Source organism: Saccostrea echinata, unplaced genomic scaffold (genome assembly GCF_033153115.1).
Source record: "Saccostrea echinata isolate AGI-Se365-2 ecotype Australia unplaced genomic scaffold, CSIRO_AGI_Sech_v1 ptg000037l, whole genome shotgun sequence".
NCBI lineage: Eukaryota > Metazoa > Mollusca > Bivalvia > Ostreida > Ostreidae > Saccostrea > Saccostrea echinata.
The window spans coordinates 786180-920000 of NW_026889786.1; the positions used below are offsets into that span (position 1 = coordinate 786180).

Genomic DNA, 133821 nt, shown 5'->3' on the forward strand with positions numbered 1-133821 from the left:
ATACTATGTAAATATCAAAAATAAAATGTCACTTATCATATACATATTAATATAAATAAAATAGACTTTGGGACTTGCTGAAAAAAATAGCACAAACAATTTTACACATATCTGTCAAAAATAATATTCAAAAAGAAAAATCATTACTAATTGAATGTATAAAGATCTTTCAAAAACATATTGAGTGGAAAATCAGATCTTGAAGAAAATGGAAGGGTGGTGTTTGTAAAGCTAGCTATGAGGTGAATTGCCATGGCAACAATAAACACAGTTGTATCACAACACAAGAGGAGTATCACAGACATCAGATGGAATGGAAACATCTCAGATCCAGATTTTAGTCCTAGGAGATCAAACTTCATCATGTCCATATATGTTGTCAACCTCCTCTTCTACTATCTCTCCATCTTCTTCATCCATCACTCCATTCATCTTGCCTCTACTTAAATCCCCCATTGGAATGTCCAAAGCACGATACACTGCTTCTACAGTCCTCATATTGACATAATAACCTATGTTTACATTGGGAATTCTACTCTTCATTTCTTCTATTGCAGCATGTGCCTGTTAATTAATGAAAATACACACTCATCTTTCTCATATCAACTGTATAATAAAGGGTTTTAGTTCAACAACTTTGGTAAAATGTGAATAAAATTCATATCTAGGAGACCCCTTTAAAACACATGATAATTTATTATGAATTTTCTAAATGAAAATTATATGACTTCTGCTGTAACCCACAGTATATGATATAATCTCAAACTTAAACTGTGTTGCACTGTTTCTTGAAAAGGAATCTCTACAATACTTACAGCCTTCCACCTGTCTCTACGAGCGTAGTACTCAATCATAATCCCATAAACATCCCCGATCCTCACACCCGACTCTAAATCTGGTTCCTCTAACAGAATCTGACATTGTTTTATTCCTTCTTCAGGATTCTCTTCAAATGCCCTAGAGAAAAAAATTAAAAAGCCATGTCAGATTTGCTACAACAATTGTATTTTTTCTTCAATCTTCTTTCCATATGGGATGGGGGAGTGGGGTCTAAAGATAGATGATGATTGACCTCAACATAAGTACATCATACATAATTTCTAAACTTTCTGTAAAACTAAATCAAGGTCAATATTTCCTGCAATTTTATATGTACAAAACAATAAAAAATGAGAAATGCACAATGCAATGAGATTAATTTTAATAATGGATAAATAATAGAGGGTAAAAAAAATAATATTTTCCATAAAATAACTAAATAGGCATGAGCAAAATTGAAGGCAGTTTTTGCACTAGAATTATTTGGATAGAGGCAGGACCTTATGAACCTCTTCTGTCTTTCATTCTCCTACCTTCTGGCAGTGACAAACTTCTTTATCAGAGCAATCTTATTTTTCAGTTGAGCTAGTCTTTCCTCTAGTAGCATTTCATCATTCATTTTAGCTTTAGTGAGACATTTATAAGCCTCTCCCAGGGCTCTTAATGCCTTGTCATAGTCCTGGTACTCATCTATCTCCACCTTACATAAACAAGTTAAATATTTATACCAATACATGCAACCCAACATGAATTCCTACTACATGTAATAACATTTTGAGAAATATGCACCTACACTTCATAAATTATGCTTAAGAGATGTCAAATACGAGTTCATATTTAAATATTTGTCTCTACTCAAAGTAGATGTATTCAAAATTCCCAATTCCAGACATGATACAGAAAATTTAAAATCAATTTTACCTGTGCACAAGCATCATAGAAGCCAGCTAAAGAGTCCAGTGCTCTCCCTTTGGTATAGAATCCTATGATGTTTTTCATTATTTCTGGGTCTTTACGCCAGTCTAACGACTGTAGATAGTTAGCCGCCATTATATAAATCTCCTTTTGTCTGGACACATTGGCAAAAAAACAGATCTTCTCTGTGTCACCAGACTTCAGCAGTGCTTTCATTGCCTGCAAACAAATAAAACTTGATAAAACTTGATATCAAGCAAAATCAAATGCAATTGTAGCAGATTTTTTTGAATTCATTTTTGAATATATTTCATATCTAGAAGTTGAAATAAAAGATATTTATAATAGTTTTTAGAACTTCAGGTCTCTTTCTTTGAGTTCAGATTTGGTACCTACATACATCACTAACCTTGATTTTATTTCCAGCCTGTGTGAATTTTACCTACATAAATCACTAACATTTGTCCAGCCTGTGTGAATTTTACCTACATACATCACTAACCTTGATTTTATTTCCAGCCTGTGTGAATTTCTTTGTGGCCAGATGGTACTCTCCTTGATGCATGCACACCTCTGCGATGGCCTCCAGGATTTTCACCCTCTCCATCGTGTCGATTCCAGGATCGTCCTTACTGGGTGTCAGTTTTTCAGCCAAGTCTTCATTAATCTCCACAGTCTGGTCCATACAGATCTTCAATGCCTCCCAATACTAGAAAAATGTGAATGCTTAATGCACATTTCTCTAAAATTTCAGGTTATGTACAGAAAAAACTATTTGGAGAGGATTCTATATAAACTTGTTCACAATCATTTTCCTCATCTGACAACAATCCTACCTTTTTGCCAATTGCCAACAGATCTACTGCCTTGTCATATTGGCCGTTCTCCATGAAGAAATCTCCACATCGCTTCAGAAGCTCAGGATCAGCTCGCTCGTCAAGTTCACCTGAAATAAGCTGCAGTGCTCCAAATTGCCGAGCTCTGAAGGACAGATCCAAAGCTTTGGAAAAGTTACCCGCCTGGAAAAAGAAATGTGAAATCAGTAAGTCATAAAATCCATCAAAGAGGGTGTTATATCTATCAGAGCCCTCTGTAATCATTTATTAAAATTCTCATGAAATTTTAAATTAAACCTTCCTGTACCTTGGTTTACTTCTCATTATAACTATAAAGGATCAGATTTCCTATTGACTCACTTTGTGATACAACATAACAGCTTTGTCCTGAGCTCCTGGCTTCTGTTCATAATAACGAGCTGCCTCAATCATGTCCTCTGGTCGACCCATTAGAGCTAGATTCATCAACTGATCTTCCATGCCATGTTCCTATTCAAATACAATCATAACCATAATGAAAAAAAAAAACAAAGTACTTTTATTAAAAACTGAACAAAAGGTTTGTTCAAATGTATGATAACACAAGTCTTAATTCCAATTAATAATTTGAGGCAACTCAAAAACCTGAGGTGTTTATGAGGAAGTAGAAAAATGGTAGAGCTTACTTTACAGAGCCTGATGGCATTGAAGTAAGCCTGAGCCCTAGTGAAGAAGTGAATAGCTTCCTTTATCTGATCCTGGTTTTCATACTGACGTCCTAAGTGATAGCAGGCTGCCCGATCACCTGTGTTGTTACAAATCTCAGCAGCCTGAAAAATGAAGACATGGAACTGCAGAATAAACTACCTCCTTCAAACACAGAACTCTCATGAAAAAGAACTAAATAGATCTTACCTTGTCCATCTGGCCACAGTAACAGTAGACTCTGACCAAGGAGAGATAATCCTGGGCATTCTCATAATATTGTAGAGCAGTCTCCATATCTCCAGTGCTCTCCATGTACTGAGCCCACCACTTGTGTAATGCCCTGAAAATCAGAGAAAGTTTGTGTACCATTTCAAATGCACTGATCTATTTCACTACCATGAAACTGAGTGATCCTACAGAATCTTAGAAATTTACCATGCATTTTGATAAGAATGGAGAGTTGAATGATCTTTATCAACATCTACCATGCCTATTTTTACTTACTTGTCTTTGTGCATACTGATGTAATGTTCCAGAGCTTCTGGCTCATCAAATAACATTCTAGGGACCTCGAATCTGTGTGTGTCTGATTTCTCGTAACTGTAAACATTCAATTAAGCTTGATAACTAAACAAATAGGAATCTTAGTAACATTTTCTTTAAACCCATTACTCCTCTATTCTGTACATCTTGAAAACAAATTAAATCAAACTGCAAAGTTAAAGGAAAATTTAATATTAGTTAAATGCATACTTTTTATATGCATCATCATAAATCTCTTGACTTACTTTGGAATAGCCTCTGAGTAGTCTCCCTTCATTTCTAAATGCTTGGCAAAGTTATAGTATGTGGTCCTGAGGTGAATACGATCATACATTTCTGCAGTTTCCAAAGCTTTTTTCCACTCTCCAACAGACTGGTAGAATTCATTCAGCAAGTCATACCTCTTACAGTTTTTCAGTAATCTCTCAGCATCTTCCTAAAATAAAGATTTTAAAGACATACATGTACTGGTATATTGTAGAAATTGAACGATCTGCATTTTAGGAAGAAAGAACTTTTTTCTTGGATGTTCAAGGACAAATCTTGATTTTTTTCGAAACGGATTGCATTGTCTACTTCTTCAGATTTACAATATGACTATAAGAAACGAGTGTCCCAAAATCTTCTCAGATATAGAACATCTCTATTTTTATTTCAACAAAGGCCCTGCTCATAACAATACAGAGACATTCGCTGGAGGACAAGGGATTGAATTTAATATCTTCCTCTCAAATGATGAGGAAGGATTTATGATCTCCTATAAGTACAGTGTCTTCCTCTTATACCGTATAGCGGGTTATTTTAGCAAGGTGCTAATTTTGGCTTATTTTGGCATTTTGATAGTAGCCCGCTAAACTTTAATTGCTAAAATATCCAGTACTCTTCTTAGTGTTCATCTGCAAAAAGATGAAACCCTGTGTCCACTAAAATAAATTATGTCAAAATGATTGGCATACCTTTGAGTAGGCAAAACGCCAAATTTTACACTCATCAAGAAAACCTGCTATACAGTAAGATAAAGTACTTATGATCTCTTAGTACAGTGTATTTGAATTTCCAAAACATACCTTCAGTCCTAACTGCATGGCTAACACAGCCACCTTGGCGTCAAGTTCCGGCTCCTTCATGGCTTCCCTCAGGGCCCGGGCTCCTCGGGCATGGCCCATGTTACCCAGACAAACACTGGCCACATCCAGCCGTCGACTCTTGACACACATCTTAGCCATATTTTCCCATACAGACTCACTGTAATGATAAAATAGTGTACAAATACAGAATATTTTACTAGAATTTCTGTTTGCTAAGACGTCTACACGTTTTACATGTTTGACACATGTACATGCTCTGTCAAAAATAATAGTGAAAATGCCCAATATTAAAAAACTTAACTTAACTTAAGTGTTAACTTAAAGTAAATTTAAAAGTTCAAATGTTACTCCTCACAATTACAATGACATTCTTATGCAACTCTTCTCCTCGGACATCTTTTGTACCTTTTAATGAGCTTGATAGACTTGAAAGCTTCATCCATGTTGCCTATGGTAAGGTAGTAACTGAAGTTAAGCATGGCATCTTTAGTATTTTTGTCACTGTTCTCGAGTCCCACAAAGTCCCTCATGGTCCTGCGAGCCACCATTCTGGGGGATGAAGATTCTGGTCTTGGACCATCCCCTTGTCCATCATCCTCATCACCAGTGTTTTCTGACTGGAATCATAAATCAAACACAAATGCAAATGTAAGATACAGCTTTCATTTGCATCTCTTCATATTTGTAAATTAAATGATAGTACATGTAATCACATTGTGTATATATAATGGTCCTCCGTAAAGTTCGTGGACAACTTTACTTTTTCCCAAATTCTTTATTTTTCAATAGAAAAATTTATAGAGTTAAGCTCACACGAACATTTCCTTAGTCTATAAATTGTTTTTTTTTTCATATTTAAAAACATACATTTTCCATACTAAACTGACCACTATGAATGAAAAATTTAGATATATCCATTGTCAGTGATTCCTCAGAAAAACTTGTGTTCAACACTATCCAAATTAACTTCCATATGTAAAAACCTTTATCTCTGTCAAATAGTTTTAAAGATAAATGAAATCAATGACTTATTTTATGTTCAATATACATGTACAATAAACTTAAATAAATTAAAGCACAAAAAAATTTAGTGCAATCTTCCTCTTCAACTTATTAGAGCAATCACTAATTACTGCACTTGAGTCTTTAATAACTTCTACTAGTTTTAATCATATATTACCCTGTACATGAATAAGTGGACAAGAAGCAATGAGAGAGATGCTAAAATATGATTACCACTAAAATAATAAGTTTCCAGCATTGTATGCAACTTTCTTTTTGATACGGTTCTCCTTTCTAGACAAAATCTTTTTCAATCTTCATTCAATTTGCTTTTTTATGAACATTTTTCCTTTATTGATGTTCTCAAAACTATTGTGCTATTTTGTCTTCCATGAAAAGTGCAAATGAAAATTTCTGATATGCTTGTAAAACAGTTTCTAATTTCAAAATTTCTTTTTATGTCACTCTTGAGGACATTCACCTTTCAAAACAACCCAGATGTCAGTATATATATTGATAGGAATCACTCCTCTCATTAGTGGCTACTCAACCCATTTTAACACTGACTTCTTATAGCAAACAGACCTTTTTAACAAAGTAGTGATAGGGGACTTCAATTCCTAGTAGTGTCTGGAACTGATCGGGCAGAGGAAAACTGTCCTGAATAAGGATCCCATTCTCCGGTGTACTGAATAATGATACAATCATCACCTCTACCTGTAAAAGTACAATTTCAGGTTTAGATAACTACAAACAAAGTATACAAAACTACCATATTATGCACATTTTTATGTTCTCGATAATTTTTTTTTTGAAAAAAATTAAAATCTACCTTTATATGTTACTATGATGTGAAATCAGCCATTACATCTGACCCACTTATTTGTATATCCTGAAGCTATCTACTGTTACATCTGAATCACTTTTTTGTATATCCTGTGATACAATCTACTTACAATGCTAATGTATGATGATTACCTGCTCAGGATTACTTGATTTAAAATATTTTACAAGTCAGGCATGAACAATAATGCACAAATCAGTACCACTTTCTTGTATTCGCCTAAATTGCATGTATCTGAATATTTCCATGTTATAACATTTGTTTATTAGTCTTTAAGTTCAACAACACTTACAGGTCCATCATCCATAGTTTTAGATAGGGAAACAATCTTCTTTTCCTCTTTCTCCTTCTTGTTGAATGCATCAATCAGAATTCTAGCCTCACAGACAATTAATTTGGGGTCATGGGCATCCCAGTAGTGTGTCATTGGGTAACGGCCAGCAATGTCTTTGGCAGCCTGAGTTTTACCTCTTTAAAATAATGTGTAATAGCATTGTATATTATGTGTATTAAGTTTCTAAGAGAGGACAAAAACAAAATGTGACAAATCAATACCCAATTACTACCTTTATAAAGCTACTGCTAACTTTGTGATATAAAAACCATGTACATGTAGTTGAATTTAATTCAGTAACATTAAAGAACTGTAACAAAAAACTAACAAACCTCTCAGCATCATTTGTGTCCCCCTCTACACCCTCAATCTGTTCGGGAGGGAAATCGTCCTGTTCACCCCGACCCGACTCAAAGTTAAAATAAGAGACCTGGTCCACTTCTGTGTCCCAGAAATACATCTTTGGATCAATGTGGCCATGTGTCTGAAAAATTTTAAATGTTCGTTTTTAAGGAAAGTTGACAAAAAACTCCAAAAATCATCTTGAACGACTGGCACAAGTGTGTCTGAAAAAAATTACATTTTGCATTGACTGTTAATCAAGATTTGATATCATTTGTTTAATACATGCAAACACAATAATTCTGAGATCCGACTCACTGATTTGATCAACACACTGACTCGGGTTCCACTACAGTTACATTTACAGGAGATGATGGATCCAAATCCAGGAATAATCTCCCCTAGATTTCTGGGCTGACTATGGGGCTTGGCCTCTCTACAAATTAAATATAATTTATAAGTCACTATCAATCTTAAACTTGAAATTATTATGCAAATATATTACGTGTAGAGATATCATAAGAACTCTGACAAGACCTTTCACCTACCTTCGGGATAAATCATACACCCGTACTAATCCTATGTTGGTTCCAATAACCAGGTATGTTCCACAAACATCTATACTGACTGGCTGCCCCTCAAGTTCTGAGAAGTTTATAGTCTGTTTGACTGTACCCTATCATCAATAACAAATTTTTATTTGTTTTTATTTTTTTTAAATTTTTTTTTTTAAATAAAACTCCATGCAGTAAATGTTGAAATGTAAAGGACTGTCCTGTGATGGTTAAATAAGTAGAACTGTCCTGTGTGTTTTACCTGATGTGTTCTGACTTGGACTTTCATCGCTTCAATACAGTAGACATTCTGTTCATATAGACACACATTCATGGTTTCTGTGGTGAATGTACCTGAAAAAAAACAACAATGTTTATCCTTTACTCGTGTATTTCAGAAAATTTATATTCATATTTAAGGTTCATTGATACTTTGATAAGAAAGATAAGTCTTAATGACATAAATGTCTATTATTCCTTTATAGATTTGTCAAGTTGAAATGTATTTTTTGTTTAATTTTGCCCCGCAAGCCATGATATAATTGTTTGTATTTCACTTACATAATATGTTTCTCTCGGAAAAATCATAAAAGGTTAAAGCAACATTTTATATAACTGAGCAGAGGGTTTATGAACCTTAAACAGTAAATATACATGTATTTGCCTTCTTAATTTTTTTTTTTTTGACAAAGTCCTTATCTTATTAACTTAGCAAAGTTAATAAATATTTACATTTGCCAATGGTTTATGGCAACTGTTATGTAAAAATGTAAATTTAATTTCCTTATGCCAGAATTATAACATGCCTCCAGTTGGTTATCATCTCATACACACAAAAACAAACACTTAATCCTTCATTATTACTTCAGTAAAACTTGCTTATAGCAAACACACTTATAAAGAACTGACGCTTACAGCAAAATGATTTTCATTCCTTGTGACTTTAAAACATATTGTGAACTTAACAGATACAAGAATTACGTTTATCATGAAGCAAAATTGTCCATCCCTGGCACTTCAATATAAGCATGTTTTACTATATTTATAATTAATTTCATATTTACCAGCAGCTTTGATAGAAGACTTGTCTGTAGAATACTCATAAGTTATCACTCTACGACCGTTCCATACTGCTAATGCATCCTAGGAAAGTATTGATAAAATATACATGTAACTTCTCTCCTCTAACAAATTAGAAATGAATTAGATCTTTGTTACATTATCCTACTCAATAATCAAGTAACTCAGTATAACTCACTTTGGTTGTGAAAATGCCCTTCACTTGGATATCTGTCTTGAGGTCATGATGAGCCATGTTGGAAAACATTTCTATGGATAAGGAACTTGGTCCATATTGAACCACTGCAGTCTATCATAAAAAATACACATTAGTTGAAATATCTTTCTCAAATCTGCATTGGTAATAATTTCATATCCTCTTTTGCCTTTTTTTTCAATAAAAAAGACTTAATTAAATGATTAACTAACCTGTTCCTTAAACCCTGCACTCATCACTTGCTCATTAAGCATGAACACATTGGCAATAGTATTGACAGCGAGAAGGTGCTTGTTTGATCCCCACTGAAACAAAAAAAGTTAAAGTAAGCTACATGTATGTATACTAATATCACATATCAAAATTATACATAAAAACTTTTCTAAGTTTGCCTCTTCTCTCCACATGTCTATAAAAAAAAAATCACTAGATTTTTTTTTATTTGGAACAAGAGGTAATTCTTTTCCACTGCTACTAAACTATATACAATGATTCTGTACCCTGATTTGTTTGATGGGTCCCTCCACTGTAGCTGGAGCTTGAAGTTTCCATTTCAGTTCTCCGTCTACTACCTTCCCTCCCAGTGGAGGAGAGTATTTCCACAGAGCCACATTTCCCATGTTTGTCCCCCCTGCCAGAGTTCCTGTCAACATAAAAATTGACATTACATCAATACTTCAAATACATAAATAAGGTTACTAAATTCTTACATGGAAAAGATTACTTCTGAACTAGATGTTAGCATGGTGTATACCATGTATATTTTCTATTCAAATAAACCTTACCTTTTTCAGGACAATACGAAATACATGTGATACTCTCATTATGATCATAGCTACTGTGACCTTCCAGTGTGAGGATATAGTTGTCCTCATGTTCTAGGTCCCACATCCTATTATGGACAGATAATTTAATATTAACAATGAATTTCTACATTGTAATCCAAAACTCAACAATCTGCAATCACAAATTTTTACACAAATTATGAAAATCCTGTTTATGTTTTTTTTTTACCTAACTACTCCTTCTCCAAGAGCTGTGGCCAGGATTCCTGATCCTGCCCATACTATAGTAGGCTGCTCTCCTCTTCCACTCATTTTAACCTATATAAGTACATCACAGTTGTAACAAATACAAATTAACATGAAGAAATCATAAAGGAAAAGGTTGCTACTTTCTCCCTCCCTCCCTTTTTCCTATCCTCTTAATATATCTATCAATTAAAAAATTAAAAGTTATAGAAAACAAAACCAAAAAAATTAACAAGAGCCTACCTTCATGACCTCCCTAGCCTCCCCCTCTGGAGTGATGAAGTGCTGAGTCAGCAACATGTTTTCTGTGACTGTGATCAAGAGATTCTTTTCATCATAGTGCAATAAGGTCATCACGGGTCCATCAGCATTAAAGATCTGCGAGCACTGGCCAGCATCATTTACATAGTACACGCCACCTTAAGAATTCAGAAATTAAGTAGTTCTTTAGAAGCATAGTAATCAGAATGGTTTTGCTTCAAACTGTTAATCTTAAATGTATAGAAATTAAATACACACTTACAATGAATTGATGCTTACAGCAAAGTGATTTTCATTGACTTTAAAATATATTCTGAACGGATATAACACATAATGTTTATAACGAGCAAAATCATCCGTCCCTGGCACTTCGTTATATGCGTGTTTTACTGCATATTGTTTTTTTTTCATACATAAATTTGAATACATAAGAAGTCACTTGTTTTCAGCTTGAATAAAAGTTTACTAGCTTACAAGGTCTCAAAATGGCAAATACATGTAACTTTATTTTAGAATATGGAATATGGCTTTGCTTTTTTGATATACTTAACACAATCAGAATCTTTATCCTGATTATATTATATATTTTAAACATTGATTTAATACTTGTACAGAAAGTTGTTTTGAGAAACAGTCAAGCTCTTCATTATTCATTAGCCAAGGGGTCAGAGTTGACATATAGAAATGATTTTACCATGAACAAAGTGCAAAAATGAAGTACATCTAGACACATTATGAACCACTTTTTCTTTATCATTTTTCATGCTGAACATTTATCAATAGTACTGATCATATCAATTCATTCACTACAACAAGCACCCATTCATAAAATCATTTTCATATCAGTTTCCAAATCTTTGAGTGCATATTCAATGGTAAGTCAAAGCTTTATGCACACATGAAAATAACCTGCATTATTACAAGCAGGTTCACAACATGGTCCTTGGAAACTAAATATGCAAATGTTACGTATTAGTTAAAAGCCATAAAACTCAGCTGTTTGAAGATCAAATATTTCTTTTTAAAAGTTGTATAGAACAGAGAAATCTACAAATGTATATGATTAATTTTATAAACCACAAAGAGTAACAAACCAGTGGCTCCACCAACAAAAAATGTCAGAGCCTCCTGAGTTCCAAATGATGCCCCTCCTCTTGCATTGTTTTTGCCTCTTTTCCAGTTGAACATATCCAAAGCACTCTCATCACCACTGACAGCAGCTCTAGCAAGCTGGGCAATATCACTAGAATAAATATACATGTACATTCTTTCCCTTCATATGCTAATAATTTACAGTAAATTTTAGTGAATGTTTAAAGATACTAATTCTCTTTACATTTTTTATTAAATGCCATAGCAGGTATATTTGTTTTTTTTCCCTGTTTATAAAAAATATGTATCTTTCAAAAGAACTGTAACTAAAAGAAGAAATCTTAGCTGGTCTTCAAATTTTGTCTGCTTCTTTCATCTAACATTAAAATCACATTTAATTTTTTTTCTTCTTTTTTTTAAAATAAAAAATCAATAAAGAGATAAAAAAAACTTTTTTTTGGCCTTATTTTTAATCCTTGCATTTTACACTTGCTATTTATTTTTCCCCTGATGGTTGACCTACTTGTTGGGGTCTGGAGGGGGTACAGGTCTATACAACATTATCTTCAGTGGCTCCTGTATGTGATGCTGATGTAGAGGATTCTGTTGAAGTCGACCTTTGGTGTCAGCTTTCCACACCATTAAGACACCAGACTACAGTGTGATTTATATCAATAACACTTTCAGGCACCAAACTTTTTTCAATTACTTTCAAAGAACTAAACTGAAAATTCTGACAATACTGATTTACCTATCCAAAATTTATCAATGTGTAACAAAAATTTGATATTTATACTTTCAGGTGATTTGCTAACATTAATAAGAACCTAAATAAGACTTGTATCATTTATACACATTATTCTTCATCAATATCATTGGATGTCCCACATTCTAACCTTGTCTCCTGAGGAGAGCCTTGTACCAGATGAACTCCAGCCGAGGACTGTGATACTGGTCTTGTGTAAGGGAAGAGATTCATGCAACTCATGATCATGTTCATTCCAGACTAACAGCTCTCCATTGTCCCAGCCTACAGCCAGGATCTTCTTGGTGGGATGCCAGGCCATAGAAGTGGCTTGACACGTACGGGTCAGTGTAACATTTAGCAGCTTCTCTCCCTAAAATAAAGACACTCAATTCGGTTTTTTAATTATGAATCTAATGTCACCTCTAGTATTACTTTAATATAAGACTTACATTATATTTTAGGTGAATTCCTATTTCATATCATGAATTATTAAAATCTATTTATGAAGAATTTCAGTGGTGAATTGGGTTACCTCATCAAGAAAAAGATTAACAGATCCACCCGTGTCATCACTGTATGTGTTAACTGCCAAGATTGGACTGCCATCAAACCACTGGGTGTCAACATTAATTCCTGAACGGTCAGTATCCAACCGATGATCAAAGTACACTGCCATTATTGTTTAGCTTTGTATTTTTTCAAGTCTGGAAAAAAAAAATAAAGGTAAAATAAACTTGTTGAGCAAAACTCAAATATTTACTAATTGAATTTAAACATGTTATAAAGATAGAATAACTTTGGGTAGCAGTCTTGGTCTATTTTTAAAAGTCTTCTTAGTTTGCTCTCATTTTCACTTGATATGTGAAATTCTTTGATTTTTCTTTGCTTAGTTCAAAAAACTAAAATTTTACATCAGTAAAAATACATCCAAAATACCCTAAATACACCAGAGGCATGCTTTAAAGTAAACACAATATTGTAAGCAATATTAATTGTACCTAATCTTGAAAGGATTGGAGACATATGTCAAATAAGGTACTTTGAATTATTTATCTATAGCTGGTGCAGTGAGCAGTGCGAAGCCAGCTCTATAGACTAACGTGTAAGAACAGAGGAATTTCCAGCTAAAATTTGTACTTTCGTTAAGCAAATATATGTGTAAAACTTTCCCAAAATTCTTTCCCTACCACAATTCTGTGTGAAAATGGCTTAAAGCAGTACCACAGTTATTGTTAAGATTAAGTTCTTACAGAGCTTAAATGAAACAAATATAATTACAACTACTCTACAATGTCTTTCTATAAAGAATTGCACTATTTAGATTAATTTATGGAAGTTTAACTAAGGCCAACAATAAAAAATGATTCATATGATGTACTCTGATCAACCCATCAGTCACCCCTACCTGATCAATTTTTTTTTGGCAGTACTTAAGATTTTATTTTTTTTTTTTTTTTTTTTTTTGGGGGGGGGGGGTTCCAAGGAAATACAAATTGTATGTATTATTTTAAAAGTTAAGGCTTATCATTTCTTGAAGACACTTTCTGGAATAGAAGTTTTCACAGCAATAAATATTTAATCTGTCTAGTTGTCCCATGTATACAATGAAATGAAAACACAATTTCTAGCCTGTGATTTTAATGATAATTATCAATGTGTTTGATACTTAAAAAAAACAAACACCCCAACCTCCCCAAAAAATTACTTACCTAACTACCAACCTTGAAAACATGAGTTGGAGAACATGAAACAATCTTTTTTTTAAATGATGGTGCACAATCATTATATAATTAAAATTATGTGCAGCATGGTATTATGTAGCCTGTTCGAAAAGATTCTTTGAAAGTCACGTGGTTATATAGGGTATAAATAGTAAGGCCATGCGGTAGCATGGCACTCTAAGCTCGCTCGCTAGGATTTAGAGATTAGTATGGCTGATAGTGATGCAATGGAGTGCAATGAATTTGGGCTATACAGTTGTATTAGTTAATGTGTTATGGTTATGTGTTAGCAGTATATAATTGAATAAAAGTACTAGGAGCAGCATTCCTTCTTAATATGTGTAGTGTTTTATTCATTTAGCACTTCATTGATTTATATTCGAACGAACAAAGTGAGGGAGAATATAATGTCATGTATAGACTTGGTCTCATGCAGTTTGAAGAGGTGGATCAAAGTTAAAGTGTAAGGTATGTAAACAGTTGGTAAAAGATTTTAATGGTTTACCCAAGAGTAATAAATACAACTGCGTTCTACCCAATGGTCGCACTGTAAAACTTATTATGTATCATGGCCAGGGCTTAATTGACCCTTTTTGGTACAGAGTCATGTACCTTTTCAGTTGGGAATTTAAAATCGAAAAAAATGTCAAAATTTGGAAATATTCATGTTTTAAATTAACTTTCACTGTTGAATAAAGTGTTAGATTGAAGGCTAATCATATCTCCATGAATCTTTAAAATCTCAAAATTCAAGTATTTTATAAACAAGCACTGAAAAATTCAATCTGCTTGTCATTTACAAACTTTTACCTAATTTTTTTTGGGGAGAAGAGTGAATTTCAAATGGGACAGGGTCCTTTTAATGGACCTGGATGCAAGGATTATTAAGCCCTGATGGCTACAATTATGTCATTACTGTGAAAGAATGAATGACGAAAGTTTATTATTAATTCTCTCAAACACTGCATTACTCGTATATATGACATAGCAATATGCCATGAGATGAGTTTCCTATATATTGATCAGTGTTGATTGGATTTGTATACATCTGCCACTAAAATTCATTTTAACTAAGCAATGCCGTTGTTTCTGAGTAAGACTTTACTTAAAGTACAGTTTTGCAGTGCCTTAACTGTATCAAGAGCAATGTCTGTATGAAACTTTTTTTTCTAAAACATCAAAACTAAATACATTAAAAGAAATCGCTTGCTTGGAAACAAGAATTACAACTCCTGTTTTCCGGACAATAAATATCATTCTATAAAATACATGCCGAGAAAAAGATAATGATCATAAAAATAATTTATAGTAGAGCATATATCACTTACACGCTGAAAAGAATTGAAATATTTTAACCAAAGAGCACAACATCCATTGCTATGTGCTCCATTTTGAAACTATTTGGTTCGCAATGCATTCTGGGAAAATAGAGATATTAATGAATGTCAATCCCGACTTTAAATCTAGACTGGTATTTTCCCTATCTTACATGTATATCGTGATACACCAGAACAGGCAAAGTCAGTCTACTTAAAATCTTCCTCTATCTGTCTACCGGGACATTATACCCTTTCTAGATTTAATTTATAACCCTCCTACATTTAAATACAAATTATTTTCTTATTACTTATTTACTTTACTTATTACGTCTTATTACTTATTGTATGCTTTGTACAAGCTTTTAAAAAGTACCTAAATGAGTCCCCATTTTTAACAGAACGATCTGTTTTCATGCAGGGACCTACCCCCCCCCCCCCCACTTTTACTATTAAAAATGTTCATTGAAAGGACGTCCCCCACTTTTTGTTGCAGTATAATCAAATTAGGGTAATGTACTAGTGTTTGAATAAAATTTACTACTGAAAGAAGTTGAAACCTAACACCCCACCCATTCACCCCCATCTCCACTAAATATGATTTTCGATTTTCTACTTTTGGACAATTAAAAAAAGATTTTATTATTATTATTTTACTTTTTTTGTTTTTGTTGTTTTTTTTTTTCTTATTGTTTTGTTGTGTTTTTTTTTTAAAGTTTTTTTCCAGGTAGATTGATTTTTTTTTCTCTGACTACATCAATAAAATTACCACTGAGTTTGATTTTTATATAGATAAGCATGAATGTTTGAAAAGGCGTCAGGCTAAATATACATGTATTTATATATACAAGCATAAATTTTCTCGGTACATGTATTTTTAGATCTAGATAGATTTATTACAATAACCAAAAAGGATGAATCTTAATAATCGAATTGATAAATGATTCTTGGTGATCTCTTTTTACAGCTGCAGTGTCTTTGAACATACTGAAGAAATTAATTGTTTCTAGTAACTAATAAATTTATATAGAAAACAATATTAACATTAAAAAATTAGAGAGGGGATTGCACTGCAATCCAGATTTTTCAACTTTTATCACCCCGAAAAACAAGGAAATAATAAAAAACAAAATGTGTTTGTGAAACACTGATGCCCCCGTATGGCAGCTTATGGCGAAGGTTAAAGTTTCTCAAATGCAAGTCAAAATCCAGGCCAAAAGATAAAAAAATGTTAAATTTGAAAGCCCTAGCTGCAACTGTTCTAAAGTTATGGCGAAGGTTAAAGTTTTTTAAAAGTTAGTAAAACATCAAGGTCAAGGTAAAAGTTGTTGGTATTCAAAGGAAGGTATTGTCACAAGGATTACATATGTAAAGTATGAAAGCCCTAGCACAAACCATTCAAAAGTTATGGCCAAGGTTAAAGTTTTTCGAAAGTAGGTCAAACTCCTATGTCAAGGTCAAAGGGTCAAAGTGGTTGGTATCCAAATGAAGGTCTTGTACAAGGATGACCTATGTGAAGTATGAAAGCCCTAGCTCTAACCGTTCAAAAGTTATGGCCAAGGTCAAAGTTTTTCAAAAGTAGGTCAAACTCCTAGGTCAAGGTCAAAGGGTCAAAGAAGTTGATATCCAGAGGAAGGTCTTGTCACAAGGAATACAGATGTGAAGTTTGAAACCCCAAGCACCAACTGTTCAAAAGTTATGGCCAAGGTTAAAGTTTTTCAAAAGTAGGTCAAACTCCAAGGTCAAGGTCAAAAGGTCAAAGTTGTTGGTATCCAAAGGAAGGCCTTGTCACAAAAAATACACATGTGAAGTTTTAAACCCCAAGCACCAACTGTTCAGAATTTATGGCCAAGGTTAAAGTCTCATAAAATTTTGCAAAAGTGGGTCAAACTCCAAGGTCAAGGTCAAAAGGTCAAGTATGATGGTACCCAAAGAAAGGCCTTGTCACAAGGAATACATATGTGAAATATGAAAGTCATAGCTCCAACCAATCAAAAGTTATGGGCAAGGTTAAAGTTGACAACAGACAGACAGACAAACAGATAAACAGACAAACAGAGAGACAGGACAAAAACAATATACCCCTGGGATCTTTCGATCCGGGGGCATAAAAATAAATAATTAAGAGCATTCCGTTGTATGATTTGGACTTTGTGTGTTTTAGATTTATATAAACTAACACAGCAGGAAGTTTTAGTTCTGAAACCAATAAGTGTTGTTTTTTTTTTAATTCTGAACCTGTCAATTCACCCCATACATTTTACTCGCCAGTGTATACTAATCAAATCAAACACGGTACTTCTAAATGTACAAGGAATTTATTTATTTATATCGTTATGGGTGATTTACCAGACCTCCGTAACTATCAGCCAATGATCTAAGCCTAAGAAACAGGAAGTCTCTTCGAACGTTGAATGAATAGGGATATACATAAATAAGTGCTCTATGAACTTTAAGTTCTAACGAAATTATCAAATACATATATAAAAGCTTTTCCTCCTATCACGATGAAAAGGTTTATCAGGAAACTGCATGAAAAGTTTGTTGATACTCCCACAGTCCGGAGGATATCTCGATTAGCGATTATTAAGTCACAAGACAATCAAATGACTTAGATTAGGGGGTAGATCTACCACCCCACAATCATTAAGGATTTCTTAAACACTATGTGGACATGGATGACCGTTCTCGCCTACTCCGTGGTTTTCCTACAGGCCACGCCTCTTGACGACTACGTGCACCGCCCCGACTCGTATTATAAATACACGGAGATCGGGTCTTACCGGGGACCCGAATATACAATGTATATTTTAAATATGACGTCACAAAAATGGAAAACTGGTAAGTATAGATTTATAAATCCAATTAAAGCAATCATTAAAATAAAGTTGCGCGTTAAAATGCCCTTTACTTTTGAATGGTACTTCCATATCCCAGGACTGTTTGACTTAATTTTAATTAAACTATAAAATTATCAGATATAGAGTGAATTTATTTTTACAGCTACCTGGACAGGTTCTCAATTCCCTCCCGCTCCATATCCCAGGGGAGGTTCAACTTATTTTTCATATTTTTCTGATATATTTAGAAAGCACTCTAATTAGAAAATATACATTCATCTTTTTTATTTTTATAGTTTGGGATATAATGCAAACTTGCCATAGAAAAATAATCTATGGAAAATAAGTCAAACATCTTAAAATGTTTCGAGGGGGGAGGGTGTAGGGTGTCCGATTCCTCAATCACACGTGAGAATTCTGTGTATTTTCAGATTTTCGAGAGGAAGAAAAAAACCAAACATTTTTTCTTATTACAACAGTAGTATTATTATATAAATCCATTTTTCCTTTACAGTAATTTGGTCTTGAAATTGAAGTTTATAGTTCTATTTACAGCTTAGGCAAAAAAGGGGAGGGATGGTGTTGTTGAAAGATTTGCAATTCATGCAAATTCTAACAAATTCTCTTCATATAGGTATATAAGTTCAACAGTGACCATATCATTGTCTTCTGCATTATTTCTCCCTGTAATGCGAACAGTCCCTACTGATATTTCTGACTCTGGAACATGAAAGATTCAAGGAATTTATACATTTTGTTAAGATGCTATCACAAGAGAATAAAATTTCCCTAATGGCCTATGTTTTGCATTGATACAGAGGCAGTGACGGACCAGCCTGTCTGGTGGCATTACTTGACCGTTACCATACCTGACAAAATCAACTACACACAGGCCGCATTTATGCTCATCGACGGAGGGAGTAACACAGAGGGGTACACATATAATTTCTCACAATTAATACCAATGACATATTGTGATTTATATAATACAAAATTTGAATAATTAATTTACAGTTTTATGCCCTTACTTAGAAGATAGGGATTATCAATTAGGGTGTCCGGTAGTCTATCTGTAAGTCCACAAATTAAACATTTTTTAAAGTAAGAAACTCTGGGATTTCGTACATGCTCAAAAGTTGCAGAACTGTAGCTCGCTGGTCTGAACAAATTGGGACGAACGACCGAATCTGCCCAGCCTCCCAATTCTTTTTTTTTTCAGACCAGCAAGCTACAGATCTGCGGCCAGTTCAAATTTAAAGTTAAGGTAAAAGTTGCAATGTCAGTCAGGTCAAGACCATTTGTCAAGGTCAAAATGGACTATCACCATCAAGGAAATTGAGCCAAAAGTATCTCTTGTTATTTTTTTAAATGCATATTTTTTCTGATAGCAAATAGTCAGAATTTACTCACTTTGCAAAAATTTTATATATTTTGGCTAGGAACACAAAGGACAAATCTGTTAAATTTTGTTTTATAAACATGTATCAGTAATGGAGTGGGATTGGGGGCTGTTCCCAAGACAGAAACAAATAATACACAATTAAATATATCAAGGGGTTCACGGATAGGATAAAGAAAAAAGCACTTTCAGCTTTCAATTTCAAAATAAAGATATTAATTCTGAGCATTTTATGGGACTATACATATACGAAATAATTTAGGCCATATTTGCAATATATATATATATATATATATATATATATATATATATATATATATATATATATATATATATATATATATATATATATATATATATATATATATATATATATATATATAAAATGGATTTTTGATAATGTAAGAAGGCTGTACTTACATGTAAAGGTCCTCTAGATAAATCATAACAAAAAGTTGGAACCAACATTGATATATAAGTCCTACAACATTCTGCACCAGTTTTTTGAAAGAGAGATAATTCAGGCCCGCGAGAAGCAATATCAGTTTGGGAAGGGGGCTACAAAAATTTGAAAATCCCCCCCCGTGCCTCCCCCCGGGTTCCTACGGCCATGTAATTTAAAGTATAATTAAGACTTAGCAGCTTTAGGTGGAGGTGTCAATATACAGGAAAAAAATCACTTTTTTATTATAACTGAGCTGAAGAAATTTGTGCACTTTTTTGGTAAACTTTTGATCGTTTATCATGTATAATTCTTTTTACAATAACAAAATAATTTCAGCCCTCCAAAGATTACGAATAATTTCGTGGCACTGACGACTGTGATGGCTGTTAGCGCTTGCGCAATTGGCGCTGATTTGCGAATGATTCCGAATCAACCAATCGTTTTTAAGGTAAAGCTTCAATGGAATACCGAAAGCTAAACAAATTCCTATGAGGAATGTGCACAGCTTTCTTATCAGGTATAAATATAGGTCACTTCGGTTAGTTCATGTAGAGAAGATCTTTAATTATTTTATTTTTTAAATATTTATCAGAAAATACGCATTAATTAATTCAATGTAAGATTCTAAAATTTATTTAATGACTATTATTAAATTTGAATTAATGGAGGCCTGAAGTATAAACTGTAGATATGTCTGACTTGAAGCAGTTATGATGGGACTTGGTATTCTTCTGAAAACATTTCCTTTAGATCACAAGAACAAAGTCATAACAAAATGACACTTCGCATTTATAAAACAATACCACAAAACCATATTAAAACCTTTCAAACTAAAGTCTGACATTTCAGATTGTACAGCTGGGGCTAAGCATAAAATGTTACCCTTTTGTAAACGAAGTCAAGGTCTAAATAATTATGTCAAATGCCCTTGACATTTCTTGTTTTGACCTGACACATCACTTATATCTGACAACGTCATCTATTAATATTAATCAGTGTCTGGAATGTTACTAACCTTCTCTTTTCTCCTATATTTTATACGCACAATCGCTTTAAAATTTACTCACTAGCTGCAACACCACGTTAAGCAATAATTAGATTATGTAATAACAATAACGACGTAAATTACCGGTTTCGCACGATTCCAGACGGGGATAATTTGTGTATAAATGCCGATAAACATTGATTTTTCCCCGTATGTTATATCTTTTAAGAGTATCTGCTAAAAAATTAAATGAAATTAGAGGCAATATTGATTTTAATCCTTTTCATGAAAGGATGACCCCGAAAAGAAAAGGAGGAAAGAGGACGCTGTTATCGCTTGGACATGGAAGAAATTCATCGAGAACACGTCTGACCCAGAAATACTACTGCGCATGCCCATGACAAAAGTATGGGAGCAGATAATAATATATTGATTACAAATTTTTGTTTTAATCTTTTAAACTTATCTTCTGGATACCCTTTTTTCAGGCAGCTGTTCGTGCCATGGATACTATACAAAATTTTGTAAAAGCGAAGTTGGGAAACAATGTAGAGAAGTTTTTTATTGCTGGTGCATCTAAGGCAGGTATTTTTAAATGAAAAAATCGCAGTCTGATAACAAGGTATTGAAATTACTTACTTCAAAAACCCAACTATATACATTCGTTTAAGCACTTTACTCTCTTTGAGAAGAGGGTTAGGATGAATTTAGAGCCTCTGTGTACGATTATTCAGAAATAAGTATATTGTACTGTACAAAGTTCTCAAAAAGCATATTTAGAATTGAACATGATGACGATTAGGGTTACGAACTTGACGATGAATATATTTCTGCTTGGTAGAGAGGCTGGACTACGTGGACCACGGCGGCAGTAGACAAGAGAGTGGTTGCTATGGCACCGATTGTACTGGACTTATTAAATATGGTTAAAGTAAATAGTATTTGGAACATACTTGTACCGAATCAGTTGACAAAGCCAATACCAATAATTTCATTTAAATCAAATAACATTTGAATCTTAACTCCGTTCTATTTATTTGATCATAAAAACACGTCACGATTTCTGATTTCTTTGCAATAATTTTTTGTAGAATCTTCATCACATGTACAGAAATTTAGGAGGCTGGACCTTTGCTTTTGACGATTACCTTGACGTCAACATTACAGCGCAGCTCGACAGTGAGGCTGTGACCAAAATGGCGGCAATCATCGACCCTCTCTGTAACTTTTTTATCAATTTATTCATCAGAGTCTTTATATTGCCTGTCGTCGTTAACTATAACTGATCCAGCTCATGTAATCTTATGGTTTACGAAGCAAATTCAATGCAGAATACTTTCAAATACTGTTTTCTATGATGTTTCAGCATACAATGATAGATATAAGAACATTGCCAAGTTTATTATTACCACTGGTGGTGATGAATTCTTCCAACCAGACGATGCTTATTATTACTTCGATCAGCTGGAAGGGCCTAAATATCTCAGGTATCAATATCTGAGAAATATACAATGAATTTAACGTTTCGCAGTGTATTTTAGAATTGCCCATGATATATTGCCCTATCTTTCCACAGAAAACTACCAAACGCTGAACATAGTTGTGCAGGCCACGAAACTAGTCTTATGTTTTCTTTACGAGCATTTTTCCTGCAAGCAGTCACCGTGAGTACATTTAATTACACAAACTATTATTTTCTTGTACTCTGGGTCTTTCAAGTGACTGTGGAAAAATCCTCATACGCGATGTATGTCTTTTTTCTACATTTATAGAAATATGCGAAAATATTATTTTTCGAACGGAGGTCTGAAACTCATCACAGTCGACGATTATCAAGGGTAACAAGGGTCGAAGGGGAAAATGGTCTTATTTACAAACACAATTTGTGAAAATTGGCGAAAAGTAATAAGCATTACTCCTGAACATTACTTGTAGCAGACCAATTTATGAAAAAAAACGCTACTGCATGGATAGATGCTATGACCTACTCACGCATGTAGAGTTCCAAAAGCGTAGTACATAGGGAATTATGCACGTGGTTCCTTGATTAATTATATAATAATTTCTTAAATGATTCTATTTGATCGTACTTGGGAAGTTTATTTTCATTATTCAAAAAGTCGCGAAAACCCTTCTCTTTAAAATGTACTGTTGGTTATGTCTGAAAATAAATAATCGCCAAAGTAAATTGTACTTGAATTCCCTAATTACAATAACTAATTACTATCTATTTCGTACTTTATTTCACGCTACACTTAACCTTTTAGTATTCCCATGATATAAACTTGTTTCTGGATTACATTAAAGTTTAATGAGTGAAACCTAAAATATGAATTCTTTTAAAGTTTATCGAAGTACTGAATAGACACTGCATGATTGCATTAAGTAAATGCGTGTTATTTGTCGGCATCAATGTGTTCTTTAACTTTCGATGTTCCATAAAGGAAAACTTTGGGGGGGGGGGGGGCTTTTGATGTTGATTATGCAACTAAAATTGATTACGGTCCATGTGTTGGCAGTAAAACATTTACCCCGTTCGCTGAAAAGAACATCTCTAGAGAGGCAATCATACCTAAAGAAACAAGATGTGTTTGTTAACACTGATGCCCCCATATGACAGCTTACGGCAAAGGATAAAGTTTCTCTAATGCAAGTCAAACTCTAAGGCCAAGATTAAGAGAACAAAAACCTTGGTACCCAAAGATAGGACTTGTTTCAATGGATATACCTGGTAAATATGAAAGCCCAAGCACCAACCATCAAAAGTTATGGTCAAGGTCAATGTTTTTTTTAAAAGTGTGCCAAACTCCAAGGTTAACGACAAAGGGTCAAAATTAATGGTACGCAGGGGACCTTATCATAAGAAATACACATGCAAAATATAAAAGCCCTCGTAACTCCAAGATCAAGGACAGAAGGTGATAATTATTAGAATTCAAAATAAGGTCTTGTCACAAGGAATATACTTGTGAAATTTGAAAGCCCTCGTACTAACTGTTCAAAAGTTATGGCCAAGGTTAAAGCTAGGTAAATTTTTGCAAAAGTGGGTCAAACTCAAAGGTCAAGGCCAAGAGGTAAAATATCTTGAAACCCAGGGGAAGGTCTTGTCACAAGGAATATGTGAAATATAAAAGCCATGGCTCTAACCAATCAAAAGTTATGAAGGGTTAAAGTTTTTGCGGACAAAGAGACAGACAGACGGGTGGTCAGGGCAAAAACTATATACCCCCGAATCTTCGATTACGAGGGCATTAAAAAGATTAAATGAAAATACATGTAGGTCAAAATAAAATAAAATCAAACCAAAAAATATAAATGAATTAATGTATAAATGAATAAATTTATTAATCAAAGCACACACCAAAAAAAAAAAAAAAAGACACTACATGCAATTATTTATGTATCAATGTCGATACATGTTGTTCCATTATCAACTGTTTACTTCATATTTTTGTAGGGAACACCGTTTCCTAAAATGACTTGGAAGAGGGAATTTGTAAGTATTGCATTCGTCAATTAAAATATTAAATTGAATTTCACTTAGAAAAAAAAATCATTTATAAAACATGTCCTTTTTAAAATTCAGACTAAAAATGGCGGAAAGATTACTCTAATGACCGACAGAAGCCCTAAAACAGTGGACGTATTTTACGCGAGGACCATAGACGGTAAAAGGTATCAATATATATATACATATAAAACATCCGATGTCAAATCAGAACTATAAATCCTAGTATCCAAATTACCGTTAATAGTCTTAAAACGACTTCAAAGTATGCTAATATTCTGCAATATATTATGTGCCGATTAAAGTCAGAAGCACATAGGCAATGACACACCAAGTTTTATTACCTACATAAATTATTTCATATATATTTTTAAATTTTTTTTTTACAAAGTCAAAGAATTACCAGGTTTGATAAAAAAAATCTTCAGAACAGATAAACTTATCAATTCTCTTAATTTTCTTTATGAAATTCAATCTAGAATTTGTAAAAATATATTTAATTCCAATCTTTAAGGCGTGACTTTAGACTTCTGGTTGCCTCCCCTGATGATCCCAGAAAACCATATCCTCACCCTGTTATATGGTTCAATGACAGACCACAAGATCTGGTGAGTTCCTGTTTAAAATAAGAATGTACAAAAGATTCAGACACAACTGTCATCACCTTAAGATAAAGCACATCAATTGTTACGTTTATATACATGTATTTTAAAATTATCCATCTTTAATATTCCCTAATTTTGCGACATATCTCTGTATACCTGTCTCCATGGCGGCCCCAAAGTTTATACTGTAAATGTGTACAATATATTATATACATTGAGACTTGGATGGATTTTAAACTTTTATATATTCGTTATTCTGGCAATCAGAATATTTTGCTGCATGTTTATTTCAAGTAGCCAGACATATCGTGAATTCAGTATTTAACTTTGAATTTATAAGAACGTTAATAGTGCATTTGCAATACATGCACTTTAGAAAATATTGCCGCCGAAAGGTCTCAGACTTGGATGGATTTTCCAATTTTCTTATTTCGTTTTACAACAAACTGCAAAATTTGTCTGCGCTTTGGTGACAATGACCAGACATACGATGCATTCAGACTTATTCCCTGAAGTCTAGTAACAATATTCTCAGAGACAGCTACAGACTTAAATATACAAAAACCTTTTTTTTTTAAAAAAGTCAAGCTTTTTTCATGACGTTGAAAACAGGTACTCAAAAAATCATAATAACGGATCAGAGACAGATCGTGGACATTGTTTCATGCTGTCAGGATGGTTGTATGGTTAAGTTCTTCACTGATGACATCAATGAATCTCCTCCATGAAACCAATACAAGATCCGGGGAGATAAGCAGACGAGAACTTTAATGAGCACGGGATTGGCTTGACACTGAAATTAAGGAAATCCATTGTCCTGTACAAAAAACCGACTTTATTATCCATCCCGTGGATCTAAACTTGGATATTCGATTTTTTTCGTTCCCTTTTATTAGACACTAAGAAAAACTCGTGTCAGCATGCACGTATATCTGCAAATGATGCACATACTAGTATTGGAAATATTTTCAAAGCAAACAGATATAAAATCTAAATTTATTGACAGAAAAGAAAGGACATTGTCATCTTCTCATGTTAGAGAGCTGAGTGGTTGTGATTTGAAATATTTCATCAGGTGTCACAAATTGTTTTACCGAATGAATATTGCCAAAAATAAATAAATAAATAAGATAAATAAAAAAAAAAATTAAAAAGGAATGAATATAAAATAAATAAAAACAATAAAGATTTCGTAAAATAAAAAAAATGAGATAAATTAAAACATTTTTAAAACAAGCACATTCCATCCCCCTCTTTATCCAAAGTAATTTTCAGTGTATCTTTTTAAGGTTTTTAAGTAGATCGAGTTTTAAAGTCCCCATCTTCAAAAGATCAGCGGGTATCTAGAATGTAGAATCTAGCAAAACATTTATTTTAAGGGTCATATATTAACTATTAAAATTCAAAAAATGTTAAAGCACTGAATATGAATAAACTTCGAGCAAAACTAATTGTATAAAAATGATTTTCTGTATGAAAGGATCAGCAATATCCTGGGAGATATGAATGTATCGGCTAATTAATTCTTAGACATAGAAATATGTACATGTATATATGAATAGGTTAGACTAAAGTATTAGCAGTTCGTATATACCTAAATTGATTTTTTTATGTGATATTATATGATATCACATTTACATTAAATCGGCTACATTATTTAATTACGATCTTTCAGTGTTAGTCGTATTTATTTTATTTTTGTGATTGCAGTTGGTTACGGCCGATCACACTTGATTCCGAATGAGACATCCGGCAAATGTAACTATTTGCGTTTACATTTACGACGGACTATGTACAGTATCTTTGTTATGTAATTTATTGTGATTAAATCTTTGAAGAGATTTTTTCCAAAACATTTTCTTTGTGATATACATTGTAAATATTTTATGCTGTACGAAACTATAAATTTCTCCAGATGTGCGGGATTTTAATTCATTGACCGGTTCCCTGATAACGAGCTCCCTGGAAAACCAACGGGTATGTTTCAGGGACAACTTTCAAAAGAGAACTTGGATTTCCTAGCGGCAGTGACTGGAATCACGGGCATAGAACCAGCGCGAGCGACATTTGTAAAAAAGAAAAAAAAGCTCTAATTTACGCAACTTAGAGAATCTATCCTTATATAGATGGAATATGAAGATAACGAAAACTAATCATTCTCAAAAGTCCATTTTAAAAATACAATATGTGAACAGAGCCAACACGTACCTCCGAAAACAGAAATGGAATCGGGTGTCATGGAGGAATAAGTTTTCCCTGTCGACCGGTCACACCCGCCGTGTGCTCCTCGTCATAATCGGGTAAACGGAAAAATTCGTAGACAATTCAGTGTGAAAATGATGACCTGACAATTTGAATGAAAGACATCAGTCAACATTCGTCTAAAGGATAGATTAGCAAACAGGGTCATTGTATCGACCATAGAATTTGCAAAATGCTGACTGAAACGAGACTTTTAATATCCTTGTATCATCAACTTATTTGTCAATAGCCACCCGCGTTTTAGAAATTGTAGATGTAAGATAAAAATAATTGGGAATGTAAAGTTAATGAAACAATTTTTAATAATTTAAAGTATTCTTAACATTATATTAAAATGAAAAAGGTGAAGATAACTAACAGTGATCGATCCCAAAAAACTTACAATTAATACAAATCTGTGAACAGGGCATAAAACACGGACCCCCGGTAATTCCATAGGTGGAATCAAGTACCTAGGAGTCCGGTCATACCCGCCATGAGCCCTATGTATTGATCAGGTAGACGAAATATTCCGTTGTCAAATTTTAGTATAAAAACCTTTGTTTAATAATTGGTATGAAATACGTTAGTCAAAATACGATCCAATGATATGTTATATTTCTGTGCACTAAAACTTCATTCTCTTTGAACATGTTTCATGGAGAAATTTGATATGATTTTCTCAATGTCAAAAAAAAAAATCATCGGTGGTTAGGGATCTTTAGTTTGATCGTAAAATTTGTTTGGAGAAAAGTTAATTCATACATGAATGTAACGACAGAGACACAAAAAGTATGTTATTTATGTCTCTGGTTCAGGGAAATATAAATCGATCATGATGTTGCAGAATTTTGAGTAATTTAATTTTTCTGGACGAAATCTTACAGTACGATAATTTACAATTGAACGACTATTTCCTTTAAAAGAAATACATGTACTTGTTTTAAACTACTTCGATCATTTTCCCCTTAAAAACTTAAGTTTATCTTTAGACATCTGCATTTTACCAACCAAGGACATGTATAAATTGACCTGTTGATCTCTCTGAAGAGAGTTTTGAGGATTCTGGCAGAGTAATATGAAAAATTTTCTGTTTGATACAAATGCGTTGATTCCACAGAGAGCTAAAGATGTGATTTGATGCTAAAGTGGAAAACATTTTCAATATATTTTCCATTTTTTCAATGTAAAAATACAATGTTGTTTAATCTGACAAAGTTTTCTTCGATAACTTTAGGGCAACAATACTTTTGTGGCAGAGTACGATAACCCGCCCGAAGGATGGCTGGCATTCTTTATTCAAGTAAGTTAACAGGTGACAAAGAAACTCCCAGTACATGTAGATGTCTCTTTTCGTGCCCACGTGACATGTTTCAAAATCCGTAATGCATACATGTAAAATTATTTTTATGTATTTGGTCGGATTTAAGAAAATATATTTAACATTTTATTTATTTATTTATTATTTGCTACGAAATCATATTTAAAATGTAAACTATCGTTCACGTGAAGCATTTGTTGAATACAAATATGTTCTTTTTCTTATGAAAATTAATTCCCGGAAAAGATAATTTACATCTGGCGGCTCAATCACAAGTCACCGAAATGGAACCAACAGCCAGTCATCTGTTTATCAACGATTTCTCCGAAAGAATGACAACGATAATTTTTCACATACCAACACGAATAGTGTTCTCTAAAGTTTTTGGTAACTTTTTAATAAAAGTAATAAGTATTTGCAGTTTCTTAGATCTTTAATTTTTGCATCGTTTCAGTTTCGCGCAGACAATAAAAGATGTCATATGCTAACTGCATATATTTCCATGTGCTAGAACATAAAAAAGATAAATATCACAAAATTTAAAAAAGAAATTAGTCTGATTTATAATACATGGTTTGTATGCATATTTTAAAAATTCAGATGTAAAGTCTCTTAGATCACCTCCTTGTTACAAAGACGCAATGGTATTTTCTTTTCAAATGTAGATTTTTAACTGTTATACGGTCCCTACAGCATAGATGGATAAGAATTAAGTACCGGTACCGGTAATGTAATACCGGTAACTTCCAACAGAGAAAGACTTGGCATGCAAGTAAATTTTTCCTATTTATGGCGATTCTAAAATTTACAAAGATAAATACCTTGGATATCGGAAAAAAGGAGGGGATTAAGTTAATCAAAATGCTATCCGGGGACAGTTTTAGCCACACAATCCATGAGCATAAGGACAACACATACATTACAGTTATGAATAGAAAAAAAAATAGGTTTCACTATACACGTGGTCCTCCAGCCCGTTTTATTATTCGTCACGTGATGATATTCGATTAATATGTCATATATCATCTAAAGGCCGTCGAAATTAGTAATAAGTTTCTTAGATATTAATTTTTAAGGAACCAGAGCCTTTATTTGTAATTACATCACGTCTACAAAATATGCAGAATTACAGATCATGTCACGTTTTTCTTCACATCCCTGCAGTATCGTACATGTAGGCGTCGATACTGGATATTGTGTGCATCAGACAACAAATCACATTAACCTCTGAAATTTGATATTTTCATCCCATCAAATTCAGATGAAAACGATTTACTAATTTTATATTCGCATTCGATGTCATTTACTAGCTGTACTTCACGTATAATTCACATTCCTGTATTAAATTCAAATATTTCACATTTTTTTTTTACTCAGTACATATTTAATTTATTCTTCCATGTAGAACAAAAAAAGAAGAGCAACGATTTTAAAAAAAAAACTAAAAAAAAAAAAACTTGATTTAGTCCAGAATTGAAAAGGTCGGAGATCAAAATCAAACGTCACAAAGGTGTCAATATTCAGTAAGAAGTATATCAAATCTATAGATAGTGCAAAAGGCCAATTATGTTAAGTATAAATATTTGGGCAAAATTCATTTTTTAAAAACAGATCAAGGTCAAGGTCACAATGTCTGTAAAACTAATACTTCAGGCAAAGTCTATTAACAAAATAGAAATCGGTAAGATTGGTAAATATCTAAAAAACAAAAACGTGGAGCAAAATTGATTTTTGAAAGATCAAATACTTGTATCAAATTCAAGGCCAAAAAGCCTGTAAGCCAAAACTTATGAATGCTCTTTTAACATTCTAAATAATGGCTCAACCTCTTACTGTTCAAAAATACTAGACTCAGGTGATTTTTAAGTCGGCCAATTTCAAGGTCATAAACTCTGCAAGTTTTTAATGAAAAATCTAAGGAATAAATGGTACTTAAAATTTATCTATGCAACACCTCCTTCTATCAACAATTGGTTTGTTTAACTCTGCTAAGAGTGTATTGGATGCTCCACTCAATTTCAGTTTTTAATCCTCCAGATATAGACAGAAAATGGTCAATAAATCAGTTAATGTACAATTTTAACAAGTGTAATTACTTCCTGTCCAGTATAAATAACTTTCCTCAGCGATTGAATAAAAAATGTCTTACCTGGGAGAGTTGGCTGTTGCATTCAACTTCTAGATTTTTTCATTGCGTTGCGTCTATATAAATTCGTGATTGTTTTGCGTTATTTGCTTAATCAGTTTGAACTTTGAGTGAACGTTGAAGAAGGGGGGGGGGGGCTCTTCATTCATTTGATTGCGCCCATGGTAAAGAGTCCTTATAGGAACTTTGTAATGTTTGAATTTCACAGTACTAAAATTTGATAAATGTATTCAGTTTATAAATTTTTTTTTATAAACTTTTTTTTCTGTGTTAATATATATAAAATATGTTGGTAGAAATCTACAACAAAAAAATTGCGACGTCGTTTTTACGCAGTTGATGACTTAATTTAATTCATCGAATGTTATGAATTTTAAACCTTTTAAGATGAATGGATTTTCTTTGTGTTTATTTTGACAAAGTACCTCTTGATCCATAAAATAATTTGAAGTACATGTATACATGCACTTGTATATAACATTAATTTTATATTTCATTTGTTGAAGCACACAGGCAAAAACAATGATATAGAGTACGAAAAACTGTGTAGCCTAAATGTTCATGTATTATTCAGGTGTATTTTGGGTTAAATTATAAAGCTAGGTATAAGTTAAGTGTTCTCTAGGTTTGAAAATTAGCCACAATGAATGCTGTAAGTGAATCAAATGAGGATAAAAAATGGAATAAAAATCAGTTAGAGTTTAAAAATTGTCGTAACTGCAAATGTTTCATACAAAAATTACCCGCAAAATGGAAGTCAAACAAAAATGACATTTTCATGTTTATTAAAATAATTTGATATCATTTCAAATGATAAGGGGATATTTTAATACAAGCCATACATCGGATCCCAAAAATAGGTCTCACAACTTGAATTCGAGACATAATTGCACTATTCGCATATAAAATCTTATTTACAAGGCTTTTTATATATGTTCGTTTCAACACCTTTTTTTACTTTATGCATTTATAGAATCAATGAATGACATTTTTGTTCTTGTTTAATAGGTGAGTTTTGATGGTGTATCAGACGCGAGATTAGAATTCACGACAGAAGCACAAATTATCCCGGATACATTTCCGTTCCCAGAATGCCACGGTTCCGGATGTCGGGGCTCTCTCGTCTGATCTTCAGTTCGACTTTCTTCTTTATTGCGTAGTCTAAGTAACATTTTCAGACTGGATTACCAAACGTCTGATAAAGTAAATTGAATGAAATGTTCTCTGTGCATATGTCATTTTGGTCATCATTACTGATCTTTTCATTCTTTTAATATAATTTTGGTGATGTGTATTGAAGATTGTGCGAAAACTATGTATCGAGCCCACACACTGGGTTTGCTTTTTATAAAACCTAACAGGCCACCGGGGATCGCAAAGACTAGAAGATGTTTATATTAGAAAAGATTACCCAAAACGCCTAAGATATGTCGCCGTGGAGGTTTCTTATGCAAGTGAAATCAATAAAGTGTGTTGTAAAGACATAAGTCAATTATGGCTCAAAATGATAGAATACATGAGTTTTAGATTTAGTCGTTCAACGAGAACCCCTATGTACGCCCTGTTTTTATAAGATAAAAGACACAAAATGGATTTTCCTGAAGAAAACTTCTCAGCCTGAAAATGACTTCTAGGACAGCTATTTAAATGTTATTTTAATGTGACAAATCAGGATGATTTCAAGTTATGTATTCATCTTTTCGATATGATAATAATAAAACTGTTTTTCATTGGGGAATTCATTTTCCAGAACCTTTCAACGTTATATATTTTAATTAAGGGCAAAATAAAGTTTACCAAATTTTGCTCCTCCATTCGTTACCTTCGGGCTAAAATAATCTTTTAATAAAACCTCAAAGGAGGGGGAAAAGGAATTCAAAATCACTTTAGTGCCTGGAATTTTTCCGATACATGAAGGCCACAGCTAGTGTTTTCCTCTTCTCGTGTAGAAGTTTTTGAATAAATTCTGCTTTATAAGAATATAAAAACAGGTCAGCTAATGAAGGAGCACAATTAGTGCCCATTGAAATTCCAACAGTTTGTTGGAAAACTTGGTCTACATAAACTTTGTCAATGAGGAGCTTCAGCATCCTTTTAATATCAACTTCAGAGTACTTGTATGTACAATCAGAGTGGTTTTCAAAGAATTAATTTTGCCGATGACCAATCACAAGATGTGAAAATTTCCGAGTTCCGTTTTTATTTAAGAAGTCTTTTATATCAAAAAGTCTAAATTTAAGGATTTTAATTTATCCTGAGGAATGTTGTATAAAGTGTAGAAAAGTCGTAAGTTTTGATGCTATAGACCTTTGAAAAATTTGATGATTTTAAAGATTCTAAAAGTTCTTTCGAGTTTTTGAGGATCCACCTCTGATTTACACCACTTCTATAGAATGAGCTGTAGCATATTGTGTCTCATGTTTCTCCTTTACAGCAGTTAATAGTTTTGTAAGGAGTAAAGGTAAGGGCTTGGTAGACCATTTGCTGAACCCAGCAATGTATCTTTGTAAGGATTTGTATGAAGTTTAGGAATCAAGTACGTGTAGGATAGATCGAAATCACCTTGCTTGACTGGCATATTAAAAGTATTAAACTCTGAAATATGATTTTGAAGAATTTCTTTTTCTGGAAAGTGAACAGTAATTATACGTAGGATTTCCAGACGAAGAATCAAAACCAAGTTTACAAACAAAGACGATATTGTTATCATCCTTGTCTGCTGGAACCATAACATATTTTTCGTATAGCCGCTCTAACACTTTCATCACTTCCGGTTTAGTAAAAACGGAAGGGTAGATGGTTCGCATTTTGCGTTTTAATTTCCTTATAAGAATCTTTAATATATTTCTAAAATATGTAACCCATTCTGACAAAATGTTCAGGTCTTCCTTTTCATATTAACCGGTAGCCCAACGTTTGGCATAATCTTCGACAGAATTCATATTGGAAAAGTTCTAACGCCAATTGAAAGATCGGAGCTCCCTGTATTTAGGACCTTTCACAATGATTGCTTTAAATAAGGTCTTCATTTTCAACTATATTAACATCATCAGTAATGACGTGTCTAGAGGGACTGTAGTTGAAAGACGAAGAAGAGCAAGAATGCTTAAGAGGATTTTGTTTTAGATGTTCAATATCTAGGCATTGTAGGGTTTGTTTATAATTGAAAAGTTTGGACGCAACAGTTTGTGAATAACTTAGCTCATAAAAGGTTAATTTTAATATCTCCATACACAGATAAATCAGATCAATCTCTGTGTTAGCATTGAAATCGTACCAGAAATTTTGTGACAATTTCGAGACAAGTAGTGTTAAAACTGTTCTTTTTGTCTTAATATTTTACTATTAACTGAAATCAGAGAACAAAATTCACATCTTTTTACGTTACAATTAACTATTGGGCGATTCATACATGCCCAATGGACGTTCTTCTAGTTTTTATTACAGTCTTAGTATGCAGTTGCGCATTGTTATTTCCTAATTGCCATTCCACAAGGTTTAATCTGAATGATGGCCTCTGTCTCTTAGGATGCGCAAACAAACGCCTTTGAAAATTTTCAGCATTAATTAATTAATTAAACACAATTTATCAAATTGACAAATGGTGCTTCGGAAATAGTAATTTCATTCATCGGGGAAAAATGAGAATACCCATGGGAACAAATTTGAAGCAATACAGCAATCAAAAGATTATATATTAATTTCATTAATTGTTAATTTGTTGTTCTTAAGAAAATTTTTCAAATTTAAAGATTTTTGATAAAGTAAAATTTATTTTTATGTAGACATAAAAAGAACTTAGTTTGGCATAAATTAAAATTAAAAGTCAAACACAAAATCTCGATATCCAGAATATAATTTTAAGAAGAGGTAGCACTTATTCTTAATTTTGCAAAATTCGTGGGAGACCTGTAGTTGCGCTGATTATTGACTACGCTAAAATTATGGATTTACAAGTACATGTACTGCATGTATATTCCAAGTATGTTCGATTTCCGTTAGTACACTTAAATGTGGTTTTGATGAGCGTTATGATGCAGGTGCTTTTTTTCATTGAAAAGATGCTTAGCTAGCACTTTTGTGCCCGTGAAATGAAATAATGTTACAAGTGCAAGGATAAAATTGTTTGATTCTAGGTCGTTGTAGCATCTAAGTGCAGTAAGTCCCAAGACACCCTTTAGACTTGAAATTGAATAATTTCACTTGGGGACTTTTATTTTTCAATTTCATTTGCTCAGCTTATCAAATATCGTAACCTTAAACTCGAGAGATAAAATATTTTTGTAACAGAGAACAAATCTTCGACGTCTGGAGACATAAGAACTACAAATGACGTCGTTGAAAGCTTGAATGACAGTGTTTTAGGTCATGAAACTGCCCAATATCACACTACTGTGAAATATAGTACGTCTATAATGCAATTACTTAACAGTACAAACATTTTTATGTGTATCGTTAAGTTTTTATAATGGTTGGCTTACAAGAGCCAAATTTTAGGAAATGTTGCTTTTATTTACGAATAATCACCAACAGAAAACACAATACATATTTACACTCCTATCTAATTATCTTTTTTCAGTGTGTATGCTAATATAAAACAATTTTTTAACATTTGTAGAATGTCATACAGATCTAATGCATAAATCTGGATGACATTTCAGATTAAAAATGAACAATGTTCGGGCTCCATATTGATCCTTTCCCACGCTGAGAGATTTCGGAAGCGCCTTGCCAACCTCGTCGTTCTCTGATAATGATTTGCAAAGATCAGGAAGCGCAGCATCCCCCGGACTACTCGAGTGAGCTTTTTGATTCTGGCTTGTTCACGTCTTAGAAACGACCGTTTGACACACATCTCAAAGAACATTATACGACTCGGTATTAATAGTATCTTTGTTGTTTCTATTAAAGTAAGCTTTTTTCCCTCTGGGCTCTTGCCTCAAATTAGTAAGCTTGTTCCAGAAACCAAAAATAGGATTCCAACAAAAGTATATTTCAAAATTTAAAATTTGATTTATAACGAGCAGCGATTAAAAAAACTTTAATAAAAGAAAATTAAGAATTTGATCAAAATCAGAAATAGGTTAAGAACTCCAGTTATATGTAGCTGCAGAACTGTGGCGTTATGGTTTTATATTTTAGTCTTTAACCATAATTATGGTCAAAAACTAAAATATAAAACCATAACGCTACAGTTCTGCAGCTACAGTTATATGATAAGATTGTAATGGTCATCTGTTCAGTTACTATTGTGCACAGGATGTTGGGTGATGGGCTCTTGGTATATATGCACTTGTCATAGCGGAATTTATTCCTTGTAGAAACTTAAAAATCAAATAGATCTTAGTTCGTCAAATAACTATTGTTTCCTGGGCATTTCACAAGCACAAAGAGAGCGGAAAAAGCAGAAGTTTTGACATGATGTTCAGTCCTAAAACATATCTGTTTTTCTTGGATCTAAACTTGATAAAAATAAATTAAAAAAAAAATATTGTAAGTACTAGTGGTTTAAAAAAAATTTAATTTCAATGTGTCAGCCTTCTAGGAGTTCGTCTACCCCTCTTCCTAGGTGACATACATTCTCTCCAGCGATTCTTTAAAATTTACATGCAATGTATATAATGAAAATTAAATATTATATGTTTTTTGTAGTATGTCAAGATTTAAAATATGAATATACTGAGTATCGAAGGGTTGGATACTGATATTGAATTCGTGATAACCAAAGAAAAGATTATGACAAGAGTTCAATTCGCAGAGTTGAAAGTTATAGGATTGTTGGCAGTTATCTCTCTAAAAATTTAATTCTGAGGCAGCTATGCATATCAAAAGTATTAATGAAGGTCAATGCAAACAGCATACAGAGAGCATTGTTGAAGAAATAGGGATTTTTAACCGCCACCAACAAATCTTAGCCATGCTTACATTCATGGAGGCTGATAATATGAAATTAATATCCTATCCAATACTATGAATAGCCAAAACATAACAACAATGGGGAAAATCTATAAAATCCAACTAAACTCTTCTTTTTTTATCCTTTATACGCAACAATTCTTTAAATCAATAATGATATTTATTAGAGACAAACAAAAAGATTTGGGATTTAAAAAAAGAAATAAATAAACTGTCAACACCTGTTTATACGCCCTATATAATTATATATTTACATTTCCAATGTCTTTGTCCGAGCTAAAATTACAAATTGTAAAAATACTTTATTTCTACATAAATCTACTGGTTCATCGATAGGCGCGGTTAAAAAAAATCACGTGCAGGGCGGGACAAATAGAGACAGAAGCGGGGCTATTAGCACGGGAATTTGCAGAATCAGGAGCATGTAAATATAAGGAATAACTGTCAGATTTTTTGGATTCATGACGATGATCAATCGATTGGCTTGCGTGATAATTTTATGCATAAACGCCTTCGGCGTTTATGCAAATTATCACGCAAGCCACTCGATTGATCACATCATGAATCCAAAAAATAAGACAGTTATTCCTTAAATATGTAGTTAGCGAATTTTAATATTTCAATACTGTGCCAATGCTGGCAATCCGTGTTCTTATTGTTATTTAGTTCATTGTTATCAAAAAAAAAAAAAAAAAAAAAAAAAAAAAAAAAAAAAAAAAAAAAAAAAAAACATAAATAAATAGAATAATGGTTTATTCTGAAATGGTTTATTCTGGATGCGTTTGACTTGAAATCTTTGGGGCCTCTATTTCTGAACATAGTGAAATGAGATCAACAGAAATATGGTTAGTCTGTTTGTGGTATTTATTAGTAGCGGTCAAGGATAATGGTACTTGGTCAGCATATATATTTCAGGGTTTATGTTTCGTTAACAATATATGCTTAATATTAGAGGTCAAAGAAATATCCAGGAAAACCACACTAAAACAATTAATACAGTTAAGGTGAAGCCATACTCGTTTCATGAACCCGGATCGCTACTACCTTACGCAGTTTACTTTTCCCAAAATAATATTACATTTTTCCAATTGTTATTTGAGATTTAAATGTTATTCTGTCCCCAAAATGATTGAAAAAGGCTGCTTAAAAAACTGACTATGTGTTTTAGAACTGTGCAGAGATGCTTGTATCTTCAATAATGAGGTTTCGATCTGTGTACATAATACGCATAACTTTTAATATATGTACATGTAGTTCACGAAAATAAAGATATTTGTCTGTTTAATAATATATTTTCACGATTTGGATTTTCTCAGAAATTTACCCAAATATTTGAATTTAAACATTTACAAGTATGAAATTGACATACAGGGAGTTACAGCTAGGATGTATTACATGAATATTTCATGTGTCTATAAATTCTTTTCAAAGAAAAATAAAAAAGGATTAATTTAGATTGATGTATCATTTAAGTCAAATTATTGATGTGTCATTCTTTCAATATCTTTGTTTTCAATATGTTTTCAATATCTTTGTTTTAAATACAGCTGAATTTGCTGAATATAATTAGTATTTTTCTGAAGTTGATGTTGCCACAGTGTGTTTGTCTGTACCCCACACTGAGTGGCACTGATACGATGATTATTGCTTAGTCCCCCATAAATATGTTTTTTATGTGAGTTAATCAAATGATGAGGAAAATTTTCCTCAGAAATGAACCTGAGTATGACTCTTTCTAAAAAAAAAAAAAAAAAAACAAGATAGGGATTTCTGTAAATAAACCGGGTAAATCCTGTTTCTCCTCACGTCACAGGCAGTGATTGGTTCGCGACGGCAAAAATTCGCGAGTATTGAGTCAGTCGAAAATAACAGAAGGTTTAACAGTCTAACCATGTATAAAGATTCATGTAGAAATTCTAGTCTGGTTTGTCGACGACGGATGACATTAAAAAATCGTATGCGTGTATAGAACAAGATTCAATTTTATTTTGTTATAGTTGTATGTATAACATTCAATTTTAAAGTAAAACAAATATTGCATTTAGTTGAGGGTAACATGGAAAATTTCACCCATTGAAAACCATTGTCAACCTCTTGTGCTCCTCGGATGAAATATTGTGCAATATTCAGTGTACATGTAATTCCAACTCAATGTAGCTGCAGAACTGTAGCTTTATGGTTTTATATTTTAGTCTTTGACCATAAAAAGACTACAATATAAAACCATAACGCTTACAGTTCTGCAGCTAAATTTAATTAATGCAATAACTGACGTCTAGATTGATATTATCTAAATGACATATTAACATTATATATATCAACACCAGAACTATCTCATTTACATGTGCGAGCAAAAAAGCAGCCACAATCTTTAGACTGGTACCGGTTTTCGATAACTTAATTCTTTTGCGCTAATAAATGCTGCTTACACAGAAAAATGATTCTTTTTCATGAATTTTATTATCCCTGGTTTTGTGTCAAATACATGTGTATACACTGCTTCATTCAAATTATTTATTTCATTACCGAGTTGTATTTTTTTCTGGAAGTTCACAGCTGTATAGTTGGCTTTGCGATACACGAGATCATCGAGGGTATGAAAAATGATAAAACATTTTAGGCAATGTATACACTCTCCCCTCAAGGGAAATAGATAATTTTCATCAACGACTTTGTAACATTTGTTTATGAAGTGTTTCAATCCAATGCTCTAAATCGATAAAAACAGTATCCATATCTCAAGTAAATCATATTTCATTACTGTAAAAAAATTAAAGCTTCATGGCACTGAAAAAAAGTGAAACGTCAAAATAATGTGGATCGATTAAACAAAACTAGTATTTCCTGTTCACAGCTGTTGTTTGATTGGGTTTTTTTGTTTTTTTTCAGCATTCAAATGGCTGTGTGTTTGTATCATAATATAACACGTTATGTTACATGAAATATGAAGATTACGAACAGTAATCAAGCTAAAAAGTCTGTTGGAATAATACACCAATAAATAGAGAGCAAAGCAAAGACGGACCTCTAAAAACATCAGAGGCGGGATCAGGTGCCATGGAGAAGTAAACATTACCTGTCGACCATCTGTCCGTGCAATCTTGTCCAGGGTTTAAGTTTGTAATGGGGAATCACATGAAGCTTATACTTGGTACAGAGATTGCCTATGGTTTAAGGGTGTGTCTTGATAGGTCATTCTGGCAACTTCAAGGTCACAGGCAGAAAAAGTATAAAATTCTTCTCCGGGCTTATAACTTTGTAACGGAGAATCACTGGAACCTCATACTTGGTACAGAGATTGCTTAGGATTTGAGAGGATGTCAGAATCTTGACTCTAGATCATTCCTGCAATTTCAAGGTCACTGACAGAAAAATGTATAAGATTCTTGTTTGGGTTTTTACTTTATAATGGAGGAACAATGGAAGCTTGGTACAGAAATTGTTTATGACCGGAGTGTGTCTTGACCTTGACCCAAGGTCATTCCGGCAAGTTCAAGGTCAATGGTCTAAAAAGTGTAACCTTCATAACAGGTCTTTACTTGTCTAATGGGGAAATATTGCATGTCCATATTTCACTGAAAAATTACTAATGACCAGGGGATTTGTCATTCTTTTAGTCTTTATGGCAAATTTAAGGTCACGTTTACAAAAAAAATGGATGGACACTTTAAAAAAATTGCGGCGGGGGTATTATTTTGTCATTTTTATCATGGTAACCTAGTTTGTGTCAGTAGAGATGATGTTGTAGATGGTTATGTTGTTGAAGGGAAACCTGATATTTTGTTGTCAATTTTTAACCTTTTTTAGTTGTTGAACATATTCAACCTTTATTCCTCAGTTGTTATGACTTAAGCATAAAAATTTCAGTATCATTTGGAACGACAATGTTGAATGTCACGTTGAAGCATACACGCAGATTGGCCTTTTAGTTTTACGTGAAAGGCATGATGATGGTATTGAGACATCACATGGAATTGACGGCTTAAAAGGTTATAATGATTAAAAACATGTATTTGAACTAATAGTTTACGTCTTTAACTCCAACACGCGTCATTATATTGAAAACATTCTACAAATTAATCTATCTCCCCCCTCTCTCTCTATATATATATATATGGAGAGAGAAAGAGAGAGCTTAAGGAGATTCACTTTTATAAGGATACCCACTTCCGCCTCAACCCGGGGTTTGAACTCTCGAATCTGTCTTCTGGTATATATATGCATTATCAGTACGTAACTTCTACTTCTAACCATAGGCCTTTGGATCGCTTAAATTCGACTTTAAAAAAATTGGGATGTATAAAAAAGATATTTTTTTAACACCTTAGTTTTTTTTTGTAAAAGCGATCTAAAGGTCTGTGCTTCTAAAGATATTAAAGAGCCAATTGAAAATATGAGATTATGACAATGTATGAGACTCGCTGGAATTTAAGTTTTAATTTTGCGCATTTTGCCTCTACGTAAAAAGGTTATAATTAAGACCAAGGCAAATTATAAAGGTCAGGGCCCCGTTTTACAAAGAACTTACGACTAAGACCAAAATGTAATTTCGGGAATAACTTTCTTTTGTATATTAATTTGAAAAATTGTTTTATTCTTTTTAAAACAATTCAGAAAGATATATTCATACATGCAATTTTTAACAGAATAAATTATTTTGCAAGTTTTCACAATCAACTCAAGTTTCTGGTCATAGTTGTAAGTTCTTTTGTATAACGGGCCCCAGGCTATGAAAAAAAAAACACCTTTACGTACGTTCGGTATTCCTGCATTAGATACGCCTGATCCAATTCGAAACAATGCGCAAAACATTGTACATGGGTGTACAGGAAAGAAATTGTGGAACAGCTGCACATACAGCGAACATTGATCTACATCTCAAACTAAAATTAATTCAAAGTACTGGTGCATGAATGATAAAAAAACATTTGTTGCCATAGAAAAATATTTTATTATTTATTTTCACAATTTTGATACAAAGAAATAAGATAACACAATATCATAATTTTTATTTCAAAATAAGATAAAATATAATAATTTCTATCATAAATAATCTACTTTTAAAAGTTTCAATGTTAAAAACAATAATAAACTTTCGTAATGATAACAATGTTTTTATTTTTCACAATATATTAGGAGCAAAGAAATTATTATTGTTCCCATAAATCAACAATGTCATGGAGTATAGTTTAAAACTTGAGACAAAACTTTTTTTTACCTTAAAACCTGAACACTACCAAGTTGAAAGCTGAACATGGTTTCTAACTTTGATATTTGCAAAAAATTCAACATTTTTATTGCAATTCTCATGAAACAAAATGATGCAAGAGGGAAATGCAAGCTAAACATGTACAAAGCAAAAGCATGTATGCATAAACAATTAAAATACACAGTTTAACCATTCTGAAGTGAGGAAGCACATAAATCATATTTAATTCGGTTATGATGTATCCCACTAAAGTATGTGAAGACTAAATGTATTCTTGCATGCACCTTCGTGACGTAGATTTTTCATGCGCCTTGAAGAAAATGATTTCCCATGCACTTTTCGTGCACCCACAGGGAATAGATTTTCCATGCTATAACGATGCTTTGACATTAGTATGGAGGTGACCGTTTTTATGACCTGGAGGTGCAGATACTGTCATTTTAAACATTTTATTTATAATATTACATTGTATCATCAGAATGGAATTCTTAGGATCATTTCTAAAATAAAAACAATTTTTATCGAGTTTTTCATAATAATTTTCTTAAAAAATTAAATAGATTTTTATCAAAATGATCAGGTAGTAAAAATAAAGATATTCATGATAATGCTGAACTCTCATTCATTAAAAAATTATTTATAAACAACTAGTTCACAACCATCTTGACTGAAAACGTAAGCACTTGTCCTTAATCACTCGTTTGATGTCTTTATAATAATACCATTCTTAATTAGTCGTACTATTCATTTGATCACAAGTTTGTTATGGTGTACGATTTTATGAAATAAAACAACTGTTGATATCAAACATTAAACGAGTAAAAAAGAAAAATACTCATTATCATCTATTACTTTCACTTTACGAAGGAAAAATATTTAAACTTCAAAGGAATGGAATGAGGCTTAAAGAATCGCTAAAGATTACAGAAAAAAAGTTTGGTATAAATTACACGCTACAGCCAGGAAGTGAAACGTGCAATATATATATATATATATATATATATATATATATATATATATATATATATATATATATTATTGGGCTCACTATAACCAGTCAAAAGAATACGTATAATACAGCACAGACACTCGATACGTATATGTATCCCAAAAACTTTGATCCTCCACTTAAAACATATCGGAAATAATTTTTATTTCTATGAGACTGGAATCAATTCCATTGTAGATAATTTTCAGAATTCACATATAAAACTGGTTTTGTTACTGTAAAGTTATAGTATTTTGCCAACCTATTCCTTCAATGATAACTTATTATAAACTATATAGAAAGGAAAAATATCCAATAATAATGAAAACTTACTCTCTAAGATAATGCCTATAATAATGCAATTTCTGTTTTAAAGAAATGCGCAATAAACAAACATGCATGTGAAGAACAGGGGATGTAATTAATTAAAGAAAAAAAGGCACAAAACGATGATCCATATGAGGAGATTTAAAAGGGTGAATACATAACCCATGGGTGGCATCAAAATGGCATATCAATGATATTTATACATATATAGATATATTGTACATTTAGCAAAAATAAATATGGGCTATGAGTGTATTGTTATGAATATGTACACATACATGTATATAGATATATATCATATCTGACCAGTATTTACATACATCATAAAAAATAAGATCATCTAAAAGGAGTGAAATAAATTATCTGCCAAAATTAATGGACCTCTTTAGAACCTTCACCACAATATTTAGTGAGAAAACAAAAAGGAAGCCATGAGGGCAATGAGGCTGTCATTTCCTATGCCAAAGAACCTTTTACACCAAAAGGAACACAATCAAGAATCGAACGGATCTTTTAAGGTTTCAGAGAAGATTTTAGTTTTACCGTTCCCAAACAGGGTTACTTCTGGCAGGGTTGTACTGCAGCAGTAACTGGTTCCCAGAAACAGCTGGAAAAGCAAGCCCACACCCCAAGATAATAGAATCTTAAATGGCCAATACCCAGTGAATGTGACCCGTAGATATCAAAAGTGAGAGTGATATTTGTCACCAGAGACTGATATTTTATCAGCAACAGACACAAAAGAGGTTTACCTTTGTAGGCAGTATTATTAAGAAGGTGAAAACACGTGGGCAATACCCATAATTACAAGAACGAACGCTGTTTCCTACGCTAACGGAAAATGAATGAAAATGCTCTGGCGAATCAATAACATATCGACTAGCCATTCCCCATTATTGAGTAAAGAATGCGATTATTACTTTAACATTTAATTATTCTACTGAAATCAATGAAAAATGTGAAAGGTGATGATCTTAGACTCCGTATATAACTCAAACTGTTCAAAACCAAAGAATTTGGGGCCAACAGTAACGTCAAAACTAATATACATGTATATTCGAACTTTAAAGCAAAAAGTTTTACCTTTTTTACAACGGGAAGTTTAGAATCTTAAAAAGGAAGCAAAAATAATTATCAACATCACGAACAAATTACTGCAGCGTTCTTTAAGAGCAATTTAGAGGTGTTTGGGATAAGATGTATTTGTCAAAAAAAAAGGTGAAAACCCCTGATGGCAAACGGTAAATGTGGCACAAGATGTATCGAGTAGCACCAGAACTTAGCCACGCGTGTGAAGTAAAAGGGATAAAACAGGTGATAGGGGACCCTCTTATAATCGTGAGAGTATACCTTGGCATAGTCGTGACCCACATGTCCTCAGATTAGAGATATTTACACGTTTAAATACATACAAATTTGTACATGCGTGTCATAACAATAAACTGTCTTAATACATGACTTAATTTTACACTTGCAAATATTTATAAATTATTTTTAGACATGTATGCCCTTAGGTATAACTATTTGCAGTTGTCTTCATCATAATGATACAAATGGTAATTTGAGTATTTCAATTGCACTGTCCAGAAATAAAACAATAACATATGATTATTTCTTGTCCGCTGTATTTCCGAGATTCTCTTTTGTGTACACTTTTAACTTCATGTCAGGGTTCGTGATGGAAGTTGTAAATAATCGGGGGTTTTGGCCATGGAAACTAGCATGCTATTAGAATATCAATGAATTCATTTTCCTATTGGTTGATGGAATTAGAATCCGGAAACTAGACGCCACATTTCTCAAGCAAATAATTTACCAAAAAAAAAAAAAAAAAAAAAAAAAACAGCAGAAGATCCACGTGCCTAGAATATGGCGTGACAGAATAAACGCCGCGAACACAAGATGGAATTCATTAATGAGCTCAGAATGATAATGTCGAATATCCTCATTTTGTAGCAATCCAAAATCCACGAACTTATACAAAACATTGACATTAGCACGGTCGTCTGTCGGTGATTTATTGAGATAAAATCCTTTTCACGAGAAATTCCGAGCATCAGTGTTGTATAAGGAAGAATTCTCATTCGTGTCTTCGATATCCACGCTGTCTACAGTTTCCACACTCAAAATGCTTTCGGTCTCTTCCTCCACATTTGTTTTTGAGGAGCTATCAAAGCTGTAAGGAGTTTTTTCGCCACGCATTTCACATATCACATTTGTCAAGGCTTTGATGTAGTTCTTGGCTAAGGTTAAGGTTTCAATCTTGGAGAGTTTTCTGTCCAATTTGATGTGTGGTATTACCTCTCTCAGGTCGCCAAAAGCGTCATTCAAGGAGTGCATTCTCTGTCTTTCACGCTCGTTGCTTTCAAGTCGACGTAGATTTCGTTCTCGAGCGTTGGAAGCCTTTCGACGTTTTGACGACTTTTTGGGGCTTTTCATTTTTCTCTGTTCGCCATCATCTGTCATGTCTGTTGTGGAACTGGTTCCCGAATCTGAAGGCGATGCTGGCCCTTCACGTCGGGCCCTTTTTCTGATTTGATAGTCTGTGGCTCTCAATCCGGGTAAATCCCAGAATCCCTCAGCAGTCGTCTGCTCGCTGTCTTCGACCATGTCATCTTCAAGCCTGGCACTCATGGCGTGGTGTTTGCCTCGCATCACCTGCAAAGAAAGAGAAATGTTACCAGGAAACACTGTCATTTTTCTTTCGTCAGTAAATTACAAACTTTAAACCAAGATCATTTAAATTGTGATCTACCTATAACCCGCACTTCAAAAAAGGTTAATCGCACAGGTAAATTATCATAATTTCGATATTTTTAAAAGACAGACCTCTGACGCAACTAAGGTGGAAGGGCGATCATTTCGTTTCCGTGTCGTGCTGACGTTGGAATAATTAATTGCACACTGTCACTTATTTACAAAGTTTTTAAATAAAAGTTTACAAGAACTGTATCCCCATGTTTGAAGACTCTCCTATCAAGTGCATGTCTTGGATAGTTTATATTTAGTTTCACTATTGATTGACAGAACAAAACCTTCGTCATGCATAGAGTTCTCACGACAGAGATAATGCCTTGATTTCAGTCCCTAGTTTACTTTTATGGCCATTTAAACATTCATTCAAATTGTTACAAAACTTTATAACTACATTTGTTTTTCTTTGCACAATACATCAGATGTCCATGTTTTGACTGACGGATCAGAATCAAGGCGGACCGATCTAAATTTAAACCTCATTGGACGCCCCCACAAAATAGAGATAATTTTCTCTCATTTACCCCAATTAATCGATCCACGAAGACTAGCGTATTTAAATTGTTGCTTTGTAAACCTGGCTGCTTCTTTGAATGAATTTGATTTCAGCATGAAATGTCAGAGATCGAGCTTAGATGACTTTTATTGCCATGGTCCTCTTTAAAGGTCACTTTACAGATAAACATGCAACTTTACACAGCCTCTCATAGCTCTTTTCTTTTTGGCACCATAGTTCACTTTGTGATGAAAAACGACATGCATGCATTCATTCTACGTAAGGTGGATTTTGTGATAAAATTACTGACATTCTTTTCCAAGAAGTGGACAAAGTCAGAATACAGGGACGGTGTAACGAAGGTCAGAGACGAAGGAATAGCGAAATCAGAATAAAGGCCGTAAAATCTGACAATGTGTCCCATTCATTTCAAATGACATTTTATTATCAAACAACGGCGAATTACTAGAGGCAAACGATCAATCAAAAAATTGCTCTGCAATAATGAATTATTGGGAGTTCTTCGTTTTTGGTTCTTCTAGGACAAGTTCCTGATATGGTTGTTAAATTAAATGATTAATTAAAAAAATATATCGATTTTCTTTAACCGGTTAAAACATTTGTCTGTGGTCTTCTGATGCCCGAGTCATTGAGGACAGTATGACAAGAAATTATATTTCTGTAAATATGTCATGTTCATTGGTAGTCATCCACAGGGACAAATGTAAGACTGAATGTGATTTTTGTTGAATTTCCGCCTATTCTGTCATTTCAGTCTGTTATATGGATATTTAGCAATCTTTTGAAAGTAAATGTTTTGTGTAGTGCAGACAGGGTAAGGGGACATAACCGGTAATTTACTCGGATGTGCTTTTTTCTATTAGGGAGCATGTGTTACAAGGAAGTTGCCTGGATTCCAAGGAATGCTGCAGCTTCGAGCAGAAAGACGGATTCCACCGGAGATAAAATAACAGTCCATATCAGTGACCCCTTACTTCCGATACACTGCCTCTCTCTCTCTTTCTCTCTCTCTCTCTCATGACAAATGGTAATACAGTAAATCAGAACCTGCCAAACTCTTATCTATGTGACATATAGCGTAGTTGCGGAGATTATAAATTATCAAATGATGCATCAACCTATAATAATTTTTTAAAAATGACGTTTCCTTAACGTTGTAAACTATTAACATTTCCCTGACACAAAATAACTCTCCCAGATCCGCAACTGTGTTTATTTGAATCGATTGTCCTTTCCCCGTATGTGACTAGTTACTAAAACATTTTTCTTTTCGTAGAACGGCTAAGAAAACCTTGAATTTGTGTTCTGTCACAAAAACTGACAGAAACTAACGAGAGCTTGTCCTTCTTGACGACTAGCGTGCTAGTTTTTGTCACCGACGTAATTGTGGCGAGGGGATCGATAAGCCATTGTCACATTTCCAGAGACCCTGCATAAGTCCACGATTACGGGGAGGAGGATCATTTTCCCCATTTTACAACACTGCATCATGGGTTTATTTCTGCTAAATATTCATTTTATTGTAAAGTCAATTTTTATTGATGCACTTGCTCTTCTGAGCTACATTTCAGCTGTCTGGTAAATCAATTGTAAACACATTTTTCTCTGATATCAGCAGATGTAGTTTATAGTCCGAAAATTGAGGAAATCATTGCTTTTTTGTAATGACGATTGCCATTAAATTCATTATGCAAATAGCACTACTATTCATTTTTAAAAGATAATCCCATAAAATGACATTAAATAATGACTAAGAGTCGTTAAAACAAGTAGTTAGTATTACATGTATATAACTGACAGTAGCTCAAATATCCGTTAAAAAGATGACCAACAGCAATAAAACACACAGAAGATAAAAAGTGGAATAACATTAGCAAATAATTTACATCTGAATGAAAACATCTGAATTTACCTATATCATAGTCCTATCTCTTTAGTTGACTGCCAGCACAATACATGAACTTGTACTAGAGTTAACTTCGTGTGTAATGTTATCGGGATGAACACCAATGTTCTTATCTCAGCGAATTAAACCTAATTTTCAAAACCCTGGCGTTTTACTGTTTTTAATTTGAAGATTAAGACGAGTAGGTATTTCTCGGTAGCGTCTTTTGCAGAGTTTCAAAGTTCTCCACTTTGAATTTATGTCGTCAATTGTTTCTCTGAATGCTTAACAAGAAACCAATGTATTGACCATAATAAGGCTACTTGACATTTCAACGATGCAATGTTAAATGATATCAAAAGAGTGAAGTTTTATGTAGATAGATTGTAATCTAAAAGATCGTAAGTAAAAATTATAGCACACAAAAACAAAACATACTAGTGTATTGATATAAATAATACAAACGTATATATTAAACGAATATCTCTCTCTCTCTCTCTCTCTCTCTCTCTCTCTCTCTCTCTCTCTCTCTCTCTCTCTCTCTCTCTGAGGATACTTACTAGCTTGTGTAATAGTAGAACTATTGTCCAGTTTATTTGAAGATAATCCTTTTATGAACCACCAATGCTCTGCTTCCTTGTAAAATCATGCGGCTGCCTAGAGGAAACCGTTGTCCGTTTTTGGAATAGTCCTTTCACTCTGTTAATGTCAACTGCTTGTTCTAGAGCTGTCGTCTGCTGCGTAAAGGGAATTAATATCCTGATGATAACACACACATAATACGAGAGTTTGTAGTAATTATCAATCGATCCAAAGTAGCCAATGAAAATATGACGTTGTCTCGCCCAAGCTTCGGAATACTATAACTTGAAGGGAGTGGGTGACTGGGTTAGGCTATAACTTCAGTACTCGTGTTGATTCTGGTTAAACCCCCTGGGTATAACGTAACGCGCTGAGCAGAAAAATCTGTAAAATATTGAAAAAAGAAGACTAATAAATAACGATGGTCTCGGGATACGTTTTTGACGATAATTGCTTCGTCACTGCTTATCCTTAGAAACTTTTTTGACCTTCAGCCATTAATTCAGAAATTATAAACGGTAATTATATATGCTAATAATCTGCGTTGATCGCCATTGAAAAAGTGAAAACTGCTGTTTTGAGTAGCCCGCATATTTTATTTGATGCATTTGATCGATTTGCTTCAATGGGGCGGTATAAAATCTGCGCTTCGTTTGCATAAAAGTGAAATCACAATTTATTGTCAATGATCAATAGAATACTAAATATATCACCTGGATACATTTCACTGAAGCAATTAGAAAGGTACTCAAACTGTCATTTTACGGCAAGTGTAATTAGTTCGCCTGAATGAAATTGTATATTGTATCTTTTTCTCTATCATATTCATAAGGTAGAATTAATACTGTACCCGGAGTATTTTTTTCATTACTCGACAGATGAACTGCTAGTATATAAGAATAAAAACAATCGTAAATCTCTGTTAATAGCACTTGTTTATTTATTCAAAGTAGATAGACGATTCATTAAATGAATGGTCATCAATTTATTCCTGATAATTTACTGCGTAAATATCTATAACCACACACGCAGTATTAGTACATTTAAAATCTCAAAATATGGTATATAAATGAGGCTATATGTCACTTTCATCTGTTCCATAATCGTACGGTGAAACTTGATGGAAAGTCGTGTGGGTCCAATTATACCGCTGGGTAAAAACTAGACGCCAGCTGTTATCGACGTAAACAGTTGAACATCTATTACTGTATTTTATTGTATAAGCAACTTTGACAAATTCACTCCAAGAATGGACCCCATGTGTCGAATTTCCGAATGAAATAAAAAGACGGTTTGGGAGTTATAAGGCTATATATATATAAATGCTGTTTAGTATGGACACGAAATCTATATTACCCAGTTTTGACAAAATCCACCTGAATTTAATCACCTGTTGATTTTCCAACTACTTTAAAAATGCTACCTAAGCATTTTGTATAATGTTCTCTTATTATCATACTAGGTGCTTCATTGATCATTTTTTCCTCTATAACAGTCACTAACTTGCAAGCTGGATATTTTAATTGATAATTTAATACATATTCATTAATGTACATCTCTTAATAGTTTGTGCTTACGTGGGATTACCTTATACGATCTAAAGTTTCAGAAACCCTTCACAAGACCCCATTATTTATAAGTACATTGCCTTAGAAACAAATTAAGCAGATCAAAAAGCGATAAAGAGAGGATTATACCCTCGAAAATTGATATTGCTGTTGGAGTAGAATCGTGGCCGCGGGTATAAACTGCAGTACGGACAATTGATGATAAATGTATTGGTGGCCTGAAGCAGCAAACGGCAGGTGTGAAGATCTAAGTAATTTTGTTCCTATACCGTGACACGAGTGAATAAGGCTATGCAATTGATAATTTTATATAATTTGTCCAGACTCCAATATTTGCTCCACTCTGTTCCTCGTTGGCCCTGAATCTAAATTTGGAGAAATTGTGCTCCAATTTCAGGCTAAATGTTCGTGGTTGATTCCGAGAAAATAAAAAAGAAGAAAAATTTAATATACACGATATTACATATCACATTCATCACTTCGTCTAAATCCATCTTTCTCTTTTTATGAATGAACGTATAAAGCTTTCAGTTGGTTAAGCAGGTTACACGTGGCAACTGCTTCTACTGAAATCGCCGCTCTCGACGAAGGAAGGAAATGGTGAGCTGATAGTTATCAAACTCCTTAATAAGCCTGAGATTTATTTGTGTAATTGTATACAGATTACTAAATTTGGATGATTGCTTGTACTCATTATTTAGTCGTTGAGTGTCCTTGCAGTGAGAGCGAATTTTATCTGATTTGCAACTTAAGCCTCAAGGACATTCCCCATTATAGCTGGTAAATAAAAGTATACATATCTTTTACCCATAACATCAAAAGATAATATTTATAGAGGACACATATACATGTATGTATTTTAGTTTAAAATACAGCGTGCTTGACTTAAATAGCCTTCAAATCGACAGTCCATCAGGCTGATTTTAATTCATTTAATTTATTCCAAATGAAATATGATAAAGGAATTGAACGGAACTATGTCACAGGGGGAGAAAGATTTATGCTTACAACCCGGAACCTCAGAAAGGGATGTTTATATATCTTGTCATACGTATATGTCCTTTGGGGTAAAAATTACCAGGTATATCCGTTATACATGTAACCATATCTTGATACAAATAAAAATGTCAACAAAACGGCGAAATGTGTTAATATTTCATTCAAATAAACCGGATAGATAGCGTAATTCCATAACACTTTTGCAGTTTTCCTTATCATTAGCTCTGTACCTATGACCCGGATATTCAAATATCACAATATACATCAAGTTAATTAATTTTTCTTTCATTATTGGTCCACACGTGGATATTATATTTGTATGAAAGAGTTGCTCGCGAAGTTTACAATTATTCCATGCATTAACACAGTGAATAAACGTAGTTTCTCGCGAAGTTTACAATTATTACATAAAATAACATAGTAAATAAATGGAAAAAGCTTATTGTTTGCCATTGTTCTAAATATATAGACATACCGATCTGTTCTGTCTTTAATGCACTGACAAGTCGGTATTCTTTACAAGGTAGATTTGCTCAGAACAACAATAATGTTTTCAACATAAACAGTGCGCCCCCTAAAGACATACATTAATCAAACGGACACCTTACTTTCTCTTTTTGTCTTAACATCAGATCATTCAGGCCTGATTGATCACAGGAGATTTGTTCTCATACCCCATCAGAAAGGAAGGGAAATTAGATATCCCAAAAATATATCAAAACCATTCAAGAATATCGCAATAATTTAAAATAAATAATATTTTTAAACAATCTGACTCAGAGAAAATAATTACAGAACCAAATGAAAATTTAGAGATTTAAAAGTCCGTGAAAATGGCTAAATAAAAACACATAAATATGATTGTTGCATTATAATCCATTACCATTAACTGAGACGAAAAACAATTTCACTCTAGTAATAGTATGAGAAGACTCGAGCATGCATACATAAAAAAACTCAAGGTTTTATGTTCCATCCCCCTTTCGGATACCCTTAATTTGTCACTGTCCCTGACTTTACGAGATGAAACACGAAGCTAAGCTGTCGGTTGTGAAAACAAATAAAGTTTATTGACGATTATTGAAACAAGAAACAGTCGTGGGAGATTGGGTAGGACTACTAAAACTAAGCTTTATTGTTAATTTATTTCTAGATTTTTTGTTATTATTGTTAATATCGAAAGGTTATAGTTTTGTAAATAAATTCATGAACATTCTTTTTTCTCTGAGAAAAATAAAGGATTTTTTTTGCATTTCAGTTATCAACGGTGTATGTTATGGACCTTATAATGATAATCAGCTTTCAAAGACGTGTCAAATTTGATTTCAATATAGAGATCGGTTTTAGTCCCAACATAAACATATGAAGATTGATGGAGTATATAATCATTTCTTTGTTGAATATAGATCTTGGTAACAAATGAGATCATCTTTTAATTATTTTCTAAAAATCTATATTAAATAAGCATGAGCTTGGTCGGGTGTCGTCAAAGTCGTGTAAAGGCTGCACGTTCATTTTGTGTCGGTAACGTGCTCAGCATTTCTGAATGCAGTGTTTTGCTCAGTAGACGGAAAAATTATGCAAATCTAGCGTTATTATTTCAAAATACGATCAGTGATATAGGGAAACAAATGTCAGTTGTTGATTAATTGACATAAAAATAGTCCCGTCCTTCTCTTATTTAAGGAGACTGTAAATTACCAAACAACTATGGATCGCTTTCCGTGGCCAAGTTAAAAAAAATTGCCTGTTCAGGAAATTAACTAATTAATTATCATTTAAATGAAGAAAAAAATTAATTGACATTTAATGAGAAAGCGATTTTAATTATGAGTTAGAATTCGTGGGATCTGCAACGACGTTGATAACGGATTCCTAACCCATTATTAACCTCTCATACTGATATCATTTTTTTCTTAATTGTCTTTAGCTCTCGTGAGAGATTCGATGAGACGATAGCACGTCCTGCAATTTGCGGTAACCCATCAGTAAAGTACACAGATCCCCCAATGTTCGAGATTTTGATGACATTTTTTCCTCTTATAATTTGAAAACTATACACACGAAAGAAAGACGTCATGGAATAAGTTATCTCATGGGTGTGCCGTGTGCCATTGAAAATCATGCTGTTTTAATAAAATATCGCAGAAGCTACGCGAATACAAATAATCGCCATCGAATTATTATGTCCGTTACTACATGTCAATTAATCGCTTAAAACAGGCTATCAACAGTTTCTGTTTTCAAGTCTTTAATCAATGGACCTATCAAATGTTCCCCGGGGCACGAACAGCCTCAATTGGCCTAAAGTATGCATTAACTCGCCTTAATGCTCAATCAATTCATTTATCCCACTAACTTGCTAAATACTTGAGCCGGTATATGCTCAGCTGTTCAATGTGAACCATTTGTTCGGGCGCATATGTCGCAGGCAGCAACAAGTGAGCCATCAAAATGGCTTGAAATGACAGTATTTTAACCCAAACAGGACACGCACAGTGTGTAATAGATTTCACAAATAAAAATAGCGAAATAATAATTCTCCAGAGTGGCAAAGGATCGATAATAATTCCTTATTTAGACGTTTTGAAACATCATCTATAAGGAGTGTTCTAAACGTCATATCCGTGGGTGCCTCTGAGCACGACCTCGGAATCCTACAAGAGAGAATATCGCTCCAAATCATTATATCGTGTAAACAAATAGGATTCTTATAAAAAGAGAACGAGATAACCCCGGTTTTTAAGATTTTCCAATAGTATGAAAGAACAAAATCACTTCTGGAAGTTCCCGAGACTGAAACAATGTTCCCGTCTGAAAAACGCATGTGTCAATCATACCCACGCTTTTCCTATGAATTGGAAAGTTCTAAATAGAACTAATAATGAAATTATAACCTTATGATTATTTGATTTAATATATAAAAATCTGACGTGAGGACTTTTAAGGAGATAGATGTAGAGATTTTAAACGGACTTCCTTAACATCTACTTGTCATTAAAATCCTCAAATCTTTTCAATTTGATATATACAAATGTATTAAGGAATCTGTTCTATTTCTGATGCTAGATTTGAAAATATTTTAACTCTTAGTAAAGATGAATGGGAAGGCTTCCTGCCATAAAATCGTTAATTCAGTAGATTAGAATTATAGCGATGTTCTGACATTCGCGAAAAAAAAAATCTTACACCCCCCCCCCCCCAAAAAAAAAAAAACAAACAAAAAAAAAAAAAACGAACAATCAAACAAACAAACATGTACAATTGTAGACAAATGAAAGAAAAAAAAGATTTCATTTCAGTAAAGAACACGATTGTGCTTTATTAAAAGTATCCATCTACTTCAGAAATTCTCATTTGGTGAAGGAAAGTAGGAATGTAGCACAGATAGCTAAAGGAAGAAATAATGCCCTTAATTTTTATTTCATGTTCAGTATTCAGCAATATAACCCAAATTGTAGTTTCTGATATCAAGCAACAACAAAATGAATGTAGACAATTTAAATCGATTTATAAACAAACATACATGTATGGCTCAAATTGGGAATTGCTTATGCAAGAACATCAATTTCATATTTTGCAAAAAAATTTAAGCAACATAGTGCAGACGTCAACTCGCTGATTTTTCTTAACAACGGCTGCCAAAGGATGGTCTTCTTTGCAAGCAGAGATTGCTTTTGTAATGGACGCGTATTATCAAGGACAAATTCATCCCATTGATTATTTGTGTTGTAAAGATGCAAGGTGGAAAAACTCTATACTAAGAAACATATTTACTGCAAAAGTTCGGTGTCCGATGAATTATTTTAGTGTTGCTTTAATTTCACGCCCTTTTATGTTCCATTCTATCACACTGATTCATGTTAGAGATTTATGATTATTGAAAAGAACCCAAATGTTTGCTTGTCATACCAGACCTCCTATTAGTTTGTATTCTTCATAGGAAGAGATCATTTTAATTTTAAAAGCAAAATCTGATTAGCAAAACGGAAGCAACAAAGGTTAGTCTTTTAATTCAAATGATCAACTATCTACTTTTTCTTGAGCATTTACGAGTTTGATACGTTCTCCTTGAATAATTTATTAAGCAATAACTACTTGTTCTTTATCTTGATCAATTTCTGGTGTTACGTTAAAAGCAGAAGTCACTGATCAAAATGTAGGAATGATTCAAATTAAGAATTGATGAAGCAATGCACAAATTAAAGTTGATTAAACCCCGATCCGTTTTACAAATGGTCCACTCCACTATTCGACAATCAAAGTTGCTACAACCAGTGGGAATATTAATGTAATGAGACCATGTATTCGGGTTGTCATTAATTTGTCGCAGTTTACAGGAAAACTTTTATTGATCCACGTGTAACTCAGTTTCATTCACGAATCAAGAGCTAAAACGCAAGACAATTTACACTTGAAACTATCGGAGTAGCCAAGTGAAGGTAAAGCTGGATGTTTATAGGTCCCAAGAGATACTGATACACATGTAATAGTCGCCACAAAACGTCATAATGGCGTCTCCTCCAAGGTTTATTTTTTTTAAATAGAATAGTTCTCTATAAGACTTTTCCTTGAAAGGAAAACATAACCAGAATTTTTATGTAATCGGGTTAATGCGTCAGTGATGCAATAGTTTTGCCTTTGTGACAAGACATTTGTTTTTTTATTAAGAAATGCCTAGGCAGCACAGTGCTTCCCACACTGGTTTAGATTTCGAACGAATAAAAAAAAAAGGGATATCAAAGCTTTCTTGGTATCGAAGTTGGCGACTTTTTGAATATGGTGAAGATTTTATTTAAGTATTGTCAGATATGTAAGAATTGTAAAACGACTGGAAACAACACCACATAAAGTTCATGTTGAATCACATGAATCTATTTCTGTTCAAAGTTATCTCAATAAGGTATTTGGTAATCACTTCTTCCCTCAGTTTCAACAAAAACAGAGGATACATGGAACACCTGATTTATCTTTTTTTTTTAAAGATATGGTACCTTTCTGCAGTGACCGTCAGATAAAATGCTCCCGGACCTTAACGCTCACTGTTTTAGTTCTGCAAAATGATAACGTATGAAAAGTCTTAATTTGGTCCAAAACTCATCCTAAGCCCAATCGTAACAATTTTTGCCCAAAGCTTATGCAGTGATGACTGCAGATTAATTTGACATCCTGTCATTCAGGATTACAATCTATTTGTACATCTATAAAACTCTGAATCTCTAATAGGTCCCACCCTCATCCCAAAACGCGTGACTGGAACATATTTGGGGAAACTCCCCCACAATATGGGGGTCCTTTGCTTGTTATTATTCTTCAGAAAAAAAAACTTATTTAGAACATAACTACGCCACAGGAGTCTTGTTTTGAGAAAATTTTAACCGAACACTACAAATGGGTGGTGGTTACATATTAAATGGTGCCAATTTAGAAAAAAGAAGATTCCACAATATTTTTCCAGTTCATTTCTGTGAAAAATCAGAATTCTCTATTATGGTGCAGTTCTCACCAATCGACACAGGCACATATTTCTGTTAGCAAAAGTGTTGTCAGTTCTGATTATATATATATATATATATATATATATATATATATATATATATATAATATATATATATATATATATATATATATATATATATATATATATATATATATATATATATATATATATATATGGGGTAAATGGATTTTTCAGAGATATTAAAATATATACTACTTAACTAATCTCTCCTGTTCGAAAGTGAGATTATGCTTTGAACCAATTTGAATTTTCTTCAAACAAAGAATATCTGTGATGTCTAATTAGCCTAGGTTACAGTTCCAATTCAAATATAAATGTCACGTAAATAGTATTGTTGGTGGAAATAAAAATGAAAAGTTGACAACACTCTGGAACACACACACACAAGAAAGTCACGACAAACTTTGCCTTTTGCATTAGCTAGGAGCTAGAGTTTCAATATATTCAAATCTCGCGGGATTTAGTTTACAGATAACTACGTTGAAACTGCTCTCTGCTCATCATCTTAATCTAATAGTACAAATGACAGCTCAAAACATCATTCACTTCATTATTTTTACTGCAGGAAATAAAGCTGCACATGACAGACGTGCATGTGTAGGAGAGATTTCGTCACCACCAACTAACGTGTAATGTCACTAATTAACCCTTTTCTATTGCATTTTTGAGTCACCTGTAATGTAGACTATGGTTAAACACCGAGACAAATGCATATTAATTAACAAATTACACACAAAAATAGACTATTTATTTGGCTTTAATGATTAAGAAGGCAGTCCTCTACACTTTTGTATTAGACATTATTTTTGTCTTTTATTGTATATGTTTATCACTCTTTGTACATTATTTTGCAGAATACACAATCTCGCTACATGTAATCTTTGGCCTTGTATTTCACATACTAACGTTGCATGTACGCAAAATTACATTGTATACAAATATTTACATATCCGCATCAATTAATTTACATATTTGGCGAGAACCTGTGTAGTGTTCAATATTGCACTGAGTACGAAGTATTCTGGGAGGAACGAACTTTTTATACATACGCAAAGAGAAGCAAGCGTGTGAGTGACGAGGCTTCTACAACAAGCATTTACCGGTCCAACGACCTGTACAGCGGTGCTATAAATCAAGCCGAAGAATTACGAGCAAATCCATGACCTCTGAACTCCTTAATGATTCTTAATTAAACCAGAGATAAATAATTTTCACAAGAAAGGTTTTGAAGTTTATCTTTGATAATGCATTTCCGTGTACTTTGAAATTGTCTAAATCCAAAAAGTTGCTACTTCACACAAGTGGTTTATAACATGTCTAGCATAAATAAATGACATGTATTTCTAGGAAAAAAATTCTCAGGTGATTTATTCTTCAAAATCATTCCAAATCCATACCTGATGACTTCCACATATTTTTTTATTTTTTTTTTTTTTAATAATTAAAAAAAAACAGAAATAGAAACAACTAAAATCATTTTTTGGAAATTACTGATATAAACATGCGGAAGATATGAAAAATTAAGATTGATTTGTCAAACAATAATACAAAACTTATCACCGTGCCAAAAACAGATTTCTCGGATTTAATCCTGCCCTAGAGTGAACCCAACCATAAGATTAATTATATTTACATAATATTAAAACCTCAACTCATTTATTATCGGTAATTCAGAATACCACAAAATTGACACGGTTCTAATTAATTGAATAACATTGGCTACCTTAAACAATCGGTAACAGTGACTGTCTGTTTGCATTTGAATGTATGTTGGATTTGTTATTGCGAAAGAGTAATTTGGTTGGAAACCAAAAATTGATCCTCTAATCAACTTCCCAAAGGTTGCATTTGATTCAGCCATTTCTTAGATTTCTGTTTTATAGACGTGATTGGAATATCTACTTGTTTCTAGAGATTTGATAGGTGTTTCCATATATCATGATAATGCTATTGACAAGCGCGAACTTTTAACCCAACTCTGAATTATAGCTTTCTTTGTCGCATAAAACGCTATGTCGTAAGTAATATATTCCAAGAAAGCAATAAATTAGTACAGAACTTTTGCTCTCACGAGTGAAAAAAATTAATCAAATCACATCTCATCATTTTGACTGTATGGTAATCAAGAAAACATTTATGGTTGTGGAAATTTAATTAAATAAAGAAGGGGAAATTTGCTAAACAAAAACGAAAATGCAAATCTTGGGAGTGATTAGTAAGTAATACATGTAGATTAAACGAAATTCATGTCATTTTGATGTAAAGAAGAGTACTATTTTTGACACACAACAGGTTCAGTTTAACATTTAAAATTTTGAACGTTTAACTTCCATAACTTTGGTTCATAGCCTATTAAAAGTTAAGATTAAAATAAAGGATGCTACCCTGACTAAGAGCGTCTGGCCATACTCTAGATTTGATGTTTACAAAATTGTCCATTAATTCCATGGGCACTGGAAATTAATGTAAACATTGAGTATGTACATGTATAAAAAAGGAAGGGTAGGACACTCTTTTTGATGCAAATTTGAGTTTGGGGTACTGTGCATGTTTTTTTTTTTCAAATGACCTGACGCGAAAATAATTTATTTACAATTTACATATATAAATTGATCTGTTTCGCTCCTTATATGCATTTTACTTGAAGAATTGGACGTTTTTACATTTCCAAGTGCCTAAGAATTTTCCTGGATTGCTCTACTTCCGGTTACAATCACAATGATTGTAAAGGTAAAATCTGATTGGTCAGCCAAATTGTTGAAAATTGATATCAAAAGTGAAACATCTGCCAAAGAAAATACACCGTCTCTTAAATCCTGTAGGAAATGGCTCAAAAGCTAGATATCTTTGACAATTTTCAAAATTGCATTTTTTTTATTTGAAGAACTTGTATTAATGAATAGGAAGACCTTTAAATTCACTGTGAATGTAACCGGAAGTAGAGCAGTCTAGCGAAATTCTTAGGCACTTAGAGGTTTAAAACGACCAATTCATCAAATAAAATACATTGGAGCGGAACAAAGCAACGTATATATGGTAAGTAAAATATATAGAAACGAGTTTTCTTGTCAGGTCGTTTGAAAAACATGGAAATAAGCATAGTACCCCCCCCCAACCCAAAATTGCCTCAAAAAGAGTGACTTACCCTTCCTTTTTTCTATATATACATTAATTTCCAGTGCTCGTGATTAAGTTGCTATTGCATGGGCACCGAGTCATTCATGAAGAAGTAAAATGATAGGAAGTTCGATAGATTTTCTCCTTTTTTGAAAACTTGGACAAAGTTAACGCTTTACAAAAGAGAGGAGGAAACTCAACATCATTGTTTGTGTACAACAGCTACACTGACATATACTGAGCTGGCCTGTAATCCAAGCGTACCCAAGGCAATGGTAGCCCTAATCTAGGATTGAATTCTGAACATTCGATAGCATTTTTATTGTTTTTTTTTAGCAAGAGAATCTCGAGATTATAGTATCTAACCCTCTAACCCAAAATTACCTAGACTTTTAGAAAGTGTAAATACTATTCAGGCACTTAGGAAGCAATTTCACTTTGAGGGGGCACAACCATACATTTTCAATTGGAGGGGGCACTATCGACTACCAAAATTCCTTGACAAGAAAAAAAAGTCATCATACGTTTTTATTGAGGGGGCACAAGCATATATTAGCTATGTTTTCCATAGTATTCCATATATCGGCAAAATTATTGGGGGGGGGGGGCACGCCCCCCCCCCCGGGTTCCTATGGCCATGCTATTCGATAATATCAATAATCAGTATGTATGTCATACACATCTTACACGTAGTTACAAAAGATTATTGAAACTTAACACATGAAGCTTCAAGTATTCAATAATTTCCAATAACAGACCTTATGCTATAGTACTGGTCTGTGATACCTAATACTGGGAACATTACTATCTTCTTCTGTTTTTATAGTCTCACTTGCTACGTCATGTATACTAAATCTTTTTAAAAACGGAGAATATATATGTATATGGAGACTTATATTAGTATATTAATTATTGACCAACGTGTTCTGTTTCAAACTGTGAAGAAACCACAATAACACATTTAGTGTGCAACTGAACGTGTGATCTTTTCAGACGTACATATTTTTTTTTTACCTTATAGTAATATAGTTATATTGTTTCTTTGGCGGAAAAAATAACAAGTACACAACTATTGTAGCGAGAAACTTCGTCACAAAAAGTGTATATTAAGCATGATAACGTTAATATGTTTACTTCTTTCCGTAAGACGCACCTTAAGTCTTATGCCCGAATAACGACCAAAACCGGAAATGTTCCTATGTTCAAATGGACGTAAAATTCGGGGCCAAAGAAGTTTTCATGATGTCTGCTACCAGAGTAAAACAGCAACTAGGTCATCTGTCAGTGCGCGACAGCTTAGGTGTGATAAAAAGGTAGCAGAAGCGATAGGCATGAAAACTGTCACCGATCTTTGTAGAGACCAGGGGTCATACCATCGTGTGTCGGATTCATGCTTGAAATTGCAGTTCATGACTGTGGATGCCTATTTTGGCATCTGAACAACTAATTTGAGCTGTACATAAAAAAATGTACAAACTAAAGGAAACGAAATTAAAATTTACATATAGCAATGTAATTTAAATGCAATATACATACGAATATGTATATGCAATTTTGGAAATGATTTATGACGTCACGTTGTTATGACAAACAGATCTTAAATACATGTATCTTAGAGGTTCAGCGTAAATTAATTTAAAAAAATGGAAAAAGCCTAAATCAGACATCATCTCATAATGTTCGCAACACAATCTATGTCATTATATAACTTTGTCAATGTGCACCAAATTCAGAAGGAAACGGTTGTTTCAACTTTGTTGTTTGCCAAGCAGAACACATATGCCATACTATGTTGGTTTACCTCAAAGTAGACACTGATATTTATTTTCTTTTTGGTATTTCCTTCGATGACTTTTTAGTTAGACAAGTCAACCATAGAGATAAATGCGTTTCTTTGTTGCTGTTCAATCATACTAAATGTCAATTTGAATTTATTGTCAGATAAGTACCCATTTTGCCCGTTGTATAACAACATCATAATGCTGTTTCTTAAGTGTATATATATAAATTGCATTTATTCAGGTAAAAAAAAAATGCTAAAGGTAATCGATAGCAAATCAAATTTTATGTTCTAATATTTTTTTGAGATTATAATACAATATCCGAAAGAGGATATAGGACGAAAATGACTTTTCTTAATTTGACAATAAAAATGGAACTTACATTAAAATCTGACAGTTCTCTGGAGAAAGGAAATAATCCACACAGTGTCACTGGTTCCTGCACACGGATTAACTTTTCGTTCACATTGCACCTGTCAGTTTGTCGTCAGATTAAAGCTCAAGGGGGCGGGGCTCGACGTCACACCATCAATCAAAAACTGTCAGTCCTATTTCCCATTCATAGTTAGTACCAATCCACTCGAATTTGCAATTCCTAGTCGTACTTTGTTAGACTGCAGTCAAAAAGTAAAATTATATTTACAATTAAAGAAACTGTTGATAGAATTATCATATGTCATACCTGTGTCTAAGATAATCATTAGATAACCAAAACTATAACTGAAGGAAAAAAAACGGGGAAATAGGGGTCCTAAAATTAAATGCGATTATTAGTTGTTTTTGCAAAACATTATAAACGAGGCTCATTATAAATAGACAGAAAAGTTAGGTTGAAACAATCTTTGTTGTTTACGTATACGACAGAGCACACATAATTAATTGTAGTCAAGACGACATTACACCTTGATTTAAAAAAAACATTCTTCAGAACAGAATACATTGTACAATACGTACAGTATTCATATCACCATAAAGTGTAGTTACAGTTACCATAAACTGCTCAGTTAGTTACAGTCACCATAAACTGCTCAGTTAGTTACAGTCACCATAAACTGCTCAGTTAGATACAGTCACCATAAACTGCTCAGTTAGTTACAGTCAACATAAACTGCTCAGTTAATTACAGTCACCATAAACTGCTCAGTTAGTTACAGTCACCATAAAACCGATCAGTTAGTTACAGTCAACATATACTGATCAGTTAGTTACAGTCACCATAAACTGCTCGGTTAGTTACAGTCAACATAAACTGCTCAGTTAGTTACAGTCACCATAAACTGCTCAGTTAGTTACAGTCAACATAAACTGCTCAGTTAGTTAAAGTCACCATAAACTGCTCAGTTAGTTACAGTCACCATAAACCGATCAGTTAGTTACAGTCACCATATACTGATCAGTTAGTTACAGTCACCATAAACTGCTCAGTTAGTAACAGTCACCATAAACTGCTCAGTTAGTTACAGTCAACATAAACTGCTCAGTTAATTACAGTCACCATAAACTGATCAGTTAGTTACAGTCACCAATTACAGTCACCATAAACTGCTCATTTAGTTACAGTCACAAAAAAAAAAACTACTCAGTGTGTTACAATAACCATAAACTGCTCAATTAGCTACAGTGATCATAAACTGATCAGTTAGTTACAGTAAACTGATCAGTAAGTTACAGTATCCAGCAATAACTAGAACACAGTGTGTGTTCTGTTGCAACATGGGGTAGACAATGTTTAGCAATGTAATGGGATTTCAGGATAGCACGCATATTGCTAAATTAGAATAAAATATATATCTTAAGAATTAAACATTGTAAGCTCAAATCACCATTGGCCTTTTTCATACATTTAGTCTTACCACTCTAAACATTAGATCACCTTTCTTTTCCTTTCTGGGAGCTAAATCTGTATTTACTAGAAATGAACCAAAAAAAAAATCTTCTAACACTTCGTAACAAACGCAAGTATAATATACATGTATAAGTAAGCTGATTATTACAGATTACTCAGTTTTTACATAGTGCTTATAAAAAAGACGAGTTATTTTCGATATCAAATACTTCGGTGTCTCTTCTGGTTCCGGAACTGCATTTACCGTCCATATCATCAGGTTTCTTTTCTTTAGGTCAGACGACACTTTCCTAGATAACATATAATTTTTCCCAAGAATTTTCATTGAAGTATTGCTACTTTAACAAGTTTCCTCACAGAAAATTGAGGTACCTTACCAGGCATTTGTTCAAGATACCAGAGGGTAATAGTTCCCATATAACCCTATTTGAAATCATTTGAATTGTCAATATCACAATTTTTATTGCATTTATTTTCTAAGACATTTCGAAAACAGTTTAGAAATCACAATATAATGTAAATATTATGAATATTTTTATACATTACGAAGAGAAACAAACAGATATTTGAGGAACGTTTCTTCAGACCTTAAGGATATATTTCAGAGACAAATGAACTTGAATCTTTGAAATATTCTTTTGTCTATTGTTTATATCAAAATAAAGGTACTTGATTAAAAGTATTCTTTCAATTTTCCACTTGTATTAAATTAATCAACTGCTTTTTGTCAGTTGTACTTACTGTACTAAAGAAGTGAACTCTGCAAACTACAAAAACAATAGTACTCTCCATTTAAATGTCAGTCAAATTTTTATGAAAATTGTACGTTGACAGTGTCGAGGAAAAATTAATATATTATTTCTTATTTGTTCAAATATAACTTTAGAGAAGAAAACTATGAACAATTGCAAAAAAAAAAAAAAAAAAAAAAACAAAAAAAAAAAAAAAAAACAAACAAACAAAAAAAAACAAAAAATCAAAAACAAAACATACAAACAAAAAAAAAAAAAACACAAAGATGTGGATCAAGGTCTTGAGTTCAAAAATGTTGGTACCCAAAACAAGAGTGTTTTCACTAGACATACACAAGTCAAATATGAAAGCCCTAGCACCAACCGTTCAAAGGGTATCTCCAAGACTAAAGTCTTACAAAAGTAGGTCAAACTCCAAGATCAAGGGAATGAGATCAATAAAAAAATTATGGTACCCCCAAATAAGTCTTGTCACAAAGATATGAAAGCTCAAGAACCAACCGTTCATAATTTAGGGTCAAGGTTAAAGTTTTTCAAAAGTAGGTTAAAATTCAAGATCAAGGTCATAAGGTCACAAATGTTGGTATACCGAAAGAAAGGCCTTGTCACAAGGAATATACAGGTGAAATATGACAGCCCCAGCACCAACTATTCAAAAGTTATGGCAATGATTAAAGTTTTTGCGGACAAACAGACAGGTAAAATAATATGCCCCCTCCAATCTCCGATTACGTTTAAGAAAAAAACACAAAAAAAGAAAAGAACAAACGCTGCATCGAGACATTGAAATGGACAAGTAATCTCAATTTTTGAAAAAAAATCTAGAGGATTTCATCCTCCGAAAACCCTCCCCAATATCAAGTGTCTAATAGTGACATTAGTTAGAAAATGAGTGAAAATTTATTTTTCTTTTCATTAGGAATGTAGGCTCTAATGAATAAAAAACGGAACCCCATAAAACTATGTATAGCGCTCCAGAGAGGGTCTGTGACCCCATTAAGGTCAAATAAAAGGGAAAATATGTTCAATTGGAAGCAAATGATAAATGATGTACACCACGATCTCATTCTAAGGCCATAAGGCTAATGGGGACTTACTCTAACTCCCGAGTAACTAATCATCAAAAAGACTGTTTTCAGTTCGTTCCGTTTGAAAATGTTTTGGACACGGAGAATCAAATTCTCTTGCATCTTTCTGCTATTCGTATTATACCCCAAACCCCACTTTCAACCCCGGAGGAGGGGAATACTCACTTTATATTTGATAGGTGACAGGTACGTAACATCGTTTTTGAAAGGGGGCAGCCGGAAAAAAATCTAACAACTTACCTGAAAAAAAAACAACACTTTGACAAGCAAAAAGAAGAGAAAGAAAAATTGTCCAAACTCAGAAATCCATTTTTTCGGGGGGGGGGGGGGGGTCTTTCCTTTCACAACCAAATTTTTTAACTTACTGTGATTTAACTACACTTCAATAAAAAATGGGGGGGGGAGGGGAGTAAACAGTCTTTCAATGAATATTTTCAATAGTAAAAGGTTATATTTGAAAAAAAAAAGTATGAGGGCATCCCCGTCTCCCCCACCCCCGATACTACTTGTGCGTGCCTGGGTGATAGGAATGTAGCTGGAATCCCCTGGGTATTTCTTCCTTTCCATCTTCAAGATGAGATTCCAGTATGAAAATATGGGTTTAAATATATGATAAGGATTATGTTTACACGAAGAGTTGTGCGAAAACCCGTCATATTGATCCCAGATGGGGTTGTATAAAGAAGTATTTTGTAGATTATTAATAAGATTTTCTATCGTTAATGTTTCTTCATCATCATTATTATTAATAGATCTTTAATTCCAATAATGAAAAATAATTCCGGGAATATGTCTTACATAGCATTTTTTAGAACAACAAATTGAAGTTGTAAACTATATGGAAATTGAAGGGGTTAAACTGGTAAACTCCTATGTGGTTAACGTTCCTTGCGTCTTTTAAAATTTTTATTAATAACCACAAAGAGGTGAAAGAGCTCCTGAAGTGATAATGCTTAGAGAAAAAATATTTAATAAAAAAAACTTGAATAAATGAATGAATGGATGAAACTAATTAAGATAGATATACCCGTCTGGGATAGAAGCGTCACGATAGTCCCCCGGGTAGTTCTCGCTTCATTCACTAGATTTCCACTACTACGGTTATTATTATGCGTGATTGTGTAAGGCTCATCCATCAGCTAACCTAACTCGGTACAACATCAGATTATGTTATTAGGCACTATCTTTCCTATTATCATACAACCGGCTACATGTATGTATACGTATGTCAACGTCTAGAGAGGTAATAGCAGTGTGCAGGGGGGGGGGGGTCAAAGGCATCTTCACATTATACTCGAGAAGGACTTTGGGTATTCTTCTTGTGTAGGTTAGAAGGAGGGGAACCACGTCTTTTTGCATTTTTTTTACTACTCGACTATTTTCATTATTTTTAAAAATAATTTTGGATTTAAAAATGCTTAAAATCGTAGCCTGAAATCTTTCGACCCTGTCGTTTTCTCTCGTGTTCTCGCTCCCCAGAGGCGGATCAAAAGGGGTCGCCTGGCATGACACCCTTTCCTTTATTTTCTTTTAAAAACATTTTGTTATTTATATTTAAAACAAAGTGTAATTACCTTGTTGCATTACAAACCACCAGAGCAATAACGGTAATTATTTTACTGTCAAAACACTAGCAACTGTTAAGTCATAACACTGAAAATTATTTTACGGTCTCACTTATTAGAAGGGTCAAGCTGCACCACAGGGCCTCTATGCACGAAAATCATCCTAACAAACCACTTTTTCAAGAGCAAAACCTGAATGCTCTCTGACAGTGTTGAATAATTTAAATATATTTTTATAAATGATCAAAAATGTTTACCTTAGAGTCTGTATGTATATCATTTATGTTGCTTGAGTTTTAAGGATACGGAGAGATCCTTGACATAGTAACATAGTAAAATCTTACTAAATACAGTGGTATTTAAACCAAATGATATCATACCGGATGTAAACGTCATGTTGGGCAATGTATTTAGGTTAACTGGACAGAAAATGTTTTACTTCCTACTGGCGTCTTTATTTTCAGTTGATGATGACTGTCTAAGATTTTCTTTCGTGATAGAAAAAGAACTCTTCAGTTTCCCCTCCCTAAAAATACCCTATTGATCTAATTCATTAACCAATAAAATAAATTATTTCATAAATAGTTGAGAGACACAAGATTCATAAATTAATCAATGTTCTGAATAGGGATAGGGAATTCATGAAGAGTTGTTAATTTAATTTAGAAGTAATTAGAATCACAATTACGTTGATCATTCTCTAATTTGTACACTTTGTAATAATGGTCATATTGACGACGAATTTCATTATATTCTAGAATGCAAAGCTTTAGCAAATGTACGAAAAAAGTATCTGGGTAATTATTATTCTCACAGGCCGAATGTTATTAAATTTACGGAACTTATGTCAACTCAAAACGAAAAAATCCTGAAAAAATTATGTATGTTTATTTTAAAAATTTATGATGCTGTCTGTCCTCCTTGATATATTTCATACTTTATTATTATTGTTATTAATTTATTATTATTATTATTTTTATTTATTTATTTTCATTTTGTACCATAATTTGTATTGCATATATATAGTTTTTGTACCTCTGACCAGTTTGTTTGAAATGTATATATATTAATGTAGTACCCCATGTACCAAATTTTTTGGTTTGGGCGAATAAAGTGAACTTTAACTTGAACTTGAAGTTTTATGATAAAAACCTAAATGTTCAACCTGACCCCCCCCCCCCCTCCGAATTTTTTTTTTAATATAAAAATAGAGTCCATATCTTTTCCAAGAGAAATTTATATGTCTGAACGAAGTCATTTGTTATTTACCTGATGATGTTTTGTTTTAAAATTTGATTGAAAATACTTATCACGGTTAGATTGCTTACTATTTACATTATAATTTATTATACATTACAGCACGTAAGAAGAGTTACATTCAAAGTCATGTCGAATAATTCTAAATATTGAAAATCTTATCGAAACACAATTAAAATGACTTCAAGTAATGATTCACTTGTCAAGTGGATGACAGACAATTTTAGTTTTTGTCATGTTATTAATGACCAGGACAAATGCAAAAACCACACGTACGTGAATGTGCTAAAATGACAAACATTTACTTATTGTGTTAAAGATTAGTCATAAACTTACATGGGTTTTAAGAAAACGGATCATTTGATAACGTTTATCTTTTTTAATGACTTTTTTTTTTATATTTCATTTGACAGTTGAATAAGTACAATTTGACACAATTGCACAGATTTCTTGTACCTACAAAAAACATGTGCATCATGATGTAAACAAACGGTTACTCCCAGTCAGAGAAATTTTCAAATATAAATATACTGAAGTACCCCTGGCATCATAACTTTGGGTCACCTGAGTAACTTTGAAATACCATAATAGATAAATGATTATTTCAAATCTCTTTCTGAGACAGAAGCATTGTACAACACAGTAAAGATTATCCATAAAGAAACAGAGGGATGTCTTGCGATGCTGGCCGTTTAAAGTCACAGCAAAACACAGTAAAGACCAACCGCGCAAAAAGAGGAATGATATCCATTGAACAGTTGCAGCACAACACATTAACAACTGACTGTAAAGAAACGGAGTTATATCCATTTAACAGACGCAACACAACACAGTAAAGAACATCGGCAATGAAACAATGTCATTCGATGCTAGCCGGTTACAGTTGCAGTATGCTATTTGCTGGCCGGTTTACAGTCGCAGTATGCTATTGATGGCCGGTTTACAGTCGCAGTATGCTATTTCAACAATATTGTCCGGGAACTCAGACATACAAACGATTTCGGGATTACTTTTGGGATATACATGAAGAAGCTTCTATTAATGGTGCATGACGCTGTCATTTGGTTTTTGCTATCATTATCCCCTGCAAGATAATGTGACTTGCATTTGAAACATTCTGTCAGACCTTCTTTAACTGATAATACCAGAATACCTTTGCACCAAAGAAATTTTAAAACTTTCGTATAAATCTTTGCGCAAGGCGGGGGTTGGGGGGGGGGGGTTGGGGGGGGGTTGACATTTTTGATTCTATATATCACTGCTTTGAATTGTAAGATGTACAAAAAAATAGTACCCCAAAGTACATCCATGAACAAGATACACTAGATGGAAATTCCTTTAATTTAAGTATAAAATATATATTTCTTACCCGGCCCTCATACCTGATATAACACATAACTTGAATTATTTTTTGAAGTATGATTGCGGTGTCCTGTAGATGGTTTCGGAATTTTCATTTGAAAATCACCCAGGAGGCCAATTTGGTGGGTTTAAAAAACGATATTTTTTCCATACAAAACTATGTTCTCAGAACTCCTCTTTCACCTTAATCTTCTTTTGGAATGTTTACTGGTGTCTTGTAGATATACAATAAGGTTTCCGAATTTTCATTTTTATCTGGGGACCTATAAAGGGCCGAAAATGCCCTCCCAAAAAAAAAACAAAAAAAAACCCTTGTTTACAAAATCCTTCGATCTTTCCAAAACTCCCTAAACAGAATTTATATACATGTATATGCTTCATTAAATTCTTTAATTTCAGACTGGCATTGTATTTTTTATATGAAATACTAACATAGGAGGCCCATAGGCCACATGCTCACCTGAGCATTGTATATTTAATTTGATACATGTATATTTGTCTTTGCTAAATACCCCCAGATACGAAGGAGAGTACTTTCAGATGCAAAAACTTACGTGCCCTGTCTTATGACAGCATCTATTTTTTTTAAACTGCGTGACTTTATATTGTCTCTTTGGTACGTTCCTTTTACATAGTACAGGGATATATTTCCCATTAAGCCCCCGAGATTTTGAAAGAATTACGCAATCTCTGCAATTTTTTGTGTACTTTTAGTTTGTCTTTCGCATTAGGCCAAGAAAAGCGCAGCCTCCCCTGTGTATTCGAATATTGATTGGTATTGACTAACAAAGCCTTGTATAAATCTTTTTTTTCTCCCAAATGCTTACATATTTTTTCTTAACGTAATTTGGCTAAATCCCCACTTTCCAACATTTCAAGAGACATATAGTATTGGGGGGAGGGGGTGCAGTTATGGAGTTTGAAAATCTTTATTGCCAAATTTTTCCATGTGAATAATGCGTTTAAATGTATAAAGATTTTTTAAAGCTTAAACTAAACCCCTAACCCCACACCGATATAGGGTTTACGTGATTGGGCATTTTTTTTCTTTTTGGCTTGAGTAAGATTTTTATGTACTTCGTCAATTATTCTTCTGGCCCCCCCCCCCCTTCGAAAACGATGCTAAGTGTCCATCCAAATCCTACAAATGATGCAATGCATTCAAGTTTAAAAGATATGAAGAAAGCAAACAGGCATTGAAACTAATAATTTCCGAAGATGATTAAATCTGCATGTTTACTTTTTCTTTGTTTCATTAATTTGTTGCGTCATTTCTTCGAAAGTCTGATTTGTTTGTCCATTAGTTAATTGTAATGTGTCCATGGTGTATTCCAGTTGAATCGATGATATTCTGCCACATTCTTTAATATTACCTGCACTTAATCAGCTGTTCAAACGTCAGGAAAATGCCAAATTCTCATATTTCAATTATAACATTATTCTGGCCAAATTTATCAGGACTTAAGGGATGAATGTTCTATTTGTAAAGCGGCCTCGAATTGACTTCTTTTTTGTCCGATACCAATTCAAATGCCCCATTTACTTTACTATCAAGAATTGCAAACGGGGGCTATCCAAAGATGCTCACGGAGTAATGAGATACGTTTACACAACAGGTTTAAAGGGTGATAGATTACGTTACGGCAGTTTTAGTTTTAAAAAAAGTTACAGATAGCATTCTTCAAAAGATGTATTGCAGAACCAATTATAAGATTAAAAGAATGTACAATTAACCCAATAGTTTATTCTCAAATAAATGTGTTAGTTTTCACGTTGTTACAGTGATTTCAATTTTTTTTTAGATGATTGGTTTACAAGACGAACGGACAAACACAACAATCATTTGATCGCTCAATATCTTGATATTTTTAAAACTGAAAGTCTTGATTACTCTTTTTTCCTTTAATCTTATTTTATAAAAATGTGGCTGCTATTATATTGAATTAAAAGATAATCAAATTCACTCTCGTCAATCTGCAATGTATAAATGACATATTATCGCAACACATACCAGTGACAGAGACGGGGGTAGATAGAATTTGTAAATCCGCTCAGTTAAGTCTGACCTTTAAAGATGTCTGCAAGTTATGACGAAATGAATTGAATTTGACACATTTTCCATCAAATCATTGATCTAAATTTTAACACTTAATTAACTTCGCTCACTTCTTGGATCTGTGTTTATCTGATGATTTGAGTGTTTGTTTGTTTGTTTGTTTTTTTTTTTTTTTTTTAAAAATACATTAAATTGGGGGCGGGAAGGGGGGGGGCACGAGGAAATTCTTGCGGAAAATGCAATAAACTAGTGAAAAATGATTGACCTAAATATATCATTGTTTATAAAACACAGATATGTCAAAATATACCTTGGTTATTGTTTTCTTGTAGTTATTTACACCACATAAATTCCTCGTTCTATTCGTCAGATAAAAACCTACCATAATTACAATTAACGCAATTGCTCTCCGTTGAGACAAAACATTTGCTTAAAGAATTCATATACGGAAGTTGAAGTTGCTGGATTACCGGTGTCCAGATTAACAAGGTACCACTGTAATTCAAGAAAATCGACAGAAGAAAGATGCATTGCTTTAAACGCATTGACCCCCGCGTGATTAATATTTCCATGTGACCCTATGCTGTCTGTATTGCCTTATACATCTTTGTTATTCATTGAACAGAAGTTGTATAATCGTGTATATCTTTTCTATGTATCTTGTAATAATGAGACTGTGACACTGAAAAACTATTCTTATCTTCTTGTAAAATTAGTGCATTTCCGCTGGCTAACATTCTACCGTCGTTTTGTGGCCAAAAATTTACCAGGACATAAAAAGAAAAGTGATCCGTGCAATGTGTAGGATGAATCATGTGGAACAAGAATTTCTTGACAGATAAACCCAAGTCTAACATAATAGCAATTGGTAAGATATCGGGGAAAAAAATTGCACATTAAATTCATTTATCATTTTGTACTGTGAGGTTAATATTTAACATTCTTAAACGGATTGTAATTGATTTTAAGCAATGCTACATAATTTCACTTGCATTATTTATGTTTCAGAAAATAAAAGGGGGAAGTGCGGACAAATATTCTAATTTTTGATGCCTGGGTTGTATGACCGATACAACATGACAAAGGATGATCGTCCAAGATCTTACAAGTCACAGATCCATCATTAAGGGAACTGATCTGTGCTTGTCTTCTGTGATGTACGAGCATTGTTTCAAAGTTAACGATTATCTTGCATGAAAGGAAAACTTGACAAGAGTGAAAAGGGACAAGTTGCTACATAGCATGGACATTTTGGGGGTTTAATCAAACACCAAATAAAATACTTCAACGAGCAACCAAACCAAAAGTTTTGCAAGCATTTATTTATTTTGCCTAATAAAATGACGATGGGATATTACTTTATAACCCATATACAGCATTTGGTACATGTATCTGTCGAAAATTAAGATTTACATAACTGTAGAGGTGTTAAGAACAGATAAATATGAAATAGAAATGCATGTACATGCATGTCGGAAGGAAAGTAAAGGAAAATTCAGCGACATTTTTGGAAAGTGTCTCTATTTTCCAAAGGTTTTTTTGATAAAACTATTCCACTTTAAACTGCTGGATCCTCTCCATTTCAAATTAAACATAATGTACTCTTGGATTGCTAGGCAAGCCATGGGAAAAAAAAGAGTTTCTGTTGAAAAGAATTGAAACATTTATCTTGTTTAATTCTACTATAGCTATACTATAGCTATTGATTTCTACTAGCAAACACACCGAAGGACTCACAGGGAGACTTAAAATGACAGTTATCTCACTTAAATAGATACATCTATCTGATAAAAATAGAGAATTTCTTCATCAGGTATGCGACTGTTGTCCTCGGCGTTTGTAGTAGTAATTGTAAATGGATGAGAGAACAGAGATCAAATCGAGGGCTGTATCAGATACTTCCATTCACTAACTCTGGCAAAATCGATGTTCTAACGAGTGCAGTTATCCCTGGTTGTAAGGTGAAGACTACTAATGACATGTACTAATACTTTAAAGCCTACATAATTTTCATTCACTGTTCTTTTCTGGTTTTTGGATAAACACAAGTCTCCCTTCTTTGTTGTCCCCCGCTTTCGCGAAAGCGAGGGGATATTAAATCTCATTCGTCTGTCTGTCAGTCCGTCCGCCTGTCAGTCTGTCCGTCACAAAAACTTTAACCTTGGTCATAACTTTTGAATGAGAAAAGATAGGGCTTTCATATATCACATATTGTACATTGCCTGTGACAAGACCTTTCCAAATATATTCTGATTTTTTACCCCGTGACCTTGAATTTTGACCTATTTTTCAAAAATGTTAACATTACTTTAGATTGGTCATAACTTTTGAATGAGAAAAGATAGGGCTTCATATTATACATGTATATTACATGTGACAAGATCTTTCCAAATATATTATGGTATTTGATCCCGTGACCTTGCAGTTTGACCTACTTTCCAAAAATTTTATATGTGCTTATAACTTTTGACTGAGAATAGATAGGGCTTTCATATTTGACCTGTGCATTACCAGTGGAAAGGTGTTTCCAAGCATGCTATGATTTTTGACCCCTTGACCTTGACCTTCATCTTTGACCTAATTCTCAAAAAAATTAACTTTGCTGATTACTTTTTAATGACATATTTGACAGGTGCAATACCTGTGTCAAAATGTTTCCGAATGTGCTATGATATTTGACCCCGTGACCTTGACATTCAGGTTTGACCTAATTTTGAAACACGTGCAGACCTTTTGATCAAGGGATTTTACATTTTTTAAAAATTGATCTGCATTTTCAAACAGCTGATCTGACGGAAAAAACATTTTATTTTATTTTTAGAATGGTCTGTTTTTATAAGAATTTTGACTTAAAATTTTAAACACGAGTTATTTTATGCAAATCATTTTTGATAGTTTATACATTCGACATTGACATGAATAATAAACAAAATAAAATAGCCACCACGTAAAAGACATGCATAGGAAAGAGAGAAAAGGTTTTTCGATTTTTTTTTTTACAAATGCCTGACAAAACATCAGGTTGAATTTCATCATGTGCAGGCCCCCTAGTTTCAGGTAACCAACTAATTTTGTTTTCAAGAATACCCCCCCCCCCTTCTGTCACTATTGAACGTTGTTACATGTATTTTTAAATTTCGAGGTTTCTTGGAAATAATCACGTCGCCTGATATTAAAATAAAAAATACCCATGGACTTCTTTAGAATGTGTTTGGTCATTAAATTGTCGACTTGCTAAACCATAAGAAAAATCAAACACAAGGCACCGAAAGCAAGTTTTTTTACTTGCCTAGATAGCCGAGCGGTCTAGCGCGCTGTTCCTGTACTAGAAGACAGATTCCGTACGTCGAGAGTTCCACCCCGGGCGGGGGCGGAAGTGGGTATCCTTATAAAAGTGAATTTCTTTGTGCTTTATATATCTATATCTATCTATCTATCTATCTATATCTATCTATCTATCTATCTATCTATCTATCTATCTATCTATCTATCTATATATATATATATATATATATATATATATATATATATATATATATATTACATTTTCAACAGTGAAATACTGTGATTTATTAATTGAATAAAAGTGATATTCTCTCACACTGTGAAAGGATACCAAAAATGATATTCTCTCACAGTGTGAAAGGATATCAAAGTAAGTAAAAATAATTTCTGGCCTGTCATAAGATAGAGATAGTGACTAAGCATCTTGATAGAGGTAAAACTGCAAATTTCTTCCCAAAAATGTTGCTAAAATCCATGCTATTTAATGTTTTCAATCACACAACTTCTAAGCTATGACGTTTCAATCGCTCAACTATGACGTCAAGCCTATGACACTGTGTTAAGAAAAGACAGAGGCAAAGGGAAAATCAAAGAAAATGTAATAAACAGAAAATTCAATGTTTTGTAGATGAATATGGAATTTATTTCACTCGTGAGACAGGATTTCTTTTTTATTTTCACTCGTGCTTCGCACTCGTGAAAATATCAAAAAATCCTGTCCCACTCGTGAAATAAATTCCATATTCATCTACAAAACATTGAATATCCTCTCTCTCTCTCTCTCTCTCTCTCTCTCTCTCTATATATATATATATATAGAAAGCACAAAGAAATTCACTTTTACAAGGATACCCACTTCCGCCCCAGTCAGGGGTTGAACTCTCGACCTACGGAATCTGTCTCCTAGCAGTACAGGAACAGCGCGTTAGACCGCTCGGCTATCTAGGCAAGTCAAAAAAACTTGCTTTCGATGCCGATGGAATTCTCGCGGCGCTGCCCTACACTACACGGTCGAGAGTTCAACCCCTGGCTGGGGCGGAAGTTGGTATCCTTGTAAAAGTGAATTTCTTTGTGCTTTCTATATTAATATTTCTTCACTTAGGGCAGTTATGTTAGTTTAAGAGTTGTTGTAAAATGTGCTTTATAAATAAATTTAATTTCATTACAACGTGTATTGGTAACGATACTCTAATAAAACTAATGTCCAAATAACTGTATCTCACTCTCATTCTCAATGACCGTGTAGTGTAGGGCAGCGCCGCGAGAATTCCATCGGCATCGAAAGCAAGTTTTTTTGACTTGCCTAGATAGCCGAGCGGTCTAGCGCGCTGTTCCTGTACTGCTAGGAGACAGATTCCGTAGATCGAGAGTTCAACCCCTGGCTGGGGCGGAAGTGGGTATCCTTGTAAAAGTGAATTTCTTTGTGCTTTCTATATATATATATATATATATATATATATATATGTGTGAATTTAATGAAATCAAGAAAATTGCTTTAAACTTATCTCCCAAGCCTCTACAAAATAAAGAAATTACAATATTTAAGACCAATTAAGCTGTTGATCTGGGTGGTGTAAAGTATTATGAAATTTTCAGGTAATTTGTTCTCGGTAAATCTGGGAATACTGTCATGTTGAATGTGATATGAATAGAAGTTGGATGGTCTTAGTTTGCCCGCCTGGTAAGATATAGTGCTTGTTTCGCATTTGGGAGACAAGAATTTTGGAAACCGGCATTTTTAAGTAACGTGAATAGGTGTGATACCAGGCTATCATAGGCACTTCCCAGCTTTATTGTTAAAAAAATATATCTACTATAATTATATTTATAGTATAGAAGATATATATTTTTTAACAATAGTCGAATCCACACTTCTCAAAAGTTATGTCCCTTAGCCGCCATCTTTGGGGGAAAACCCATAGAATCCTCACAGTAGCCTTTACAGTTTTCTGGTTTGTAACTTTGTCATCTGACTGGAAAAATTTTATGCATCTTTTTTTGGTTACCGTGCCCTTCTTGTCCTCCAGTGCCAATGTTTTTAAACGGCTATATAACATTTATTATCGAGTCCATTTCATCAATTATCTTAACAGTATTTGGCATCTAAAGTTGCTTATCCAACCAATAAAATTTCGAGTTCACGACTGTTTTCTTAGACGTCCGTCGTTGGGGTATTATACGAACGATTTAATATAGTCGGAACGCAACTCATAAACAGGAAGTGAAGAAAAAGGTGAAAATCAGAAAATGGCACACAACTACCGGGACTACGACCCACTAGATGATTACGCTATTAGAGCAAATTCAGTGAGTCAAACACTGCAGTTATTTAAATAAAGCTACATTTTTACCTCAAAACACCAGTGTGGATATTCCTTGATTTCTTATTTCGTGGTTTTTTTTCGCATGAGTGGGGTCTAAATTTAGAAATGACTGTCATTTGTTTACAATTTCTTTTCGTAATGTTTGTAAATTTATAATGCACTTCCAGGACTTAAAAGTATAATCATAATATGGCACGTTTTAAAGAAAAAAAAATGAATAAGAAAGGTTTACAGAAATTCCCAAAGTAATTTACAACAGTGCACAATTCTGAAAAATAGCTACCACTGGCTACACTCCTTTTATGCGAAGTTTATCAATGATGGTTAAAGATATGCAGAAAATAATGCAATGATGGTAATAGAATGCATGTTCTTTCTAATAAAATAACAGATGCCGTGTTAATAGCTTTATTTTTTCAGTTTCAGTCTACCTCTGTGAATTATGGAGAAAACCATCCTAGTTCATCACCACCAAACTCAGGTACATTATAATTACAGTTTAGATGTGAGGCATGTTATAAAGTCGTCTTGAAAGTATGGACCATGTATCTCAAGGGCTAAACTTCATTCAAATTTCATTTTAAGGAGAGAAGAATGTGATGGTCAGACAGGTTCAATTGTGGGTGGCCAAATAGCTCAGTTAGTAGAGCACCTGACTAGTGATTCAGGAGGCCCGGTTTTAGTCTATCACATTTTTCTCCATTCCTGTTACAGTTGCTTGAAATGTCCTTGCATGAAATGCATAGCATTTTATTTGTATATAAACTTCAAGTGGTGTTTGGTTGATCAATAAATCCTTGATATGGCCTAGATTATTTTCTGACTTCAATTATTATCAAGTTGCATAAGGCCTACAGGGTGAGGATTTGATATGCTTAGCCTTATACATTTACAATAAATTGTATATCACAAACCATTATTTTTATTTATTTAGCAAAAGAAGAGCAGGCCTCTTCCTGCACATCATCACCAGTCAGAAATGAAAACAGAAATAACCAAATGGTTGGTTTAAATCCAGTATTTATTTTGTGTATTACATATGAACATACAACAGAATTTCATGTATTTATAATGTTGTCAGATGATAAGCTTATTCCTTATTAGATTGCACATGATTCCATCACCATTAATTTCCATTTTGAACTATCTTAGGCTAGCCATTGCTTCCGCACCCATAGTGGGGCTAAAGTGCATAAAAATGATGTGCCCAGTCCAAAATTGTCTTTGCTTTATATTTTTTGATATAAAGATAGTGTTTGTTCTCGCATGTAGCTCCTCATTTAATATGGTCAGTAGGAACATAGAATTCTTTGGAGGCATTTTGTCTGGACATTCAGCTTGTAGTTAACTTCATTGCTTCCAAGATTCTACAGAGAAAGATTCCAGCAGTACTGCACAAAGTTATAATGACCCTTAATTTGCAGACCTCTGGATGGTTTTCAGTGGTTCTAATGTTCCCCTGGCATTTGAAATGCTAGTCTCTACAACTGTCTCGAAATTTTTTTATGTCATCTAGTGATCATGCTTCTAAGGGAGAAAAAAATTTGCTGACTTCTTTTATGCTAGTAGAATTGACATGTAATTGATCCTGTTGATCTTCACAACCAATCCGATTTGATAACATTTCTTCCAGCCCTTGCAATTTAACAGGTCTCCTTCTATTGGTATCTTTTAATGATTTGCCTGTCATCAAGAATATTGATATATTTATTTACTCTGACTTCAGATCTTTTCCAGATTATCTGTCACATTTGTATTCAATTAGTTAAAAATGTTCCCTTGTACTTCTGAGTTTTTCTTTGTCTATTGTAAAGGCATGTCTTTTGTTTATGTGAAGAATTCTAACATTCTAAATGACCTTGGTGGTGCTCCTGGTATTGTTGTAAATCATCTCATAAGTCTGATACACAGAACATTGCATAAGTTCAATATAAAAAGGAACAAAGCTGGGTGATTTTTTAAAAAATTTTCTAATGAAACTTGCTCAAAATAAAAGATAATAATAGATCTATCATTTTTCTTGAATTTAAAGTGACATTTTTTTAAAATAGATGTTAATACAGACTTAATTTGTATTGTTAGATGAACAACAGTATGGTGCTACAAGAAGGTAAACTTGTCACCCACCAGATGACCTACAATGATACTGGACAGAGGATGCAAGCGTATGGAGAACCCAGTCCAAGGCTCCCAGACTCGGCTTCACTGCCCATGTCTCCTAGTCACCGAAAATCTCTTACATCACCCCATCATTCTGAAACAGAGGTTAGATCCTTGTTACGAAGATTCTCAATTGTAAATCAACAATTTCTGATTACAGTAAACCACTTGAATTTTAGTGGATATTATTTTTGCTAGATATATCATTGTATTTATTCATGACATAATTTTTGCTTTTGCTTTTTTGTGCCCAGGCATGTAAAATAACATGGAAAAGAATAGTGGTTTACAGTACATGTACATCTGAAATTATAGATAGTGGATATGAGAAATGGGGATTTTTCTTTGGATTTTAAAGCTCTTGTTTATCAAACTTGTTTTTTGAAGGGGATTTATTTATGTTCATTGACAAGTATTTTTATGTGTACCATTATTACTTACAGGATATTATGGTTTTTGTTGAGCCGCCCAGTAAAAGTCTCTTCTGTAAAATGTGTAACAGTGTTTACAAGGATCCAGTGATGGTGACTTGTGGGGTAAGTGTAACAGTGTTTACAAGGATCCATTGATGGTGACTTGTGGGGTAAGTATTACCTTTCAAATAGGTGAGAGTGCTGGTTATTTATAATAAAGCAACATTATCATAAATTCTTCTCTTGATTGAGGTGACCGAAAATCTAAAAAGATTAACATTCTTTCATTAAAAATTCTACAATGCATGTACTGTGAAGAAAAGTAAATAAATTTATCATGCATTGAGAGAGATCTTTCAAAAAAGTGTTAAACATATTATATAATATTTCAGTCAATTTTCTTTTTATTATTTCATTATGAATTATTCTGTGTTGTAGCACTCCTATTGCAGAAGATGTGTCACACAACAGAGTGAAGGTACATTTTGTTTTCTAAAACATTGATTAGACCAGTCAGGACAATACTGAATTCCATTATTCTGAAAAATCGCGAATTATTGTCATATTTACTAACTGTGTATTTTCATCAGTTTTGTTAATATGACATACTACTATCAAATTTTCATTTCCAACTTAATTCTTTTACCTTGGTTAAATGTATAAAGTGAGTTTTGAATTTACTGCTAGTAGAGGAGTTTTTACATACAAGTTTCATTTTATGTGGGTCTCTAATTATACTGCTAAATATCACCATGGAAGGTGAATGTTGTTATTTTATCAGCAAAATATTGATTTTATAGTAGAACTGATTTGCATGGCATTTACCATAATAATAACATGTAAATGTAGTACACTGTCTTGCAATATACTTATGTGTCTTGACAAAAATTGAAAGAAAAAAGTAATATGCTCAGGAAAACAAGTGTAGTATTTCAATGTGTGCAGGCCCCCTATTTTGGTGAAAAGTTGAATTAACATAATTTTATCCTCTTTGCTATTTTGTGCAAATAAATTGACAGATAACTCTTCCACTCTTCCTTTTGCCTGTGAGTTTTGCACTGTCATTGACTGTCAACATGGCCTGGATGGTTTGCTCTCAAATATATGGAGAAATGAAGTTTCTGACCATTTTTGTTCGTGGATTTATAATATTCAAAGAGAGCTAACTCTATATTTTCGAAAAACTTTAAACATGTTAAGTTTTTCATTTTCTTAAAAATGCTGAGTTTTAATAAAAATCAAATTTTATGACTAGTAATCATCATTTTCAGAATCAGGGATTTCAGTCACACTCCTGACTTTTTATTCTGGTCAATTTTATTTACATTTTATTCAATCAATGAAGATATTTTACCAAAATAGACCAACAAAACTATACATTTTATTTTCAGATAATACTTTGTATTATATACTTATTTGAATCTCAACTTTAGTACATGTGTATATGTATCTCAAAAACTTGGACATTTCAGGGTTTCTTAGTCTTCTAGGTTTGATATAATGAGGTTTGATTACTTATGTTTTTTTTTCCTTTTAAACAGGTGTTTGTCCAATAGACAATCAGACAATAGCTGTTGTGGTGGCTAACATTGCAGTGTCAGAACAGATCGGAGAGATGTTCATCTACTGTCGCCATGGATGTCGCCTCTCAGAGGATGGTCAGTCCTATGAGGTGGATCCCACAAGATGCCAGGCCACTGTCAAAGTCTCTTGCAGAGTGTAAGTTATAATGGTGGTTCAGTTACATATATACAATGTAATTGTCCATCTGATTTTATTTATGTGCTGAATGAACTACAAAAATAATATCTCTTTAATTCAAACTTCCTGAGACTGCTTTTATGTAATTGAAAAATATGTAAGTGCATTCATTTTCATTGCATAAAATTTGGTGTTAAATATCTTAATTACAAATTGATCTGATTTACAGAGAGCATGAAGACACCTGTGATTATATGATGGTGGAGTGTCCAAACCACACAGGCTGCCCACAGTTGTTAAGAAAGGTCAGTACTTGTAACAGACACTCACAGTCTTGTAATGTTTTTTTTTTTAATTCAGTGCGGAGGACTTATTTATTTTCTCATTACAGGACCTGGAGGACCACATTAAAACGTGTAGTAATGTCCGATGTCCTCATCACAAACACAGGTAGGATAATAAAACGTGTAGTAATGTCCGATGTCCTCATCACAAACACAGGTGGGGTACTAAAAACAATGTTCAGATATTTTAGAACAAAACTTAGATCCTTTTGCTCTAAGGTTAGAAAACAGCCAACTAATATGTTTTGAATGATCTTGAAGCATAGTTAATATTCTGGGATGAAGTACATGTATTACCTGATAAGACAAACTTCATTGAAATATAACATGTTCTTAATTATACTTCATTATATCTATTCTTGTTGGGAGGAACTCTTTTGTGAAGCAACACTACTGACTTGATTTCTTGAAAATGAATAAAATTGAAATTTCTTACATCCATCATAGTTGTGAATAAAATTTCTTACATCCATCATAGTTGTGAGTTTACTGGAACGCAAGATGAACTTCAGGATCATCTGAAGGTTTGTAAGTATGAAGGGGTGAAGGACTTTCTGGGTCACATGGAGGAGAAGATCGGGGAACTCCAGGAATCCCTGGAGGAGAAGGATCAGGAAATCAACTTCCTACGCTCCATGTTAGGGAAACTGTCAGAGAGACTGGAGAACCTAGAGAAAAGTGCTGAAATGAAACTAGGTCAGGCTCATTTGTATGACCTATTTATATATTTTTTTAAAGTTACAATAGTAGTTGAGAATTTTGATGATTCACCACCTTATGAGGTATGATAATGCATACTGTTTTAAGTGAATGTTCTATAGCAGGTCAATATATCTTTCTGTTTTTGCCTTTTTAGAACTTATTGAACGCACTCAAAATAATTTACTTAGTGAGGTTGTGGAGAATCGCAAGGAGCGAGCCCTTCTCATGGTATGTTTACTAAAAAAAATTCATAATTAAAGATATATTTTGCCTATGTAAATCTTTAAATTAGAATTGAAAGTACGGTATATTATGATTACATATACAATTACATAAGTTTTCTAGTCCAGTAATAATTTTAAGCATGTATGTGAACTTTCATATTTTGGTAGGATGAACTAGCCAACATACAAAATCAGTTGAATGGACGCAATGGAGGTAATTTTATTCAAATTAATTTACACCTTATGTAAGGGAGATAACTCTGGTCTTCCTCTTCTTCAGAACGAGGTGGCACATATAACTAGTGTGTTGAACGGGAGGAACTCAGTGTTTGGAGGTACAATAACATGTGTTTACTGGTGTGGGATGTTTTTTTTTTTAAAATTTGTTTGACCCTGCTATATATGCCAATTTCTTTGAAATTTAACAATCCTGACTATTAAATTTTTGTTTATTTTAACAGCATTTTTTTTCTTTTATCACAAGGTATTGAAATGGACAATATGCACATTTTAATTTTCAATATATTTTATGTTTGCCCTGAAAAAAAAAAACCTCAAGTAGATTAGTAAAATGTTGTTTAAATTAATAAATGCATCAGCTTTGGTCATTTTCAAATTTTCATTTGGGCTTATGCTCACTATTTGACATGTGGGTGGATCACTATATATTATAATCTTGCTTACGATTATCACTCATATATGACCTTGATCTTTGACCTCCAGATAAATTTATTGATTGGTTAATGAAGTTGTCTGCATTAGTACTACTCAGGGCATTTTTATGAAGGCAATTTAATTTAAGTCAGTTCTTGGTATGTTTATTTACTACTTACACAAAAGATCTTGGAAATGTCAAAATCTAAGCCATTAGACTTGAATTCCTGTCAGGACACTTCAACACAAAATAATCCAAGAAAGTAATTCAGATGTTGATGAAAACATTCACTCCTTATTTGCTTACAGATTTTGAGATTCAGAATTACATGTATGTGTACATCACTATTTTATCATTTTATAGCTGTGGAAAAAAATTATGCACACATCTCCTCTGTGATTTTAAAGGTGAATTCTTCAAGCCCATTCATATATATTTACATATTGTAATTGGAAAATTCTGTTCTCAAATTTTCACCCCCAAGATTCTGTGAGTGACTTTGATTGGTCTGTTGTTCATTCTGACATGGCCTAATGGAATGTTAGATCCTTTGTGTGACAAATTTGTGAGCAGGTTAAAAGTCTAATATTATTTGCATTGATTATGTAGATGTATTAAATCAGGGCATCTTAGAATTAAGATTTCATTATCACTGTCTTGATTATTTCCATTCTAAATTACACTTGTATTTTTTTTTTATAAAATGATGTGTATCCAAAATGTAGAAATAATAAGTCAGTTGGTTAAGCTGTCAAATTATTTTTCAAACATGATGATTTCATTATTGGTTTAAGAAACACATTATTTGTGTTCGTTTGTTTATGAAGTAGGACTGGGATAAAATTGGCTCACTGTTATTATCAGCTCTTAGATCTTGACTGGTCATTTTAACAAAATTCTGAGAGAGACTGAAATATTTGACCAATCCAGAAGGAACACTGAAAATTTAATTGTACCTGACCTTTCCTCTCTTGATATAAATTTGTTGCAAACTTGAAAAGAGAATTCCAGTTTTCACTTTTATTCTTATAAATCTTGTTTTGATTCCAGATATTCTTCATATTTTACATAACACCTCAGGAAATTAAGTGAAGGGAATGGGAAAATCTACCGTTTAGTTTTTTTTAAAGCATTACCACTTGCACACATACATGCATTTCCATTAGTTCTGCATGTAATAAATATATTCTTTTTTATGCCACTAGATTTCAGACTCATGTCCTATTAATTTTGGGTTTATCTTTTTAACTGTAAGTTTACCTTGTTTTTGTTCATTTCTTATGAACTCCTTATGACTGGAATATTGATCAAGGTCACAGCTTTATTTCTGGTGGAGGTCAAACTTGGAATTCAGTAATCAATTTGTCAAGATCTTAATAATTCTGTATTCTTTTCACAATTTGTTTTACAAATATATTTTGTTTTAACTGATAAAACAAAATTTGTTCCTTATTGCAGTGTATGATCCTCAGCAAATGTTCAAATGCCGTGGGACTTTTGTTGGACATCAGGTTTGGAATGTTTTTTATTTAATTGTACATGTGCATATGACAGACTTAAACTTCAGATTAAATTATGTGTACGAGTTAAAATTAAGAAGACTTTTACTTGTACTTCCGTAATTTTTTTTCAGTGCAGAGAAGAGTAGAAACATTTATGTTTTTAGATTACTATGTAGTTATAATTTATTTGTCCTTTAAATAGTGTGGCTTCTAGATACAGTATTAATGGTATCATAATGAAACTACTTAAAATCTTTTCAGGGACCTGTTTGGTGCTTAACAGAATATGGAGACTTTCTGTTCAGTGGTTCCTCTGACAAAACAATAAAAGTAATTGGTTCTAATGTTATGACAAACATTGTACATATACCATTGTCAAATCATTTACAAATATAACTTAAATACAGACATTTACATAGTAAGATCAGTAAAGAGAATATTTACACTTTTAAGAGTTACATAGGTATGTACATGTTCTTGTACCTATACATACAATTGTATATACTGTACATACAATTATGTACTTTAAAGGTTACAAAAAATAAGAACAGCATTTTCCAGTACATTTGATTTAATATAATGAGTCAAGGAAGTGTGATATTGTACATGTGTATGTAATATTTTTTATTCATACCTGTAGATATCGATGTATTTTGTAGGTTTGGGATACAGGTAACAATTACAGGTGTATAAAGACAATGGAGGGACACACTGGAATTGTATTGGCCCTCTGTACCTGGGGCAACAAACTCTACAGTGGGTCACAAGACTGTAGAATCAGGGTAAGGCTTGGGGAGAGGGTAAAGTAGAGAGATTAAACTGTACATCTTCATTAATTAACTAGTCCCATGGAATTAATTAACTTTCCTCTTGAAGAAAATCCAAAGCATTATCTGTTTCTGTCAAATTGAGATTAATTAACACCTCTGTCTGCAAATGAAGTTTGTTTTGAAGTTAAGGTCAATTCTGAATGATGTTTACATTCTCTGAAATGTGGATTTAAATAATATTCATACTTTATTTTGGTAAAATACACAATGAGTTATGATTTTATTGAATTCTAAAAACAAAATATACATAAAGACATGTTGTTTTTTTTTAATTGATTTATTTATTTATTTGTTTTTTTTTTTGTTTTTTTTTTTTTTGGCTGCTGTATGTAAATTCAAGAATACTATTAATTTTATCATGTAGTCTGATAATAAACTCATTCTATCATTACTGAAAAAGTTCTTATTGTAAACTTGGAAGAAAAGGATGAGAGAGCAGTACAATTAATCCCCTGGGATTAATTATCTTGTCTGGGGCAGAAAATTTTCCAGACTTATCTTTATTTGTCACTTTAAGATAAATTAACCTTTGTCTGATGTTTGTTCTGAAGTTGAGGTCAAGCCTGGGTGATATTTGCATTCACTGAAGGCTGGCATTTTAAAAAACACATGCTTTATTCTTGTTTAAATATACATTTAATTGAGTTATTATAGATATGATGTTTTTTACTGCCTTAATATGTAAATACAGGGATACTCTTTACAGGTTGTTGGATATTTAGGAATTATCTTGAAATTTTATAAATACAGTTGTCATATATTTTTTAATTTTTGTAATCAAAATTCTCATTCTGTAAGCTGCACCCTTATACATCTACCCCTTGGTGGGGCCCTTGCTGACTGGTCAGTTTTCTAGTTAATGTATAGGTGATAGTGTCATGCACGTTCTGTCATGGAGACAGTTTTTTCTTTTTTTGGCATTAATAGAATGAGTTTAAGCATGTATATCACGTAAATAAAAACATTGAATTGATATGTTTTAGGTATGGAATATTGAAAACTTTGAGAAAGAGAATTCAGTAGAAGCTCATGAAAATCCTGTGTGTACTTTGACCTCAGCCAAAAACATGCTGTTCAGTGGGTCCTTAAAAGTGATCAAGGTGAGAAATTAATATTAAAAGATAGTAGTGATGTTAAGTCTGCATAAATCAGTTAAAATGTTAATATGTAAAGATATTTTGAGGTCATTGTTTCTTGACTGGAGCAATTATAAGTTGTCCAATGCAGTGGTCATTTTATGTCCATCTTTACACAGAGAACTTCATGTACACAGTATATAAATGAAGAGGTAAAGGTAGTGAGATTGCTTGGGGGGGGGGGGGGGATGTAGGAGAGATTGGAGATACAGTTGGTTTTGGTATCAAAGATGTTGCATTTCCACAATTACCTGTAGCTTTTATTTTTTCAATACATTTAGTATCTAGAAAAAATACATGTAGGTAAGGTTGATGATTGTTTGCATTCTATAGAAATTTTACAGAGCTTAATAGAGAAACATGCAAAAATATCCCCATTTCCTGAAAAAAGTAAGTTGATTTGAGAGGTTGGAATGTAAAAAAAAAAAACAAAAAAACAATCCTTTTGTATTTTCTTTAGGTTTGGGATGCCCACACAATGGAGCTGAAGAAGGAACTGACAGGAATGAACCACTGGGTCAGGGCTCTGGTAGCCACCCAAAACTACTTATATAGTGGCTCCTACCAGACAATAAAGGTAAATGTAGCCACCCAAAACTACTTATACAGTGGCTTCTGTCAGACAATAAAGGTAACTGTAGCCACCCAAAACTACTTATACAGTGGCTCCTACCAGACAATAAAGGTAAGCTTATCCACCCAAAACTACTTATACCGTGGCTCCTACTAGACAATAAAGGTAAGCGTAACCACCCAAAACTACTTATACTGGGGCTCCTACCAGAAAATAATTATAGGGGCCACCTAAAACACAGTAAAGTTAAGAGTTGTTATCAGGTTTTATTGATAACTCAAGTTACCTGTAGATATTTACATAATGGCAGACATTTGAATGTAGACAATGAGGGCTTTTGTTGGTTTCTATCATACAATAATGGTATAGATAGTCACTAGTCAGTAAAGGTTATGATACTGCATAAGCAGAAATTTTAGCGAGGATTCAATTTTGGCATATTTAGCGAGAGTGTCAAGACTGCTAAAATTAAATATCGCTAACAATTTATTCCGTATTAGAGGTAACTGTTATCTTTCTATGCATCATAAAATCACTAAAATTATTTCTCGCTAAAATTAAATACCGATTTTTTTAGGACAAATCACTAAATTTGCGTCTCACTAAAAATTCCACTTTTAGGGTATATAATACAATGTAAGGAATTTGATCTATTCACTGACAGTTGAGCATATTTTTCAAAAATTTTAATAGAATGTACAATTTTGGAAGTTGTCAATGCTCTAAAATATATACATATGTTGGTTATATTCAATGTAGAAAGTATGATTTCTGTTTCAGATCTGGGATTTGGACACTTTGGAGGTTGTTCACAATCTCGAGACGTCAGAGGGTAGTGTTTACAGTTTAGCAGTCACAAATCACCACATCCTTTGTGGCACTTACGAAAATGTCATCCATGTAAGACTCATTCCTTATGTTATTTTGTGTATAGTAACATACTGACTGAACAATGTTTATTTATGTATTATTTCTCTCTTATTGTCAGGTATGGGAGCTGGTCTCTAAGGAGTTAGTGGTGACCCTGAAAGGTCACACAGGAACAGTGTATAGCATGGCTGTTCTTCACACAACATCTGGGACTAAAGTGTTCAGTGCTTCATATGACCGATCACTCAGAGTCAGTGCTGTTTTAAATTTAGAATACTTTACTTGTGCTTGATTTAATTTTTTTGAGTCAGAAAATTGCAGTTTTCTTTGTTGGACGTTGGAGAAAAATTTTTCTACTCTTGAAAATGAGCAAAGATTTTATTTTACGAAGTGCATGTTGTACATTTATTTGGAAAAAGGGGACAGGGAGAAAAGCTATTTAATCACCCCTTTCAAAGAAATTACATGGATATAATTTTCATACTATACAAATTCATAACATTTTACATTTGTTATAAATCATTTTTATGTTTTAGGTTTGGAGCATGGATAATATGATTTGCACACAGACATTGTTGAGACACCAGGGCAGTGTAGCTTGCTTAGCTGTTTCTAGAGGAAGGATTTTCTCTGGTTCTGTGGACAGCACAGTAAAGGTATATAGAACACTCATTTACCATTACAGTGTGACATTATTTTTTTCATAGGTGATGAAAGATTAAATTTCACTTAATTGATAAAGTAATTAATATGAAGACTAAAATACATAGATATTCTCTTATCTCTGCAGGTATGGCAGTAACAGAGGAGTTTATGGACTTGGAGGTTCTTACATTGTGATCAGATTTGTGATGTAGTTTTATATAATTATACTACCTTAATATTTTGTATGGAAGTTGCAATATTTCATTTACATTTTATTTGTGATGATTTGCTGTATGTAATTGCTTTATATAGATAGTTTTACATATTAATGTTAATGTTAATAAAATAATGTTTTATGATAATTTCTGTTTGTTATACTTTTGTTGTTGGAATAATGGACAGAGTAGCTGCAGATATGTTGTTCGCTGGTCTGAAGAAATTGAGGTGGACGTCCATCCCTTTTTAGCTCACCTGAGCTGAAAGCTCAAGTGAGCTTTTCTGATCACCCGTTGTCCGTCGTCCGTCCGTCTGTCCGTCCGTCCGTCTGTAAACTTTTCACATTTTCAACTTCTTCTCAAGAACCACTGGGCCAATTTTAACCAAACTTGGTACAAAGTACCCTTGGGTGAAGGGGAGTTTAAATTGTTAAAATAAAGGGCCAAATCCCCTTACAAGGGGAGATAATCAAGAAAAGACAAAAATAGGGTGGGGTCATTAAAAAATCTTCTTCTCAAGAACCACTGGGCCAGAAAAGCTGAAACTTATGTGGAAGCATCCTGGGATAGTGTAGATTCTAAATTGTTAAAATCATGACCCCCGGGGGTAGGGCCGGGCCACAATAGGGAATCCAAGTTTTACATTGAAATATATAGGAAAATCTTTAAAAATCTTCTTCTCAAGAACCACTGAGCCAGAAAAGCTGAAACTTATGTGGAAGCATCCTGGGGTAGTGTAGATTCTAAATTGTTAAAATCATGACCCCTGGGGGTAGGGGAGGGGGCACAATAGTGAATCCAAGTTTTACATTGAAATATATAGGAAAAATCTTTAAAAATCTTCTTCTCAAGAACCACTGAGCCAGAAAAGCTGAAACTTATGTGGAAGCATCCTGGGGTAGTGTAGATTTTAAATTGTTCAAATCATGACCCCTGGGGGTAGGGCAGGGCCACAATAGGGAATACAAGTTTTACATTGAAATATATAGGAAAAATCTTTAAAAATCTTCTTCTCAAGAACCACTGAGCCAGAAAAGCTGAAACTTATGTGGAATCATCCTGGGATAGTGTAGATTCTAAATTGTTCAAATCATGACCCCCGGGGGTAGGGCGGGGCCACAATAGTGAATCCAAGTTTTACATTGAAATATATAGGAAAAATCTTTAAAAATCTTCTTCTCAAGAACCACTGAGCCAGAAAAGCTGAAACTTATGTGGAAGCATCCTGGGGTAGTGTAGATTTTTAATTGTTCAAATCATGACCCCTGGGGGTAGGGCAGGGCCACAATAGGGAATACAAGTTTTACATTGAAATATATAGGAAAAATCTTTAAAAATCTTCTTCTCAAGAACCACTGAGCCAGAAAAGCTGAAACTTATGTGGAAGCATCTTGGGATAGTGTAGATTCTAAATTGTTCAAATCATGACCCCGGGGGTAGGGCGGGGCCACAATAGGGAAACATTGAAATATATAGGAAAAATCTTTAAAAATCTTCTCAAGAACCACTGGACCAGAAAAACAGAAACTTATGTGGAAGCATCCTGGGGTAGTGTAGATTCTAAATTGCTCAAATCATGACCCCCGGGGGTAGGGCAGGGCCACAATAGGTATTACAAGGGGGGAAGTCTGGTAATGAACAGCATGGCCAAAGTTACTCAGGTGAGCGATGTGGCCCATGGGCCTCTTGTTTTTATCAGACCATCGAGAGATCTGCAGCTATGGACAGAGATAAAGAATAGTCAGGAATTAGTGAGAACGACAGAAATATGAAATAAAATTTCAAACAAATTGTTACTGAACTAGGGACTTAGAAAACCTCTGATGATTCCGTCACAATCGGCCGAGGTGTGCAAAGTGAAAATCTAGGACGAATCGTTCTTTGATCGAATTGTTTTGGGTAAGGAAAGATAACTCCAAAATGTGTCCTACTTCTTACACCGGCAAAGGAGACTACTACGGTGGTACATTTAGGACACGTAATAATTTTTTTTTAAGATACCAGGAAATATTTATCTCGTGAAAACGAAAAACTATCTCGTGAAAACGACATAATATCTCGTGAAAACGACATATTATCTCGTGAAAACGACATAATATCTCGGGAAAACGACTTATTTTCTCGTTTTAACGACATAATATGTCGTTTTCACGAGATATTATCTCGTGAAAACGAGATATTATCTCGTGAAAACGACATATTATCTCGTGAAAACGAAATAATATTTCGTAAAACGACTTATTATCTCCCGGAAACGAGAAATTATCTCGTGAAAACGAGATATAATCTTGTGTGAAATAAATTTTAGAAAATCATATTTACCAAAATTGATTATTTTTCCCCAATTTCACTTACATACTTATTATATATGGATCATGCTTTCTTTCATAACCAAGTAGTTTTCTGCTAGATTTGAGAAACTTTTTCTTCTGGTATATTGTATTGTGAGCTATATTAATTAATGTCCTTCTGACAAGACAATGTGCTATCCTGAAATACTTATTATTGCCTTTTCAAATCTATTTGTCAGTGATTGAGATAGATGACAATAAATATGTTAATATAATATTATATTTTATTAAATAAAAGTTGCATTGAGCATGTATACTAAGTTATACATCCATAGTTACATTATAATTATACATTATATTGTGTAACCCTGTGCAATTTCAATCAAAATGTCCCCTATAACTGAGCTTAAGATACAGATCAAGTTTGAGTTTCATTCCTGTTGATCGAATTAAAAAGAGTTATGACCATATTTGCCATTTTTTCCAAACTGTTTTACATAACATATATTTGCTGAATATCAACGTTGGTTTGGATCTAGTCTCCTTAATGCGACATTTTTTTTATCTAGGAGCTGTAGTATTTGTATTCTGAAATTTCTTAATATTTTTTTAATGATCTTTGAAACCAAAATGAAAGCATTCCTTAATGACTTCCTCTCTTGTACACTCTTCAACCCTATTTGACAACGAATAGCAAAATACTAAATCAGGTTGTTCAATGTATGTAACAAAATTTAACGTCGAAAAAATATGTCGTTTTCACGAGATAAGTCGTTTTCACGACATATTATGTCGTTTTCACGACATATTATCTCGTTTTCACGAGATAATATGTCGTTTTCACGAGATAATATCTCGTGAAAACGAGATATTATGTCGTGAAAACGAGATAATATGTCGTTTTCACGAGATAATATCTCGTGAAAACGAGATATTATGTCGTGAAAACGAGATAATATGTCGTTTTCACGAGATATTATCTCGTTTTTACGAGATAATATGTCGTTTTCACGAGATAATATGTCGTTTTCACGAGATAAATATTTTTCCTGGTATATTAAAAAAAATAATTACGTGTCCTAAAAGTACCACCGTAGACTACGTTTTGTAAGGTGAATTTAAAAAAAAAAAGGTATTGTCTTGCAAAAAAATAAAGGGTGTCTTAAACGTAGAGAAAAAGTTTTATGATGTGTTGCAAACGAAAGAAATAGAAGAAAGAAAAGATTTCTTTTTATGTATACATGGTCACACCACAGGGACTTGTCACGAAATATTTACCTTCTCCAGGGACCTGCCTTCTCTTAATATAGTTACCCCTACTATCAGTCTAGACGAACTCCAAAAACAGCGTGAACTCCGAAAATGAAGTCTTTGGCTCCATCATGCATTGCGGCAAAATGGCGTCCGATGTAAACAAACAATGGATTGTCGCTCGCTTTCTCCAAATAAACGGCTGCATAATGGCTGTATTTAGTGCATTATTACTTCGTTTTATTTTTTGTTGAATGGATAATTGCATTTATTGAATTATTTTGTGGATATTGACTTATTTATCGCTTCAAACTCTTGCATAATAGTGAATTGGATATACGACATCGAATTCAATTCTGCCGGTAAGAAATATTTTCTTATTTAATTTATTGTCTCCTTGATTTAAATTTTATGTCGTTCCTACAATAAAGGTGCTTTTATTTAGTATTGAAGACACCCAACTTGTATTTATTTTAATCAGAAAATGCGCATTTTTCACCACGGAGCAGAGATATTAACATGTTCATTTTTAGAAGACATGTTGTGTCCTTAATATCTAGAAGAGTGGTTTTTAAAGTTTTTATATTGATAGATAATAGTTTTAAAAATGTTTTCATAATTATAATATCTGTTCGTATGTGATAAAAAATCGGTAAATAACGATGGTAAAAACTTACGCGTTCAATTCAGATGTCGTACACAAATTAAAAAACCGTAATGCTAATTTATGTGTAAAATTCAGTCAAGTTTTTAACAGTTACAATACATATTGTCCCATTTTGCATATATATATCCCTTTTATTATGCATATTTACTTCTCAAAACGTATCATTTTCTCTGTGATTGATCTGACCTGAAACGTTAACTTTGAAAGTAAATATCTCCTTTTTTGCAAATAAAATCAAAAATCTAACGAATACGATCTCTTCCAACGTCTTTTGTTTAGCATTTCTGAGTACTGGCATAATTGCCATACTTTCCAAAACTTTGCACGGACAGTTTTTGTAGACCCATCATTTTTGCTCAAAAATCGCCATTTTTTGTGTGTGTGCGCATGCGCAGACTCTATTTTCGGAGTCTTTTTCAGTCTCAATTTCTTACTTCCGGAAACGTTGTTTTTGGAGTTCGTCTAGACTGACTATAAAAATACACACCTGTGTATTTTTATAGTAGGGGTAACTATATTAAGAGAAGGTAAATATTTCGTGACAAGTCCCTGTGGTCACACATGATTGTTTTTTGTTTACGGAGAGGGCAACTGATCCAAAACGATGTGTAATGGTCATGAATCTGTTCAGATGACGTTTTTATGCCCCCGTAATCTAAGATTCGGGAGCATATAGTTTTTGCTATGTTCGCCCATCTGTCAGTCTGTTTGCAAAAACTTTAACCTTGTGCAAAACTTTTGATTGGTTAGAACTATGCTTTCACATTTTACCTGTATATTCCTTGTAACAAGACCAACATATTTGACCTCTTGACCTCTACCACAGTTTAAATTTGGTCATTACTTTTGAACGGTGGGTGCTAGAATGCTAGTTCTTTCATACTTCACGTGTGTATTCCTTGTGAGAAGATCTATCCTTGGGGCATGGGTGCAAATATTTTGGACTTTGACCTTGAAGATTGACCCACTTTTATTCCTTGTGATAAGACCTTCCCATGGGTGCAAATATTTTTGACCTTGACCTTGGAATTTGAACCACTTTTGTAAAATTTTACCACACTTTAACCCTGGCCATAACTTTTGAATGGTGGGTGCGAGGGCATGTGTATTCCATGTGATAAGACCACCCTTGGGTGCAAATATTTTTTACCTTGGAAGTTTGACTCACTTTTAAAAAACTTCAACCTTGGCCATAATTTTTGGATATTTGGAGCTAGGGCTTTCATATTTCATGTGACAAGGCCTTCCTTTGGATACCAGTAATTTTTACCCTTTAACCTTGACCTTTGAGTTTGACCTACTTTTGAAAGACTTTAACCTTGGCCATAACTTTTGAACGGTTGGTGCTAGGGCTTTCATATTTCACAGGTCTATTTCTTGTGACAAGACCTTTCTTTGGGTACCAACATTTTTGTTCTCTTGACCTTGGAGTTTGACTTGGATTAGAGAAACTTTAACCTTCACCATGAGCTGCCATATGTGGGGCATCAGTGTTTCACAAACACGTCTTGTTTTTCCATGTTGATTGAACTTAAGGCACTTGGTGGTACAAAATTGATTATGTTTAATTGTTCATTTGAAAAAGGCATATTACTTGAAGACACCTTGATTATATGCATGTATTATATTATGAAATTGGTGAAATACATTTCAATCACTGAAAAGTGTACATAGCAACTTTCATTAATTACTATTACTCTAATGAGAAAATAAGGGGGAAATATTTGTAAGCTCATCTGAGTCATAGTTTTAGTGAACGTTTAGTCTGTCTACATACATATTGTATAAAACTCTACATAAGTAATCCATTTTTTTCTACATTTTCAGAGCCACCCATGACCCACATGTATATACAGTTGAACTTCGGTATCTTGAACACTGATATCTCGAATACCATGGATATGTCGAAGTGATTTGAAAGTCCCAATCACTTATTCTTTAAGTATTTTACCCTTAATATCTCAAACCATCGGATATCTCGAATTTTTAGGTCACCTGAGTCACTCAGGTGACCTATTGCTATCCATTTTTGTCCGTCGGCGTTCCTCGTTTGTTGTGCGTCGTGTGTTAACATTTGAACATTTTTAGCTTCTTCTCTGAAACCGCTCAACCAATTTCAACCAATTTTGGCATATAGCACTTATGGGTGAAGGGGAACAAAAATTGTGAAATTCATGGTCCCTGCCCCCCTGGGGCCTGAGGGGTGGGGCTAAAACCACCAAAATTAATGCAATCTTTAAAAATCTTCTTCTTTACTCCTGGATATCAAGCAGTCAAACTGTTGGCATCATTGTAATAAGGATTGAGCCCTCTACCAAAATTTTGAAATTCATGGCCCCAGGGTCAGGGGTAGTGGTGCTAGGGTGGGGCTATATACATCATACAGTAAAAGTGCATTATTTTTTGAAAATCTTCTTCTCTGCTCCTGGGTATTAAATAAACTAACTAAGTACATATTTATGTTGAGCAAGACTGCCTCTTCCAAAATTGTGAATTTCATGGCCCCAGGGTTAGGGGTTCTGGTGTTAGGGCGGGGCTTTATTGATTATATAGTGAAAATGCATTAAAACTTTGAAAATCTTCTTCTCTGCTCCTGGGTATGAAATAAACTAACTAAGTACATAGTTATGATAAGCAAGAGTGCCTCTACCAAAATTGTGAATTTCATGGCCCCTGGGTCAGGGGTTCTGGTGAAAGGGGGGGGGACTCTATTGATTATATAGTGAAAATTCATAATTTCTTTCAAAATATTTTTTTCTACTCCTGGTTATAAAGCAAAGAAACAAGTGTATAGTTATGATGAGCAAGGATGCTTTTAAGAAATTTTTTAAACTTGTGGTCCCAGGGGTTCTGTTGTTTCTCTGAGAGGGGGGGGGGGGGTCTATTTGAATATATAGTGAAAATGTGTGAATTCTTTGAAAATCTTCAACTAATTGCATAGTTATGATGATGAGGGTACCTCTTCCAAATTTGTAAATTTTCATGACCGTAGGTCATGGGTTCTGGTGTTAGGGTAGGGCTGTGTTGAATAGTGAAAATGCATTATTTCTTTGAAAATCTCCTCTGCTCCTGGGCATATTGGAAGCAAACAGAGTAAGTTTTAATAAGCAAGGGTATTTTTACCAGAATTTTGAACATCTGGACCATTTAATCAAGAGTTCTGGTCCTGGCCAGGGCTCTATTAATTTGTATTCTACTGAGTGAAGTTATTCCCCTTTGCCATTCACCTTTGGTAATTAATCACTGTAGATAATGTATTTGAAAGGTTATTAGAATAAAAGAATTATGCAAGAACATTTATTGAATAAAACAAAAAGTACTTTCAGAGTTTTAATAATCAGGTAGACTTTTAAATAATAGATGAATAAAAATGAAACAAAAATGACTTATCTTTTTAAATGTTCTTCAAAGGCCAAGTGAGGCCAATATGAGAGGTAATAATATAGACATTTTGCTAAAAGTCGGCATGGTAAAAGTGATAAATGGGGGACAGATAGAAAGGTACTAGACCAATTATTTTGTTGATCTTAATCCTACTATTTTTCTTGCTATTGGGCAACAAAGCTTCATTTATCAGTTTATGGATCCTCTAAATTGTTGTACTCAGGTGACCGTTAAGGCCCTTGGGCCTCTTGTTTTTCCGGTCCTATCGAGTTCGAGATAACAAAGTTTGACTGTATACTAAATACATTGTATATGCTTTTATCCTGCAACTACCCCTTGCATTGACCTAATAAAGGTAACCTAATAAACCAAAGCTATATTTGGTCAATCCCCTAATAAAGCCATGTGCATGTATTCCGACATTCTAAAAGCATTGTGACGTCATATTTATTGCAATGTTTACGCCATGGTGTCTTAGTTTGAACCGCAGAAATGTACCTAAACCGGTGGAAAATAGCTCTTTTGGAGGTCTGATGTAAAAAATATATTGCAGGATAAACAAAATACGTGGATACTGTCTTGAAATATAAGCGATATTTGGGCTCAGATCGAAAATGTGATAGAGGGCTCGGTAAGCCTTGCCTTCTATCACGTTTTCTTACCCTCACCCAAATATGGCTTATATTTCAAGACAGTAACCATCTATTTTATATTTAGTGTATACTAACTAGGTCACAGGAACCATAATATATGACGCAAAGTATCCATGTTAAAGGGAGTCAAGTATGTTGAAAAGAGGGATCCTGTCCTTATAAAGGAGAGAGAATTATTGATGAATTAACAAAATAGTACAATTCATAAAGATTTTTTTTCTCTCAAGGATATCGGGGTCAAGTTAGTTATACTGATATACAAGCTTCCCCATGTAGTATAGATTCAATTTTGTTAAAAATTTGTTCAAATCATCCCTCTCCCCACTCCTACAGTGTAGCCACGATATTTTTTCAAAGGGTATAAAGTAAAAGTATAGGAATCTATAGACCTTTATAATGAAAAAAAACTTGGACATGAACTTATGTTGATCAATATGCTTAGTCAGATTTAAGATTCCTTTAAACACGAATATGCATTAACTGCAAGACCGCAATAAGGGATTCCAGAGAAATAAGTCACCAGTGAGTATTGTGACTCATTGGCCTCCTGTTCTTTTCTGTAGAACTGCTAGAAAAAGTTCTATTCCAAGCAAATGTTTCCTGGTATGAGGAGGGCCTTTTCCTGCCCTATACTGAAAGAAATGGCTTCTGTGTGCCATGGCAAAAGGTGTTACTACGACCACAAGCTCGATCAGCAGCCGCGATCAGACATACATGTGGTGGACCTCCGCAGTGACACGGTGACTAAGCCTTCACCAGAAATGAGGAATGCCATGGCAACTGCTGAAGTCGGAGATGATGTCATGGGAGAGGATCCAACAGTAAATGGTACGTGCATCAGATGATTTTTCTTTTTTTTTTGAGGATACACATGTATTAATAAATGTGAAGAGAACCAAATTTGCTATTTTAAAAAAATCTTGCCTTATGTCTCTATTTTCAGCTCTACAGGACAGAATTGCAAAACTGTTTGACAAGGAGGCAGCATTGTTTGTTCCTACTGGTACAATGGGCAATCTTGTTTCAGGTTTGTACTGCTTTATTATCACTAGCAATTTACTATTACCGGTAATCACATGAAATACTTTCTTCTCATGTGTTAGATGGGTAATTGACTTGGTCACTAAAGTTTCTTAATGATAGAGGGAATAAACATACCATCAATCATAAATAGATACCCAGTAATGAAAAATTTATTTTTTCCAGTTCTGACTCATTGTCCCGAGAGAGGATTGGAAGTTATTCTGGGTCACAAAAGTCATATTTTTGTTCATGAACAAGGGAATGTAGCACAGGTAAGTGTGGGCTCTTAATATTTTCTGTTAAGTCATACTGTGTTGATAATTTTACCCATTGGTAAATAAGTCAGCACTAGATATATGAAATGAAAACTTGTCAAAAATATGTTCACAATTTTGAAGGGGGCTGCTCTAAATCTAATTTAATTTCCTTTTCTTTCTTTAAAAAACCCCAAATTTCTCGCTCTAGCTAAAAACTGACTCAAAATTACTGTTTTTCAGATCCATTAAACTGGTTTGTAATTTTATTTTCAAGGATGTGTCATATGATACATTTGTATCATTGCTGCGGTATTTTTCCTTTGATGTCGACTCTGTTTTTATTTTTGATACACCATGACTAACTGTGCTCTAACAACCATGTTCTATCAAGATAGAACACACCAGGGTAATGATGCAACAATTCCAATGACCTTTGACCTTACACTGATAAAGAAAATGAATATAAACAAAGTAGCTGACTTTATGAGCAAAATACAAACACATATAAACATAGTGAAGGTATACCTTTCCTTAGGTCTGCATAAAAAATTCTAAATTTTGCACGTCAATTTTTAGCTCACCTGAGCCGAAGGCTCAAGTGAGCTTTTCTGATCACATTTTGTCTGTAGTCCGTCTGTCTGTAAACTTTTCACATTTTCGACTTCTTCTCAAGAACCACTGGGCCAATTTCAACCAAACTTGCCACAAAGTATCCTTGGGTGAAGGGGATTCAAGTTTGTTCAAATGAAGGGCCACGCCCTCTTTCAAGGGGAGATAATAAAGAATTAGTGAAAAATTAATAGCATCTTTTAAAAATCTTCTTCTCAAGAACAACAAAGCCAGGGAAGATGAAACTCATGTGGAAGCATCCTCAGGTAGTGTAGATTCAAGTTTGTTCAAATCACGACCCCCGGGGGTAGGGCGGGGCCACAATGGAGGATCAAAGTTTTACATAGAAATATATAGGAAAAATCTTTAAAAATCTTCTTCTCAATAACAGCAAAGCCCTAATTGATCATATTGATATGGAAGCATCCTAAGGTAGTGTAGATTTAAGTATGTCCAAATCATGACCCCTGGGGGTAGGGTGGGGCCCCAAAGGAGGATAAAAGTTTTACATAGAGATATATAGGAAAAATCTTTAAAAATCTTCTTTCAAGAACAGCAAAGCCCTGATTGATCATATTTATGTGGAAGTATACTCAGGTAGTGTAGATTCAAGTTTGTTCAAATCATGACCCCCGGGGGTAGGGCGGGGCCACAATGGAGGATCAAAGTTTTACATAGAAATATATGGGGAAAAACCTTTAAAAATCTTCTTCTCAAGAACAGCAAAGCCATGATGAGTCATATTTATATGGAAGCATCCTCAGGTAGTGTAGATTCAAGTTTGTTCAAATGATGACCCCCGGGGGTAGGGCGGGGCCACAATGGAGGATCAAAGTTTTACATAGAAATATATGGGGAAAAACCTTTAAAAATCTTCTTCTCAAGAACAGCAAAGCCATGATGAGTCATATTTATATGGAAGCATCCTCAGGTAGTGTAGATTCAAGTTTGTTCAAATCATGACCCCCGGGGGTAGGGCGGGGCCACAATGGAGGATCAAAGTTTTACATAGAAATATATGGGAAAAACCTTTAAAAATCTTCTTCTCAAGAACAGCAAAGCCATGATGAGTCATATTTATATGGAAGCATCCTCAGGTAGTGTAAATTCAAGTTTGTTCAAATGATGACCCCCGGGGGTAGGGCGGGGCCACAATGGAGGATCAAAGTTTTACATAGAAATATATGGGAAAAACCTTTAAAAATCTTCTCCTCAAGAACAGCAAAGCCATGATTGGTCATATTTATATGGAAGCATCCTCAGGTAGTGTAGATTCAAGTTTGTTCAAATCATGACCCCCGGGGGGTAGGGCGGGGCCACAATGGAGTACCAAAGTTTTACATAGAAATATATAGGAAAAATCTTTAAAAATCTTCTTCTCAATAACAGCAAAGCCCTAATTGATCATATTGATATGGAAGCATCCTAAGGTAGTGTAGATTTAAGTATGTCCTAATCATGACCCCTGGGGGTAGGGTGGGGCCCCAAAGGAGGATAAAAGTTTTACATAGAGATATATAGGAAAAATCTTTAAAAATCTTCTTTCAAGAACAGCAAAGCCCTGATTGATCATATTCATGTGGAAGTATACTCAGGTAGTGTAGATTCAAGTTTGTTCAAATGTTGCCCCCCTGGGGTTGGGTGGGGCCACAATGGAGGATCAAAGTCTGAAATAGAAATATATAGGAAGATTTCTTCTGATGAAGAACTGCAAAGCCATGATTAGTCATTTTGATATGGAAGCATCATCAGGTAGTGTAAATTCAGTTTTGTTCAAATGATGACCCCCGAGGGTAGGGTGGGGGCGAATAGGGGGATAGAAAGTTTTACATAAGAACACATAGAAAAAATATTTTTTCTCAAGAACAGAAAAGCTATGTTTAGTCATATTGATATGGAAGCATCTTCAGGTAGTTTAGATTCAAGTTTGTTCAAATGATGACCCCCGAGAGTAGGATGGGGCCACAATGGAGGATCGAATGTTACAGAAGAACATATAGAAAAAATATTTCTTCTCAAGAACAGAAAAGCTATGTTTAGTCATATTGATATGGAAGCATCCTCAGGTAGTGTAGATTCCAGTTTGTTCAAATGATGACCCCTGGGATAGGGAGGAGCCACAAGGGGGGATCAAATTTTTACAAAGGAATATATCAGAAATTGTTTTAAAAATCTTCTCAAGTACAACAAAGCCATTTGTTATTTTGACATGGAAGCATCATCAGGTAGTTTAAAATTCAAGCCCCCCCCCCCCCCCCCCCCCCCCCCCCCCCGGAATCTTTTCAATACTGAACTGATACTGATTTGTGCTTTTGCCTATCCACTGTGCTCAGGTGAGTGATGTGGCCCATGGGCCTCTTGTTTTTAAATCCAAAACGAAATTCACACTGTAAGCACATTTTTATAAATGAATGTTTTCGTCTCTCATAAACTTGAAGCGTAACAAACCACACACTATGTAGTACAGGGAGCGAGGTGGATATTCCTTGTTTTCTAATTCCAACACAAATCGCTGCATCCAGTAATTTAGAGAATCGCTGTTCATCTCGGTCAAAAGTGGACATTTTCCCGTGCCGCACGCTACTCCTTAGTTTGAACGTTACGAGGATATTTTTTGAGAGTCTATCAAACGCTGAATTTCATAATTGGACACTTGTACAAACCTTTCATTTTTCGTCTTCGTGTCGACCTCAGGACTGGTGAAATTAACGCACTCAACTCAGTCTCCATCATATCTAAAATATCTCCTATATCGAACTCCATAATAGGTTCAATTTTTAGTTCTGGTAGATCAAACGTCACACTTCCCAAAGAATCTTCAACCTGCATCTGGTTTCTTAACTGATCTAAGGAATTTTCCTTCATAATTTCGGTTTCCGTGTCTTTAAGAATTGCAAAAGCATAAAATCACAACCGTCATCCAAGGCGTTCAGAATATGAATGGACGAGGTAGAAAGTTCAAGAAATACAGTGCGCTATACTTTTCGAATCACGTGCTCTTTTTTCATTGGTTATAAAAAATGGTAGGCCTATGATGAAATTTTGATAGATCATTGCTAATTCAGTGCATGAGAATATGTAGTTGAATTAAGTGCTATTAACGTGAATTTGATAGATCACGGGTAGCTCAATACCTGAGAACAATGATACAAAACATATAGAGTACCTTTTAACTCGTGCATCTTCAGATATCAGACTCGGGGGACAAGCCCCCTCGTCTGATATCTGAAGATACACTCATTAAAAGGTACTCTATATATTACATAGACTTTATCCTGCAACTACCCCTTGTATTGACCTAATAAACCAAAGCTTTATTCGGTCAATGCCCTAATAAAGCCTCGTGCACGTATTCCAATGTTCTAAAAGCATTGTGACGTCATGAATATTGCAATGTTTACGCCATGGCGTCTTAGTTTCAACTGCAGAGATGTACCTAAATCGGTTGAAAACAGCTCGTTTTGGAGGTCATGTAAAAATGTGTTGCAGGATAAACAAAATACATGGAGGCTGTCTTGAAATATAAGCGATATTTGGGCTCGGGTCGAAACGTGATAGAAGGCTCGGCAAGCCTCGCCCTCTATCACGTTTTCTTACCCTCGCCCAATATCGCTTATATTTAACCCTCTGGCTGCGGGAAGGACATATATGTCCTTTTACCGCTCGCTGCGGCAGGGACATATATGTCCCTGACGACGTCATAAATTTTGAGGTGTCATTTCCCTCGAACTTTATTGAAATATATAATATTAAAACTATTTTTTGATTGCATTTTTTTTTTTGTTGAATTAAAAGACTTAAGAATTTTAAAGCTCCTGCCTTTTAAAACAAATTAAACGCTACAAATGTATTGTATAATTATTCATGTATTTGTTCATGCATGTGATTAAATCTAAAATGCGCAAATGAAATTTTTTCTCACATGTGCATTTCAATTTAACATATACCTGTAAGACTTAAAGAGGCTGGGGGGTTGTGGCCATTTTTAGACTATATTGATCTCCTTTAGAAGAAGAGCTCCATATGAAGATATAGAAAATGATCAAATTTTAAAACTAAAATTTTTGAAATTTTGAAAAAAAATTTGAAAATAGTTAATTTTTTCTTAACATTTCCAAATCAGAGCAAATGAACCCCCCCCCCCCCCCTAAAATTCAGGTAGAAATTCGCTTTATAATTATAGTATTTTCCCAAAATCACGTAATGTTTTCATTAACACATACAGTGAAATTTTTCCGACATGGAAAATTAATCTTCTTCGAAAATGATCCTATATTTGATCATTGAATCAGAGTTCGACAATGAAGAGGTTCCTCTGTCATCAGAGAGAATATGGACAGATCTAGGAGTAGCTACGATGTGTGAATGATTTTGCTTATTCGCATGCGACGAAACGATTTTCCTGACACATGGGCTCTGTTAACCCATTTTACGTCGAAGTCCCCCTGATGAATATTTAAATTTCTCGCCCTAATAGATAATTTAGAAATTATCTGTACCTGGTCAATTTAGAAGTTTTATACATTTTCTTGGAAAAGAAAACAAATCACTATGCTGACCATGTTCTACATTCGCAACATGAGCTAAGGCCCTGTTCAAGTAAATTATCTCTATGTTTCTCCATTGCAGTGATAATGCAACATATATCCCGTGCGGGACCTCTGGATATGACCTAACGCACAAGTCCAGTACTGGACCTTATAAATAAGTACTATTAGTACATTTCCAGTTCGTCGAGCTATTATGATATGCATGTATATCGAGTATGTTTCTGTTAAAATTGCTGACATTTCAGAGATTCAACTTAGCGTTGCATTGATGAAAATTATTAACTTTGAACATTTTTACTCGGTTGTATATTTGCTTTAAAAAAGAATTTCAATTTCACACTGTATGGCACGTTGAATATACACTGTATTAGACAAATCTCATGTACTTGGAATATTTGTCTACCGTTTCCTCTAACTCCTAACTAAGGCAACCATTACAAAAATGTATGTGGCAAATTCGAATGGTATATCAATACTATATTGCACACAAAAATTTATATCTATACGTAAACCCCTGCTTGTGGACTGTTTTGCATGGTTTTCTCATTTAAAAGGTTGCAGTTGACATCGCAGTGCATGTGCTTTTTTCAGCAGAATCTAAAAAAGGATACAACACGACTGTTTGATTCTCTGTTTATACAATTCAAATGCAGAATTGTTCAAAAACGTAATTGGAGTGGCAAATTATTAACATATTAACCTCAAAATTTTTTAGATAACTTTGATGTCTATGCTTTCAAAATCTAATTAATTCATTTTCACTCCAAAACACTATTATAAAAGTTTATTTTTTAGCCCAATGTATAGTCAAATGTTTCATTTTAAAAATAAATAAATTAATAAAGACATGACAAGTATGTGAAATAAATAAATTTTGTAATATCCTTGTTCTCCTGTCAGTATAGAGTGAATGACCCCAATGATATACCACAGGTATTTGCACATAGTTCAAAATATAATACACTGCACAAGCAATCAGCCGTTATGTAAAACGAGGAGGGTTGGATTGCGTTCAATCGGATGTAGATGTTGCTTATACCCCCCCCCCCCCCCCCCCCCCCCCCCCGTGTCCCCGTGTTCTGAATATCAGCGTTTTTCATTTCAACATTCTCCAGTTTTAGCTTTACCGATAGTATACAAGAATCAAACACAGTGTTAACAAACACACACGGTCTTCTGGGTCTTTTTGTGATATAATCTCCATGTTGTATCAAAATTTGTTCTCTATGCTTAAACTTCTCAAATGAAATACGGTTAAAACTAATATTCATCAGACCCCTTGTTTAAAACAATAAAGTGACTTCAGGCCCATAGCAATGATTTAAAAATATGGGGGGGTAGGGGTGTTCCCATCCCAAAAAATCTGACAAGCAAAAAAAAAAAACAAAAAACAAAACAAAACAAAAACAAACCCAAATAACTGTACTATTCTGGAATTTGCCAGTGCTCGACCTAACAACAACAAAACGTGTGTGTGGGGGGGGGGGGGGGGGGGAGATAGAGAGAGAGGCATCTAAAGTAAAAACTACTATTATATAAATAGTGCACGTTTTTTAGGGTAATGTTGTACTCAGAAAAAGGAGGGAGGGGGCGCTTACTACGGGCCAGGAATTTACGTTAAAATAAAATAAATGAATAAATAAAAATGTCCTTGTCAACTGATTTCTTCCTTTAAAAGTCACTACGAATAGCTGCTTGCTTTAGTTTTTAAAATATTCCATATAAATATTATGGCGAAAATTACATATACATTTGTAGATCTCTTTGTAAATGTTTATATGGAAACGGAACGTAAAATTAAACCAACATTCTAATAGACCATGACTGGATTGGTTTCTGACATAAAATCAAGTTTTGAATTCCCATTGTCCTGACAATTTCTCTAATAAAATAAAACATTGTTCGTGTGTGTGTGTGTGTGTGTGTGTTAAACGTACAGCATGATTTTTACACAAAATACAAAAGTGTAGATTGTAGAAATTGATGTCCCCGAGGTCATTCTTTTGTACAAGAAGATAAGTGGTGTCGACATGTCCGAGAAATCGATCATTAGAATTGTTAGAAAAACCCCGATATCAAATTCAACATGATATGGACGAAAATCTGCATTTACTTTTCTCTGAGAATTTCGTGTATATCAAATTTTGACTCATCAAATTTTGCTTCCGGTAAACTAAAAACATATTTCTATATGAATTTAACATAGATCTCATGTAAAAATATCGAATTACAAAATTAATGTTGATCAATTAAAATAACATGTACCTGTGACTTTTTTCAAACTACAATTTATCATCTTTCTTTTTAAGTGGTCTATATATTTTTCAGCTATAAGATTGTAATTTATAAGTTTTCTTATGACCAGAATTATTTTTGTTTCAAAAACGTACGTGTGTTACATGTACATGTATATATCCAATGTCTATGCATAATATTTAATTTACCGGCAAATCATGGGGCTGCGCACAAAAATGAGCCCGATAAATTTTTACTTCCGCAAATTTAAACATCAGACCGGAAGGTTTTTTTTTTTTTTTTAAGTAAATATCGGCCCTTTTGTCAAATTAATAGAAAAGCGTGAAACTAAGCAACTTGATGGTAGATCTTTTCCTGATTCTTGGATGAATTTATGTAATCGGATATCCTATAATGAATCATTGAAAGTCAACATTAATGCCTAAATGAAATATTTACACAACCTCTGTAGAATTAATTTCAATAAATTTTAAGTCGAATTTATGGGTCAAAGTTGTTTTATTATGAAATTTTTCTTAGAAAAATATTTTTGGATAAATTTATCTTGGTTTTAATTTAATTCTTGACGAAAAAGAAAAATCTGTGCGGAAAGCATAATCAAAATTAAAATGTGGCACACTTCTTGCAAAGTTGGATTTTTTGTAATTTATTTTTTAGAAGGCACCTCACCGTGAGAAATTGAATGCAGATGAAAATAAAATATATAAAATGCTCTTATTGATCTATATACGATATTTGTTATTTTACGAGTACTTGATCATGAGTTAACAAATTGCCCATACTGATTAGGATTTTAAAGTTGAGATGTATTTGTTTCCGATTTGATAAATTCTTTCTTCATAACCGCTTATCGGTTTTATTTTATTGGAAATATAAAAAGAAAAAGAATCATAATATGATTAAATTGAGTAAAAAATATGAAATTAAGTCAAAATGTATAAATAAAGAACTTCTTAATAGTTTTATTGATAAAACAAATGAATAAATTTCCTTGTACTCATTCCTATAGTGTTCTAGACGCGCACTTGGCGTAATTCCGAAATATTTTTAAAAATCCCGCAAAATAATGTAAAACAAATTGTGACGTCCTTTTAATCTCGCAGTGACGTTATATTTTCTGTACACAGACGTCGCAGCCAGAGGGTTAAAGACAGTAACCATGTATTTTATATCTATCCATCATCTTGTTACTAGTTTGGAGGTTTGCTGACCTCTGTAGTAGAGAATAAGGAGGATGGGACGATGGAACTGGACAAGATCAGGGAGAGAATTAGAATTAGTGATGATCCTCACTTCCCCTACACTAGACTGATCTGTGTAGAAAACACACATAATTACTGTGGCGGAAAAGTTATACCACTGTCTTACATGAAAAAGGTGTGTCTTAAATGTCTCAAAACCATTAAGTTAATTTAAAAAAAAATGCTTTGTGATGTACAGAAGGTTTACAAGTAATATTAAAGTAGTAGTACATGTATATCTAGACCCCTTATAACCACATTTTTTGTTGATGCTGTAACCATTTAAAAGTGGAACTTTATAAAGCAATTTAAGTTTCCGTTGTTTGTTAGGTGTATGAATTAGCTCAGGAATATGAAATGAAGGTCCACCTTGATGGAGCTAGGTTAATGCATGCTGCCACTGCGCTGGGTGTACAGCCAGCTGAGATCACAAGATATGTAGATTCTGTCAATATGTGCTTCTCCAAGGTCAGTTTTATACACTAAAGATTATTTAATCAATGAAGAGATGTAAATGCTATTTCTTGTAATTTTACTGTATATTGGTATTTATCCTGCCTCTGATAAAAATCTTGACATTTCATTGATTGAGAGAAATACTGTATAAAACCATATTATGCTGATTACTAACATTATAATATTGTTAATATTCCCCCTTCACATGACCTACTAACCACGTATCAATTCAATATACCCCCTCCATGTGCCATACTGTCCAGATCATATTCAATATTGCTTTCATTTGAACACGCAAGGACCTATTAATAACTGACGTCACATAAGCATTAAACAACTTCACAATGTAAGCAGTTGTTACGGAACTTTAAGCTTAACTCAGAGAAAATGAATTTTATTAAGAAATCTTCAACAGGATAAATTTGTTATGTGGACACTTAGAGGGTTTATATGGAAAGATATGGGGTCCTTGAAAAAATGCATAATGGGCTTTGCTTACGCATCGTCCAATATGCATTTTTCAAGGACCCCATATATTTCCATATTACCCCTCCAATTGTCTACATAACTAATAATGTACGTGCACATGCATCTCTAGCTGGTTTGAAATACAGTTTAGTGAATTAAAACAAGTGATGATGGAAATGCCATAATGATCTTGCAATCAAAAAACATATTCCAAGAATATTTTTACTTAATTTTCGGGATCTGTTCAGGGTTTCAGTTACTCAGAAGATTTATTTTTGGTTTTGACTTTTTTTCCTCATAGGGACTTGGTTGTCCAGTAGGGTCAGTTATAGCTGGAACAAGTGATTTTATCAGGATGTAAGTCTCTATTCACGAGAACAATTAATGTAGAATTTTTAAAGACCTTTGTGGCATCAGATTATTTTAAGTCCACGAATTTACTTTATAAACGTTGAATTAGGGTTATATTTGAATTGTAGGGCAAAGAGGAGAAGAAAGGCCCTGGGAGGGGGTATGCGTCAGGCAGGGGTACTGGCAGCAGCTGCCATGTACTCACTGGACCATGTCCTCCCAAAACTCTCAGAAGATCACGTCAAGACTCAAAAAATTACAAAAGGTGTGCATTTAATTTAGATATGATTATGGTACACAAGTTGAAAGACTTTAAACATGGTAAACATACCTTGAATTTAAAGCCTTTTAAGAAAGGTGTCTTCTAAGTATAACATGTTTTGGTTGTAAGAAAACTCAGTATTTAAAAAAAGAAAAAAAAAAGAAGAAGCTGTTTCTATGTGTTTCATGTCTGTGTCCATCAATAATTCTTTTGAATTGTTTTTACAGCCATCATGTCAGCACCACAGACAGTTGTTCATGTAAACCAAGAAACTGTGGAAACCAACATAGTATTCCTAACAGTGACAAAACCTGGTCTCACCGCTACACAGCTGTATAACAGGCTCCTTCAGGTGAACTGTAGGAATTGGATTATATCTTGATAACAAAAATATTCTTATAGAAACATTTGTATAATACAGTTGAACTTCGGTATCCCGAACACGGATATCCCAAATACCATGGATATATCGAAGTGATTGGGAAGTCCTAACCACGTATTTCTTAAGAATTTTACCCTCGATATCTCGAACCTTCAAATATCTCAAAGTTTTTCATTTTTCTTAGTCCAATCGAGTTCGAGATAACGAGGTTTGACTGTATTTTAAAAAGACAGTTACTGTAAGAAAAGGGATAAGAATTCTTTGAAAACTCTGGATCCATGCCTTGAGAAGTATACAGGCTTTCTATTCTTTTTTATTTTAGATAAGAAGTTCATGAGTACATGTAGTAGTGTAATTATGTATTCAGAAATGTTGATTTATTAAGCAGAAGAGGTATAAACAGTTAATGTTTCAATATGTTGTATGTTGTGCATCTCTAAATTTATACTTAACTACCAGTAATTATACTTTTACAAATTCCAGAATTCTGTGTCCTGTACTTCCATCTTGACTGATCCTTTATCAAATAGAAATAGAAATTTTTCATTTTACAGGTGACAGATGAAGAGAGGAGAGAGCTAGGGGAGGGAATCATTGTGAAGATGGTTCCCTACTCGGACACACTACTGAGGTTTGTCCTCCACTGTGATATTTCCCCACAGGACGTCCACAAAGCCATCAGTAAATTCTCCTATGTTCTACAAGAGTTATCTTGATCAGTCCACAAAGCCATCAGTAAATTCTCCAATGTTCTACACAGACTTCTCCTAATCAGTATTCAAATCATTTACACAGTCAGGTGATTTTGCAAGAACTATTAACTTGCTATGTCTCAGGAATAATCATGATAAAAATCAATTTTAATCTAGTTTGCAATATAGCCAGAAAACTGAATATTAAAAAATATAACTCTGTGATAATAAAAATCAACTTTAATCTAGTCTGCAATATAGCCAGAAAACTGAATATTAAAAAATATAACTCTGTGATACATTACTGTGTAATGGATAGAGGCATGTTCATTTAATGACTTATTTTTGGATATATATAGTTGGATATGGTTGTTGTTGTTTCCTTTTACATGTGTACCATACTTCTTTATAAATATTGTCAATCTACATTCAAGGGTCAAAAGTATTTCTGAACTTTTAATTTTTAATATATAACAGGCCCGTAGGAAGCAATTTCACTTTGAGGGGGCACAACACCATACATTTCAGTTGAGGGGGCACTATCAAGTACCAAAATTCCTTGACAAGCAAAAAAAAAAAAAGTCATCAGATGTTATTATTGAGGGGGCACAAGCTTATAGTACATGTAGTTATGTTTTCTATAGTATTCTATATATCGGCAAAATTATTGGGGGGGCACGGCCCCCCCGGTTCCTACGGCCATGTATAATCCTTTGCAAACCTTATTTTATTAATAAAAATCAACAAAAATTTATAGTTCATGAATTATCATTATTTGTTTATATGATGAAATTTTACCAGGACATGCAGAATTTATGTGAGATTTATGCTAAAAGTAATTTTTTTAACTTGTTTCAAGTATTTTAATGTGGGTTCAAGAATCATTTCCTAGTTAGATTTTTGTAATTTATGTAATATGTAGCTCAAAGTCATCCCATTTAATGTTAAAAACTTACAGAAAAATAACAATATCAGCTTCATATCTTAGACAATGGAGCATGATTGGTGAAATGTTTTATAGTGATAGCTGCAGTGTGTGTGTATTTAATGTTTTTAAAATGTGAAGTTTGTGATGAATTGTTTAGTAAAAATTAACAGTTTGACCTTTTAGTGTATCATGTTTTATTTTTTTCAAAAAATTTTCCTGTCAATCGTGGTAATTTTTTTCCCTCCATTTTTACTTACTTTTTACAGATAAAGTATTTCACTTTTTAGCTCACCTAAGCCGAAGGCTCAAGTGAGCTTTTCTGATCGAAATTTTCTGTTGTCTGTCGTTGTCGTTATTGTCATAAACTTTTCACATTTTCATCTTCTTCTCAAGAACCACTGGGGCAATTTCAACCAAACTTGCCACAAAGTATTCTTGGGTAAAGGGGATTCAAGTTTCTTCAAATGAAGGGCTATGCCTTCTTCCAAGGGGAGATAATTATGAATTCATGAAAAAGTAATGGCATCATTTAAAAATCTACTTCTCAGGAACCACTGTGCTTGAAAATATGAAACTTATATGGAAGCATCCTCAGGTAGTGTAGATTCAAGTTTGTTCAAATCATGACACCCGGGGATAGGGTGGGGCCACAATGGGCGATCAAAGTTTATATAGGAATACATGGTAAAAATCTTTGACAATCTTCTTCTTAAGAACAGCAAAGCCATGATTCGTTCATATTTATATGGAAGCACCCTCAGGTAGTGTATATTCAAGTTTGCTCATATCATGACCCCCGTGGGTAGGGTGGGGCCACAATGGGCGATCAAAGTTTTACATAGGAATACATAGGAAAAGTCTTTAAAAATCTTCTCAAGAACAGCAAAGCCATGATTAATCATATTTAAATGGAAGCATCATCAGGTAATGTAGATTCAAATTTATACAAATCATGACCCCCAGGAGAATAGAGGGGCCATAACAGGGGATCATAGTTATACAAAGGAATACAAAGGATATATCGTTCAAAATTTTCTTCTTAAGAACAGCAAAGCCATTATTTGTCATATTAATTCAAAGGCATCCCTATGAAGTTTAGATTCAAGTTAGTTCAAATTGAACCCCCCCCCCCCCCCAAACCAGTTTTATATTTAACTTTTCAAGACTGACCTGATTTCTGCTTTTTCCTAACTAGAGTGCTCAGGTGAGCAATATGGCCCCTGGACCTCTTGTTTTTGGCTTGCAACATAGCATTTATGGATATAAAAACTGCAATTAAGTGCCAAAATGTTAATGATAATTCATCAGTACCTGGATCGCAAACTGGACCTTTAGTTACAAGAGGACTGTGGTCTGGACTAGAGAATTAAAGTGTCGTATATGAGTGGTTGTGTTATGAGTTTTAAGGTTTGATTCACAGCATTGGAAGCTGAAATATATGTCTCAAATTTATTTTTACAGTATTAACATAAGTACTGTTTTGATTATATTAAATGGTGTATTATAGCCATACTGTTTATTGTCATCATATACCATAATGATTTGATAGCATGGAAATAAATGTTAATCATTTGTCAGACTTGTTTTTGTGATCTAGTGTTTCATTCATATATTCATGCAAAAGAGTAATTTTGATATGTGAAATGTACAAGACCACATGGTACAGGAAATCAGCTCTGTACACATTCATGACATTGAAGCCTAAGCCCCAAGGAGTTTCAAAATGGGGATGAAAGAGAAGCTTGAGATATCAAAATTATATTGAATTGAATGTAAAAAGAATCACAGTGTCTCAGTCAGAGTGATACAAGTATTTATTATAATGAAAACTGTCTTGGAAAGCCAGGGTATTTTTTTTAACCGAAACGTGAGGGGGGAGCTAGCAGATTTTGGAAATCAATAGTATGTTCTTGAAAATGTTGAAAATAATAAATCTGTCTTCGACTGGCAGGAAAGTAAATTATCTGTCCTTGGTAAGTGCTACAACACCACCCCACCCCTACAACCTAAAAAATAAAAATACGAGATTGAGTGTAGATAAACATGATATATGTTATTTACGTTCAAATTAAAATTTTCATCGATTTTGAACTTGAATAACTTCATGTTTCCATAGTTAAATTGACTTTAAACTGTTTGTATTATTTAAATGCATAGTCGTTAAATAAATCGGTTATTGTTTTAAATTTCTAATACCTTTGAAACGTGATTGTGAAGTTTACAGTAAAGTCCTTTATATAAAGTAATAAAACAAATAGAAAGATCTTGATAATTTTAGTTGTCTGAACCTATAAAAAATATGCCATATACGACTTTAAAAATCTTCTCAAGAACCACTGGGCCAGAAAAGCTGAAACTTACATGGAAGCATCCAGGGGTAGTGTAGATTCTAAATTGTTCAAATCATGGCCCCTTGGATAGGATGGGGTCATAATATGTGTTACAAGGGGGGATCTGGTGAAGTACAACAGAGCCAAAGTTACTCAGGCGAGCGTTGTGGCCCATGGGCCTCTTGTTTTACATACTTCAATTTTTTAATTCATTTTTTTTATCCGAAAAATCATAATGATTTGTTTTCATATCTTACTCACTCCCATGATGGGGAGCTTTTTATATAAACATAAATCTAATTATAATCATCTGATCAGCTGTGAAAATTAAATTGAAACGTAATAATAACAAATTAAGACTTATTTTAAGTTTATTAAAATGTAACTCATAATCGTAAATCATAATTCTTATGCACGTTATCATTAACGAATTATTTTACCGAAGTGTTGAAAGAAATGACGTCTCATTTCCCCATTTGCACTTTTTAACACAACCACAAATAGATCGGCCGATAATAAACTTCAAAATAATGCTAATCGGATCGGGCTCGAGATGCTAAAAATGATTGATTACTTTCAAAACAGAAACAAGCGATGAGTGATGACAGCGATGATAATTCTGAAGTATGCAAAGTATTTGCTTTCTGTTCTTGTGTATATAATATGTTTGCAATACAGGGGTAAACAAACATCTCTTCCAGCCTTCATCATTTTATTTTTTCAAAATCTACTTTGGTTCCATTATATCGATATTTTAACGAACAGGGCCATTTAGGTAAACAAAGTTGTAGCCAATGTAGGGCCATATAGGGTACAGTGGTTTGTCACGATCGATTCGTATTCTTCCTCTTTGACCACCCCGGTGTAGGGTAAAAAGATTAATATCGTGACGAGCCCCGTATGTAGGGTATAAAATTGAAACAAAATATACATTGGTTTTATGTTGTTTTTTTATTAAATATTTTTTTTTTCAAATGTGAGTAGAAATATTAGTATGCATATTAAATACAGTATAGTCACATGAAAATTTGGATGTATACCTACAGGGGCATTTTCTTCTGTCTGTTCTCTCTTACACATAATATGTTAACGGTGCAACTGTTAGGGCGAGCGCAGATACCTTTCAGTTTTAATTTAGATCGGGCTAGTCAAACAGCACGTGACATTTGCTACGTCTAGACTCTGACATCATATGACGTTGTATGTATGTTGCATTACCAAAACGAAGTCTGAACAGTGCTAATTTTAATCAAGAACATTTGATCTACTATTTATCTGCTTTATATCCATTATATCAAGGTGATTTTATTTTTTGTCGAGTTTTTGTTGCTACCGCGAGAACGTAGTTTGCGGCGAGATGTAATTCGCTAAGCATTTTGGGACCACAGGTAACTGTGGAAAAAAATTCATTTGGATCAATGTGTAAAGTCCGAATTTTCTCTTCGCCCAGGCGTTGCTTTAAGAGCTCGCAGTGACAAGCAGCGCTTTGCGCCGCTCGCTGCGCTCACTATAATAAATAACAAGATGCCCCTGTTTGAATTTGTATTGCTACGAATTATTATTAGCATTTCATGAAAATTTGCCGTACCAATTAAAATGTATGAACTTTCCTCCTCAATTTTATTCTTGTCAAATAGAAGCAGCTTGCACATCAGCATAAAAACCATTTTGATTAATATTCTTTGGATACTAAATAATGTTTCATCTACCATGTCTACTGGAAGTATAATCTATTAACAGTTTGGCCCATTATTTCCATCTGTGTGTCCATAGATCAGTCCTTCTATGATGAAAGGACTGATTCAGGGTACAAAACATGGGAAAAAAAATTATAATTGCTTCAAATATCCAACTGAACAACATAATTCTCTTTAAGACATATAATGTGTACTTAAAAAGAATTATCCACAAATCTTATATCCTTAACTTTTTACAAAAATTTCAATATACCAGTGGTTATAAGGCAATGTTATGATTAAACAGAAATTAAACTGAATTTGACCTACTTTTTGTTCTTCTGATGTTGTGTATAGAATGGTAAAACATGATTTTTAGAGTCTGGAACATTTAAATTTGGTGTGGGGTTAAAATTTTGGGTGGATAAAGTTATGGAAGTTAATCATTAGGGAATTTAATTTTCAGTAAAAAAAAGTTGAAATTCTCTGAATAGATATAATTAAGTTTGTTTTAAGATGTTAAAAAAAAAAGAATTTAAGTATTTCGATCCCAAAATAATAAAACTTTTCATATCTCAAATGCAAAAACATTCCTGGATTACCGTTATTATAGTTAAATTTTTAAGAGAGATAAATACTTTTGTCTAATTTATTTTGTAATGTTGAAAATGTTTTGGTCTTAATTATCCGACTCGAAACTATAGAATCAATCATACTAGGTTTCATGGTCACTTTCAGGTAAGTTTCAGTTCGTTGTCAGACCTGCAAGGTTTGTATGCAATGTAAAACAAAAATGTTAAAGAAGTTGATTTTTATTCTGCAACATGCTATAGTTAGATATTTTAAATTATAAATATAGTTAGAAATTTTAAATTATAAATACATGTACAATGTTACAAGGGTAAATTTGTAAGTGACATTGTTATTTGGTTACATTTTTGTAGAATGACTGAGGTATCTATGATTAATATTTTATATTAAAAGAAAAACAACATTTTCCCCCCTTTTACGATAGATATCAGGGGATACAGGAAGTACCAGCAATTTTCCCCATGTAGATTTCACTGCCTGGTCACCACAAGCAGGGTCTGGTCTTGACTTTTTGTGTCTTGTCCCTTTCTCATCGACTTACAAGCCCACCTACAGACAGACAGACACACCAGGGAAGGTAAAAGTCAGTGTAACACACAGGCAGCAGAGACAGAAAAAATTCAAATGTAGCAGCACTGTTGGAAACTATATTGCAGGTATAGGAAATAATTTCAGATCTCAAAATGAAAAAAAATTGAGGAAAGTATATACATTTTTCAATTAAAATTATAATGGTTTATGAGAAAACAATATGCTTACAAAAAAAAAAAATCTCAGGAAAATCTGATGGTACACTGTTTACTTAATTATACCCCATGCAACAAGTTGCGTGAGGTATAATGTTTTTGACCCGTCCGTCAGTCAGTCAGTCAGTGTGTCAGTCAGTCAGTCAGTCAGTCCGTCAGTCCTGTTTTTTTGTCAGCGCAACTCCTCATAAACCGCTGCACAGAATTTCGTCAAACTTTGCAGATATTTAGGACACAATGTGTAGATGTGCATATTACCAGGAAATTCCGATTCCTTTATTTTTTCTCGGAATTTCGGCACTTTTCAACTTAGATTTTTGGCCATATCTTGAATATGGAGATGAACAGTTTGTCAGCGCAACTCCTCATAAACCAATGCACAGAATTTGGTCAAACTTTGCAGATATTTAGGACACAATGTGTAGATGTGCATATTACCAGGAAATTCCGATTCCATTATTTTTCTGGGAATTTCAGCACTTTTCAACTTAGATTTTTGGCCATATCTTGAATATAGAGATGAACAGTTTGTCAGCGCAACTCCTCTTAAACCGCTGCACAGAATTTGGTCAAACTTTGCAGATATTTAGTACACAGTGTGTAGATGTGCATATTACCAGGAAATTCCGATTCCGTATTTTTCTGGGAATTTCGGCACTTTTCAACTTAGGTTTTTGGCCATATCTTGAATATAGAGATGAACAGTTTGTCAGCACAACTCCTATTAAACCGCTGCATAGAATTTGGTCAAACTTTGCAGATATTTAGCACACAATGTATAGATGTGCATATTACCAGGAAATTCCGATTCCTTTATATTTTCTTTGAATTTCGGCACTTTTCCACTTAGATTTTTGGCCATATCTTCAATATAAAGATGAACAGTTTGTCAGCACAACTCCTCTTAAACCGCTGCACAGAATTTGGTCAATCTCTGCAGATATTTAGTACACAGTGTGTAGATGTGCATATTACCAGGAAATTCTGATTCCATTATTTTTTCTGGGAATTTCGGCACTTTTCAACTTAGGTTTTTGGCCATATCTTGAATATAGAGATGAACAGTTTGTCAGCACAACTCCTCTTAAACCGCTGCACAGAATTTGGACAAACTTTGCAGATATTTAGTACACAGTGTGTAGATGTGCATATTACCAGGAAATTCCGATTCCATTATTTTTGCCTTAAGAGTTTTGCCTTTTATTGAAGAAACTTTCCAGCTAGGTAATAAGAAACTCCACTGGAATCAGCTTTTTATAATGAAATTCTATGTGAAATATTTTATGACCTTAAAAGACCCCTATTGATTTTGAGATCAAAATATTAATGGTTTAACACAAACACACACTCACACACACACCATCTTCGATAGTTCTCTCCCCCCCCCCCCCCCCCCCCCCCCTTCAAATTGGTGTGCTTTGCCTTAAATAATTTCATAAGTACAGTATATAAACAGATTCATATGACTACATCATAATTTTGTTTCCATCAATTATTTAAATGTGTAAACTGTCATGTGTTGGACATGGACTTACACTCATTAACAAATCGAAATCACTGAGGAATTTAAATAACAGTTTGTCAGCATAATTCCGGCACTGAATTTCCTGAAACTTTGTAGGTATTTCAGAATAATGTATAGATTTGTATATTACCAAGAAATTTTGATTCCATTATTTATCTAGAAACTTCAGCCCAGTTAAATTTGTAACATACAAAGATTTGAATGTCCTTATATGCAAGAAGTTTTGATGTGATGATTTTTTGCAAGTAATGCCCCTTTTTTGAATTATACTGTGTATTTAAAATGCACTGTGCCATTCATTACGTGTTGCATTGTCGAGTTTTGGGGAAGCGTGGGGTATGTGAGCTTGCTCACTTTTTCTTTCATTCATGTTTGTCCTGTTTAGATGAAAGAAGGCTACAGAATGCTGCTAATCAGAATGACCTTAATGCAGGTAATATTGTAGCATTCCCAATTATTATTCCAATAAATATACACTGAAATTTTATTTTACAATCAAAGACCTTTTTTTCTCCCAGTGGTTGAATTACTGGATGATGGAGTAGATCCGTGTTGTGCAGACAATAAACAAAGAACTCCTCTCCATTTTGCCTCATCTCAGGGATATGAAAAAGTTGGTAAGTCAAACTGGAAGTCTGTAATGGAACAGGAACTTAACTCACAAAAAATTCAAACTTGTTTTATTAAGCTGGAATGTAGAGTTGCCATTCTTTATGTTGCTGTCCTGAATTAAAACTTAAATTGATCACCACAAAGAGAAAAAAGTTCATTTTACTTGATAACAATTGTGTAATCTTTAGATATAACCACAGAAAATGTGTCTTTGCTTTTATATGTAGCCAGTGTCCATGTGTATATTTATGAATACATATATGTGATATTTGTTTATTAATAACATGGTGACAATTTGTTCAGTAAAAGCCTTGCTGGACAAGGGTGCAGATCCAAATCAGAAAGACATTCTTGGGAATACACCTCTACACCTAGGTAAGAGATTTAATATAATTAAATTACAAAAAAGAAAAGAAAGAAATACTACTGCATAATATTTTTTGTAAAAGTAAATGCAATGGTTTCACAAAAAATTGAATGCTTCTGATGACAATCAAAAATAATAATGTCTTAGAAGATGAGCAGGATGTGGTTGAATTCCATCCAGTTGAATTTCTACTAGTATCTGGATTCTGAGACATAACACAGATTGCAGTACATGTCTTTGTCTTTTCCTAAAATGTCAGAATATACATACATACATACATATACAAGATTTTTCTGGTATTTTCAGCTGCCTGCACGGGTCAAGTCCCTGTGGTTACTCTTTTGCTGAAAGCAGGTAATTGTTGATGGTTATGTGACCTCAATCAGGGCTTTATATATGAGGCTTGTCCCAGAAAAACGTGAACATTTTCAATATTTTTCAAAGATACTCTTTTCTATGTTCAAAGATATTGAAAGGGATATATATGTAGTGATTGGCCAATGAGGGCTTGCATGCATCCATAATGATTATGTAGACAAATAAGCATGTTTAATCATTTTGTTTACAGGAACAAATCTGAAGTCTGTGGATAGACATGGCAGAACTCCATTAAGTGTGGCAAAATCACGCCTCCGATTCCTTAGTGAAGAAAGAGAGTATTCCTCACAGAGGGTTAAGGATGAAACTCTAGAGGTACAGTTTATATTTGATGATATAGTCATCATCTTACCATTTGTTTACATTATTCAAGTAACATTCATTTCTGAAGTCTAGATGCATATGCAGGCAATGAAAAAAAAATGTTTTATACTAAGTGCAGTGAAAGTTAAGTGCCAGAAGTGATAAAGTTGAAAATTTTTTGGCAATTTTCAGGATTTTTAATTTTTCTTGGTACTGTAAACCAACTTTTATTCGCATGCGAGAAATATCCTCGAGTTTCGCGACCTACGTCAACTCGTGAATATTAATCGCTGTGAACCATTTATTTTGCTTTGCATTTGTAAAGAATGTTTCCTCAGTCGCGAAAATTAATCGTCGCAGACTGATTTCAAATTGACGAATCATGAATAAAAGACGACGCAAATAAAAGTTGGTTTACAGTATCTTACACTTGACAAGAGATGGAGATTTTTATATAATTAATAGTAAATGCAATGGTTTTACTTTAATATCTCTCATATAATAAATAGGCTATTTAATCATTTAAAGAAGACTTGATAATTTGTATAGTCTTTCACCAGTGGTAATTGTTTTCCAGATTGGAGAAATGATGAGAGCATATTTAAACATTTCTGGACTGCACCAAGAAGCAGAGCAGATTGACCAGCTATGTCATCAGTTACAAGGCGTGTCGACCCGAGAGGAGGTTGATCACCTTAACTCTCTCTTCACAGACTTTGCAAGTCTCAATATTGAAAAATCTCAAAACAGGACATAGCTGTGTGTTTAACATGTCATCTTAACATTGAAGGGTTTCACTGAGCACAATCTTATCATGTGGGAATTGCTGTCTATTTGTTTGACTTCATGTATGTATTTAGACATTTTGGTTATACATGAATTTGTATAATAGGTTATCATGAACAAATGGTTTGCCAGTACACAATTTTCATTGAGAAACATTTTGCAATGGATATTCATTGATAAATAATGATTCAAGTCATTTGACATTCCGCAGAATTATGATTCAAAGCAGCTGATAATGTATGTTGTATTTTACTAAAAAAAAAAGATGTGTGTGAAAAATAGAAAGGTACATGTAGATATTATGCTGCTGGCAGAGAAACTGTATATTGAGCGTTATCATATATTTATACATAAATTGAAATGTATCTGTATCATTAATTCAAAAACAAAAGTATAGTTTTGTTGTTGTCAGAGTGCAAGTTTTTTTTTTCTCCCATAGATAAAATAGAAAGATGCAGTATGTTCAGATAATTATAGAATATTTTAAAGATGTTTTGTACTTATGACAACTGTGGCTAAATTGTTAATAAAAATTAAAAATCCATGAACAGAGTTTTGTACATGTAGCTTGATAAATTTAACACTTTTCCGGTGAGTTCTTTTCGCTCATCTGAGCAATAGAATCAAATGAATTTTTTTGATCAGTGTTTTATCCATCTTTCTGTGGTTTGTATATTAATTTTTTAAATCATTGAAAATTTCTTTCTCAAGAAATATTAAGCCTATTTGAACCAAACATGCAACAAAGCATCCTTCGGAAATGAAGATTCAAGTTTTTGCAAATGGGGGTCATGTCAATACCAAGGGGGTATCTTTAAGAAATTATTAAAGAGTGGTCATTTAAAAACCCATAGCTATGTAGTCAGAAATGACAAAAAATATGGAAAATTTAAATGAAAGCTGCTCTATATCATGAAGAATTCAAGTCCTCTGGGGTCAAGATGGGTCAACAAAATGGTCTTCAAATTTTACATAGAAATATACCAGTACATGTTAAGAAAAAATATAATCTTCTAAAACAACAAGACTACAAATGGTGAAATTATTATGCAAAAATCCTGTGAAGGTATAGATGCTAGACTGTTGAAAGCCCTACACCCCAATTTGAGATGGAACACAAAGGGGTCAAATGCTTTGAAAATTTTGTAACATGTTAGAACAGGCTGCAAATTATCAATTAGGTATGTAGGCATCATTTTTGCAATGTTAATTTTAAGGCACAAAATGGAGAAGGGGTTCAATGTTTCAGAGTATTACTGTAAACAGGGTTATTTTCACCCGGTGTTATTTTCATCCTTACACACTTGCACACAACTTTGCCCCGTTTTAAATTTGCCAGGTCAAAGTTTTGTTTAAGAAATTATAATGTGTTCTTTGATTTGCCCCTCTGTGGGTAGGACAAAAGGGCAAAAATAAAACGTGGGCGAAAATTTCTCTGTTTACAGTATAAGATTTACAGAAAAATATCTTATCAAGAAAAACAAGGCAAGTACGTAAATGTCCTTGTGTAATTTAAATTCCACCCTATCCAGTACACCAACACCCTAGAAATAATGTATAAACACAATATTCACTTCAATAATTTTATTAAATTAGACTCTTAATTAAATGAACTAGATGGGTAAAAATGGACACCACTTTAATATTCTTGGTCTGGCATATTTATGATATCATTCTGTACTGAGATTCATTTATAAAGAACTACGCACGGTAACTCCCGATTCCCGCCTACATTTTTACAACCATTTAATACAATATTGATGACAATTTGGCCATATAATCTTTGTTTAATACAAAGAACAGTTCAATGGTAATTGATTAATTATATTAATTCCAGTGCTAAATAGTAAAATATCCATAATTCCAGCTCTTGAAATAAGGGGGGTAGACGATATTTTCCACTGAAATCGGGTTCTAAAGCATCACCATATTCTGAAATAGTCTTGGATATGAATAAATGTTTCTTAAATCTTTTCTTATGTTTCATGCATATAAAATTAAGCATATATATTGATAAAATATAATGTTTCAGTTGTAAAGCACTTGGAAATTAATGAAAAAATAAGCATTTTTGTCGTTTTTTGTATATAAACATATGTTCCCCCCGTGAAACACAAAAAGCTTTGGTATGAACTTGTGAAATGACAGTCCATATTACCTGTAAAAAGGAATTTTTGTTTCACGGGGAGAAAGATGTTTTAAAAATATCTTCCATTTTCCGTTGATTTCTATAGTGAAAAACACGAGTTTTGCCAAAATTTTAGAGTTATCTCTCGTTGTTTTCCCAAAGAAGTAATGTTTTATGAAAATCCATATAAATATCAATATAAATATTAAAAATCATTCGAACATGTTAAGTTTTGAAAATTGACTTGGAGGTAGGCGGGAGAACAATACTATCGTTCGCAGTTCTTATATATATATTTCATTTATACTTCAGTCTATCTTTCATTCTTTAACTTTAGAACACAAACACTGGTGTTTTCAATTGTTCGATTATGGAAACATATTTTTAATACCATACCATCTTAGCTAGCCAAGGGTTTCCGATCCGAAATCTACTCTACAACGTTGTAGAGTAGATTTCGGATCGGAAACCCTTGGCTATATAGCGAAGATGATACCATACATACACATATAGCTATGGAATGCAACAAAAACAGAGCAGCTGTTACTAGTGTATAAATATAGTAGTGCTTTTTTCACACTCCCTGTTTCCAAAAAATGTATGGAGGTGTTTCAGAACCTCAGTACTATGTAAATAAAATACAACAACCTAATACAGACACATTCCTCCTCAGGATGTAACAGGAACCTGAAGCCATCATTCTGGATGAATCAATGTAGCCAAAAACATATGTCACCGTTATTGTCACAAACCATGGCCAAAATGTACAATCCTCTACCATTCTGTAGGAGAGACCTATGAGCGGACTACGGACCGTGGCTTGAGACAATGATGGATATAATTGATTCATTGACCATTGTGAAAAACAGCACATTACAATTTACAAGGCACTTTATATCTAAATTGAATTGTTCTACTGGGACAAAAACCAGTGTGAGGCAACTCGAATAAAGCTATGGCATGCTTGAAATAGCTTAAAGAACTCTGCAATCTTTCAAGAAAATAGCATACTGCAAATTCTTGAGGCCATAATTTTGTGGAGGTTGTAATACTTCCTCTATCTGACATTAGCATCTTTTGTGCTGGGTATAAAGATAGAACCAGCTTTCACAATTTAAGCATCATTGTTATAGTGTATAACATATATTTACAATTCTGTTTAGGAGTATCACTCACTTTTAGAACAAATAAATGTCCATATGTATTTTCTGTCAGTAGACTAAAAGAATGGATCATTCCAATGCCTGAATTATTGTTGATTTATTTCCAATAAGATTGTAATGAACAACAAAATGGTCAATTTTAACACATATATAAATATATATCTATAACACCATGATCCCTTAATGTTAAAGAACTAGGTTATTCTGGTGTGCTTCTAAAGTACATTTTATTTTCTGGCCATTTGCCTCCCCTGACACAAGTTAGCTGGTGCTTTTCCAACATTAAGCATCCCTTGTAAGGAAATGTAAATTTGTACTAGAAAATGAAAATTTGTACTCTAGATAGAAAAGTTTTATTTGTTATAAAAAAAAATTACAAAGTTTTATGAAGCTGATCTGACATTAACCATAGCACTTCAAATACACTGTGTATAAAAATTGAGATTATACAAAAATAAACTGGTGTGTTGCATGGCTTTTGATGCATTGAAAGAGCAATAACCTTAAAAATACAGTTGAACTTCGGTATCTCGAACATGATATCTTGAATTCCATGGATATGTCGAAGTCATTTTGAAGTCCCAACTACTTATTCCTTAAGTATTTTACCCTGGATATCTCAAATACTCGGTTATCTCAAAGTATTTTCTTGGTCCCTTCAAGTTCGAGATAACGAGGTTTGACTGTAATAATCTTTTTCTTTTATAATTCATCCACCAGAAATATCCTCAAGATATATAGATGAAGATATGTTTGCATTAAAATTGGTGCAGTATTAATAAATAAGTGAAAGAATATTTATTTCAACCACCAATATATAACATGAAGGAAAAAAGGCAGTATATTTGACGGTCATTAAAAATCATGAGAAGTCCTTGTAAAAACAAGAAAATGTACAAATATGAATATTTCAAACATCTGCTTTCATAATCATAGATCAAATAAAATTTATTTTAGTCTATAAGAAATAATTTGGCACATGTTTAAAATGCAAGATATTCAAAATATTGGAAAGAAGAACAATTAACTTGAATACCTACGTATTATATATATGCCAAAATTTTGGTCAAATCTACAAAGGAATCCATGAACTTAATGATTCATTTTTTGAATGACTTTTCATCATGTTCAAGAAAAAGAAAAAAATAAATCCACTTTTTAAACAGAAAAGCTGCAGAAATATATATATCTCCATCCAAAATATCATTTAAATAACATTGTCTGGGTATTCACTTAATAGTCTATGCAAATGAGAACAGAAAATGACTGCAATTTATGCAGCCAAATACAGAACAAATTAACAATGCTAGACTTATGCCCCACATATGCTTGAGACTTGTTAATAAACAAGTTTCTTAAAGCAATGAAAAAGGTTATGAGGTATAATGAAATGTGACAATATGAGAAACACTTTCTGATAAATCTTAAATAACTATTACATGAATTTTTTTATCCTACAGAAAAATACCCACAAGATATGAGATTTTCACATTTCTCAAATCATTATTCATTATTAACAATTATAACATTTCTACATGCTATTAATAGTTTATCTTCAACGCAGTTTGCTTCATATTTGTTTATTCTGAGTCATATGAGAGCCATTTAAGCAAGATTCAACTCCATAAAAAGCTGTACATGATGAAAACAGAATATTAAATATAAACTATTTTCTGGACAAAACAAACATTGGTTTCCATTTACATGACATGTAATTGCTATAATATTCAGAGGTTACTGAGGCTATTTTTTTCCATCAAAGGTAAAACCATGACTTTCCATAACGGATGTGACTAAATATGGTACATCTTTTACCTGGAGATGAGAAGTTTTTGCATTCATGACAAAGCAAGATTTTGAATAACAAATTAAATATGACCTTGACATTAGATTCATACCCAGTAATAATTTTAAGTTTAGTACAACCTGAATTGAAAGCAAGGGTCAAAAATGTTGCTAAAATTTGAGCATGACATTTTATAACCCTGCCGAAATATGCATTGTATGAAGTATATAAATAATATTAATAAGCATACAAGTATGGACACAATGGAACCCCCCCCCTCCCCCAAAGATAAAAAACAGAGGCCCATGGGTCACAATGTTCATCTGAGTAACTTTAGCCCTGCTGTTCCCTAGAAAATTTTTTATATTCCCAGGAAGATTTGTGATCCCATGGCATATTATGGCCCCACCATAATTAACTCTCTGGAGTCTGATGATGCTTCAATATTAATATGACTTATGGCCTACAACATGGCCTTGCAGTTAGGGTGAAGAAAATTATTTTCCTGTATACATGTCCATGTATTAAGTAAAATTTGATCCCAATTTTAGCCTTCTCTTACCAAGGATCCATATTTGGAAAAAAAAAATGAATCCACACAATTTGGGAATGTTTGCAAAATTAACAACTTCTTGAGAAGACGGATGCCAGACAAGGGAGAACAGAAATTCAGCTCAGGTGAACTAAAAGCAAAAATCCACCCCATCCAAGTTTTTTTTTTTAGAAAGCCTAAACATATTAATTCTGTCAGTGTGCAAAATCATGATCTAAACTTAGATGGGTAGTTAAATGACCTTTTTTACAGAATTAGCATTGAATTAGTTTTCAATGAAAAGGCACTAAGTATCCTCTGTTGATAAATATTTCTCAAGTATTAAAAACTACATAGAAAAATAAATGTCTTTACTATTCTGAGTGTTAGAAGCTGTTTAAAGTGGAAGTTATGCAAGGCATACGACATGAAAATAAGTCCGTACAAATACAGAAATTCAACTTGCACTATACTTCTGCAAATGATTAAAAGTCTTCAGAAAATTAAGGGAGAAAAAAAAAAGAAACAAGAAAACAAGGAGCACCTAATTTTAAAATCTGAGAGTACAACAGACAATAATTATTTGTAGAACAATTTACACATTCATTACATATAACAAAGGAATAAAACAGTCAACAATTTTTGCACCATGACTTATAAAGGGATATTTTCATTCCCAAATACATTTTGTTCTATCACTTTTGATACTTGTTTCATCACTTTTGTTACATCATACTCATACCTTTACTTGCTCAACAAGTCTCTTAATATATATTATTTACCACAAAATAAATATCAGCAACCTTCACAGTAGACTTAAAACACTACAGTCTTAAATTTTTCATAATATAATAATGCCTTAACAGGTAATGCTTTACTAACTTTTTAACAATCTATGTAAATCATCAATCAAATGTTTCAATCCAAAAATATAATTTTCATCCTCTTCGGGCATATGGTAGACATGAGCAAAATCTATCATACGCACTTGAACTTTAGGATTAACAGCTTCTGACTGACTGTATGTCATTGTATCTACAAAATCACTGGAGATCACATTGGAGAAATCATTTTCAATTATAGAGTCTGTATCGCCATTACAGCAATTTTCAGCGACGCTCCCCTTAAGACCAGAGGAAGACGTGGAAGTTCTAAATGATAGTGGGGAGGACGCATCACCATCGAACACAATTAAAATGGAACTGGCGTAAAAGTGAAAGGTCCGCTGTTTATTGAACCATTCTAAAATTTCTTTCAGCCCCACAATCACCGCTTTTATCACTTCCTTTTGCAAAACGCCATCTAGGGAGAAGAATTTTCCAAAACCTGCAAACACCAAGGCGTGAAATTTCAACCAGATCATTCAAAATATTAAAACTGAATTGAGAATACTTAACAAGACGGTCTTATCAGAGAAAAAATATTACTGTGTAAGTAAAGAATGCCTTAATTAATGTCAACTTCATTCAACTTTACCTTGAAAAACAATGGATTCTTCATTTAAGTTTTTACAGAAGTACTTGTCAAACTTCTGAGCTTTCCCAGTGCTTGGACTGTATGTCTGACAGGGAAAAAGAAGTCCATCAAAGGGAGGAAAATCAATTTTGTGTTGTAAAAAAAATCTTTATGTGACTGGCAGTCATTTATAAATTAGAAACTTGAACACATTTAAATACATAGAAAAAAATAATGATGATTGTCTTTTAGTCTTTCTTGGATATTATAAACGTGGATATTTTTCCCAGGTAAAATTTTGTGATTTCCATGAAAGAAAGTGTTCAAGTGGGACTTATTTTTGCAGAAGTTCAAAATTTTACGAAGTATGTTACTTTGTTGTTTAGTAACATGTAGTACCTTATATGAAACCTTTTGTGAGGTTATAAATTTTGTAAAACTATACTAATCCCCCCCCCCCCCATGTGAACAATTCCATGTTTACAGTATAAGCTTTCACTCTACACATACCTGCATTCCAGAGATCTGGTAGCCTATGTTCTTTGCAGGAGGAAACTTGGCAATTTCCATGGCTATTTTCTCCTGTGAGGCCAGTGGATCATATGTTTTCCTGCCCATTTTAATGTCCAGAACACATGGATGTTTCATGTCCAATAGTAGGTTCTCAAGTTTCATGAAGCGTGCTGAAAACACAAAATGCAGAGTAGTTAGAATTAGGATGCAATATATGTATTTTTTCAAGTTTAAATTCTTTGGCAAACAGACAATTACATGTATATATTAAAATACCACTCTATTAAATTATTATTATTAGACTATTATTTTGACTAAAAGAGTGAACACACACAAAGAAAATAATCATAGCATAATTTCAGTATCTGACGGGAAATATAACCTGATCAGTAAAATACAATTGGGCATAGTGACGTCTATAACTGTTTACAAAAAAAAAATTAAGACAACATTTATAAAACTAATTAAAAAAACCCATCACAATAGTGATTCACTTTGATTCTCTTCATCCCGGCTTGAGGGAGATTGTGGACTCAAAACCATGGTTTCCAATGATGATAAAGAACAGACATGATTATAATTGTAAAGTATGTTTTGCTGTTTGCTATATTATAAAATGAACATTTTTTACTTCTAGAAATTTATATGGCAACTCAGACTATTACTCTATACTAAGAAGATGTACCATACAATGTCTTTATTGAATTTACCAAAGAGTTTCGAATCTACATAAAATATTTTGTTGGGAAGTTATTGTTAAAGTTACGTCCCTTAGCTTTGAATAGCTGTACATTACATATCCTACAGCTAGCTTGCAATTATGATATCTTGATTTATTTTAAAACTAACTACATTTCTGTTAATTTCTTTTGTGGGTGAGAATCTTTGCAAGTTAGGTGTTTTTAATTGTCAGTACTAATTGACAATACTAGTTGCTCTTAATCTAGACACTGTGCACATAGTAAGTTTGAGAAGTTTAATAAAAGAGTTACATGTACCTTTATCATATATTCAAAGTGAAGCAGGTATGAATTTATTTATATTGTCATGTATGATGGACAGGAGGATGAGGGAAAAATGATGCATGTACATTTATTGAATATCTTTTATATATAAGTATACATGTAATCTTTGAAAAAAAGATTAGTTTTAGGATATCTTCACCACAGAACTGCATTATCGAAGCCTGTTATATTATATCATATCATAAATGTTTTGCTCATTGAAAAATTATACTGACATTAAGTTTGATTTAATAAAATGTTAAATGGCCATTGACAAGCATCATAAATCTTTGCTCAATATCTGTTTTCAATTGACTGAAAGTAAAAGGCATTTGATAATTCAAACTATGATCAATATTCATTTAACTCTCTTCTGTTAAATTGCTTTGTTGAATATGTTTCTAGAAAAAAAAATCAATATTTAACCATTGGGCATGCCATTTCAAATAAATCAACAATGATGTATGAGGAAAAACTTTATTTAGTCAATATAAATTGAAGTATGGTGAAACAAATATGTGAACATTCACAAGCTGGTCAACTAAAGTCCGCAAACAAACTCTCTGTCATGTAACCCAACAGCTTACGCTATTCATACAAAAAGTTTCCACAAGTCAAATACGGTACAAAAAAAAAATTGCAATCACATTTTTATGCATGTTTGCCCACATTTATTGAACAATCATTAACATAAAATTGCTAGAAGTCACCAACTGGTAAATAATGGAAATTAGTTAATTCATCTTCTGGCTGATCTTTTTTGTCTCCACTTATGCAAAAGTGCTGGGATATTTAATCTCATTCATATCCACACAACTTGAACCTTGGTCATAACTTTTCAAAGAGAGAAGATAGAGCTTTCATATTTAATAAGTGCATTACCTGTAACAAGACCTTTCTGAATGTTTTATGAATTTTGACCTCATGACCTTGAAGCTTGACCTACTTTTAAAAAATTAAAGCCTTGGCCATGTTCGTATTTCACATGTGCATTTCAACAGTACCTGTGACGAAATCTTTCCGTATGTACTACGATCTATGTAAAGTTTGTACTATGATCTATGTAAAGTTTGACCCTCGTGTAACATAACTTTCACACAAAGTGTACATTAGCTGCAATAATGTAGCCCTGCTAGATTTTTATGTTGTCTTTTGCAGAGAATTTGCAGTATTAAAATTCAAAATCATAAAAATCAGGCAAGGTTACATAATTGCAGCTAGGTGTACATGTATGTAGTTTTAATGTGGGCAATGTGTTCAGAATGTATTAGAGGCCCATGGGCTACAATCCTCACCTGAGTCAGCATGGCCAAGCTTTTCTCCTTAAGATGATTTAACCCCCACCCCCTTCATTGACAAGAAAATATTTGACTTCATATTGTGGCCCCACTCTAGCCCTAATGGGTCATATATTATAATCTAACTTGAATTCACACAACCTGGGGATGCTTCATTAATAATATTACTAATATGGCCTAGGTGTTTTCTTTTCCTGTATACAAGCTTTCAGTAAAATTTTATCCCCAAATTTAGCCTACTCTAATCCCAGTTTTTGAGGTTTTAAAATATTATTTCCTTTACATTCCCATGTAAAACTTTGATGCTCTAACCCCCCCCCCCCCCCCACTAGGGCCATGATTTGAACAAACTTGGGGGGCCATTATCTAAACAGACTTGAATCTACACTACCTGAAGATGCTTGTATATTACTACATGTAGTAAAAATAATGATCTTGCTGTTAAATTATCAAGTAGAAGAATTTTAAAGATTTTTCCCTAGATAATTTGATCCCCTATTGTGGCCCACCCTACCCCTGGGGGCCATAATTTGAACAAACTTAAATCTACACCATATTAAAAGCTTTCATGTATTCTTCTTTTCAAGAAGCACTGGGTCAGTAAAGCTGAAACTTACTGTAAGTTTCAGCTTTTCATGCCCAGTGCTTCTAAAAAGAAGAATTTTACAAGACCCCACAAAAGGTGGCCTAAAAAATATAATAAATTATATCTCTTCGTCAAAAATGTAAAACCTTTTTTAGTATGATAGACAAACAAGACAGGGCAGACAAGACGGTTACTATATTCCAAAGATCACTGCAACCCAGCCAATAACACCCTGAAATAAGGGGAACCACAATTCTCTGAATTGCTTGTTTCCAAATAAATATAAGTATTTTTACAATATGATTTAATTTGGAAAGGTTTAAAAACTTTAAAAAATTATAAAACTATTAATTGTTTTACCATCAGATTCTTTTGGTGAATGCACCATTCCATGAAATTTTGGCACCAGGTCACGCAATTGTAGCAACACTTTATCGTCGGACATTTGGTCTGCAAACACTTCCTGATAAAACTCCACCTCCCTCTGACCTTTTGGGGGATACTGCACCGGTTTTAATACTGTCCCATCCTCATGTAGTAAGCACCCTGAAAACAAAAAAAATGATCACTGTCATTTATTACAGTCTGTGGGTGTCATCTAAATTATTTTCCACTAAATTCATGCCTAAATGGTATGTATATACCGGTACATATATATCCAAGTAAAATATTGCCCAATTTCTACCAAATAGGATAAAAAATAATTAAATTGAAATCATCTATCAACATAGTACATGTATTGGTAAATGAATATATGATGCTTGAGATTTACTGAAAAACTGTACAGCTTGTTTACAATGAATATTAATTGTTACATGGAATATATAATGTTCAGAGAAATTGAAGAAATCTGATACAGCAAACTATAAAAGCAGATATCCATATTTAAGTTTGGTACTCTACTAGAGATATCCACTAGCTGTATTTTACTGTGCTTTGTGTTGGACAGTTAAACCTGCATATGCACCCTACTGTTTTGAGTGACTCCTTTTCAAATGTGAACTACATCTACCTTCATTACACAGCTACTGTGGAATCATTTTAATTTGTCAATGTTTGTGGGCAAGCAAAATTTTGTTGGTTTGTGAGGACATACTTTCAAGGGTAAGTCGTATATACAGAAGAATCAATGAATACTATAGAAGCACAGATTTTCATGGGAAAAAAATTTTTGTTGTCATCTAAAAAGGTTTCATGGGCATTTAATTTTGTTGTTTCAATAGTAACCCTATTCAATATATAGTCAAATGAAAATTTCATGTGAGATTACGACGAAACACGATTTAACAACGAAATAAATGTAAATTAATCTCCAACGAATATGTCTGCTTTTACAGTAAATATGTTGACAAAATAAATCCATGAACATTAGTCCCCCATGAACATTGATGATTCCACAGTATCTCTTTAGATACAACAATCTGACTTCATTCATGTCATAAAACCTGTATTAAATGACTATTACAGTTAGTATGTTATTTTTTTCATGCAACTATTGTACATATTTGGCATAAAACTTATATCAGGTAAGATATTGTTGCTTTGTTTCCAATACTGGTAGTATATGTGATTTGTTGCTATTTCAATCAGCTGCTTGACTTGTTTGTTTGTTTTTATTGTTTAATGTCCCTCAAGAATTTTTCACTCATATGGAGACGCCACCACTTGCCGGTGGAGAGCTGCAAATTTTTTTTACCTATACTCGTCAGTCAGGGGCATTGAGCAGTGAGGGATCTTTTTTATGCCAGCACCTTCTGCGACACGGGACCTCGGTTTATACAGTCTCATCCAAAGGACCTTGCTTGACTTGTAATATCAACTAAAGAAACCTTTTTCACTTCCATTACTAACAGATCTGCTATAGATCAGATAACCTATATTATGTGACTGCCCAACCTTTTTTGAAAGATATTTTGAGAGATGGTTTAATTCAGCCCTGACTATGCAATAATGACACATTTTAAAATGATATGTTTCTATGAAAAATTATACAGATAGATTGTATAATGTTTTAGTTTCCTTAAGGTGTATATATTTTTAGCAAACTGAACAAATGAAACAAGTTCAGTGTGACCTCCTGGCCAAGTCATTTCAGTCATTAAATTATTGAAATGTCTTGCAAAAGTGACACTTTTCATCCTGATAACAGCATATGCAATATTTTTCTTTTTAAAATGTGCAATATAATTTCGCAGGTAGGTTAGGGCTTCCCGTAGAATATCACAGTGCAATCTGTGCCTTCACATCTCTGAACTACCAAAATATGACGTCATAATGGAAAATGACGTCAAGTCACTGCAAACTTGAGGTGTTATGATGGGGAGAGTGTCATGAACTCTACACTTTATTTCAAACTGCATGTAAAATGCTAGATAGCTTTTGCAAAATTCACGGGTCGTTAAAGGTTTTTTAAGTCTTATATGTCCGAATGTTTTATAAATACACCGCTTACCTACCCTTGATTGAAATTTAGCATGTTCAGAATGCTTATGAACCAGAAGTCTCTGATGAGACTGTAGCTCTACTGGTCTGTTTGTATAACAAAAGAAAAGTAGCACTTGGATTTGAAACATTGCAACATGCAACAATAAATAGAATTATGTATCTTAATGTAGTCTACTTTTGTGACAAGTTATATTGAAATCAAATGAAAACTAGGAGTAGTAGCGTTTTGAAAGTATTTCACGGAAATTTCTATTTTTAGTACCGGTAACCATGACAACACCATTCACCCAAATAAAAAACAAGAGGC

The 133821-nt window shown here is 33.4% G+C and overlaps 5 protein-coding genes across 9 annotated transcripts in view; 2 read left to right on the forward strand and 3 right to left on the reverse strand.

Moving 5' to 3' along the window:
• LOC133200134 (intraflagellar transport protein 140 homolog) overlaps nucleotides 1-13068 on the reverse strand; it is a 14542-nt gene extending 1474 nt beyond the window's left edge. Inside the window, exons 1-30 of the mRNA XM_061335886.1 lie at nucleotides 12905-13068; nucleotides 12521-12742; nucleotides 12148-12278; nucleotides 11627-11775; nucleotides 10515-10690; nucleotides 10255-10343; nucleotides 10026-10132; nucleotides 9741-9883; nucleotides 9453-9545; nucleotides 9223-9333; nucleotides 9029-9107; nucleotides 8227-8318; nucleotides 7959-8086; nucleotides 7729-7846; nucleotides 7401-7552; nucleotides 7027-7204; nucleotides 6476-6607; nucleotides 5294-5505; nucleotides 4868-5045; nucleotides 4046-4236; nucleotides 3762-3857; nucleotides 3465-3597; nucleotides 3236-3379; nucleotides 2931-3059; nucleotides 2571-2753; nucleotides 2237-2443; nucleotides 1741-1953; nucleotides 1353-1519; nucleotides 816-957; nucleotides 1-564 (exon numbers count right to left, since the gene is read on the reverse strand). The exon at nucleotides 1-564 is cut by the window's left edge and continues 1474 nt beyond it. Coding sequence (XP_061191870.1) covers nucleotides 352-564; nucleotides 816-957; nucleotides 1353-1519; nucleotides 1741-1953; nucleotides 2237-2443; nucleotides 2571-2753; nucleotides 2931-3059; nucleotides 3236-3379; nucleotides 3465-3597; nucleotides 3762-3857; nucleotides 4046-4236; nucleotides 4868-5045; nucleotides 5294-5505; nucleotides 6476-6607; nucleotides 7027-7204; nucleotides 7401-7552; nucleotides 7729-7846; nucleotides 7959-8086; nucleotides 8227-8318; nucleotides 9029-9107; nucleotides 9223-9333; nucleotides 9453-9545; nucleotides 9741-9883; nucleotides 10026-10132; nucleotides 10255-10343; nucleotides 10515-10690; nucleotides 11627-11775; nucleotides 12148-12278; nucleotides 12521-12742; nucleotides 12905-13048 — 4452 coding nt within the window. The 5' untranslated portion in view covers nucleotides 13049-13068 and the 3' untranslated portion in view covers nucleotides 1-351. The remainder of the gene's footprint in view (nucleotides 565-815; nucleotides 958-1352; nucleotides 1520-1740; nucleotides 1954-2236; nucleotides 2444-2570; nucleotides 2754-2930; nucleotides 3060-3235; nucleotides 3380-3464; nucleotides 3598-3761; nucleotides 3858-4045; nucleotides 4237-4867; nucleotides 5046-5293; nucleotides 5506-6475; nucleotides 6608-7026; nucleotides 7205-7400; nucleotides 7553-7728; nucleotides 7847-7958; nucleotides 8087-8226; nucleotides 8319-9028; nucleotides 9108-9222; nucleotides 9334-9452; nucleotides 9546-9740; nucleotides 9884-10025; nucleotides 10133-10254; nucleotides 10344-10514; nucleotides 10691-11626; nucleotides 11776-12147; nucleotides 12279-12520; nucleotides 12743-12904) is intronic.
• A 4974-nt stretch (nucleotides 13069-18042) lies between these two features.
• Nucleotides 18043-32587, forward strand: LOC133200229 (autocrine proliferation repressor protein A-like). Its single transcript, XM_061336044.1, has 14 exons — nucleotides 18043-18250; nucleotides 19068-19182; nucleotides 20430-20541; nucleotides 21371-21484; nucleotides 21567-21663; nucleotides 21924-22009; nucleotides 22170-22299; nucleotides 22445-22565; nucleotides 22655-22742; nucleotides 24536-24574; nucleotides 24665-24753; nucleotides 25101-25194; nucleotides 28670-28735; nucleotides 31908-32587. Exons 1-14 carry the CDS (start codon nucleotides 18076-18078, stop codon nucleotides 32025-32027), a joined length of 1446 nt encoding a protein of 481 aa, XP_061192028.1. The 5' UTR covers nucleotides 18043-18075; the 3' UTR covers nucleotides 32028-32587.
• A 10482-nt stretch (nucleotides 32588-43069) lies between these two features.
• LOC133200135 (class A basic helix-loop-helix protein 15-like) lies at nucleotides 43070-62528 on the reverse strand. 3 transcript variants are annotated; one of them, XM_061335887.1, is made up of 3 exons: nucleotides 62446-62528; nucleotides 49056-49461; nucleotides 43070-45997 (listed from the first exon to the last, which is right to left on the reverse strand). In XM_061335887.1, the coding sequence occupies exon 3, from the start codon at nucleotides 45992-45994 to the stop codon at nucleotides 45377-45379; it is 618 nt and encodes a 205-aa protein (XP_061191871.1). In that variant the 5' UTR covers nucleotides 45995-45997; nucleotides 49056-49461; nucleotides 62446-62528; the 3' UTR covers nucleotides 43070-45376. The 3 variants fall into 3 exon arrangements, with proteins under 3 accessions (XP_061191871.1, XP_061191872.1, XP_061191873.1); XM_061335888.1 differs by lacking the exons at nucleotides 49056-49461; nucleotides 62446-62528 and adding an exon at nucleotides 48523-48552; XM_061335889.1 differs by lacking the exons at nucleotides 49056-49461; nucleotides 62446-62528 and adding an exon at nucleotides 46169-46261.
• Nucleotides 62529-77451: 14923 nt separating this feature from the next.
• Nucleotides 77452-121089, forward strand: LOC133200083 (uncharacterized). Its single transcript, XM_061335819.1, has 36 exons — nucleotides 77452-77581; nucleotides 78019-78079; nucleotides 78533-78600; nucleotides 79681-79863; nucleotides 80202-80294; nucleotides 80610-80649; nucleotides 81713-81890; nucleotides 82102-82177; nucleotides 82264-82322; nucleotides 82695-82912; nucleotides 83073-83146; nucleotides 83311-83356; nucleotides 85256-85308; nucleotides 85561-85629; nucleotides 85959-86081; nucleotides 87113-87229; nucleotides 87726-87842; nucleotides 88620-88739; nucleotides 88828-88959; nucleotides 89246-89365; nucleotides 98502-98643; nucleotides 98759-98842; nucleotides 99022-99110; nucleotides 107705-107887; nucleotides 108082-108219; nucleotides 108977-109032; nucleotides 109155-109291; nucleotides 109516-109640; nucleotides 110225-110380; nucleotides 116312-116543; nucleotides 118544-118591; nucleotides 118677-118775; nucleotides 119074-119145; nucleotides 119444-119491; nucleotides 119706-119830; nucleotides 120396-121089. The coding sequence occupies exons 1-36, from the start codon at nucleotides 77522-77524 to the stop codon at nucleotides 120573-120575; spliced, it is 3921 nt and encodes a 1306-aa protein (XP_061191803.1). The 5' UTR covers nucleotides 77452-77521; the 3' UTR covers nucleotides 120576-121089.
• Nucleotides 121090-125968: 4879 nt separating this feature from the next.
• The window catches only part of LOC133200230 (inositol polyphosphate multikinase-like), a 19955-nt gene continuing 12102 nt past the window's right edge, over nucleotides 125969-133821 (reverse strand). For all 3 annotated transcript variants that reach the window (XM_061336047.1, XM_061336046.1, XM_061336045.1), the window contains 4 exons: nucleotides 131430-131615; nucleotides 128179-128351; nucleotides 127690-127774; nucleotides 125969-127539 (listed from right to left, as the gene is read on the reverse strand). In XM_061336047.1, coding sequence (XP_061192031.1) covers nucleotides 127091-127539; nucleotides 127690-127774; nucleotides 128179-128351; nucleotides 131430-131615 — 893 coding nt within the window. In that variant the 3' untranslated portion in view covers nucleotides 125969-127090. The remainder of the gene's footprint in view (nucleotides 127540-127689; nucleotides 127775-128178; nucleotides 128352-131429; nucleotides 131616-133821) is intronic.

Excerpts from the sequence above, each read along its gene's own strand:
- LOC133200229 (XM_061336044.1), top strand. The coding sequence starts at position 18,076 with ATGTGGACATGGATGACCGTTCTCGCCTACTCCGTGGTTTTCCTACAG. Across the intron at positions 19,183-20,429 it reads GGAGGGAGTAACACAGAGGG|CCCTCCAAAGATTACGAATA; the intron begins GTACACATATAA and ends AAATAATTTCAG. Across the intron at positions 22,743-24,535 it reads TTTTCCTGCAAGCAGTCACC|GGAACACCGTTTCCTAAAAT; the intron begins GTGAGTACATTT and ends ATATTTTTGTAG.
- LOC133200135 (XM_061335887.1), bottom strand. The coding sequence starts at position 45,994 with ATGCGAGGCAAACACCACGCCATGAGTGCCAGGCTTGAAGATGACATG.
- LOC133200083 (XM_061335819.1), top strand. The coding sequence starts at position 77,522 with ATGGCACACAACTACCGGGACTACGACCCACTAGATGATTACGCTATT. Across the intron at positions 98,843-99,021 it reads AATGGGCAATCTTGTTTCAG|TTCTGACTCATTGTCCCGAG; the intron begins GTTTGTACTGCT and ends TATTTTTTCCAG. Across the intron at positions 109,641-110,224 it reads TGTATAACAGGCTCCTTCAG|GTGACAGATGAAGAGAGGAG; the intron begins GTGAACTGTAGG and ends TTCATTTTACAG.